The sequence below is a fragment of the Miniopterus natalensis genome, chromosome 9, assembly GCF_054644295.1.
Source record: "Miniopterus natalensis isolate mMinNat1 chromosome 9, mMinNat1.hap1, whole genome shotgun sequence".
In the NCBI taxonomy this organism is placed as follows: domain Eukaryota; kingdom Metazoa; phylum Chordata; class Mammalia; order Chiroptera; family Miniopteridae; genus Miniopterus; species Miniopterus natalensis.
In genome coordinates, this window is record NC_142089.1 from 13,716,335 (window position 1) to 13,853,510 (window position 137,176).

Consider the following 137,176-nt stretch of genomic DNA (forward strand, 5'->3'; position numbering starts at 1 on the left):
TCCACCCTCTGGGAAGCTGCAGACTTGGCTGTGTCTCCGTGGCCCTTGCCTCCTAACCCGTGTCCGGCGGGCGACAGGAGAGGGGACCAGGTCTCGACTTAGCCAGCCCCCCGGACTGCGCCCTTCCCAGGGACTCAGGATTATTATTAAAAATTCAGTGTTAACATGTTGTGCCTAGTGAACATAAGAAAGGTGGAGACGGATGCAAAGACACCCATAGTTGACCTTTAATCAAGGAGACCAGAATTAAGCCTGAGATGTCATTCCAAGGACAATGTGCTTGGTGTTGGAGATTAAACCACCATGACTATTTTAGTTAGAAGGATTTATAAATAGGATACCTTCTGAGAGGTTAAGGGTGGGAGGTGCTCAGGCAGGCTAAATAGCCATCTCAGGCTGGTGAATAAAGAAAAATTAAATTTATTAAAAGGGGATGGAGATATCCAAATGGAAGGGCTACACAGCACTGAGTCAAAGGGTATTGGGTCCATGATGGCAGCAAAAATATACTTGGGACAGTGAAACAAGAAAGAGCATACAAGCAGCAACAGGAGAGCCTAGGCTGGGCTGCTTTGGCTCACTGAGAAGTCAGAGAGAGAGAGAGTTGTCCTTAGAAACAGGGTCAGGGGCTAAGCCCCTGATGAGAGGCTGCTGCCCATTGCTTCCCTGGTTGCAGGTCTCGTGAGGGTCCCTTTGGAGAGATAGAGATGGCTCTGGTGTGCTAATGGGGAGTGGGGGCTGGGTCCCTAAACTGAGCTAGTTATCTCTTTCTTGCAGGCTGGAATCTTAGGGGAGGTCTCAGGGGAGTGTCTCAGTAGAATATTCATCAGCTTTCCAGGCTTCTCTTTCAGGGTCCTGGTCGCCACTGATTGACTAATGACTCCCTGCCCTGGCACCGACCAATTATCTGGTCCAGAGGCAGCCAAGGCCAACTTACCTAGTTTCACAGCTTATCTGGGGCTGGAGCTGAAATACTACTGAGGCCTAGATGTTATCTTTAGGGAGGAATGCTCAGGGGGTCTATACCCAATGACCAGCAATATGCTAGGGGAGGATAGGTTACCCTGGGGACAAGGTTCTTGTTTTCCCAGTTTTGCCCTTTGCTAGGCATCTGGAGCTTCCTGGTGAGTTACCCCACCCTAGTTTCTGTACCTGTCCCATCTAACACATTCCAAACATACTTGTTGTTAATCAAGTATAACTGTCTTGAAATAGCTTTTCATTGAATGAACTAGCCACATCTGTAAGGAGAGTTAGTCGTTACGTGAGCTTTGCCAGAAGAGCAGCATTTTTACAAAAGCCACTTTCTTTGGAGGGAGATACAAACTCACTTTTCCCTTGTTCACCTTCGTCCCACATCCCCAAACTTATCACAGAATCTGCACCCACCCATGTGACCACCCTTGCTTGGCACTCTATCCACATCTCTGAGAAAGCATCCTAAGTACTATCACAAGAAAACTGAGAAGACAGTGCCCATCTACCAGGATTTGTTGTTGTTAATCCTCAACCGAGGATATTTTTTCCAGTTTTTTTGTTTGTTTTAGAGAGAGTGGAAGGGAGCAGGAGAGACAAAGAGAAACATCCATTGGTTGCCTCTTGAATGTGCCCAGACTGGGGCTGGGGATCGAGCCTGCAACCGAGCTATGTGCCCTTGACAGGGAATTGAACCCAGAACCCTTCAGTCTGAGGGCCCATCGGAGACGCCAGGGAGATCTTTTGTTATCATCTTAATTAGCCATAGTCATCTGGGCAGCTTCACCAGGAAGCTACAGCTTAACTCTCCCCAGGGAACCACCAGGCCATTTCCTGCAGATCTTTGGGGGAAGGAATTGAACAAAGGGAGATATAGGTACATGTGCAGTGAAGTCAGGGTGACGGGGTGATGGGTAATGTAGGGAACATGCTTGTCTGACAGTCTAGCCTGGGGAACAATGGGTAGGGAGTGGACCCCATCAGAAGCATGTGAAATCTTGGAAAATTAAAATCCTCAGACAGAGTTCCTTCCCCTTTGTGTTTTTTGTTTGTTTTAATATATCTTTATTGACTTCAGAGAGAGGAAGGGAGAGGGTGAGAGAGAGAGAAACATCAATGATGAGACAGTCACTGATTGGCTGCGTCCTGCACACCCCTTACTGGGGATTGAGCCCAAAACCCAGGCATGTGCCTAGACCTGGAATCAAACCTCAGTCTCCTGGATCCTAGGTCAATGCTCAACCGCTGAGCCACACAGGCCGGGCCCTGCTTGTGTTCTTCTTGCTCCTCTCTTGCACCGTGACCCCTACTCGCCTGCATGCTCTCCTGTTCTCCCCCTAGCTATGTGGCCTTAAGCAGTTACATGGTCATGCAAACCCCACAGGCAATGGACTGCAGCTGGGAACACAAGCTAAGCTAGTCAGATGGTAGGCCGGACTGGACTTTAATGTGGAACAGAAATTCTGGGCAGTGGCCTTAATTCTGGCCTTGCCAAAGACATGGTTGGACTTTTTCCATGGCAAGACAGATGGATATGGGACCTTGGAGGGGGGAACCCCCTTAATTTTACATCAATAAACCTTTCCATGAAACCCCATTCTCCCATGGGGGCCTCAGGAAATTCTTTTCCTCATGGCATCCGAAGAACTCCACTTCCAATGATAACACCTTCACCCCTTCCACCATGTGAGGACACAACAGAATGGCCATCATCTGCAGCCTGAAAGAGGGCCTTCACTTGAACCTGACCATGCTGGCACCTTTATCTTGGACTTTGAGCCTTCAGAACTGTGAGAAATAAATCTCTGTAGTGATAAGCCACCCAGTCCGTGGTATTTTGTCATAGCAGCTGGTACAGACTAAGGTGGAGGCAGAATGATGGCTTGGTGGTAAGCACTTCTGGATGCCTTCTTGTGATTTTTCCCCCCCAGTGAAATAAGCAGCTGAGATTGATGAGGGACAGGAGATTTTGAAGGTCTGAAGAGAAAGGAGAAGGGACAATAGTCATCCAGGATGAAATGGACTAAACTACAGGACAGTTAAGCACTGCTCGGAGCGACTTGTAGTGATCATGAGTTTAAAATGAGACTAGTCAGTATTTTTCCTCCAGCACTTGATCTCTTACCATAGTGGAGACTTTCAGTACCTGAACAGAGTTAATACTGAGTTTATGTTGCATGCACAGAAGAGATTTTTCAATTTGCTACTTACATTTTGTTATCCTCTTCTGAGGCTATTTTTCCCACTGCTTTTCAGAGTGGAAGTGAGAAAGAAACACCGATTGGCTGCCACCCACATGCACCCCAACCAGGGCCCGGAATCGAGCCTACAACCAAGGTACATGCCCCTGGCTGGAATCAAACCTGGGACCCTTCAGTCCGAGGGCCAAAGCTCTAACCACTGAGCCAAACCAGCTAGAGCTGCTACTTACATGTTAATTGGAAATGCTTTATACTAGATTTTGTTAAAATTAAGGATTTTAAACAGCAAAAAATATCACACCCTAGTTCCGTCTTTCTAATCAAGGTAATTAGAATAAACAGGAAAAAATTTTTAGTGCCTTTCTCTTGAGGATGTTGCTGAATAAAGAAGGGTGTAAAACTGACAATTAGCTTTAAGTCTGTCCATTTACATATTGTTTTCAGAAAAGAGGGAAACGAGAAGTAAATGGTAACTTCTTTAAGGATCCTATATTGATTCTCTAGAAATTTCTTTCTGCTGTTTGGAACTATGCTTGATTATCCATTCAACAAGCATTTTCCTCAATACCTCCATTTTTTACCAGTTACAGGAAAATTACAACTAAGTTAAACATGATTTCTACCTTGGAATAGATCACAGGGAGCTGGATGTTACAGCTGGATTAGAAGAGGCAAATACTACTTTTAAAGAACTTGGTCCTATGTAGTATCACATAAAATTAGCACCAGTAGAGAATTTTATGAAATTTGTAACATAAAAAATTCAAACATATTAATGAGTTTAAAACTTTACATATATATGAAATCTTTCTAGTAGGTCCTCTACTTTTTTAACAGGAAACTGTGCTCATAAAATCTGCTTTGTTACAACTACAGTCATGTGCTTCGTAGAATCTTAATTAGAATATACAATTAGTCTTAAGATTTTTATACTTCCCTTTATGAAGACCATTTGGTGCTTTCGAAAAATTAACAGTTTTGTGAAAAGTGCTTGTGATTCATTCTTCCATTGAGACCAACGGCAGAACCATGTAGTCATTCAACTGCAGGACACACAGATGGACAGTGTGTGGCAGTGTTTAAATGCTCTTCTGAAAGTTGATGCCACAGCCCTGTGCACTGATTACAAATGCATACCAGGATTATTTGTCATGGTTTGCCAAACAGAATATGGAAAATGAACATGAGGTTTTCTTGCACAATTCTTAATAGATATATGATCAAAATGTAAGCTCAATTGCTTAAGAAAATCGTAAACACAACTTAGTCACTGAATATGGCTGTATGTAGGTTGTTACTGTGGAGTATCCTAGTTTGGCCAAAGTATTCTTTTCACTGAAAATTCTGACAATCCAAGGTTCTTTTTGTTTCCATAATACTTCAGAGCAAGCAAACAAACAACAACAACAAAATATATGCACTCACACATCAAGAAATAAAGATGGATGAAAGGGAAAAAAATTACAAGCTACCAAATTACCAAAGTTTAACTTATATAAATGTAGTTGCACATATAAAATCTGACTGCAAATTTATTTTTCCAGGACTTTTATTTTTATTTATTTTTAAATATATTTTTAAATATGTTCAGAGAGAGAATGGGAGGAGTTGAAACATCAATGATGAGAGAGTCATTGATTGGCTGCCTCCTGCATGCCCCCTACTGGGGATGGAGCCCACAACCCAGGCATGTGCCCTGACTGGGAATCAAGCCATGACCTCCACTGAGCAACACTGGCCAGGCAGGACTTTTAAATTATAAGCATTATTTGAATGAAGAGAACTAATCTATTGATAATTTGAAAATGAAATACGATTTTATTTCATGGATTTTTCTCCTTTGTAGTATATAATGAAGTTAAAGCCACCCTGAAACAGAGGCGTGTGTGTGTGTGTACCTTCCTCATTGTCTTCACATTATAAGGTGATACCACACAACTCATAAAGACTGAAATCAGACTGGGTGGCTTAAACATCAGAAATCTACTTTCTCACAGCTCTGGAGGCTGGAAGTCCAAGATCAAGGGACTGGCAGGGTTGGTTTCTGGTGAGGCCTTTTTTTCTGGTGAGGCCTTTTTTCCTGGCTTGCAGACAGCTGCCTTCTTGCTGTGTTCTCACATGTACACATGGACACATGTGCTCCTGGTGTCTCTTTCTCTTCTTACAAGGACATCAGTCCTACTGCATTAGGACTCCACACTTATGATCTCATTTAAACTTAATGACTTCCTTAAAGGTTTTATCTCCAAGTCACACTGGAGATTAGGGTTTCAACATATGAGCAGGTGGTGGTGGTAGGGACATGCCCGTAACAGTAGTTATTAAGAGACATTATAAAAAGATAATTGTAATTTTTGATTATTGTCCTTCTGCATAAACTTTCTCAGTGTTTCTCTGCCTTTCAGATATGCTTCCATCATTAAGACTTTGCTTTGAGAAAACGTGATTCCTCATTTTCCCCATTGCCAATTACATTCCATCTACTGAGTGCTCAGTGTATTCCAGGAATTGTCTCAGCTTCTAGGTATATAGATCCATGAGCGAACCATAGCCCCTGTTCATGAATAACTCATAGTCTGACTAAACCTTTAGAAATTCAGAAAATTGCTACCTTCAAAGACATCTAGGAGTTCAGGAGTCCCAGGATGTGAACCACCTTACCTAAAAATCCAACTTACTTGTTAAAGAAAGTATGTTAGTTATTAATTCACTTATTTAACCAGTATTTATTGTTAACTTTGAGCTTAAGATACAAGCAATAAACAAACTGGAAAGTGTCTGACTTCATGAAACTTGTATTCTAAAGGAAGAGACAAACAATAAACAAACAGATATAGACTGTAATGGTAGGTAGTGATAAATATTTTGCATTAAAACAAAGCTAAGAAGAGGACAATTTGCTATGCAAGATACTGTGTGAAGGAAGGTGTCCTTAAGAGGTAACATCTGATCAGAGGCTTGAAAGGCATGAAGAAGTCAGCTGTGTGGGTATGTGGAGGATAAATGTTCAGGTAGCGAGGACTGGCAAGAAAACCAGTGTTACAGCGCGGAGTGAGCCAGGGAGACAGAAATAAGTGATGATACTAATGAAGTGGCTAGGTGCTAGAGCATGAAGGATCTTGTAGGATTTTATTCTACAAGATGAGAAACCCCTGGAGCATTTGGAGAATAGAAGTAATAGAATCTGATTTATATTTAAAATCCTCTCTATGGCCACTGTGTGGAGAAATGACAGGGGAGTGGAGGCCCAAGATGAAGTAGGGAGACACCTGTAGTGAGTAGAGCGAGAAATGATGCTGCTTGCACTAAAGTGATAGCATGGGGGGGTGGGGGTGTATGTGTGCATGTGCACATGTGTGTGTTTTAAGGTAGGCCCAACAGGTATTGTCACAATCGAATAGCAGTTTTTAATCGTGAAACGTTATATGTAAAAAAATAACCAACACCTACAATATTCCTGATTAGTACTCCTCAGCTCTGTCCATGTCATCAAAAATAAGGAAAGTCTGAGAAACTCACAGCCAAGAGGAAACTGAGACATAATAACCAAATGTAAAATGGTACAGTATTCTGGATGGGATCTTGGAACAGAGAAAAAGACATTAGGTAAAAACTAAAGAAATCTCAGTAAACTGTGGACTTTTGTTAATAATAATGTATCAATGGGGGGGTAAATGGTAATGGAAAAAATAAGGAAAAAATAATGTATCAATATTAGTTTATTGTTTGTAAGAAATGTACCACAAAAATGCAAAATGTTAATAGTAGGGAAACGGGGGGGGGGGGGGGGGGGGTGTAATATGGGAATTTTCCATACTATCTGTTCATTTTTTTCTCTAAATCCAATTTAAAAAGGAAAAAAACCCAACAATGTAACTCACATCCTTGTACCCATGGAGATGGGTGGTGGGGTGACAACTGCACAATGCAAATATACTTAATACCACAGAACTATACACTTAAAAATAGTCAAAATGATAAATTTTGCTATTTTACTACAATAGATAGAGGTTTGGCATTTTTACTTCAATTTTTTTCTGTTCACAAGGTTTAGAATTAGGTGATTTGCTCAAGTCACACTACTATTAAGTGGCAGAACTGATATTTGAACCCAGACTTAACTGCCTCCAAAGCCCATTTCTTTTTTTTTCTTTCTTTCTTTTTATATCTTTATTGATTTCAGAGAGAGGAAGGGAGACAGAGATAGAAATATCAATGATGAGAGAGTCATTAATGGGCTGCAGCCCGCAACCTGGGCATATGCCCCGACCGGGAATTGAACCCTGATTGCCTGGATCCTAGGTTGACGCTCAACTGCTGAGCCATGCCATGCCAGGCCGGGCCAAAGCCCATTTCTTAACCACCTGCTTTATTGTTCTTCCATCAGTGTCCCTGGAACCCCTCCTCCTCTTGCACTTCACAAATATTCCAAGATCTTACCTCCTCCAGAAAGCTCTTCCTCATGTGATTCTATCCTGCTTTAGGTCCTAAGATTAATAGCTCGTGTTCATTCCTTTAATAAATATCCATCAAGCATTTTCTAGGTACTAGGAATTATGCTAATACCTTTTCCATACTCCTGTAATTGTCATCACAGCCCACACACCAAAGGGTTGCGGGTCTGATGCCCTGCCCGGGCTGGGGTGTGTCCTGGAGGCAACCAATCCATGTGTCTCTCTCACATAGATCTTTCTTTCTTTCTTTCTCTTTCTCTCTCCCTCCCTTTCCTCCCTCCCTCCCTTCCACTGTCTCTCTAAAAATCAATGGAAAAAACATCCTTGGGCGAGGAGTAACAAAACAAAGATATCAACCAGCTGGCAAGTCTAGGTTGGCTATTCCTAATGATTCAGGTGTGCTGGCTTTTGCTTTTCCTCATAGTTCTTTCATCTATGAAGAACAAGAACAAACACTCATTAATTCTGCAGCATATTCCAAAAAGGGTAAGCATGACAAATGAAGCATGCACTTTGTTATAATAGCAATATGAAGATGCCCACTTATGTTTATAAAATACTTGACAATCATGTTAATTCAAGTAAATGTAAAAGGGATGGAGAAAGAAAACAAAGAGAAAGTTAATACTGCTCCCCCCCCTTTAGTTAATTTATTAGAAGCTGAAGGTAAGATTTGTTAAGTGCTGCCTAGAGCTGGTAAACTAATGTTAAGTCATCCATCGACATTTAAAAAGGTTCCATTAAGAATTCCCTGCACGAGATTTCTCCACCCTGAGTTATTTAACAGTCAGAATTAATCCTGAGGGGTAAGAGTGATTTCATTTAAAAATATGCTATAGGTTACATTGTATAGTTTTGTCTTCCAGTCAGTTCATGCCCCCTCCTCCCAAACCTCAAAGCTACAGAGCTTTCATGCCTCTGAGGAAATCAAAGAAATTAAACAACCCAACGACATCGGTTCCCTAGCTTACTTATATACTGTCTCCCTACAAGGAAAAAAGGAGAACCTGAAGATGCTCTTAACGACAAACGACAGACCCACCTTTTCTGCTCCGCGACCTCTTTCTGGGTGCCCCCTCCAACTGTTGAGTTCTCTCCGTCACCCCAGAGGGTTAAAGCCGCAGCACTGTCGCCCCCGCGGGACCGCGTAGGTCCTTGTGCAATACCTGCGGGGATCGCGACTCGCTCGGCGGTTCTAACCCTGAGGATTTTCCAGGGGGCTGACATTGGGCGGAGCGTAGAGACATTTTTGGTTGTCACAGCCGGTGGGAATGACACTGGCTGACATCGAGTGAGCAGCGGCCTGGGATGCAGACAAATGCCCTACAGTGCACAGACAGCCCCCATAAACAGAATTATTTGGCTCAAAAAGTCAGCAGTGCCTAGGTTGAGAAACCTTGCCTGAAAGCAAAGGGGGAAAAAGGGTCAAATCCCATAAATGGGTCACGGCCCCGGGATTAGGGACGCAGAGTACCCCGCACGCTGAACCTGGACATCCCCACCTCGCGGGAGTGATTTACAAAACATGGTCACAGTATTCAGAGTTAAATTCACAACATTTCATATTCTGAAACAGCTGCTCTCGGAGGCGGAGCTACGGCGAGGGCGGGGCCGGGCGCTGAGGAAATAAACAAGACTGAAAACCCGCGACAGTGCTGTGGAGCCGCCAAGCTGGACCCACCTTTTGCACCAGGCGGAACCGGGCGCTTTTCCCGCCACCTACACCTGAGATCACTGAGGGACTGACCCCGCCCTAGGAAACTTACCACCTCACTCAAGAGGGATACAAAGACCCAACGGACGCCTGCCTTTAGAAACCTTAGAACAAAGAGCTACTTCTCGCACCCACAACGGAAGCCCCCGCCGCGGCCGGCTCCCGGAGCATGCGCAGAAACGTCGGGGCAGTGGGCGTGGCCCCTCTGGCCCTACCTCCGCCTTTCTCCTCCCACCCTGACGCCCCTCCCTCTGCCCTGTTTCCGCATGCGCGACCAAGCCCCTTAGGCCCTGCTCCTCCATCCGGGTATCCGGCGGCCTGTGGTGGTTTTGTTTTTTGGCTGAAACTGAGAGTGAGGCCGCCCAGTGTGGCCTGACACCGGGCTCCGGACCGACTGCACGGGCGGGGCTGGACGTAAGTGCCAGGCGGGAGTGGGGGCAAGGGAGGAAGCTGCGGGGTCGTGCTCGGACGCGGGACTCAGTGCCCGGCTGATGCCGCCTGCGTCGTCGTCTCCACCTCTGGGAAGCTGCTGACTGGGCTGTGCCTCGGTGGACCCTTCCTGGCTACTTGCTCCTGGCCGGTCTGGCCGGCGGCGGGAGGGGGCGACCGCGTCCGGATTCCGCCGGGCTGCCGGACGGCGCCCTGCCCCGGGACTCACGGGATCCCTGAAAATCACCTTGCGTCCCCCGCTTTAAAGCTGGAGGAACAGCCTGGGCTCGTTCGCACGGCGAGCTAGAACCAGCGCCCGACCTCCCGAGCCCCAGGCCACTCCGCACCCGCATTCCCAGCGTGGGGGCGGGGTTTGGGCCGGCCCGCGGCGGCCGGGCAGCCTGGGAAAACGGGATGGGGCGGGGCCCGTGCGCGGAGCCTGAAGTAAACAGACTGGCGTGCTGTCCCTCCCGGGGACCGAAAACCGCTGAATTTGCAAAACGAAACTTGCCCTAAAGGCAGATCAGCACTGGTCATGTCACAGTTTTTAATATTTACTTTTAAATAGGGAGGTTACAATTGGATTTCTTGCTCTTTATTAGGAAGGCATGTTTTTAGAGTCATGATTGCTTGTACAGGGTAGCTTATGGACGGGTTCAGGTTCGCTGAAGGAGTTCAAGTGTTTCGTGGTTATCAGCAAGTTATACGCAATTCCGGCTTGTTCGTGCTCTGAAACAGGTACTGTGACTGTGTCTCAATCCAGGTCCGGACAGCTCAGCTTGGAGGAATGTTTTATGTAACTTGTTAAGACGTTTTAGGTCAACTATGGTAATTTAGCAGTGGATTTTTTGGTCTGAATATTAATTTCAATGTTGTACTTTCTTTTGGCTGGAAAACAGCTATTAGAATCAGAGATAGAGATATTAAAATGAAATGGGTGTTCCTTTTGTAGAAATCACACCAAAAGGCAGGCTTGGAGAAAGAAAAGATAATGAAGTGATGTGGGTAGAAGCTGTGTTAGTGCTCCTGGACTGTAAATATCAAAATCGTCTAATAACTTAGTTTAGAATTAAAATTAATCATAAAATTTTTAAATATTTAGATATCCACCTTTGTTCATATCCACCTTTGTTCATAAATATACCAAAACCATCTCTTATTTTTTATTGAGATATAATTGACATATAACATATTAGTTTATGGTGTACACCATAATGGTTGGATATGCTTACATATCACAAAATGATCACAGAAAATCTCATTAACATCCATCACCATACATAGTTATAATATTTTTTTCTTGTGATGAGAACTTTCAAAATCTACTCTCTAAGTTACTTTTTTTTTTTAATATATCTTTATTGATTTCAGAGAAAGGAAAGGAGAGAGACAGAGACAGAGACAGAAACATCAATGATGAGAGAGTCATTGATCGAGCCCACAACCGGGCATGTGCCCTGACCGGGAATCGAACCCCGATCTCCTGGATCCTAGGTCGCCGCTCAACCGCTGAGCCACGCCCAACCGGACGCAACTTTTCAGATAATACAATACAGTATCATTCACTATAGCCACTGTGGTATACATTACATCCCTCCCCAGGACTTATTTATTTTATAAATGCAAGCCAAAACAACCTTTTAAATTAAGAAAAATACTAAATAGAAAAAAGGGAAAATACCACATGAATCCAGATTTTATTTTCCAAAGTTACAATGTGGAAATTTATCAAAAGCAAAATTGAATATTCTGAAGAAGTGTATGTAGCCAAACTAAAGTACAGTTGACCTTTGAACAACATGGTTTCATCTGTGCAGGTCCACTTATAGGCAGATTTTTTTCAATAAATATACAGCCCTCTGCATCCCAGGGTTTCCCATCCCAGGAATCCACAGATGCGGAGGACAGACTGTATGCATTGTTCTACACTATTTTATAACTATTTTATAAGAGGGGCTTGAGTATCCTCGGATTTTGATATCTTTGGAGATCCTGGATCCAATCCCTCCTTGGATACTGAGGGACTGTAGTTAAGTTTTGAGGGAATCAAAAAGTTACCTTAGGATTTTCCATTGCTTGGGGGTTGGGTTCCCGTAAACCCCCATGTGTTCAAGGATCAGCTGTATTTGTAACTTCACTTTTATTAAGTTATTCCTGAACTGTTAATTATTTTCTAAGAACATAAGTCATATTTGAAGCAAGTAAATAAAAGTGCTTTAATTGTTTTTCTTTCTTTGTTTTTTTTAAGTGACCTGAAAAAATGTCTGGATTTCTAGAAGGCTTGAGATGCTCAGAATGCATTGATTGGGGGGAAAAACGAAATACTATTGCCTCCATTGCCGCTGGTGTTCTAGTAAGTGTCATTAATAATTTGTGCCTTCATTATTTTGGTGTGTTCGTTCTTATGTTTTAAATTCTATATGATGTTTTAAAATATGTACTATTTATCTTTGACCACTGAATTTATGTATTTATTAAGTTTTAAATATTTTTTTAAGTTTGAGAGAGAGAGAAAGAGATGTGAGAGTGAGAGAAACATTGACTGGCTTCCTCCTGCATGACGCCTACTGGGGATGGAGCCCTCAACCCCAGCATATGCTCTGACCTAGACTGGAGCAATTGACCTTTCTGTGCATGGGACCATGCTCAACCAACTGAGCCACACAAGCCAGGGCTGAATTTATTTTAATTTATGTTGATAATTTGATTTGTTTATGAGAGGGTTAAGTTATTCATTTCATTCCAACTCGTTGAAATTATAGTTTGAAATTTGATTAGTAGATTATTTTTCTTCACCCCCATGGTATAATAAGACAGTGTAGTTTATACATTTATTTATTATATGGATTATGCCTCCTCTTATTGAGTAAATTAAGTTAAGAGGATGTGTTTTAGAAACAGGTCTAAGGTAGTTAAGAGACATGATTGCATTTCTCCATAATCCAGAGTTATCTTTCTTCTCAATGTCATTTAAAAAACAAACAAACAGGAAACTCATTAAAAATATGTTACTTAGAAGTGACTTATAGTATAAAATTGTTATTTAGCGTTGCAAATCCTTCAAGGCATCTGATATTTATATTTTATGATCTTATGTTTTCATGTGCTCTAAGAAGTAAATTTTAAGTAAGCAAACAAAAATTTAAGTTTAAATATCTCTTATTTGCCTAGTGTTTGATATTTATAATCTATGAAAAAAAATCCTATCTTTTTCTAAGTAATGGTCAAATATAAAACTACTGTAGAATTCTGCTGTTATAAACATCAGAAAAAAACTTTGAACTTTCATCTATGAAGAAAATAATTATCTTGAATATATTGAGCTGAGGGTAAGAAAGTGCAAGAGTATTTGTGTTAACTAGTAAAAATGTCATTAATAGAGTGTGGATCTGTCTACAACCTGATAAAAATAATTTGATTAGTCTAAAATAGTTATTTTTAAGTAATTTGTCAGAAGACGTCATTTCCAGTGCTGACTGGGTCAGGATTGGAAGTAGGGGTGGGGAAAAGGGGTTACTTTCAAAACCTTCTAAGCTACTTGGCCAGTGTTTGGTTGATATCTTACTAGTTTCTGTTCAGATGATAAAACGTTTGTGATGTTTTAATGTTTTTCATTATAGATTTTCCCTTGATAATATCCAGAACCATATTTAATTAAGATAAATTGTAATTTGGTGCTAAATTGAATTTAGTATCACACCTGAAACCATTTGTAGACTGCACTGTAATTATCAAAAGGAAAAGCAGAACTACAGCCATAACTTAACAGCGTCCAGAGGATAGCTACAATTCCATCAACAATAATTATTCTCCATATTGTTTTGAATTTTTTTATTTTTCAATAAATATATCTTTCTGGAGGCTTATAATATATCAGCAGCAGGTCACTCCTCTCAGTGGGAACCTGAATCACTTTCTCCTGCCATGAGATATTGTAACTTATTTCTATGTCACAAAGTTAGATTGTAGACTTTATTATGAAAATATAAAATAATGACTAAAGTAGACTTAGAAAAGAAGTTCATGTTAATAAATATTCATTGCTGTCAGACTTAAGGGATCTAATATCTTAATCATATATTAAGCTATGTGCCAATTACATGTAAGAAATTGCTGGAACATTTAAGAGAAAATGGAAATTCATTGGAAGGGATCTCTTCACTTTAATACCTTGCTTTCTTTTTAGCCAGTAATATATGAAATTAATATATGAAATTTCTCCTTGGTATCCCCTTTTTTGTTTGTTTGTTTTAGTTTTTTACAGGCTGGTGGATTATCATAGATGCAGCTGTCATTTACCCCACTATGGAACAGTTCAACCATTCATACCATGCCTGTGGTGTCATAGCAACCATCGCCTTCCTAATGTAAGTGTCATTGTCAGTGGCACTAATTACATAGGTTGTCACAAAATAGTAATGTTTTACATATAGTTGAGTAGATTCAAATTTTTGAAATGTTGTGAAGTTAACATATTGGGCATTGTTTAAAAGTCAAATAGTAGAGGACTTATAAAGAATAGCAACAGCCCTCTTTTCTATTCTTATCTCTCCTCTTTCACTTCTATCTCCCAGCTTCTCTCAGCTCTCTTATTTCTATACTACCAGTGTTTATAACGTTACTTTTAGGTCAGAAACATGTACTTTGTCTTAAGTGTTTATTTATTCATCTAACAAATAGTTATTAAGCTTTTATATTCCCAGACTCTGCTGTCAAAACGGGAAATACAGTTGTGAATGTAATAGGAAAAACCTTGCCTTTTTGGAATTTATACTCTAATGAATGAGGCAGATAGTAACAAAAGAGAAATAAATTAAATACATGGCATGTTAGATAATGATAAGCCCTAGCAAGAAAAAGCAGAGAAGAGAGACATGAGATGTCAGCAGGGGTTGTAGAGATTTTAAGTGAAGTCAAGGAATGCCTCACCAAGAAGGTGTTTTTTAAGTAAAGACTTGTAGAAATGAAGGAACTCATCATGGAAATATACATATAAGAGAGAATCATTTCAGACAACAGCAAGTACAAGGGCTCTGTGGCATGGAGACCAGTAAGACTGGAGTAAAGGGTCAGGGTAATAAAAGCCAAAGAAGACTGAAGAACTAACTGTTCCAGACTGAGGAGACTGAAGAGTCATTAGTACAAAATGTACCTCATGATTCTGAACAGGATCCTTTTGCTATTAAGAGCATTATTGGGACAGTTGGGGAACTTGAATGAGGTCTGAAGATTAAATGGTAATGAATCCTTGCTCATTTCCTGATTTTGATGATTGTATTGTGGTTCCGTAGAACTGTCTTGTTTGTGGGAAATACATATAATTGTATGTCTTGTTTGTGGGAAGTACAGTTCCTGGGATTGTGGGGCATCATGTTGGCAACTTTCAAATGTTTCAGGGGAAAAAATTTGTTTGAAATGTACTTGGAACTTTTTTGTAAGTTTGAGATTATATATAAAACTAGTAATATCAGAGAACAACTAGAGATTGAGAATGTTTTTAATAGTTAAGATTGACAAGGCAGAGTCATGGCTATCTTACAGAAAGTTGTGAAGTTTATTCAAGTGGCTCAGCAAGGAAAAATAAGAGCTAAGAACCACTAATGCAGGAACATCTGCATTTTTAAAAATATGAAGCTAGTTTTAAAGTATATTTATTTTATGTACCAAGTAATTGAGTTAATGTAGTCCCTGAAAATAATTACGAGTATTTTTGTTGTTGTTAATCTTCACATGCAGAATCAAACCTGCAACCCAGGTACGTGCCCTTGACCAGGAATCGAACCCACAACCCCTTGGTGCGTGTGGGCTGACACTTTAACCACTGAACAACACCGGCCAGGGCACAACTATTTTGATCATTCTAAAACTAAGATTTGAATAAGTTAAGACTTTATATTTTAAAAATTAGAATTCAGATATTCAACACAGTGGGCACCTACCATGTGTCAAGCCCTGTGTGTGTGTAAAATGTATATAATGTTTAACTTTTTAACTTGATATATTGTGAACATTTTCCCATGACATTTAACATTTTTTTAAAGGATACTTCTAAAGAAGGCAAGGCTATTTCAATCTAGAGTGGTACTCTATGAAAGTCAGTGAAAGACTTTTTGTTTGGAACATCTATCAGGAATTGGAAAAAAAAAATTTTACCACTTGAATTTCTTTGTGTTGAGTATGTCTGATACATACAGATGGAAAACTAGATAGGACCAAGCTAAAGATTGTTCCAGTCTTAGCAAGATATAATTTTGAGAATTTTTTTTTACTGAGGTATAATTGAGAAATTCACTCTCACATTTTAAAATGCATCAGAATCATCTAAAGGACTTGTTAAAACTCAGATTGCAAACCCCTTACCCAGAGTTTCTGCTTCAGTAAGTTTGGGCGGCGCCCAGGAATTTTCTTGCAATGAGTTCCCAGGTGACGGCTGATTCTGCTGGTCTTGAGACTATAACCACTACTTTAATTACTTTTTAATCCACCCCCTAGGATATGTTTCCCTTTGCTTTTCAGAGATAACGGAAGGGAGAGAGAGAGAGAGACATCAATGTGAGAGACACATTGACCAGCTGCCTCCCGCATGCACCCCGACTGGGGCCAGGGCTGAGCCTGCAACTGAGGCATGTGCCCTTGGCTGGTCAAACCCCGGACTCGTCAGTCCATGGGCAGACGCTCTAACCACTGAGCTAAACAGGCCAGGGCTTTAACAACTGCTTAAGAAGGGACTCACTTAAGGTCATGTGAACCCATACTCAAGATTCATGAGGCCTAAGCTTAAATTTGAGGAACTCTAGCTTATTGTATCTGGTAATTTGATGTCATGAATAGTCTCCTCTTGGAGTCAGAGACCCTGATTTCTTCGTTTTATTTATACAGGATTAATGCAGTATCAAATGGACAAGTCCGAGGTGATAGTTACAGTGAAGGTTGCCTGGGTCAAACAGGTAAATAGGTGCAAATCATATCTTACTGTGCATCCTTAAGGAGAATATACGTGGAAGGCCACTTGTGTGACTCCTTCAGATCGGGGTAGAATGCAGGTGTATCTAGAGCAGAAGTTACAGGTTCCAAGGCATAAGGTAAAAGTTGCGTTTGGTTAAAGTCAGCTTTAAAATACAGAATACACAGTTTTGAATATATAACCCTATGCAATAATATGTAGATATAAATGTATACAGTGTACAGTAAAGAACAGTATATACTGAGTATATATGCAAAATAGAACATACGGTATTTTCAGCTATAACACAAATTATTTTCTTCCCTTTTTTGCCAACCTTATTTGATGAATTAGTATTTTGAAATAGTTTAAAATCATAGGTTTCAGTGTCTTTTAAAATACATAATATAAAATTTCCCATCTTAACCATTTCTAAGTGTACAGTTCAGTCCTGTTAAGTACATTCACATTGTTGTGCAACCAACCTCCAGAACTTTTTTTATCTTGCAAGCTGAATACAGTAATAGAATTTCAGTGTTTAGGTCCATCCAGTCCCTTCCTTCTCAGCTGAGGAACTCATGTCCCCTGGACTCCACTCGAGGTAGTCAGGATATAGGACACGTGTGGCACAGCTTCCTGGAATCCAGTTTGCTCAAAGAATTGAGACAAAAATTTATTGAGCAATCTAAATGGTAAACCGAAAATGTTACATCCATACAAAAATAAACTTGGATATAGGCAAATTGCAGGGGTTTTGTTTGTGTTTATAATGAAACAGGAGAAACCACTAGTTAACTCTGGTCGATGTTTCCAGACTCTCCTTGGTTCACTCTCTTCCTAGACAAACTTAAGTAGAAGAGATACAGAAACACTGACCTACTATAACCTTGTAAACTCTAAAGGAATAGGTGAACATTAGCAGTTAGTGTTGATAATAATAGGACGGTAATAGCTAGAGCTAAAAGTAGAATATGGCATCACATCTCTAATGAAAATTTGTTAAGTTAGCTTCAGGGGTTTCAGAGCCAGTTGTATTTGTTTTAATATGATGTCTATGAGTAACAGCTTATTTATTTCATAACTATCATTTTATATTTTGTATGTAATCAGAAACTTATATCGTTCTGTTTGCTGAGCTATATTGAATGGGCCAGTGTTTTTATTAAAATTTATTTGTGCTAATTAAATAAACTCAGCTCAGAGTTCATTTTAGGCAGTCTAATGATACCATTTATTTTACAGCAGGTGTTCATAAGTATTATATAAATGTGATTTAAGTCTTCCTCTATTAATATAATTTTAATGTAGCTTTCCTAAGTGCCAGCCACAATAAATACGTGTTTGTTTTGCTGCCTGATGTCCCTGAAAGTGAAATGTGGTAGTGTATAGATTCACACATCACTGAATATGAATTTTTTGTTGAGTATACCTATGTTTTTGTTGGAAAGTCCTCTTGGAGGAGCTTAAATTTTGCAACACAATTTCTAAAAATATATGGAGAATGAGCCTCTAAATATGGTAAAACATATTTTGTAAGCTTTTTATTGGATGGTGAGGACAGTTTTTCTCAGTGTACATATTTAAGGAAAGTAAATATAGTCACTTAAAATACACAGACTAGCCAACAAGAAAAAGGCCAATGTCTTCACTTGCTGAAAGATACTTAACACATCTGGTCTCCTTATTTTAGACTGTTATGGCAGTTACACATTTTTTCTGTTTGGGTTCTTGTTTCCTTTTTGAAAAGTTAATTGAACTGACAGCTGCCATATGAGAAACAATTCTGATAAAATGTTAATTCTTTTAAGGTGCTCGCATTTGGCTTTTCATTGGTTTCATGTTGGCCTTTGGCTCTCTGATTGCATCTATGTGGATTCTCTTTGGTGGTTACGTTGCTAAAGGTAAGAGAGAGCACAGCTTATATTTTACTTCAATGGAATACTGAAATTGAGCATTAAAGTTGGTTATTTAGAATAAAGTTGGTTTTTTCATGTAGCTAGGGCAGCTACTAGTAATGCATTTATGCCTTGGAACTCCCCTCTTCTTATCAGTATTTTGTTTTGTTTCGTTTCGTATGTTTTTAGTATCACTTTCTTCTATATTTTTTCTTCTAATCTAGAACCTGGAAGGAATGGGACATAGCTACAAACCTTGCTATGGCTTCCAAAAACCTCAAAAGCTACTTGGCGGGTTTTAACTTGCTGAATAATATCCATGCAAAGCTCTAACAACCTAGAATTGAAATTTATTGAGCTAATAAGCCTTCCTGATAATGACATCATCTCCTTTTAAATAGAAAAGTAAATTAACATTTTATGTGCATCTGTTATTTGAGGGCAGTTTAAGGCAAGCTCAGGAAAAGGCCTGCTTTTAGATCCTTGGCTGAAATTTCACCTGAGAGACACCAGAAAAATATGAAAAACCACTTAATGTTCCAAATAAAATTGACTATGCTTATCGTAGTAAAAATACAATATTAATGATTTGTGAAAACTGGACCCAGCAGGATTTGCTGAAGGATCTAATCTAGCTCGTATTTAACCCTCACTTGTTTGAACAAAATGTGATTCTTGAATTAAAATCATGAGTTTCCTCAATTTTTATTAAAATCTTTTTAAGTCTTACAGACAAGGATGGTAGGCCTTTTATTTATTTATTTTTAAAAATATGTCTTTATTGCTTTCAGAGAGAGGAAGGGAGAGGGGGAGAGAGAGATAGAAACATCAATGATGAGAGAGTCATTGATCGGCTGCCTCCTGCGTGTCCTCTACTGATGATCGAGCCCACAACCCCGACATGTGCCCTGACCAGGAATCGACTGGGAATCAAACTGCGACCTCCTGGTTCATAGGTTGACTCTCAACCACTGAGTCATGCCAGCTGGGCAAAAATGATAGGCATTTTACAATATTTATATTTTTATTTTGTTTATATATTTATTATTAAAACCATGTTACCAAAAGTATAGACAAGGAAAAAAACAGAAAAAGGAACTATATTAATTTTACTGCTCTTAAATATTTTGGTCTCTTATGCTTTTTTGTTGTTGTTAATGCTCACCCAAGATATTTTTTCCATTAATTTTTAAAGAGTGAAAGGGAGGGATTGGGGAGCTTGGAAAGGGGCAGACACACATCAGTGTGGGAGAAAGACATCGATTGGTTGCCTCCCGCACGAATTAGTTGCCTCCTGCGTGCGCTCTGACAAGGGCAGGGGAACAAATCTGCAACCCAGGTATGTGGCCTTGACCAGGAATCAAACCCAAGACTCTTTGGTCCACTGGTTGACCCTCTACCACCGAGCCACACCAGCCAGGGCTCTTCTGTTTTTTATGTAGTTATAATTATAGCATAAATAAAAAAATGTTGAACCTTGTTTTTGCATTTAACATAATATGGTAAGTAGTTCTCTTGCTGCTACAAAATCTTTGTCACCATCACATTATAAAAACAAAAAATTTGAATTGCAGATATTCATTGTAGAAAACTGAGACTAAAAAAGAGCTCAAAGAAGAATACGAAATTACTGATAATTATTCTTTCCCAGATAGAACTGTTAATACAGAGTTCCTTTTTGTAGGAATGTGTTTATCTCATAAAATTTTAAGATTTGTTCCAAAAGGCCTTTGGAGCCAGGTTATGCCTTGAGAATCATTAGTAGCAGATCTATAATTTTATAAAGTTGCCTTTCTATAGGATCATTATGAGCTATTCTAGTGATAATAGTTATTTAATGTAGGGTATTTAATGTGGCCTTGTCATGAAGGCCTATACAAATGAGCTGTTACGGTAAAATCAGATTAATGAAAAAACATTCTGAGAAAAAATGAACAATTCATCTATTCATCATGCCTTGGCTTGTCAGTTAGTAATTATTGACAGCTAATAGTGGAAATTTATGAGAATTTCAACTTTAGTCTAGGATAAAATCAGAGCAAAATGTTCCTTTGGCAGTCTTGCCTGTCTTAGCTATTCTATCGCTGCAGAAGCTCAGGCAAAAAACCCTGGGTGGTTACGGCCTCTCAAAGATAATACCTCTCCTTCTCTCACACTGCACATCCAATTCATCAGCAAATCCTCTTGACTCTGCTGTTAAAATATATCTCCAAATTGACCACTTTACCATCTCCATTGCTCCCACTATGGTTCAGTCCATGAGTCTCCTGCCTGATTTCCTGAAATAGCCTACTCACAGGTTTCTGTTTATCCCTTTGGCTCATTTAGTCTGCTCTCAGCACTGAACCAGAGAGATCCTATTAAAATATGTCAGCTCATGTCACTTTTTCACCTCCAATGGTCCTTCACCTCACTCAGAGTAAAAATCAAAGCCCTTCCATGACTGCACAGCTCTGAAGGATCTTCAGCCCCTGGCGTGCCCCTCGTATTTCTCTCACCTGTCTCCTGATTTCTCTCTTTTGCCTACGTGACCATCCCTCTAATGTACCAGTGTGCTCCCCCCTCAGGGCTTTTGCACTTGCTCTTCTGCTGCTTCTATGTGGCCACTGCCGGTACTTCTTTCCTGTTCTTATGTCAATGTCACCTTCTTATGGTATCTTCCTGGCCACCTATATAAAATGCCATCACTTGCTCTACTTCCTATGTCTTTTTTCTCCTTATTTATTCTTTATATTGTCTACCTCTGTGAAGGCAAAAAATTTTGCCTGTTTTATTTCTGCTGTATCCTCAGCACATTAAACAGCGTTGAGCATAGTGTGCACTCAGAACCTGTTAACTGAATGAAGGGATCTGTCAGTTACTGAACCAGTACTCTGTCATATGTATTATGTCATTTAATACTCAAACCCACCATAGTTACCAGCAAAATCAATTATGTTAGGAAAACTGATATTCACCAAATTATCAGAAACTGAAATGTTTTGAGATGATAAACCTCTAAATATTACAATTATTTTTACAGAAAAAGCCATAGTATACCCTGGAATTGCTGTATTTTTCCAAAATGCCTTCATCTTTTTTGGGTAAGTTTGTTTTGCATTTTTCATCCCATCTTTTCTTTTTAATGCTTTTTTAATAGTAGTTTCTTTTATGTCATTTATATATTTAGTTGCTTTATTTACCCTATCCAGTGCCCCTCCCCCATGTTATTGTCATAAAATATGAAGAATGAGGAAGATTTTTTTAAAGACTAGATTATTGACTTTAGAGAGAGGAAGGGGAGGAGAAATATCTGTGCTGCCTCCTGCACACACACCCCCCCACCGGGACCAGGCCCACAACCTGAGAGTGTGCCCTTGACCAAGAATCAAACCAGCAACCTTTCGGTGCATGGGACAACACTGCAACCAACTGAGCCACACCGATCAGGGCTGATAGCCTTTTCTAACACAGTCAGGCAGAATAAATTCTGTGTTTCTGTGCTCCTTTAACATTTGGTATATATACCCCTTCCCCCCCCCCAATACTTACCACATTGTGTCATCAAAGAATGTGAGCAACTTACCCTGGCTGGTGTGGCTCAGTGCTTAGAGCATCATCCCTGACACTGAAGGGTCGCTGCTTCCATTCCTGGTCAAGGGCGTGTACCCGGGTTGCAGGTTGGAGCCCTGGCCCTGGTCGGGGTGAGTGCAGGGGGCAGTTAATCCATGTGTCTCTCACGTCGATGCTTCTCTCAGTTTTTCCCCCGCCCTCCCTCCCACTCTCTCTAAAAGTCACTGGGAGAAGAAACCCTTGGGTGAGGATTAGCAGCAGCAAAAGAATGCGAGCAACTCGAGGACAAGGACTGATCTTATGTATTTTTATAGCCCTAGCACCTAGCACCTAATACCTTGATACTCAAAAAGAGCTTGTTGAATGAATTTGATAAAAATCAGACATATAATGGTTACGTACTAAGCACTGATCAACTTTAAGAGTGACATATGTCCCCAGTACTCATAGTGAAGGATGTGGGGAAGCTGGTGATAAACAGCTCAGCTGAGCACAGTGGAAGAATTTACTACTGTGGATCAGTTTCTGTTCTGACACAGCCCATGGGTTTTTTTCATACAACTCACCAGTTACTCTTTGGTGCTAGTTTCCCACGATTCTAAATCTCACGTGTCTTCTTTTCCCAAACCTCGCTAGTCATGTGATGTTTCTTGTTTATTCACAGAGGACTGGTTTTTAAGTTTGGCCGAACTGAAGACTTGTGGCAGTGAAAACATCTGATTTACTGCCACTGTACAGCAGCCCTGCATGGGTTTGTTCTGTTTTGTTTTGTTTTGTTTTTTTACTGCTCACTCCCAGTCTTTTGTAATGCCATTTTCTAAACATTTCTGAGTGTAGTCCCAGCTTACATTTATGTGATACTAAAATCATGAGAAATCGCTATTTAAACAACAATCTATTGCGGTATGCATTTGATTAACTTATAAAATGTTAAAGAAAAATATTTCACGAGTATGTTTTATTAAGTTTTATCATGGTATAATTTGTAAAAATAAAAATAAATTAGAAAAGAAATTGTGTATACATCTTATATGAGTATTTGTCATAGCCAAGGTCCAAAATGCAATTAAAGTGCTCTTAAGATATGATGTGTTTATTTAAATGTGGGCTCTTCTGTGTCAAATGTTAAGTGAAATATATACATTTTCTGGTTTTTAAAAACTATTCAGTGGTCAGAGTTCTTTCTCACTATACTTTTGTGTTTGATTTATACAGTACTGCCAAAAATTCTGAAAACGTTTCAGTGTAAGTAGCTCTTAAGGGTCTCCCAAGGGCTGAGTGAGCATGTCGGAAGAGAGAGGCTCCTGGTGCAGCCACTAGGCTCCTCAAAAGTGTCCCTTCTGTGCCACTGATCGGTGATCAGTTGTGACACATGGTTCTGGTGGGGTGTGCAGTGACTCCACATGTACCCTGAAGGAAAGAAGAAAAGGATAGGACTTGACACTATACTCAGGTGACAAATTTTGTTGTTGGTTTGATAATAAATTAGATTCCACATTTCATGGTATTTCTGTACTGAACCACTATGCTCAAAATAGACTGGCTGGGTCAATTATAATTACAAACGTCAACTAACTACTGGGAATTCTTAGTTTCTGTCTCTTTGGAACCCTGTTATCCCCCAGGCTCCCCGTCTTGGCCAAGTGGGAATTATTTTTAAGGAGCTAGCTAACTATGGGATACATGTTCTTCAGAACAACAGCTTGAAATGTTTTCTTTCTACAGTAAGCCCTTCATTAAACACAAAATATCTCTCAGATGATTTAAACCTGTGGTGCCTTTCCATGTCGGCCATAGTTCTCTCCCTGTATGTAAGTTTTGAATATGGCCTGGTCATCAAGACACTACTCAAAGAAAGACTGTATTGCTGCCATCCCACAGCAAATCGGTCATGGTGAGTTTTTAGATCCATAGGCTGTGAGAATTGGAGGGGATCTTAGAGGTTGAAGTCTACCTTCTCTTTTTACAGATGAGAGCACCCAGACCATGGAAGTTTAAATGATTTCCTCAAGGTCAAGGAACTAGTTTTTTGTTTTGTTTTGTTTTGTTTTTTAATATAACTTTATTGATTTCAGAGAGGAACGGAGAGAGAAAGAGAGAAACATCAATGATGAGAGAGTCATTGATCGGCTGCCTCCTGCACGCCTCCGACTGGGGATCGAGCCTGCAACCCAGGCATGTGCCCTGACCTGGAATCGGACAGTGATCTCTTGGATCCTAGGCCGACACTCAACTGCTGAGCCACGCCCAGGCGGGCAAGGAACTAGTATTTTAATGTGGAGGCAGTGCACTTCCACAGCTGACCACGACATCTTTCCCACAGTTAAATTTAGAATGTGCTTGGGGAGTAAGAGCTACCTGAAAACTGTTGGAATAAAAGCATAATGTCTGCAAGGACTAAATATAAGTAGTTCTTCATTTTTCCCTGTTTTTTTACCATCTGCTCTGCTGGTGCAGATGAGAGTTAACTGGGCAGCATATTTTATTCAGCATGAAAAATAAATCTAAGAATTGTCAAAGTTTAACCCAAACCTTAATGATGTGCCTGCACCCAAGAAAATATTGGTAGCATCATTTTTAATGAAACCGAACGTTTATTTAAAATTGTTACGAAATTACCACTTAAACAAGTTTCTAGTCTTTTATTTTTAATATCAAATCTATCTTGCTTCATTGTACATAAGGAGACTGTGATAACCAGTGTTTGTCGCACACACAAAAATGTCGGCAACAGTGAAAGGAAGCTCTCTTGTTTTGGAACAAGCCTTGTTTTTCTTGGATGCTTTTGCTTAAAATCCAACAGCCAAATGAGGAAACTGTAAAAGCAAAGCAAACATTTTTATTACAGATGAGCCCTTCTACTCTTAAAATTGGTACACATGATTCTCCCTTGATCTTTTGAAATTTATATTAACCAAAATGTCTCATCACAGCCCTTAGAGAGGTTCATTCCTAAAACCTGAATTGGAAGAGCTCCTAGACAGACCTCATTTCATATAGCTCATCACACGGATCATTGCTAAATAGTCCTCTGGCTTTATTTGAACACCTTCAGTGACAGTGGACTCACTACCATTTAAAGAAGCTCATTTCATTTTGCAGACAGTTCAAATTGAAATAGTTGAAGGAAGCAACCATTCTCTTAGTGAAAGTACGTGAAAAAAATGTGTTATAAACTGTTTTTGTAAATCAGTACATTAGTTAGGATCATTGCAATCTAGAGGAAGATAGAAGATTTGTGCATGCAGCTCCTTGAGACCTAGGACTATATTTCATATAGATTTGTCTGTCCAGCTCGTCACACAGGGCTCTGTCACCTACTCTGTCATACATTTAATGGAATTAGGGAATAAACAAGTGCATCTTACTAGAACCATCCAAGGATGAGATGGGTGCCCCAGCCTAGCAAATGCCAGGCATGGCCAGGACAACCAGGGATGGGTGCAAGGTGAGGCAGGTAACGTACAACAGTGTGGGTGACTCAGATGAAGAGAGTGTACACCATATGGCTGCATTTTATAAATTTTTAGAAAATGCAAACTAGTCTATAGTGACAAAAAGCAGGTCAGTGGATGCCTGGGGATGGGGTGGGGTAGGAAGGGAGTAGTAGTTCCAAAGAGGCAGGAGGAAATGTTTGGTGGTGATGGATATGTTCGGTATTTTGATTGTGGTGGTGGTTTTCACAGGTGTTGAATATATTTAAATGTATCAAATTGTAGACTTCAAATATGTGTGGTTCATTGCCAGTTATAAAAGCTGTTTGAAGAAGAGGAAGGAGACTGAGGAGAGGGACAGAGACAGGGAGAGGGTCTCTGTTTTGCCCCTACAGACAGAAATGCCCCATAGTAAAGCTGGTTCTCTTCCCTTCAGTGATGAGTCCGTCGGCATGCGGTGGAGAAAGGATTGGCATGGGACTCTCAAGGCCTGGTCCTGGGCTTGTCTCTGCCACTCACAAAGTACGATGCTGGGCATTAGCCTGACCTCTATTGGCTCCAACTTCCCATTTATAACAGGCAATATTGATCCCCGCTTGCCCAACCTCAGCTTTGATTGGAAGATTACCTAAGGCGACACACATCAGAGTGCTTCGTGAGCTATGAGTGTAGGTCAAAGGGAGGAGGGCAGTGGGTGACAGGCTCTAGCCTGGTCATGGCAACGAATGCGACAATGTTACAGAGACTCTCAGCAAGTGACTTGTGTGAGCTCCAGGACCCTCGGCTAAATAACCCCCAACTTCGATACTACAAGTTTTCTTGTGTCCACCAGCTGTAATTTACCAAGAGTTGTTTTAGATTCAGCTCTGTCACTCAAGCACTGTGAGAACTCGGGCAGTCCTGGCTCCACTCTGAGCATCTGCCAAGTGAGGGGATTAGACTTGCTGGCCCCCACGGTCCTTCTGGCTCTTGCATTCGGGATTCTATCACCTTCACGGCAAACTTTGCCCACTTTGATGACTCCATGTGGAGAGAAGTGTGGCCAAAGACAGTTCTTTTATCCCTGGCCCTCAGTGACTTTCAGGCATCAGGGAAATGGTAGCCTTTACCACCTCCCCACCCTGCACACACACACACACACACACACACACACACACACGTGCACATCATGGATTTGCTCCTTCCACGTTCTTTACGTCATTTTCATTTGTTTTTATTTTACTCGCATAAACACCAAATGAACATATATGCCTTGATATCTTTTTAAGTTCATTCACTCAAAATCTATGACATTAATAGGTTAAAAAAAAACTTACCTCCCAGAAAGCTTGATCATCAAAATATTTAGCCGCATGAGGTGCTCTCCATATTTTGAGTTGTAAAAGTAAACCTGTTTAAATTCATAGTAAAATGTTAAACATTAGGAGCACAGCATGTGTTATCTCGTAATCAAAATATCATACCATTTTTTCTCCCACAACCAGGAGGCAGACAAGTCGAAGCATTGTTCTTCCTGGACCAACTTAATTAACTCTATAGACATCTTTTAACAAGGAATGGGCAAGAGCAATTATTTCCAAGTAATGAAGTTATGCCGAGAGGTATAGGATAACCATGGATCTGACATGCTTCCCAAGAGTGGCCCTGCCGGACGGTGCCCCTCTTTAAAAGCTTATCCATTTAAAACGCAAGAGCCACCGTGGCAAGCTACTCAAAGTAGGTACCTTTGTAGAGCCAACAAGCTCTCGCCAGCCTCAGCCGGATGCCGCCGTGCAGCTAGGAAAGGAGTTTATAACAGCTGCTTCTGCGCCTGTCTTCACCGGTGCAGCCCCTGCGCGGGGAGCGTGGCCCTGTGCGCTCCCCCAGCTGCGCGAACCTGCCGCGCGCCCAGCGTTCGGGAGCGAGCACTCACCCTCCCACGAAGCAGGGAAATGCCTTTCCGACATTTATCTGCGCGTTTTTAACGATGACCGTCTCGTATTCAGCAGTGCCGAACAAGAGTAAGCATGCGTATGCTCATGTTTCGCTTTTGTTGTGCATGCGTCTAACTGATACTGGCAGGTAAGGTGCAGTTGCACACCTTGTGTAGCTAGAATTGCTCAGAAATGGTCTCTGTCGCCGACATGAATTTTCCAGATGGCTGAGGCTTACTCATCCCTAATGAAAATCCATCTAAATACATAAATCCGTACTGTATTTTTGTGTCTTATGAGTCATCACTGAACACATTTAGACTTTTTAAAAAATCAGAACCATTGCTAAGAGCATCCTCTTAGGAAACTGCTGTGTAACGCAGAGAAGGTAGGTAGCCGTTGAGGGTTGTTGGCCTGCTCTCCAGCAGCCTGAGCTTTTTGTGTTCTTGTGTCTGATTTTAAGAATTCCTTGTCCTCTGTGAGGCTCTCTGCTGTCACTTCCAACATACCAGTGTGCCTGACTTCAGAACCAGCCCCACCACTAACCTATTTCTAGTCTTCCCGAACTGAAAACCCAACAACCATGCTTGATGGGATTGTTCCTTAAACAGTGTACAGACCCAAGTAATGGGGCCTCTCGACAAGTAAAGTGCCTTTCAGAGGGCAGTTGGGACTATTTTGGCTGCTGGGAGGCCACTTTCCACTTCCGTGGTCCAAGTTGCCTTTAATAACCAGTTCCCTCATGTCCATAACAGTATGTAAGGAGGAAAGCTCATTGGTTTTCACTCTTAAAGAAATAATCTAGGTGTCTTCCACTATCTCTTTTTTGACTCTTTTGAAGGAAACAGAACACACACACCCAGGTCCTTTACAAGCCAGTGCAAGTCAGTGTGACTTTGGTAATACAGTGAATGGTGGAAGAGCCCAGGGATAGGGTTGTCAGATAAGATACAGGAGGATGCTCAGCTAATTTTGAATTTTAAAAAATGGGCACCTTATACTTTCATTTGCTAACTCTGACAGCCCTACCCGGGAGACAATGTAAACTTCTGGATGAAGGAATTTTTCTCATCTGTACTTCATCACCTCAAACTGTTGAAAGCTGACGCCACGTGGTACATTAAGGTAATTCTGGACAGTTCCACTCTCTAAACCACCCAGGTAACTCCAAAAAGTACCTTCATACATGTCTTAGAGCTGAAAGGAAGCCAAATGATTAGTTACCATAATCCTTTCCTTATACAGAGAAGCCAGCCGAGCCCAGAGAAAGTGAAGTGACATGCCTAACGCCACCCAACTCCTTAGTGTCTGCTTATGCTATCTGGTCTCTTGTTTGGCATCCAAACAATATTGTTAGAAACAATCCAAATATATTGTTAGACACAATATATGAGTGTCTAACCCATAAAAGCTGTTCACTTATAGAATAAAAGTGAACGTTTCTGAACAGAGTGCATATTTTCACCTGGCCTATAAGTAAGATTGGCAGATTAGTAACTCCCCCAGATTCTTTGCTGTTCTGTCATATTGCAAGAGCAAAAACATACTTCAACCCTCTTTTTAAAGATTTCCAGTGGCCACTCCCCCCTCACTCCATCCATGTCAGCTACACTGACCTCCTTGCTGTTCCCCAAACATACAAAGGCCCCTGCCTCAGGGCCTTTTGCACTTGCTGTTCCTTCTCATAGAATGCTCTTCTCCAAAATAAGCACATTGTATGTCTCCCTCCTGCTTTTCACTCAGGTCTCTGCCTAAAGGTCACCTTTACTAAATAGGCCTTCCCTTACCACCCTTCCAAAAGAACAGCCCACCCTCACACTGAATCTAGTTCCCCTACTCTGATTTATTTATCTTCATAGCACTTATCACCATCTTACATAAGTATGCATTTATTTGCCTATTTATTGTCAACTAGAATGTCAGCTCCATGAGGTCAGGGAATTGTTTTATTCACTGCTTTGTCCCTAGTGCCTAAGAATAGTGTCTGGCTCATATTAGATATTGAATAAATATTTGCTGAGCCAAATAATGTTATGGATGTCCTAGGAAAATAAAAGGTAAACATTTTGGCATAAGGATTTCCTTGGCCTTCTGTACAAAATTGAGGGAAATCACCAGCTCTGGCTTTAAGAGGCTACAACATCACCACTCACCCCTACTCGTGAATCTCAGGAAAGTCTCTTCCTTTCCCTGGACCTCCGAGTCCACACCTGTTGCAGGTGACCTCTGAGTGCCTTTCCAATTCTGAAATTATGTGATTCTGTGTGTGTTTGTTTTTTAATCAAAGTCTGAGCCCTTTGCCTCATTTGGCTGGAACCGAGAAGGTGGGTTCACAGGGAACAGGATGGGCTTGTGCATGTCTGGCCATGGGGCAGATGCACTCTGAACCCGGGCCCTGTGCCTGGGCAGTGGTGGAAAGGTGATGTCACACTGACCTGTCAGGAGACCAGATGCTAGGCCCACCGCCACGGCCAAGCTGAGTGCCCCAGTGGTGAGGAGCGCCACGTGCGTGACCCTAGAAATGACAAAGCAAAAGTGGTCACATTCAGGTATCAGGCCGCAGAGGTCATGGGAACAAAAAGCACTGCTTGTATGAGTAGTGACACTGTCAGGAAAGGCCATTAGGAGAACAAGTGTCCTCTTCCTGGTGGCCCATTCCCCTGTCATTTACCTGCAAAGCCGTGCAGATGTGGAGGAGGGGGAGGGAGGGAGGATTCCAGGATCCTCTTGGGCTACTTTAATCCTCAGGCCCCATGGGTAATGAACTAGACCAGGAGTTAGAAAGACCAAGTTCCAGTTCCAGTTCTGTCACTAGTTGTGTGGCCCTGGAAAAGTCACTTAACCCCTCAGGCAGAACCGGAGCTTCCTCATTAGGCAATTAAAGATGAAGGCTCTATTTCTGTCAAGTCAAGGAGGGGTACAGTTTGGCTATCAGATCCATCTCCCCTGCCTGCCCCCCTTGAACATATTCCCTGTTCGCTGTCCTTCAAGGCAATCCCAGGACTTCACTTTAAACAATTAAGCGGCCCTGGGAGGACATGCACATGGCCTTGCAGTAGACATAAAGGCAACAGTGTTTTAGAGCAGCAGTACTAGAATGTTCCTAATAGCTCCAAATTAGAAACTGCCCAGATGGTCATCAATAATGGATCAATAAATTGTGCTGTATTCACACAATGAAACACTTGTTTTAACTGTGTTTTCCCAGACTCTGTAATTTGTCTACTCGGTACTCATTTATCACAGGGCCAAGCCAATGGGCCAAGTTGTTTTACCTCTCTTCTTGCAAGTCAGCTTTCTTGGGAGCGCAAAACTCATATTACAAACCCCCAACCGCAAACTCTGACGTGTGCTCTCACTTCCTGCCCAGTAGGGAATGTCCCCCCTGTGCTTCCCCGCCGCTGCACTCCCAAAGGCGTAGTCTCAGCTCCCCCGTTTCTCTGCTGCCTGGCCTGCATGTGGCCCTGCGTGGTGCGCTGTGCCTCGTTTCTAGGGGCACTGTGAATAACATTAAATTTTCCTTTCAGTGGCATGGACCTCTCCCTGTTGTCACTCAGTCACCTTTATAAATTAAACCCAAGCACAATTTAACACTATACCCCAATGAAAATGAACAATCTGCAGAGATTCTCAACAACATGGGTGAATCTCAGAAAGACAGTGTTGAGTAGAGGAAGCCAGGCACCCAGGGGCGCAGACTCCCTGTATGATCCCATGTGTGTATGTGTATGAAGGATGAAAGCGGGCGAAACGGATTAATGCTGTTAGAAGTCAGATTGGTGGTTACCCTGGGGTGGGACATTTGCCTGCAAAGACACGAAGGAGCTCTGGGTGCTGGTTATAGGGACGTGTCAGAAAACTGATCAAGTGACACCCTTCTGATATTTGCACTTTTCTGGATGTAGATTGTACTACAAAAATAGTTTGTGTGTTGTTTGTTTGTTTTTTAAGAAATGTTAAGTGGCAGAATAGAAGCTAAATCCAAATCTGCTGACTGCCAACCCACAATTCACTCTTATCCTGATGCATCTGAAAGCAGAGATGGAGGAAGCAGGAATCACCACACAACAGTCCCCACGCAGGGTGGGCTCCCCTGTGCCAGGCTTGGTGCTTTTCCATCTGACTTCGCGTGATCCTCACAGCAGGCCTGTGAGCAAGGTATTTCACAAATGGGGAGGTCCGGGTTAGGAAGGTGCACCAAGGGTTCCACTGTCACAGGCTTGGAATGGGCGGTTCTTGGGACTCAAACCAGGCAGGTCGGTCTACCCGCAAAGGCTGGCCAGATCATTCCCAGGTTTCAGCATTTGAGGGTTACTTTCGCAAATTTGGCCATAGTGACATTCCAGAAATACTATTTTAAAAAATAATTTCCTTTAAATAGACCTCTCCTTTTTTTCTTTTTTCTTTTTTTTTTTTACATTTAAACAAACTTATTTAAAAGAAAACTTTATGTCACTAACTTAAGTAGAAGAGAAATGAGAGGGAACTAGAAAAAGATACAATGAAAACAAAACGTAGCTAGAATCTCCCCAAGATATGGCAGCCTGGGCAAGTCTCAGCCCGAGGCTTCCTCTCCTGTCACTCAAGCCAGAGGTCAGTGTGTGTCCCGGGGGTGCAGACGCTCCGCACCGAGTGGAGACTTTCTCCCTGATACAATCAAAGGACGAGTGAGAACTGGAAAAGAGCCAGTGCACTCTGTGAATCGAAGTTCTTTAAGTGTGTCCCCTCTTAAAATCCCACAATTTGTGAAAAGCCCTCCATCCTGACTCGGAGCAGGGCAGCTGATTCCTCACATCCAGTCGCCTGGACAGGAAACTGGCAAGTGCTGCTTGTGGAATGAACGAAAGTCAGCTGGCGTGCGCAGTGACACCACGGTAATGCAGGAGACGGTCCCCATGCCACACGAAGCGTTCGGGCTGCCAGCTCAGTCCTTTCTCCATCTTTCAGCTCCATACAGACGCGCCTCCCGTGGAAGCCGCGGCATCAATAATCATAAAGAAAGGGGCCATTGTTGGGCGTTTACTCCACACCAAGCCCTGTCCTGAGCCCTTTATTTATTATATGTGGCTGAATCTTCACAGCAGTCCCCAGATGTAGCTCTTATTATCCCATGTTACAGAGAGAAAATTGAATCTTAAAGAGAGTTTGACTGAGTACCATGCCTAAGGTCATGTGACTGGTAAATGTGACCTCGGTCTGTCTGTCCCTAAAGCCTGTGCCCTTTACTTCCAGCAGACCAAAGGCCTCCTAAGAGAGGTCATCGTTGTCACTATGCCCTTCCCTTTGCTGGGTTCCTGCAGAGAAGGAACAGCTTCTTGGTCCCCGACCGTCTCATTCTGATGAGAGTTGGCTTGCAGAGGTGTGCTGGGCTCGTGGGCCCGCGGTTCTCATCTCTTCTCAACCCCAGATGTTCCAGGTTGGCAGCCTGGAATTTGGCCCACGCAATTTTTCTAATGATTTTGACCCTTGCCAATACTTGGGAGAGTGCCTACCATTTTCCTACATTCGCTTATTAAATCCTCTTAACCACACGGTTCCTGGCCTCAGGCAGCCTCCAGCAACCCTGTGAGGGGAGGTATTGTCCTTATGTCCATTTACAATCCGGTGACCAAAGCTCAGAGAAGTTAGGTAACATGCCCAGCTTGTAAGAGTTCAAGACCAGTCTGACTCCACCGCACACTCCTCACCATGACCTACACCATCAGAGGTTGGAAAATGGACTCAACTGGCTTGGGCCTGACAGCCCTGCTGTCTGCTTTTGGGAGGCCTCAGGACTATCTGCCTTTGCCTTGCACCTAAGCTGCCCCCTTTGGAAAGAAGCAGTGGCCTGAAGAGGTGATGACTCCACACAAGTTAGGGGCTGGGCAGAATTTCTGAATAAACTGGCCAAAAAATACTCACTGAGGCCTGCTGGGTGCCTGGCCCTGAATACATGTACCCCCAGCTAAGTGCTCCGGACACATTTTTTCCTGAGTTAGATGGGGATATTAAAGGAGTGAGCCAAATGACTCACATGGGATCCTTGCTCCAGATTGCCTGATATGTCATCAGCCCGATGTAGGCAATCTCTCCGAGCAGACCAGGCAAGCCGAAGGTGTAGTGCACGCCACAAGTGTCATCGATCCCCAGCACGTGGTTAAAACACACCTGGAAACAAAGGTCATTATAAGTAGATCTGCCTGTGAGACTGACATTCCCTACTTACCCTTTACACACATCCTTGGCATCCAGGGCCACCAAAAGGGGATGGGCTTTAGGGCTCACCTGAAACAGCACGTCCAGACTTGAACGTGCACTCACATTACCTGGGAAGCCTGTTAAACTGCAGAGTTGGATTTAGAGGGTCTGGATCCTGAGAGTCTGCATTTCTAGCGAAGTCCCAGGGAATGCCAGTGCTGCTGGTCCACTGGCCGCACTTTGAGAAGCAAGGATCTAACCCAGGCACTACTCACATTTGGGACTATAATTCTGTGTTGTGAGTATGCTGTCCTGTGAACTGTAGGATGTTTAGCAGCATCCTTCACCTGTACCCTTTAGATGCCAATAGCACCCCAACCCAGTGTGTCAACCAAGAACGTCTCCAGATATTATCAAATGTCCCTGGGAGGTGATTGAGACCTATTGGTCTAGCTCAAACTTAACTGCCATCCAAAGACAAATGGCTGATTAGAATAAAAGTCAGAAGAAAAGAATCTGACCACACCTTCAGACTCCCATTCAATGCTCCTCCACCTCACCACTTAGCCTCCCAGATGGCCATGGGCCAACAGATGCAGATACAAATGAGAATTTCTTCAAGGCTAGCTCCCTCCTTAGATTCCCCATTGACTAAAACCCCAGACTCCTCAACTAGCTCAGGAGATACACCTAAGCACCTGCCATCTCTCAAGACTCTGGTCCCTGCACACTCTCAGGTGAACCCAACACTTCAGTCATGAGAACATCTTTCTGTTTCCTGACTGGGCCATATGCCCTTCTCACTGTTGAGCCTTTGAATACACTGCTCCTCTGCCCTGAATACGTTTTCCACTTCTTTGTCTAGCTAAGATTAGTTATCTGTTAGCTCTCCCTCTGCTGAGACACCCGCTGCTCTGGGAAGCACTTCCTGAGGCATCTCAGGCTGGCTTAGATGTGCTCCTGGAGCAGTTGTCACTGAGTTGTGCTTATTTGTCCGTGTTTTTCACTGTACTATGACTAGGGAAGCAGGATAAACGTTAAAACATAAGCGATGAATGAATGAATGCGTGAATGTGTGAATGAATGAATGTGTGAACAGGTGAGTGAATGAATGAGTAAATCAATGAATGAGTGAATCAATGAATGAATGAGTGAATCATCCTTTAATTGTTCCCCCCAGTGACAGAGTCAAGGAAACTGAAGCACAGAGAAAGCGATGGGCCTGACGGTAACTCACACTCTCCTGCTGTGCGCTTCCTCCTTTCATCTTAGGGCCTCAAAGCCAGAGGAGAGAAAAGACAACTGTTGCCATTCCAAAGATGAAAAGCAGACTGCCCCATCTTTGCTCACATCAAACTGCTGGTAAGTTCTTCCTCATCTGGAGCTGCAACTCCCTCCCTGAACACCCACTGTCCATCAGATCCGGCTTCCCGCGCCGTGCCACCCACAAGTACACTCCTTTACCCTCCACTAAGCCCTCAGCCCATGAAGATTTGCTGTTCCTAAACATTTCTTTTAGAAGTGTGTCATAACAAATTGGCTATAATGAAATATTCTGGTATTATCTGTGCCTGTTGAATATTGAAGGAAGAAAAATCCATCCACTTCAAACTAGACAATCAGAAGTGGACGTGACCTGGATTATCAACCCAGCATCTCTCTTCTGGGTGGTGCCCTTCCCACCCCCATTCTCACGGTTCACGGGCAGCAGCCATGTGTGTACGACATGTCCCCTCCCCCACCCAGCCAAAGATGGGCCCAAGATCCAAGTTAGGCCAATGAGCTCCTTCTTCAAAGAACTTGGAATTAGGGCCAAGAGATGTTACCCAGCTGCTTTCTTGAAGAGAGATACCACATTTCACCATGTGGAATAGCAGTAGGAGAACAGAAAGGGAGTCTACAGAGTGAGAATAAAGCAGATATTCAGGAAAAACAAAGAAAGAAAAAGATCATGTTCCTCTTGGGCTCCCCACAACACTCCAGTCCCTGGTGCTAGCCATTCCTGGGCTCCCAGGAGCATTCCTGTCCTTGGGTTCCGTGGCATTCCAGTAGCTTTATAACAAATTCCCCCTATGTCTGAGCAAGCTTGAATGGGTTCTGCTACTTGCTCCCCAGGTCCTAACAAATGCACCATCCAACCTGGGTGGGTCCCTCATCCAAGCTTTGAAGCTAAACTGAGAGGGTGTCAACACCCGTCTAGCGCAGCCTACGGCACCACACGATGGCCCACCATGGTCCCAGGGTCCTTCTGGTCCAAGACAAAGCAGAAGGCGTTAGTTGCCCAGCTCCTTACCTGCAGGCATTTGGCTCCCCCAATGATCAGCCCAGCCAGGAGGCCCAGCACCATGGCAATCCAAGGGGAAGCAATAATGTGACATGAGGCACCCACAGCGACGCCTCCGGCCAGCACTGCATTGTGGACGTGATTCTGCAAAGAAATAGCTTGTGGGGGAATGGAGTGAGGCACAGAGAGGACAACATCTTGCCCAAAGTTCCCCAGCAAGCTGGTAGTAAGGCAATACTGTAAGGTCCTCCCTGCTTGGCTGATCCTGAAACCATCCACTGCCCTCTGTTGAGACCACCTGGCCTTTATCAATGGTCTTATCTCACCCTACTTCTCAGGCTCAGGGAGCAGTCACCCTAATTGGGTGGCATTTAGGGAATCAGCTTGAAAGTCTTGCTACTCAGCATTCAGCCACCCTCACACTCATTAGTGGTGTGTCCTTGGGCGCTTAACAGCTCAGTGCTTCAACTTTTCTACCAGATAATGGGGTTTTGATTATGCCTACTTAATGCAGGTTATTGTAAGAATTAAATGAGTTACCACATGTAAAACCCTTAGCCCAGTGCATGGCATAGAACACGAGTAAATGCCCAATAAATATAAGCCATTATTATTGCTTTTATTATTTTTATTAGTATTTGCTACTTGGTGCCTATGCCACCTGCATGACTGGACCCAATAAGCTGGGCCGTGGATCGCATCTCTGCTGTGTCTTTCATTTCTCTAGAACTGGGCCTCACCTTCTCTTACACTTCTTACCCCTTTCCGCCCATACCCACCCCCAGCCCTTTTCCCCTTATTATCTCATAACAGGACAGTTTGGTTCAGTTCATGAACTTGAATTCTTGCTCCTGTCGGTGATTAAGCTGTGTATGACCATGGAGAATTTGGTCTTAAGTTTTCATAAAGTAGGGTGAGACTTTAGAGTTCAGGATCCCATCCCTTGTTTAAAGGAATGCTTTTCTAAAGCCAATAAATGCTACAAAAAACAACAACAAGAAGAACAAAAACGGTCTAACGAGGTCTAGGAGCCCTGGGCCCACAGATCAGCTTCTGGGTTTTGCTGGCCTGATTGCCAAACCTGCCTCCCTGGATGACCCACCTTGTCTGATCCTAGACTCCCTGTCACCATGGAGCTCACCAGTGGGGACACCTATCTCCCCCTAGTACTGCTAACCTGTCACCCGTGGCCATATTCTCTCCACTCCGGGCCCCACTGCCGATCTAGACCTTTCCCCACCACCTCTTGCTGGCTGACTCCATGCCCTGATCACCACAGGAACTTGTTCTGTCTTTAGCTCTACACTCTCACCATCTCCCCAACCCAAAACTCACATGATCCCCGGGCTCCACCGATAATAGCAGCTGATGTCTGCCTGCACTTATTCCACATGAAGCACTTTACATATGCAATTTAAGTGGCTTAACCAAGGCCACGTGGCTAGGTTAACCTACCTCTTTACTGACATTTCTTGGGGTAAGGGGAAAGGCGGACTCATTCTGTTCTCGTTTCTCTCTGCTGACTCTTGCTCATGGTGGTGGCTTTAATAACTAGCAGAAATGGGGTTCAAACCTGGGTCTGTGTGATGTCAATGCTGATGGACTAAATCACGCCCCCCCCCCCAGTAAGCCTTTGATCAGTGCACAGTCTCCCAGGTTCCAGGGCCCATTTTACAACCTAGCTCTCTTCCTTATGCTCCATGACACGGCAGACAAGGCTCCACCACTGGCCATGCTCCTTCCCAAGTAGTGAGGCTGGCCCTGGGGGCAGGGGGCGTGACTATGTGTGTCAGGCCTGGCAGACCCAAGTGCTGCCCCTGGAGCAGCCCCCTCCTCACCATGTTGATCTTCCCTTGAGGGTGAACCAAGGCCGACACAGAGATGGCCGTTACTGTGCTCACTGCAAGAGCATAGTAGGTGTTGAACACGGCAGTCTTCCTTTCCAGTGGCATGAATATCAGAGCAGAGTTGAAACTTGGCCAGAACATCCACAAGAAGAGGGTGCCTGGGGGTGAGAGAGTCAGTGGCCAGAACCAGCACTCCTGCTCCAGAGCCTGAGCCTCTGCAGACTTCAGACGGGAGAAGCCGGGAGCTGGCTAATCTTAGCTTGATTACTCTCTAGCTATGACTTTGGGAAGTTATGTGTCCTTTCTGAAATTCCAAGTTGGCAGCTAACACATTTCACAGGCAGGGAATCCAAGGCCTTGAGAATTGAAATGAACGAACCCCAGACCTCCTGACCCTGGCTTGTGATGGCCAAATGCTTATTTTTAAAAATTAGTTGCCCGGCTGGGCGTGGCTCAGCGGTTGAGCATTGACCTAGGACTCAGGCTATCAGGGTTTGATTCCCGGTCAGGGCACATGCCCGGGTTGTGGGCTCCATCAATGACTCTCTCATCATTGATGTCTCTCTCTCTCTCTCCCTCTCCTTTCCTCTCTCTAAAATCAATAAAGATATATTAAAAAAAATAAAATCAGCATGCTGCTTTCATTCAGCACGGTGGCCTGATCCTCAGTCGCCGGCTGTGGAGCTGGATGGCTGACTTCCTCTCAGCCTCTCCAGCACTTCAAGTTCATCATTCTCACCGCCGCTTTTTAAAATACACCATATGACTGTTCAGTGCCCACCCTCTTCTTTCCTCCACTTCGGGGGGCCTTACTTTCTTCGCTTCCCTCCAATTCCCTCTTTTAAGTTGAGGCCAAACAAATTGGATGAATTTATTTAAACTCAAATGTAGGGATTCTTTCCTCTCCTTTGGATATGAATGAAGAGAGGTGCCCTAGAGGGGAAGGCTTCATCCAAAGGTCTGAACTCATCAAGCCCCACTGGAGGAAATGAGTCATTGGAGAGGGGCTTCAGACACCCAGGGCTCGTTGGTGAAAGACATTTTCTGCAGAGTGTTTTGGAGCCTCTTGCTCACCCCAGGTCCGAGGCCTCCCACCCACCCTGCCCTTACCCAGCATGGCGAACAGGCTGGGGCTCGTTGTCCTCCGGTTTTTCTCCTCTGCCGCCTTGGGCATACGTCTTGAGAGGCACCTGGCCACCATCAGTCCAAAATATGCAGCGAACACGTGGACGTGCATCATGCTTACATGGTCATCCTCCTGCAACGAAGCGCAGCGGGAGCCGTGAGCGCCCGCACCCTCTGCGCGCAGGCGAACCCCATGCTCCTCGGAGAAAGCTCTGGGCCTCACACGGGGGTGTGACTCACAGTCACCAGACAGGCTGAAGCTTATCCAGCCCCGCAGCTCCCCTTTCAGAGGAGCCCCGTGAGCAGCTGAGTGTCTATTCCAGGGAGGTTCCTGGTTGGTCTTATCAGTAGCTTTTAAGTGCTTTTGGCCAGCCCTGGCTGGTGTGGCTCAGTTGGTTGGAGCGTACATCAAGAGGTCACAGGTTCGATTCCCAGTCAGGGTGCACACATACCCAGTTGTGGGTTCAATTCCTGGTCGGGGTTGGCTGAGGCAACCAAATGTTTCTCTCTCACATCGATGTCTCTCTCTCTCTCCCCCCCTCCCTCTCCCTTCTTCTCTCTCTAAAATAAAAAAAAAACACACAAAAAAAACATATCCTCGGGTGAGGATTTAAAAATAAATACATACATACATACATACATAAATGCTCTTGGCCAAGGTCCACTTAGGCAGGGCAAAATGCCACATGGCCACGTACCTCCACGGCTTCCTACTTTTCTGCAGAATTTCATGGAGTGGTAAGTGATATAAACTTTGCAAGATGAAACAGTCAGGCTTCTCATAACAGAACTGATGTCTTAGTAAATTCTAGGTATATGCTAATTTTGCTTTATAAATATCAAATTTAGGAATCCTTAATAACTCAGTGTGTTCCTCCTAAATCCTGTCAATTGTGCCTTCAAAACATATCCCAAATTGACAGAATTTTTACCACCACACCTCACTGACCCCGCCTTGGTTTAAGCCACCATCACTGCAAACCCAAATTATTGCAATAACCCCCTTAGCAAGTGATCAAAGTTAACATACTCAGTAATGAGACAAATGCCACTACTTTGCTGTGTGATCTTGGGCAATCACTTCCCCTCTCTGGGTGACAGCTTTCTCTTTTGTGATCAGCTCTCATCTTACTTGATTGTATCTGACCACAGGGTCGCCACTACAGCAGAAGACCTGGGAAAACCATTTGGCATGGCCTCACCTTCACAGGCTGGCCTCAGCCTTAGACTTTTGACAGTTTCCCCCAGTGACTTCACATGTACAGTTTAGTGACACACATTGACTGGTCTGAAAGAAGACACTGGCCATGCAGCTTAGTGGGCCCCAGCTGGTGGGGCCATGGGAATTAATTATCTTTTTATACTTCCCATAATTATCTTGTGATTCCTACTGTATCATATTTTAGAAGCTAAAGGCATTCATTTGTTATGTTTAAACATTTAGCACAGACCACACTTTTGTAACCCCATTTGGCCCTGGCTTTATTTTTTAAAGTCCCAGAAGCCTCACCCAAGGGAGGCCACCCTTTCCACCTCCTCAGCCCTCCTCACAGCACCATGACTCACAAAGAGGAATAGATGGCTGATCTCCCTCATGGCAACAAAGGCTGCCACCTCCATCAGCACCATCACCACCAGCTGCACGAGGTTGGTCTTCCCCAGGATGGCACCCGCTGAGATCAGCACGGACATGGCACTCATGGTAGCCCTCTGAATGCTGGGGAGACAGGGCCAGACAGGGATGGCTAAGAAGGAAGGATGACTCTCATTCATTCATTCATTCATTCACTCACTCATTTAACAAACACGTGTTGATCTTCTTACTCTCTGCCTGGCACTGAAGGCAAGATTCCCACCTATGGGGACTGATGCTGCCCAGCCTGGGGTTTCCTTCATTCCTTTCCCCCATCAGGGTGGCATCTACGCTCTGAGAGATTGCTCTCTCATACATACTGAGGATGCTCAGAGGTCCTTATAGGAATGTCACTGTGAGCTACAGAGGCCAAATGTTCCCTCAGGGCTCCGTCTGGGATCCAACAACTGGGACTCTGCCCTCGGCGTTTCTTCTGCCGTCATTGCTCACAAATGCTCAGTAGAGGGCGCTCTTCACCTGTAGCCCGAGGCCCCACACCCTCATCTCCTCTGCGCCTCGGAAGGCAGTGGAGAAATACTGGGTTTGGAAGTAGGACAAGCCTGGCTTCCAGTCTCAGCTTTTCCACTCGAGCAGCTACTTAATTGCACTGAGCCTGTTTCCCTGTCTGCAGGCTAAGAAAGATAATAAAATTATCTCATGGCAGTGCCATGGGGACGGGAAGGAGGATTCACGCATAAGTGTCTAGCACCCTGACGGCCCAAAAGAACTGAGGAGGAGAAGCCAGCATTATTAGCGCTATTACTGATTTCTGCCTCCCCTTGCCAAGTGAGCGAGCTCAGTGTGGGGATTCAGGAGCAGAAAACAATTTTTGTTTTTGAGGAACTTATGATTCAGCTGGGGAGACAGGGCTGGTATCACTACCAGTGATACAAGGAGGCTAGAGAAGGAGACACTGAGGGAGAGGACAGTGTAGACGCGCTAACCACTGAGCCAAACCGGCCAGGGCTGCCTATTTCTTAATTGGTTTTCTTTTGGTGTTTAGTTATATGAATTCTTTATAAATTTTGGATATTAATCCTTTATTAGATGTATCACTGAAGATATACTCTCCCCTTCAGTAGGTTGTCTTTTCGTTTTGTTGATAGTTTCCTTTGCTGTGCAAAACTTTTTAGTTTGATGTAGTTCCATTTGTTTATTTTTTTCTCTTGTTTGCCTTGCCTGAGGAGATATATCAGAAAAAATATTACTAAGAGCAATGTCAAAGATTTTACTGCCCATGTTTTCTAGGAGTTCTACGGTTTCACATCTTACATTTAAGTTTTCAATCCATTTTGAGTTCATTCTTTTATATGGTGGAAGAAGGTGGTCTAGTTTCTTTTTTTGCATATATTTGTTCACTTTTACCAATACCATTTATTGAATAGACTGTCTTTACCCCATTGTATATTCTTGCCTCCGTTGTCATATATTAATTAAACATAGGTGTGGATTTATTTCTGGGCTCCCTATTCTGTTCCATTGATCTGTTTTTATGTCAGTACCATGCTGTGTTGTTGTTGTTTTTTAAATGTGTCTTTATTGGTTTCAGAGAGAGGAAGGGAGAGGAAGAGAGAGGGACAGAAACATCACCGATGAGTAATTGATCGGCTGCCTCCCGCACGCCCCCTACCGGGGATCGAGCCCGCAACCCGGGCATGTGCCCTGACTGGGAATTGAACTGAAATCTCCTGGATCATAGGTTGATGCTCAACCGCTGAGCCATGCTGGCCAGGTAGTACCATGCTGTTTTGGTTACTATAACCTTGCAGTATAGTTTTATATTAGGTAGTGTGATACCTCCAATTTTGTTCTTTTTTTCTCAAGATCGCTGTGGCTATTCAGGGTTTTTTGTGGGGTTTTATTTGTGGTTCCATATAAATTTTAGGATTATTTGTTCTAGTTCTGTGAAAAATATCATTGATATTTTGATAGGGTTGCACTGAATCTATTGATTGCTTTGGGTAGTATGAACATTTAATGATGTTGATTCTTCCTACCCATGAACAACACAGCATATGCTTCCACTTATTTGTATTGTCTTCAATTTCTTTCTTCAATGTCTTATAATTTTCTGAGCACAGGTCTTTTACCTCCTTGGTTAAATTTATTCCTAGGTGTGTGTTTTTTTAATTTTTTGATGCAATCATAAATGAGGTTTTCTTAATTTCTCTTTCTGATAGTTCATTATTGGTATATAAAAATGCTACCAATTTCTGAATATTAATTTTGTGTCCTGCTACTTTACTGAGTTTATTAGTTCTAGCAGTTTTTTAGTAGAATCTTTAGATTTCTCTATATACAGTGTCATGTCATCTGCAAATAATGACAACTTTACTTTTTTCCAATTTGAATGCCTTTTATTTCTTTTTCTTGTCTGATTCCTGTGGCTAGGACTTCCTCATTTAAATTTTAATCCTCTGAGTAACCCTTTGAAAATGGTGCTAGAGTACCATTCAGTACCTCCATTTTACAGAAGAGAATATTGACAGTAGAAGAGGAGACTTTTTTGGGCAATGACCACACAGCCAGTTAATGACAAACGTGAGGTTCAAAGCTGGTTGGCCTGATTCAAAGCCTGTGCTCTGAAGGCTGGGCACAGCCTCCCCAGTGCTTGCTGCCCATGTAGGGTCCTGCTAAGGCTCAAGGACTTCAGGGGGAAGGTCAGAGGGCAAAGGGCAAGGGAAGGAGTTTTACAGGGACCAGGAATTATTTAGAATTTCTTACTATGTGAGGAAAACAAAGGACAAAGCTGAATAAAAAAGGCCTCTGCCCTGATGGAACTGGTCATGGGTGACTCAAGGCAGAATCAATTCAGTGCCAAGTCAGGCTGCACAGAGCAGGTGAGGCTGAGGGAGCGGGAGAGTACACAACTAGGAGGCAGGCCTGGGCACCACCCGCCAGCCCAGTCCAGCTGGAAAGGTCAGGAAGGAACCCATTGTTAACATCTATGATGCCAGTCTCGGCAGGGGTCACAACTGGTCACAGGCAGGGCAGGGAAGTTCACTCAGGCTGCAAATGACCTCTTCTTGTTTTTCTGGATTGAGTCAACAATAAACCGGTCCCTGTGGGCAGGACCTCAGAAGAAGGGAGCAGCTCAGATATGCCTGTAGGCTGAAACACAGAAAGCTGAAGGTTTGTGTGACCTTATGCCCAGGCAGCAGGAACGCCAGACCAGGGCCACCACTGTCAGAGTCTCCCCAGAGTGCCCTTTGTCACTTCCCATGTGATTACTAGGGTTATTGAATCCCCATGGGGATTAGCCCTAAAACTTTTTAGAAGAAAAAATGTGGAGAGTAGTTTTTCAGGACCAGTAGGAAGCTGACCAGACTATGTTTTGTGTCATGACTACTTGGAGTGTGCTGGAAGGGTTATAGAGAGTTAAAGCTAAAACCATGTCACCGCTTAGCTGTGTGTCCCTAGGCAAGTGCCTTACACTCTCTGAACCTGTTTCCTTGCCGGTATACCAGGCTAGACCTCTACTCGAAGGGTCATACAAAATAATGTTTGTCAAGTGCCTGGCTCATGGACAGATGTTCAACAGCAGTGCCCAGAGATTTAGCAGGGTCTTAGAGGTATCACGTTCCCCAAGATGCCTAAAATGGAACTTACCATCATCTGAGCAGGACAGAGATTCAGAGTTCCATAAAACAAACAAAAATAATAATTTTTAAGGAAAAATTTTACCTCATTCCTCCTCTCAAGCGCTGATATCATTTTTTTTAAAGTGTACAGCTCGAAAGATTTATGTACACCCTTGTATAACCATTACCCAAGATAACATAGAGAACATTTACTGTACCCCATAAGGTTCTTTTGTGCCCCTTCCTATCATAACCACCGCCTTCCCTGAGTAACCATTATTCCAACTTCTAGTGACATAGGTTAATTTTGTGGTTCTTAGAATTTCATATGAATGCATCTAAATAGATCAAAATTAATTTAAAGAGAGTAAAGCCATGGCTATTTCTTGTCGATTTCTTAGCATTTGAGGACTAAGAATACTTCTTTCTTTTCAAGAGACTATCTCACTGAGTGTGACGTTTCTATTTCTTTTTGTCTTATCTCCATTATTTTTTTCTTTGAGCCCATATTAATTGGGTCACTTTACAAAATCATACTCAACAATAAAGAAAAGACCTAGGGAGAGCTTAGATCTGGAGTTGTCAGATAAATATAGGATGCCCAGTTATATTTGAATTTTAGGTAAACAATGAGCAATTTGTTAGTAAAAGTATGTCCCAAATATTGCATGGTTTGGGTGTTAGAAAGAGAAGGGGACACCTGGCTTTTCTCGAACCCACCCTCTCGGGCCCCATCAGCTCAAGGACCCAGAGCAATCCGGCAGCCGGCAGTTTACCTGGGCAGCGTGATGACCACTTTCTTGGAGGAGAGCAGCTTCGGAAAGCCATTCAGCAGGACTGCCCACTGCACCCCGAGGGCCAGCATGAGGAGGGCGAAGGCCACGCTGCTCCAGCCGAATCTCCACAGGGCCGAGGGGAGGAAGCCCAGGCCCAGGGCCGCCATCACCGTGAGATCCTGCAGGACGGCTGAGGGAGAGCCGGGGGGCGAGGCGGGAGGGAGAGCGGCGATGCCACCCTTCCTCGGCTCATGGCACGGAAACTAATTACTAAAATTGCGCTACACCACAAGTTCTTATATTTTTTGCCGATCTGACAAAAAAGGGTATAACTTTGATTCGTTCACACCAGCTGCTATTGCTGTGCTGGCTGTTGTCATATTTTTATTTGACAGTCTAAGGGGAAAGAGGTCGGTGCCCCTGACTCAGTAGTCGGGTAGTGCGTGTTTTAAAGATTCTTGGGGCACACCGGTTGAAAATCGCTGGGGTAGAGGGTTGCCCGAAGTTAGTTTTACAGAATGGCAGCTGGAAGGGACATTCAAGATCATTTGAGGGCGCTACGTCAAGTTCACCTCTTTGAGCCTCAGTTTTCTCATCTGAATAATGGGTGTAGTAAATGCATACCATGCGGGACTGAGGGAAGGATTAGATGAGCTAAGCTGGTTAAGCATAAAGTCAGGGCCTGCTTGGCCCATCGTGAGTGCCCAGGAAATGCAGCAACTATTGTTATTATTAAACATAATGGTATGAGCAAGTGCAGAGCCTCAGGACCAGTGCTTGGCAGGGAGCTGACACTCAGTAAAGGTAATTACTGCTGCTATTGAGGGTCAGGTTCAACCTCTTGATCATAAACACAAGAAAATAAAGCCACAGAAGCCAATGGCGTGGCTCAGGTCATGAAGAAAAGAGGAAGGAGAGGGGGGCCCAAAAGTTCTGTTGGCAAGAACCAAATTATCTTTGCAGAAAACAGCCATCTCCCTTTGCCACCTGCTGAGACGGACCTGGTGGGCCAGCAGACAGACCAGGGACATCTGGGTGACCCACACTTTCCCAAACTCAGAGCCGGTGCAGGAGCTGCTGTGGCAGGTGAGTGCAGGAGACTTACCCAATGTTAGAGAGAGGTCCAGCGAAAGAAAAAGGGTGGACACTTTGACTTAATTCCAAGCCTGAAAAATGGTTAGCAGCTTGGCCCCCAGAGCTAGACAAGCTGGGGTTCAAATCAAGGCTCTGGCACTTCCAGCTGTGTGGTCTTAATCTAGTTCTTTAACATCTCTGAGCTTTAATACATTGAGTAAGTGGTTACCCAATACCAACACTGTTTTAATCATTTTATACAGACCATCTCATTTAGTTCTCACAAAACCCCTCAAGGTGGGTGCTGTGATTATGGCAATTTTACAGATATGAAAACTGAGGCACAGAGTGGTTAAGAAACTTGCCCCAGCTGGTAGAGACAGGGTTTAAACCTAGAGGGTCTGCTCTGATGCCTGCGCCTTTAACTAAAACACTATCTGTGCCCTGTTAGTTTTGCCACCTGTTAAATGAGAACAATAATCCTGCCACCTTGGTCAGGCTGCCAGAATCCAGTGGTAGAGAGCGCAGAATCCCTCTGAACAGGAAAGATGATTTTACCAACAAGCGCCAACTGTTTCCACACATGCATAAAGGTCTGGGGAGAGAGCTTGCAGGAATCCCCCCTACACACACACAGATGCTATCTCTGGTTTGGGAGAGCTTTACTTCCAAAATTTTTTCAGTGTTTAAATTTTCTACAACCAGTTGTAGATTGTAAACAACTTTAAAAAGAGACAAAGAGGGAAAGCACGGGCTTTGAGTTTAGACAGTTCGGTTTGAGTCCAGCTCCATCATTCCCTTAGGTTAACCATAGTAAATTGCCAATATTTGACCATTTTAGACCTATAAAAGTGGCAGTTTATATGTTTCGACTTCATAGCCGTGTGGCGTGCAGGGTGCTTACTTTCTTCACCAGCTAAGGAGGGGGAAAGTGCTTGGCACAGTGCCTGGCACATGGAGAACCCTCCTGAGTGGAGGCTGTTCGCCGCCGCCATCTCGGCAGTGATCTCAGTGGTTAGAGCATCGGGCCATGGACTGAAGGGTCTCAGGTTCGAGTCCCCGTCAAGGGCACGTGTCTCGGTTGCAGGGCCCGTCCCGGCAGGGTGAGTGGGGGAGTCAACCAATCGATGTGTCTTTCTTACATCGATGTTTCCCTCTCTCTTTCCGCCCTCTCCTCTCTCCCTTCCACTCTCTCTAAAAAAATAAATGGGGAAAAATATCCTCGGGTGAGGATTTAAAAAAAAATAAATAACTCGCCTGGTCTCCAGCCCTGGCTCTGATAACAATGAGGAAGCTCTCATAACCAGAACTCTCCAAAAGTCTCTAAGCCTCAAAGAGCCTCTTCAATTTTATATTTAAATTCACTTTCATTGAAAAAACACACCTAGGGTCTTGCACGTAGAGCTCGGGTGGGTGTTGATGTTCCCAGGTCAATCTGACAACATCGGGATGCAGGAGACCCCTGAGGACCTCCATGGGATCTGGGGACTTGGGGAGTGGGTGAGAAGGTGGGGTGCAGGCGATGTCTCAGTCTCCTGCTTGCATCCCCTTAGGAATGGGGTGGGCTGGAGGCGGGCGGGGAGCATTCTGTATAGGGGTTCCTCTTGGGATTGCTCAGATTCCTTCAGAAGCCAAGCAGAAAGCCATGTGTGTGAAGGGAGCAATGACTCTTTGGGAGTGGTGAGGCCTGTAGCCAACTGGACACTGCACACCTCACTTTAAATAGTTAAATTCAATCTTTTATTAAACACTGCTGTTAACCCTACCTGCCATTTTTCAATAACACTCTACGCATAGGGTTCAGACTGATTGAAGATCTCATGAACAGGGAGGCCCTTTCACTTTCCTCCTGTTTTATAGAAGGAGACCAGAGAGAGCCTGTAACTTCCCCGAGGCCGCACAGCATGCCAGCAGCAGAGCCAAGCTCTGAATTCCTGGTACAGTGCCCTTCCACCAGGCTAGGCCATCTCTTGCTCTTGTTTGCCCTTACCTCGCTAAGGGACCTTAAGCAAGTCCCTTGTCCTCTTTGGGCCTCAGTTTCCCTATCTGTAATACCTGGGATTTGGACTTGATACTCTCTAAGGATCTCACTGCTCTGGCATTTTCAGAGGAGGGGATTCGTGGGTGGGGAGAGGAGGGGTCACCAGGATTAGAGCAGAGGTGGGGTCCTAAAGAGAGAAAGTCAGAGGATCTTGGGTGGGGGCTTCATCAGGCCTAGCAGTTGCCGCTGCTGGGTACAGGAGCTCAGGGCCTTCCACCCCAAGACCCACACTGTCCCTGAAGGAGGAGCTGTGCTTCAGCCAGAGGGATGAAATAGGGTGGCAATTTGACAGAGCCCATTCACGCCACACTGGCCAGTAAATAACATTTGATTTCAAGCCCTCTTTTCTCTCACCCCCTGCCTCTTCCCCCTTCCTCTCCCAGCCTCCCAAGGTGCTAGGCCCATACCTGCCCCTCCCAGGTCTCACTTCAGGGCTGGGTCCCAGCTCCAGGCATCCCCATCGGCGTCAGCCTCCACCTCTCAGAGCCTGTGCTGCACCCACATCAGCCACCAGTCTGACTAAGGTGTTCAGGGGTGATAAGGAATGGATGTGCTCCAGGGGCCCCAGTGACTGGGCCCCAGAGGGGAACTTTGCAGTCTAAGCGAGGCCTTCAGGAGATGTTTACAAAAGTCCCAGGACTTGGGGAAAAGTCTAACAGCAGGGTGAGATGAGGCAATAGCTGCCATCATTGTAACAGCAGGCACATATACAGTGCCCTCCACATACCAGGCTCTATTCCAAGCGCCTGACAGCCTTAACCTGCAACAACCTCATGCAGTAGGTACTATATATTATCCCCATTTTACAGATGGGGAAAGGTAGGCACAGAGATGCTGTAACTAGCCCAGGTCGCACAGCTAGTAAATGGTGGTGAAAGATCTGAATCCTGACTACCTGGGTGTAACCATTACACCACCTTGCCTCTCCATATGGCATATATAGTGTAATGGTGAGGAGTGTGGGCCTCTCTGAGGTGGTTAGAGTTCACAGCTTGGCTCTACTTCTCTGTCCCAGCTTCCTAATCTGTAAAATGGGTATGAAACACTGGTACCTGATCAAAGGACTGCTGTGAGCATTGAGTTCGCTGGTTCATGAAAATCACCCAACCTAGCATTGGGTGCACGGTAAGTGCTAGTAACTATTATCCTATGCCTGCCATTTGCTAGCTGTGTGACTTTGGGCAAGACTGTACCCCCCTTCCTGGGTGCCCCAGCGATCCTAGCTCTGTCTTCCCTACCACCCTGCCCCTCCTTCTGGCCCATAGACTCTGCAGCACCATCAGCTCTGAAGCCAGGACCACCTTCTGCCCTCAGGCTCTGAGCTTGACCTCCACGCTGCTCACTGGGAAAACCTCTGTAGCCCTAGACTGGGACCATCCATGGAACCCCACACTGCCTTCCCCTCCTCACAGCCTCATCCCTGCAGCAGAGAAAACGAGATTTCCCAATTAGAGGGGCAGCCAAAGCTAAGATGTGGAAGGTACCAGGATTTAGGGGTATTCCCCGGCCACTGGCAAAGCCCCTCTTGTCTTTCAGTAGCTCTTCCTCCTGCTCTTGAGAACAGGGAAGGGGATCTGGGTGGTAGTCACAGTGCAGGGCCCAGGCTGGTCCCCCAATTTGGCCTTAGAGCAGGCTCTGTGTGACAGATTGTTACAGTAATGCCCCCAATGACTTATGCCTTTCAATGTAGACCCTCCCACCTGGGTTGGGCCTTGTGATTGGCTTCGGTGAATGGGACGTTAGTAAACATGATACAAGCTGAGGCCTGATAAGTAGCTGCACATTAGGACTTGCCCTCTGTTACCGCGGTAACTCTTCTGCTGCCCTGTGAAGGAGCCCGGACTAGTCTGCTGGCACCACATGGGCTAGCTGCCAGCCCACAGCTAGCGAGCTGCCAGACATGTGAATGAGGCCAGCTGAGGCTCTCTGCCTCAGCCAAACCTCCAGGCTGGAGATACATGAGTGACCTCAGGTGAAACCAACAGAAGAACTTCATTGCTGAGCCCAACCCCAGGCGCTGAACCACAGGCATGATCATGAGCAAATTCAATGGCTGCTATTTTAAGCCACTAAGTTTGGGAGTGGTTTGTTATGCAGCAAGAGATAACTGATACACTCTGCTTTCCTTAATTATCTCACAGGCACCTCAACCCCAAGCCTAGAACCCCTTGCCTCTCATCTCAGAAACTGTCACCTCCTCCTGCCAAACCACACATGGGAAGCCATCTTTGACAACTCCCTCGTTTTCGCCAAGTGCAGCTGATTTTATCTCCTAAATATCTCTTAAATCTGACTCTTTGCTTTTCCTTCACTCCCCCTGTCCATTTGGCCCTCATACACAGGTTATCCAGACCAGTGGTCATCAGACTAGGGAACGCACACCTTAGAAGATGCTCCAGACAATCCATGGAGGCTGCTGGAGGAAGATATTAGCACTTCTAGTTTTACTTATTTTTATTTATATTTATTTATTTATTATTTTTGTTGTTAATCCTAAACTGAGGGTATTTTTTCCATTGATTTTTGTTTGTTTCTTAGAGAGAGTGGAATGGGGGGAGAGAGGGAGGGAGAGAGAGAGAGAGAAACATTGATGTGAGAGAGCCACATTGATTGGTTGCCTCCCACACATGCCCTGACTGGGGCTGGGAATCAAACCTGCAACACAGGTATGTGCCCTTGACCAGGAATTGAACCCACAACTCTTCAGTGCATGGGCCGACCCCCTAACCACTTAGCCACACTGGCCAGGGGCTGCTTATTTTTACTTAAAAAAATAAAAAATTAAAGTTTATTAATAGTAAAAGCTAACTCTCTTGTCAAGTCTTTATATGTGTTATCTATTTCAGTCTTTCAACAGCTTAATGAAATAAGAACTGTCATCATGTCACAGAGGTTGAAATGGAGGCAGAGAGAGGTTGAATAATTTGCTCAAGGTCTACACAGCTAAGAAGAGGCAGAGGCAAGATGTGAATCAGTCTAGCTCCAGTAGTTCTCAAACTTTCATGCCCTCACTTAGAGGTCTTGGTAAAACACAGATTGCTGGGCCCCACCCCTAGAATTCCTGATCAGTAGGTAAGGATCGTGGCCTGGGAATCTGCATTTCTAACCAGTTCCCAGGGGATGTTAAGGTAGCTGGTCTGAGGACTACACTTTGAGAACCACTTATCTAGGCTATTCTGCCTCTAAAGGCACTTAGTGAAGTTTGCAACTCTGCAAGTAATTCCTGTATATTATATAATATTTATACTATATTGATTTCCCAATTATCTCCAAAATGTCTTTTTTAGAATTGGCTGGTTTAAATAATTTATTGTAGTTCTCATGGATTAGATTAGATTAAGTGGATTAGCATGTTAAATTACCTAGTTTTAACTCAACTGACCTTCAAAAATGGACTAGTGGCATAAACGATTTTCACGATACTTTTCCTTGTGCAAACTCTTAGTCATATTCAGTTAAAAATATAATCAGCCTAATCAGCTGACAAGGAACCAACCAAGATAATTTGAAATTATCAAGAAGACTCAGAAATAGATTTCCATCTACTATCGGTAATCATAACAAAGGAACTTACTTTGAGATTGACTGATACCATTATGATCAGTAATTTGAAAATACTATATATTTCATTTTGATCTTTTTCAAATTTCCTAATTTGAATGTATAATGTGCAAAATATATTCATGCACGATAACATATCAACATGGTGCATGCTAGGAAATGGTGTGCATAATCTGAAAAGCCTGAAGCCCTCTGGTCCATGCTACGCCACAGCCTCCACACTGGTCTCCAGCCTCAAGTCATGGCCCCTCTCCCATCCCCTCCGCCAGCCCTGCAATGGCTTTCTCCCTTACCCAAGCCCACTCTCATCACATCCTCTTAGGTCAGCAGAACGAAGGTTGAGTTCCTGACTCAACCCAGTGGATCCACCGTGCCCTGCCCCCTCTTTATGCTCCAACAACACTTCATTGTCAAACCCTAGCCTGGCCCACTCCAACGAGCACACACAACGGTTCCTGCCGTGCTCTAGACCTTCCATTTCCACATGGTGAACGCCTACTGAGCCTCCAAGGCCTGGCTGGGGAGTCACCTTCCTGCTTGGGCTGTGGGCCCTCATCTGTGCTTCTATATAAGGTGAGTCTGAGGATACTTTATATCTATGTTAGCAGCACAGCCGGGGGGTGAAGAACACAGACCCTGGAGCCAATCAACACAGTTGGAATTCTGGCCCAGATACCTACTAGTTATATGACAAGGGACTCAACCTCACTATAAAATGGGGCAGTGAAGCATACTGGTTAGGTACATGAAAACTAACACCAGGCTGCCTAAATTTAAATGTGCTGTGCTGTTGCTAGCTGAGTGACCTTGGGCAAATTACTTAATGCCCATGCGCCTGATTTCTTCATCAGAAAAACATCATAATAGTGCCTATCTCTTGGGGTTATTGTGAGGGTTCAGTGAAGGCATTTCGAATAGTGCCTGGTGTATAGTAAGAGCTCAATAAATACCAGCTCCAATTAGCACGTGTCTGGATCCCGCACTGGTTGTAATACAGGATTGAATGAGTGAATGAATGCGTTGAATTGCACTGTACTGGATTGAAAAGAATTGAAGTAATTGGAAATGAATTAGAACCGTGCCCAGGCCTTGCTTGCCTGCAAGGGCCCTCTGGCCAGCCCATTAGGTGGTGTAGGGGCTTCCCTCTCTAAGTCATCTCTGTGTCCTACTTTCCACTGCTGAGGGCCCAGGGGTACTTTCCCTTCGATTCCAGTTAACTAGTCTGTTAACATCACTAAGGAGCAAGCAAGTACTCAGCCAGACTCAAGGGTCAGCCTTGTCTCAAGACCTGTCCATTACCATGAACAACATGCCACCCACTGAGATGCCTGAAAACTCATCTCGATTTTTATAAAAACAAAAGCCACACCGCTGTGGACATCTGTCTTGTTTACAGTTGCTCTCATCACCAACTGTGACTATTTTTAACTGCATATAAAATAACACTCATCCTACACTCCCCTTCAGTTAAACCTTATGGCTTTGGATTTGCTGACGGAATGCAGACTTTTCAGCCTCCAAGTGAGAAGAGGGCTGGGGACAGGGGAGGGGCAATAGGCTAAAGCTTCTAAAAGGCAGTTGGTACAGAAAGAGTGCGAGAGACCCAAAAGAGAAAACAAAACCCCCAAACCCAACAATGTGAAATTCCTTGCTGCTAAGGAGAGAGAAGTTGGGGGAAGCAGAGAATTATGATGACTATTTGGCAAAGGGAATCCTGGGAACACAGAAGAGGAGCCTCCTCGCTCTGCTCTGACAAATCAAGGAAGGCTTCATAGAAGAGGTGATGCCCATGCTGGCCCTAAAAAAGAGCCTGCATTGTTAGCTGCATCTTCGTGCAATCTATGGAAGAAGATGAGAGAACCCCTTTCCTCCGAGACCATGGAAAGGAACACTTAGGCTCTCGGAGGACCACAGACCTCCTTTGCCCCTGCCCCTATCGGCCTCTGTGACCACCTCCCCTCTGGGCACTCACCTCCAAGAATCACCATGGTCTTGTGATTATTTGGGGAAATGTCATACTCGGTGAAAAAGAAGAAGGCGACAATGAGGGCCCCCTCCAGCGTTAGGGTCCAGAGGGGCAGGCAGCCCCGCACCGACCGTGGGTACTTCGAGCTCATCCTGGGAGCGCCTCTGCGTGTGGCTCCACCAGCCAGGCATCAGCCCTCTGTCCCCACACCCGCTTCGGGGGAGTGATGGGGCGACTCCCGCCAAAGGCCTTATCTCAGGCTGCAGAGCTGGCTCCACCAGCCTGTCTGTGAAGTTAACACAGGAGCAGAGGGACTATGACAGGGAGGGGGAAGGAATGCATTTGTTCCAACATTTATCCATTCAATCATTCATTTACTCACTCGCCAAGTACTTACTGCCTTCCTACCACAGGGCAGGCGTCGCGCTCAGTTTCAAAGGGGGCACTCGTTCACTCGGCACCCGAACATAAGAACCCCCCATTATTCCTTTTGGGGCACTTACAATGTCCAAAGCTTGAGCGCCGGAAATATAATCATATTACTTATAAATTGTAGAACACATATACTCATGTGAGCAGGGATTTAAGTTTCTTTTTCCTTAAGTTTCTTTTTCCTAGGCCTTTGCGCCCATACGCTCCCCTGGATCCCGGACGAAGCAGTTAAGGAGAGGACATAGCTGTGGACAATGTATGATTGAACAGGCATGGTCAGGGCGGCCCAACCAGGAGTCAAGATATCGTCTTATCGGGACAGCATCAGGTGACCAAGAACAATAGCTGATGCCTGCGGACCTCGGGGGCTGCACAATAGCTGCATTCGGCTCCCAGCCTCAGTTTACCCCATTTCCCTATATAACCTTATCCCTCAGGCCACTCCTTAGGACAGGTTTTGGATGCTCGTATGCTCCCTGTCTTCTTGGTTGGCCGGCCTTCTCAATAAACACCTTATATGATTCAACCCTGCCTCTGTTGAGTGGGCACAGCAACAGGCAGCCAGAACCCCACCGGGTTTCCCAGTAACAGTTTCTTCAGTTTACTCTGCAAGAAAGGCAGAGAATGAATCAACACTCCTAATTTACAGATGGGGGAAACTGAGGCTCAGAGGGGGCTTTGGATTAGCAAAATTTTTCTTTAAAACTTGACCACATGTCAGAGAGGCATCTAGTGAGCTCTTATTAAGAATGTATTAAACGAGAATGAACGAATGAATGAAAGCAAAGAATACTACTAAGCCCTGGGGAGGGTATAAACAGGCCCCATGGAGAACTAATGCCTCAAAGTTACACAGCTGAAAGTCTTTATACTTGAATCTGTATTTAAATCTACTTGTTTCTAAATTTTTTAAGGGTAGGTGGGGGGGAAAGGAAGGAGGCTTGGGTTCAACTCCAGCAAAAACCTGATGGGAGTCCTGATCCAGTCCTAGGCCAAAGTTGCCTCCACCTCTGGTCATTTCCTCACAGAGCAGCCTAGGACTCTGTTTTGGGGCATGAGCACCACAGTGCATTTGAGGAAGGACACCAGCCTCAGCATCCCCATCCTACAGTGGTGGATAGTCACCTGAAATGGGATTTAGGCCACCTGCTTTCTAACTCTGACCCTGTAGCTAATTTCTCCTATGGCCCACATGCATGTGCCTAGCAGAAGGTCTGACATATAGTAAGCATCAAGAAGGCAGGGAGAGAGGGAGAGGGAGAGAGGGGGAGAGGAAGGAAGGAAGGAGGGAAGGAAGGAAGGAAGGAAGGAAGGAAGGAAGGAAGGAAGGAAGGAAGGAAGGAAGGAAGGAAGGAAGGAAAGAAGGGAGGGAGGAAGGAAGGAAGGAAAGAAGGGAGGGAGGGAGGGAGGGAGGAAGGAAGGAAGGAAGGAAGGAAGGAAGGAAGGAAGGAAGGAAGGAAAGAAGGGAGGGAGGAAGGAAGGAAGGAAGGAAAGAAGGGAGGGAGGGAGGAAGGAAGGAAGGAAGGAAGGAAGGAAGGAAGGAAGGAAGGAAGGGAGGGAGGGAGGGAGGGAGGGAGGGAGGGAGGGAGGGAGGAAGGAAGGAAGGAAGGAAGGAAGGAAGGAAGGAAGGAAGGAAGGAAGGAAGGAAAGGAGGGAGGGAGGAAGGAAGGAAGGAAGGGAGGGAGGGAGGGAGGGAGGGAGGGAGGGAGGGAGGAAGGAAGGAAGGAAGGAAGGAAGGAAGGAAGGAAGGAAGGAAGGAAGGGGGAAGGGGAAAGGGGGGAAGGGAAGTTTCCTTACCTCCTACACTGGCCCCAGCCACTGGCCAGTATAGACTGAATTTGTGGGGCCACAGAGAATAAAGGGGTTGTGGGGTTAGGGGTTAGGGGTTGCGGGGAGGCAGATGATGACTCTTGCAAAAGGCCCCTGTTTTCAGACAGCAGTTCCAGATTGTTTGTAGATCTTCAAGGCAGGTCACCTGGAACAAAAAAGCACAGGGGATCTAGGGCAGCTATGTCATCAAACAAATATAGTTAAATGTTATTTGTTGAATCTGGGTGGGAGGTGAATGACTTCACTGAACAAGTCTTTCAACTTTTTTGTATATGTTTGAAATTTTTCATAATAAAATGTTGGGGAAAGAGCACTGTGTGCGCCTGCTGCTCACTGTGTCTGAAACCCTTCTCCCAGCAGATATCAGATCCAAGCACCAGGAAAACAGGGACTTGACTGTTCTGTCTTCAGCACCTGGTGCTCGGTCCATAGTAGGTATTCAATAAATACTTGTTGAATGAATGAGAGCTGCCGTTTCTGGAATGCCAAGCACTGGCCCAAGACTTTTGCACGCCTTATTTCATTTACTCTTCCCCTCACGCCTGTGAGTATAGGCGTCATCACTTCCGTTTTACAGATGACAAAAGTGCTGCTCAGAGAGATGATGTGAGTACCCGAAGTCACACAGTTGATAAATGGCAGAGCTGGGACCCAACCCACATCCATCTGACGCCACAGCTTGTGTTGTTAACTCCTTTACAATTCTGCCTTCCATTTACTAAACCATTCAGAGTCTCAATTTCCTTATGAGTCAAATGAGATGAGCTTCTCCGCTTTCCTCACAGGGTTATTATAAATGTAAGGATATGTAAGCATGCTTGGCACCTGTGTAATGGAAACGACGGTGGGCACGTGGTGCTATGAGAGCATCACCCTGGTGTGAGAGGCTGGGTGTGATGAATCAAATCAGAGAGGCTGCAGCTTTCACAGATAATCATTCATTTTCTGTAAAAACAGGACTCTATGAGAATACCTACCTTGTCCTGCTCAGTGACCAAGGAGGAACGTAATCCCTCCATTCTCTCTCACCAAAGCTCGTCCACACCAAGGGTGTGATCCTTCCCTGGGCACACCTGGTTAAAGTGTGGCTAAGTCAATTATTCGTTTATTTAACAAACATGAGCTTTGGAGTCAGGCAGCCTGGGTTCAAATCCTACCTCTGCTGTGTGGTTGTGGATAAGATAATCGATATCTCTGAGTCTGTCTCTTCATCTGCCAAGTGACTTTCCCTTGAGATGCTTTTACAGTGATGGGCAGCCTTGGTGAAAGTTTGAGCTCAGAGTTTATCCTTGGCTACCCAGTGCCGCTTTATCGACATGCTGGAGTAGAGGCGAGCAACAAAAACAAAGTATCAGGTGAATAGTAGTTACTTGCTGTCACCTACTGCATGTCTGGCCCTGGAAGTTCATTATCTTGGAAGCCTTAAACCATATCTAAGTGGAAACAGAGGCTCTGAGAGATTCTGAAATTTGCCCAAGCTAGTAAGTGACCAAGCTGGAATTTTAACTCTAGCCTGAAAAACAGGTACTCTTGCCATTTTTCTAACTGCGTCTCTAAGAGGATGGATCCAACCCCCAAAAAGCTTTTCATCTAGGCAGATGGACAAGCCCAAAGCAAGAAACCACAGGTTAAGAGCAGTACTGATGGAGATGCTCGGTGTGAAAGCAAAGGCAGGAAGGTGGGAAGATAAGGTTGTACTGGGTTTGAGGACAGTGAGCACATAAGGCTTGCTTGCCTGGGTAGGCCTGGGAAAGGAGAGAGGGCCCCATTGTGACCAGCTCTAGATTCCATAATAAAGAAAATGGGTTTTCTGTTTCAGGCACTGAGGAATCTTTGAAGATTTACAAGCAGGATAAAGTGGTTGAGGACAATGCATTTGGTATAAATTACTAGTTCCTCCGTGGGGTGGGTGTTGATTAAAAGAGTGATCACAGGGCAGGGAGAGAGAGATCTACCTATTCCAGGGCAAAACAAGATGCCATCTACTTCCTGGAATTTTTTAAAATGTTGTGGAAAACCACCTACCAGCCCCACTGTTTGTGAGTGGTTAAGTTGGTACAGCCACTGATAGGAGATTCTGCAAACATCAGAAATATTTAGGAAGGGGGCATAATAACACTTAAAAATGCTTATATTAAATAAAAAGCAAAATACAAAATTGAATAGTATGATCACTATTCTGTTTAATAATAACAGTAATAGAAATATCATGCATGGAGAAAACAGGACAGAAAATAAAAATATAGAATACTGACGGGACAGTGGTTGTGTTAAGGTAATGGGATATATGGGTGTTTTCTTCCCTCCAGCATCATTTTTACATCCTTCATTTTCTTTAATGACATACATTCTTCTTTCTCTCTTAAAAAACAACAACTTTGCTGTCTTTTCTAGTAGTGATTTTGCCATACCTGCATTGCAGGGGAGTCATTGTCATTGGAAAGGGGACCTGACCCCGAGTGGGTCAGCCTAGGGACATCCAGTAGTGTGTGGGTTCTTGACTTTGTGCAGGAAAGATTTCACAACATGAGTCCAGGTGATTTTAAGAGTACACTTATCAAAGCTGGGGACATGAAACAAGGAAGGCCTTAGCATAGAAGAAGCAACAGGAGAGACCTAGTTGGGGCTGCTTTGGTTCTCTAGAAATGTTACTGAAAAGAAATGGGTCAAGGTGGGGCTGCTGTAGCTCACTGGGAAGTCAGAGAAAAGGGAGTCTTGGGGACAGATTAGCTCAGGGAAGAGCTGCCACTGCCCATTGCTCCTCTGGTTGCAAGTCTGGTGAGGTCTCTTAGAGTTTAGGAGACGCACACCTGTGGGGGAAGAAAGGAAGGTGGGAAAGGGGCAGGCAAAGCTCCCAGGAGGGAGAACACGCACTGGGACCTTCGTTTTGAGGGTTTTTAAAGGCTGGGAGTTTAGGTAAGGTCTTAGGGAAGATCTCAATAGAATTATTATTATTTTTTAATCTTCACCGAAGGATATTTTTTCCATTGCTTTTCAGAGAGAGTGGAAGGGAGAGACATCGATGTGAAAGAGACACATTGACTGGTTGCCTCCCTGCACGCAGCTCCGAGGGGATCGAGCGAGCAACTGATGCACGTGCCCTGGGCCGGAACTGAACCTGGGACCCTTCAGTCCTCAGGCCGACACTCTAACCACAGAGCCAAAACGGCTACGGCTTGTTTTAGTTTACAAAAATTTTATTAAATCTATTGGGTGGCTTTGGTTAGTAAGATTATGTAAGTTTCAAGTGTATAATTCTATAACACAGCATCTGTATGTTGCATTGCGTGTTCACAATATCCATCGGTTTTAGGCTGATGTGCCAACGTGAGATTTATTCCCTCTACTTTCTGTTCTTGGGTGTGGTTGGCACAAATGTCACTAATTGGATTTCTGCTATCTCTCTCTCTCTGAGTGGGGTGATTTAAGCTATTTACCCTCTGGTTGGGGATGAGAAATGTAAGCCACTTACAGTACTCTAAGTGCCTGCCCTTGGCTAGGGAAGACAGGATTTACTAGATGGCTTTACACCGCTCAGCAAGCCGTTGAACCGTCTCAGTTTCCCTCTTCCATTGGCCCAGGACTTCTCCTAGCTTCATACTATCCTGCCTCATAATGAGGAGCAAGTGAACAGTAGATGCGAAGCACCCGGCACCCTGCCTGGCACCAAACCTCGCACTAGGGGTGTTAGATGAGAAGAGTCGCGGGCCCCCATCTGCACCTCCCAGGCTGGTCAGGCCCGCGACCTCCTCCCGCCTAGTCAGTGCTCAGTCCCGGGGCAGACACGCCTCCTACGCCGACGCTGGCCCAGTCCCGCAGGCCGGCTGCCAGCGGAGCCCGCGCCCAGCCCGCCGCCCAGCCCGCCCTGCGGACGTGGAACCCAGGCTGCACCGCCCCACACGACACACCGACAGCCTCGCGCGACGTCGCGCGCACCCACGGTCCCGCCCCGTGACGTCACGCCAGGGGGCAGGACCGCAGCGGCCCCGCCCCGGGCTTCCTCTGATTGGCCGCCGCGCTGTCATCACCTCGCGGGAAGCCGGCAGGGAGTGTGCGTGTGCGTGTCTGTGTGTGGGGTTTGCTTTGTCATTCATACCCCCATCGCGCGCTGACGCGGCCGGTCTGGCCGAGAGGTCCAGGAGCTGCAGGAAAGTTCCCTGGCGCTGCCCCTGGAGGCTCCCGGACGGAAAGGATGCTGCGAGCCCCTTACATAGTGAGGCGACTGACGGGAGCACATGTCAGCGCAGAACCAGCACATGCCGCAAACCCAGGCCTCATTGGTGCTAGTGATAACCTACAATGAAAATAGCACGGTATGCTCTAGTATGGATTGTAGTACAGTGAAACGCACTCCAATAATAATGAAGTGTACCTTCGCAACAAGGCATAATATAGGATGTTATATTTATAGGGCCTATTTATAAGCCTCTATTTAAATCTTTTCTGATAGGCCCAGGCACTGGCCCAGACACCGTAATGATTGGCGTATTTTTCTGTCCTTCAAAGAGGCGGGTTCTGGAGTCCGTTTTGCCTCAGTGGGCCCTAGGATTGGCCAGCAGCGGCGTAGTGGCTTCTTCGATTGGCCCCAAGGGCCGTCCGTCGGAGCCGAGGAGGCGGGGCAGGTGGCTGGCTGGTGCTGGCGCGGGCGGGCCCCGGAATTGTCATTTCTTTGTTTCCGAAGGCGGAGGAGGCTCTGAACACCCCCTCCCTGTCCTACCCCCTCCCCCCCCGGGTGCTGGCTCCATGTCTGCGTGACCAGCCCCAGGGGTAGAGTCCAGGCCCGACGAGGGGCGGGCCTGCGGCGGCGGCGGCGGCGGCGGCGGCGGCGGCTGAGGTGAGAGACGGCGGCGGCGGCGGCGGCGGCAGCACCCGGCCCCCCAGCGGGAGGATGAAGCGGCGGAACGCCGACTGCAGTAAGCTCCGCCGCCCCCTAAAGCGGAACCGGATCACCGAGGGCATATACGGCAGGTGAGCGGCAGCGTCCCCGCCTCCGCCGGCCTGGACCCCGAGGCCCCGGGTCGCTCCGGAGGGGCCCGGCCCCGTTATGTAACCCCGACTAGGCCGCACGCCCGCGCCAGGGGCTCTCCCGTGGAGCGCTGCCCTGGGGGCCCTAGCCCGCCCGCAGGGGGTCCGCCCCGGGGGCGCGGGGCGTGGCCGAGGGCTGCCGGCTGGGCTGCGAGGGCGCCGCGGGCGCGGGCTGAGGGAGCCGCCGCGCCGCCGTTGGAAGCGCTGGGGCCCCGCCGGGGGGGAGGGGCGGCGAGCCCCCTCCACGCCCGCGCCCCCCAGCCAGCGTCGCGCACTCGGAGGGCTGCTCCCGCGGCCGGCGGGCCCCCTCTGGCCCAGCCCCGCTCTAGCTTGGGAGTTGCCGGCCTGAGCCGGGAGGCTCGAGGACAGTATGCCATATGCAGTGGGGGGAAAGGCTGACAAAGTTGGGAGCAGGCAGTGTCCCCGCTGTTCCCCGGCAGACCGGGCAGGTGACCACGTTGCCCCATCTTTCGCTCTCTACTTCTCTCATGGGATCTCAAACTTGGCACCGAGGGCTGAAGCCGATACCCCCAAATCGTGCCCTATGGCCCAACTCCAGGCTCAAAAGGAGCTTGATGGTCTTGTCAACAGACATTATTTTGACATTTATAAGCGATGGTTTTCTTCGAACCTTTCCAAAGGGATTTTCTCCAAATTCGCAGTTTTTTCCTCTAAAAGAAAAGGGGTGTCCCTTTAAGTAGAAATTGAATTCAGTACTCTGAGGGGGGAGAAGGAGAACAGGTTCATGGGGCAACTTAGTGACAATCACTGTTTCTCTGAGCAGAATTTGCTTACGACTTACTTTCTGGTCCTTCTCAGAATGTTAATTCTAAATGGTACTTGCCTTGATAAAGAAATGATTCCAGTGGAGAAGTAATTAGTTTACAAAGGAGAGTGCTTAGCATGTAGATATGGGTTTAATTGAGTCCTCATGGTGTTTTACAATTGAGCTCTTTTTGGCTGTGGGACTTAGAGAAATACTCGAGGTAGCCGATGACACCCTAGTTGTCTTAGTATAACTGTACACCTTCCACATGCTGTTATTTACACGAATGGAATGATTGCTTTTCACAAGCAATTGACTGTTGTAAACATTGGGGGTTTTCTTTATTTCACGTTTAAAAGCATTAAGAAGTCAAAGTAAAAAGTTCTTGAATATATTCTTATGTAATGAGCCATAGATCATAGGGATAATTCATTCATTCAACAAATTTCTACACTATATGCTAGCCCTCTTGTAGCCAGTAAGAGTACAGTAGTGAGTAAAACCAAAATCCATGCTGAATCAATCAGATGTGACCGTTTAACTAAAACTGTAAAAAAAAAAAAAAAAATCATTTTTTCTATAGATTTAGTGAATGGAGGAACAGTCTCTTCAAGTTACACACCCTATAATTCTTGAATAACAAAATGGCTTTTTTCCCCTGGCTATTGAAAAAGATTTGAACAACTAAATATTAATAGTGACACAAGAATAGAAAAAGTATATAAAGCAGAGTTGGTAGACAAAGGACAACTGTAGCATTTGAATGGCTGTTATTTACAGTAACATTGGGAATCCCATATTGTTTACATGCCTTCTGTTGTATTTCAACTCCTTTTTGTATTTGAACAAATACGCCCAGTTTAGTACCTTCCCCATTGTAACCACTCAATCAATGTGAATCAATGTGAAGAAGTGAATTCATTGTCTAATGAACATTATTTTACTGATGACCTTTTGGAATTTCAATTCTTATATTGAAGAGTAATAGTAAATACCTAATGCAAGTGATTTAGAATTTTATGTGTATAATTTTAAGAAACCAACAATGCTTCAGCTTTCAAACTGTTTGCTTTCTCTGTTTGGCATTATTTAAATCAATTGTTAATAAAAGACCTAAATATATTCCTACATCGTATATCAAAGGAGTGTTTCATTACCTGTTTCTTAGTTTATATTATGGAGTATTGGGCTGAAGAACAAGATCATAGGTGATTTTCTTTTCCCAATTCTGTTTTTAAGAAGAGAGTTAGAAAATTTCTAATCATTTCTAAAGCAAACAGAATAAGTGAGTTAGTTATAAATTGTGATGTTTGAGGATTTGTGAATATCAAATTTCTATTGATCATCAAATTTAAGTCTACACTAAATTATTTTTCACACCGTCTATTGCCCATTTCGTTTCTCAACGTCTGGCCAATTTTGGTCTCAGAGCTTGCTTTCTTTTTATTTTTTTCTCTGAGGCTCTGTTGACAATTTTGACAACTGCCCACTGTTTCATAGCATAACCTTTCATGGACTTTTTATTTTTATGTTCTCAGTCTGTACAACTTTCTGAGCTTTGGCACAGCAAAGTGGCAGCTGTGGTGAAGAGAGCACTGAACTGCTGGCATCAGGAGACCTAGGTTCATTCTCAAAATCCCACTTTGGACAGGCAGGGCATCCACAACTTTGATCTCCAGTTCTCTCATCTGTCAAATTAGTTTTGAGGACTAAAGGAGATATGTACAGTTTGTGAAACTATAAATTCTAGCATGCTATAGAAATATTAGTTGCCGTGTTATCACGTGTTTGGCTTGTTCTTTGAGGAGGCAGGAAAGACTATAAGATTTGGTACAACTATAAACAAAAGTCGAGTGGTCAAAACAAGGTTCAGTTGCTACTTGGTTTTGTTGAAAAAAATCCTGTTGCTGATCTGCTTTTAATCATGGGCTTCAGTCCAACAACTTTGACTGAGGTGATTGTCAAATGATATCATTATTGTCAGTATAATGGCTGTGACAATTTTATTTCAGGGGCAAGGTAGAAGGAAAATGGATTTTAGACATTATATTAATGTTAGCTACATTTAGATATATGCCCATCATTTGAAAATTGAAATGTGTAGAAGTGTGTTATTCCAGTCAAGTTAGTAATCAAGAATGAGAGAAAGGAAACAGGAATGGTGATCATTTTCTTTTATATGATTAAGGGCTAAAATTCACTGTTATTAAAAAAAAAAAAATCTGAGACAGCACAGAGCCTCACACAGAGTAAGAATTCGGTGCTCAATAAATGTTGAGTGAGTGAATTGATTAATGAAGATAAGCTAATCCATTCCACTGGTTTAAAAACCTGCATAGTTCAAGAAATTATGGAGGGTTACAGGATAAGACAGATGGTTTAGATAGTTCCTTGTCTTCAAGGAGTTTAGTCTAGTAGGCCATAGTAATTTCTCTTAAGTTTGTGCAGTGATTTTGAGGTTCTAAAGAACTTTGAGCTCTGTTCAAATAAAAATATTTGTGCTGAATTAAATTTTAGTTTGCTATTTTAGTGGTTCACCTGATACATTAACAGCTTTATTTTTCCCTGTGCTATTTTATGATGAAGTAGACACTAAATGAGGGAATACTTTTCTAACTCAAATGAGATAGATGTGAAAGTACTTTGGGAATTATGAACAGAAGTTATTAATAAAGGAAAGTAAAATTATTAATTCTACTTAACTATTACAGTTCAGAGGTCCTCAAGTTTTATGGCAGTGATTCTCTCCCTGGGTCTGCCTTCACACATGCACCAGACACTCCCAACAGTCATATGTAATTGAAGTCATTATCCAGGTGAAGTGGGATTGGAGTGCTGTGTAGATTTTAAAAGCTTTAAGGGGATTCTGTGTGATTCACCCACCTTCCACCTTGCCATACTCCTCACTCCCTTCACCTGAAATTACTGACTTTATAACAGGAAGATGAGATAAGGTTTGGTAAGTAGAAGATGGAGACAGAAACATTCATGTTTAAAGCCCCTGTAGTTAAAATTGTTACTTAGTAAGCATAATAAGAATTTTAAGTAAGGCATGTGTTTTAAGCTTCAGAAACTATTTTATAGTTTTGTTACTGATGGTTGAAGAAAGCGCCTCTTCACTTGTGAATTTATGAGTACTTCCTGTCATCTCACTGGGTTGAGCGTGTAGCTTGTTTTCCGAAGCTTAGGCAGTGCAATACTGTACCTAACTTTTACATTTTTGTAGTGTAATGCTTTACAGCTAGGACTGAGGACTTCACTGGCATATATATCTTTTCCCATTTTTGTTTCAGAGAAGTTTTCTGGCCTTTAACTTTTTAAATGGTCAAAGTTTGCATCCTTCTCAGCTTCCTAATGTCCTTTTTCAGACCCTTGTCTGAATTATCTGGTCTCCAGAGACTTCCCTTTACTGCTTTTCCTGCCTCCTTCATGATGTTTCCTAAGCCTAGTTTTAGACTTCTTTGGGCTATGTTTATTAAAGCCACTGGAGGCTGGCATGACCCTTGGCTACCTTGATTTTACATGTGTTCTGCAACTGAAACCCCAGATACCAATGTTGCAACCTCACAGCCTAAAAGCATTTTGGTAACGTGGTAGGCTTTAACGTCAACAATGCTGGACCTGACGTAAAAGTGATAAATTGGGTTTTGTTTTAGAGGCATGTTGGTACAGTGGGGTAGGTACAGTGGAGAAATTGAAGTGTTTTCGCTAACCTTTCCAGCGAGGTGTTTAGCTAAACCCTTTTACTGTATTTGTAGTTTCTATGAAATACATTTAAACAGATCTGCTACACTGGAATTTTTTATTTAATGTTTGTTAGGAGTGTGTTATGTTAAAAGAAAAAGTACTTAAAAAAGAAAAAGTACTTTCCTCCAACTTTCATTTATGATTCTTCCTTTCTGAGCACTTTTGGCAGTTTAGTTTCATTAGATGTTTTGAAAATTCCTTTAAATTGCTGCTACCAGTTGAAGCTGGGAAAAGAGGGAACATGATCTATTTCAGATTATTTGCTTAAAGGCTTCCCTGTTTTATTGGTGATAGTCTTCTTTTTCTTCATATTGATTCCTTATGGCCTTTCTTGAACCTCACTAGATTTGTAGATTGATTTTAATGGTAGACAATAACTTAGTAATTCTTTTTATTTTCTTATTATATGTCTGTATATGGTAGACCCAATTCATATTCTATAAATACTTATATTTCCAGAGTTTTTTCTTTGGCCATTTCTCCCAGATCTCCCTACTGATACTAAAACCCTTTGGGGTTCTATAAGTGTGCTTGTTTGTTTTGTTTTGTTATGTCATTTTCTAGGCTGCCATCCAGGTGATACTTAAGGGCATGTAACAAGATATAACTTGTATAGTATATATCTTAGGGAATCTGGAGGGCCAGATAGAGATTATATCAACATAAAGGTAAGACCTCAAAGTGAAATACTGTAATTGGGTTACTTTTTTTTTTTTAATATATTTTTATTGATTTCAGAGAGAGGAAAGGAGGAGAGAGAGAGAGAGATAGAAACATCAGCAATGAGAGAGTCATTAATCGGCTGCCTCCTGCACACCCCCGACTGGGGATTGAGCCCCCAACCTGGGCATGTGCCCTGACTGGGAATCGAACCCTGATTGCCTGGAACCACTAAGCCACGCCCGGCTGGGCTAGGTTACTTTTCTTGATGAAATTTAGTGTGCTCTTCAAATATATTAAATACTTTATTTCCTAGGCTTACTAGATTTGGGTGTTCTTATTTTACTTGGATCATTTTCAAGGAACAGGCCTAGAAGAAAAAAAGTTGTCCGTTCAACAAGCTGCGTAAGTGCAATGGTACGTACCAACAGTAGAAATATGTATTTTTTGCTAGATTTTTTTTTCCCATCGTGGATTTCTTCAAATACCTAAGGAGTGATGATTTTCTCAAGGTCTCTCATCTTTAGGCATATGCATCCTGGTAATGGAAGCTTTCAAAACTATAATAAACTGAGTATATTCACTGAGGCTATATATCTTTACTTTGGCATTTAACCTAACTGACATCAAGTTGACCTCAACTCCTCAGCCTTCTGACATGCCTGTCATCCTGACTTTGAAGCCCTTTCATAGCCCTGGCCTTCGTTCCTTTTTATTTTTTTCTCCACTGCTCTTAAGTACGCTGCGCTCACGTTGAGTCATGAGGCTGTGACGTCAGAAGCAATTTCTCCTCACCCTGTCTCCTTTGTCGCCTTTTCTTTTTTCAGAGGTTTTGCATTTATGTGCAACTAGCCCACTTTAGGTGTATCCATAGATACCACCTATTCATTTGAGCAGTTTGGGATCTGTTTCCTACTCAGCACAGGGGAGGTGGCTAGAAATAATCTCACTCTCTTTTTGTTTGCATTTCAATAGCTTCGTGAAATGTACAGCCCTTAGTACCTAGCTCTGTTTTTAAGTTGTATTATTACTTTGTTCATTTTCAAAATATTTTTCAAAAACCAAATAAGCTGTTCAGTACTGACATCAGTACTTAGCCTGTCTTGTAGCAAGGACACTTGAACTCTAGCCAGAATGAGTACCATGTTCATGGTCACACAATAATTCCCGCCTCAGATGAGAGATATACAAAGCTGGAGTCTTCATTCTCTTACTTAGTTCCAGTAAGGGTATTTAAGGGTTTTAGCTTTGGTTTCACAGTGAGAAAACTGAAGTTACTGGAGGTTTGTTTAACTTTGATAGAGATCCATATCTGTCTAACCCCAAAGTCTGTCCTCTTTTTGTTTTACTGTCTTGCGCAGCTTCATCCTTTCTGAATGGTGTTTATGTGTAATAACTTATATGTTCCTCTCAAATTCACCACTACATACATGTAGTGAAAGATTGTTATCTTCATTTTCCAGGTGAAGCAGCAGGTACCAAGAATGTCTTGTGCAAGGCCGCTAACCTTTTCTCCTTCTCAAAATGAGAATCTCTCCTCTTTATTTTTTATTTTTCTCATTATTATCTCTTTAAAGAGGGTTGCCCTGGTGAAATGGTAAAACAAGCATAACACAAAGCATACTCCTTGGGGTAACAGGAGGCTCCTCAATGTCTGAGGCCTGGGAATGGGTTCCTCTATGATCCCCTCAAGGACTGGCTGGAGGTGTCCCTCAGGGGTGTTTCAAAGTGGCAGTCAGTCCCTTGTTACCCCTCCAGACCTCTCCTCTTTAAAAAATAAAATCAATATAGCCCTTAGTGATGTGGCTCAGTTGGTTGGAGCCTTGTCCTCTACACCAAAAGGTGGTGGGCTTGATTCCCAGTCATGGCACATACCAGGTTGTGGGTTCGATTCCTGGTTGGGGCACATGCAGGAGGCAGCTGATCAATGTTTCTCTCTCTCCCTCCTTCCTTCTGTTTAAAAATTAATAAAAATAAGTAAATAAAATAAAAATCAATATAGTCATGGCAACAATGCAAAATGTGTTCCCGGACCAGGATCTATCTATCCATCTGTCTGTGTATCTACCTACCTACCTACTAGTCTATCACTATAAAGGACATTAGTGAGATAATTACTGACATTTGAATAAAGTCTATAGATCACACAGTAGTACTATAGCAATGTTAATTTCCTGATATACTGATAATTGTGCTGTGGTTATATGAGACTATCCTTCTTTTCAAGAAATCTAGGAGTAAAGGGGCATTATGTCTGCAATTATTTTCAAATGGTTTAGGAAAAAAATATGTGCACATATATAAAGAGAGAATAATAACAAATTTGATAAAATGTTTTTATCATTTGTGAAATCTGAGTGAAAGATACTGGGAATTCTTTATATTATTTATGCAACTTTTCTCAGTCTAAAATTATTTCAAAATGAAGAGTTAAAAAAATAGAAGTAACATGTTTGTTACAAAAAAATTAAAACAGAGTAGTTCAGTTTGTTAGAGCATCATCCGATACACCAAGGTTGTCTGTTTGATGTCCAGCCCAGGCACATACAAGAAGCAACCAATGAGTGCATAAATAAGTGGAACAACAAATCCCTTTTTCCCCCTCCCCCCATCCCCTTTCCTCTCTCTCTAAAATCAACAAATAAAAAAAATTAAAGTGAATAATAAAAAGTATATGACAATGTATAAGTATAATGTAAAAACTTTAGTACTCCTATGTGAGATGTTCTTTATTTTATAATTTATAAGTATAGTTCCTCTTTTTCCATGGAAGCAAACATATATTTCTTAACAAAAATAGGATTCTGTTTTACATAAAAATTTCTTGGCATTTCTCCTTAAATTTATTTTTTTAATTTTTTTTAGCAGCAACATAGCATTTTATGTAGAATTCACTCTGTTCTTTGTGGTCTCCTACCTCCCATTTCTGTGCTCTTGCAGTAGTGCCCTCCAGCCTATTAGTTCCCCTGTTTCTCAGGTTTCTTTCCTATAAAATGGTAATAACTACCCTGCCTATTTCACAGTTGTAAGGATAAAATGAGATAATTAATATGAAAGCATTTGGAAAAGTTACAAGTGTGATGTAAGTGAAGGTGTGGTTAGGTATTGAAGATGTGAAGTGTAATACTTAATTCGTGTATGAAATGAATTTCTAATGTTGATACAACATTAACACAGGGTTTTTTTAGAGCCTGTGGGTTGTTTTCTTTCCTGATGTGCTGCTTAACCTCTCTCCATCCCAAACCCCATAGAGTTCACACTGGTGAAAGTGTTTTGAAGCAGAAATTCTAAAATTCTAAACTGTCCAGTTGCATTAGGTTATAGTACCTGTCCTTGGTATCTCTGTAGTATACATAATCTTAAAGCCTTTTTTAGTGATTTCCATTCTAGGTTTATTTTTCCTTTTATTTTTATAATTTTTAGGTTTATCTTTCCTTGTAAATTGAGCATATTTCACACTGATAGATTTGCCATTGCAGTGGCTGTGTGTGTGTGTGTGTGTATAACGTATGAGTTTATGTGTATGTACGTGCATGTGTGTAATTGACTCTAGAAAGGTTCTCTTTGCAGTCTGCCGGAGGCTTAGAATAGAAAGAGAGCCCAGCCCAGCTCAGAGGTTGAGCATCGACCTAGGATCCAGGAGATCACGGTTCGATTCCAGTCAGGGCACATACCCAAGTTGGGGGCTCGATCCCCAGCCGGGTGTGCAGGAGGCAGCCAATCTATGACCCTCTGATGTTTCTATCTCTCTCTCCCCCTCCCCCTTCCTCTCTCTGAAATCAATAAAGACATATTTTAAAAAAGAAAAGAGAAATATGGAATAGCTTAGGTCTTCTCAGTATGCTTCCTTGTTCTGGGTTTTACATGAGGATGTGGTTGCAGAATGCAGCACTAGTTTTAGTCCATTTTATCTTGAGGCTCATGCACAACTTTCTATAGTCCACAATTTTACTATAGTAGAAATTAAGACAGAAAAATGTAAAACAATTACTAGTTTATATAAAAATAACAATAATAAATCCATGAGGAGAATGATGTAGTTGTATATTTTTGCAGATTTCTTTAATGCCAGGCTTAATAGAAGATACTTCGAGGATCCCCACTGTAGTCAGGTAGGCCAACTGGAGTGATAGTTTGGCACCCAGAGCAAGGCTGATTAGATTCATTTCTTCCTAAAGAACAGTCAGAACAGATTGGGAGCAGGTGCTTGATAATCCTTCAGGCAGAAGCTGTATTTGTTATCTTTGTTGGTGTTGCGTTGTTAGGCACCCTTCCCAGTCACTCTTGCATCATCTCTCCCTCTACCTTCATTGTAAACGTCCTTTGATAAAAACCCTACCGTTGGTCCTAAACAGTCTTGTTCGTTGCAGATCATTTGTTCAACAAATACTTGTTAAGCTCCTACAGTGTGCAAGGTGCTGTGCTGGGCACTGAGGATAAAGCAGGGAACAAAATGGGCAGCTCCTCTGTTCTTGTGGACTTTACATTTAAACAGTTAATTACACAGAATATTATTATAATTTTGACTACATATTCTTATGGCACAGCATGCTGTGTGAGCATATGATGGGGTAACTATCTTTACTTTGATGTCAGGGAGGGCTTTGTTGAGGAAGTGATGTTTATGCCAGGTGCTGAAGGAGGAATAGTAATGGAAGTGTATCTCATGTAGGTTTAAGTTGTACTTGGGTAGGGATTTTGTCTGTGACTTAGAAAGAAATGTAGAAAAATGGAAGAATTAACCCTGAACAATTTGAATGTTCCCAGTTGAGGGAAGTACAGCTAACAGTGTGGAGATAAGTACTGATTATCCGAGTAGATCATTGTCTGCTTTCTGAGACATTGTGGAATTCAGTGGAAATTTCATGACAATGAGAAGTTTATACTACAAACCACTACCTCTCAAGTTTTAATTAATTAATTTAAATTTTATTTATTGCTTTGAGACAGAAAGAGAGACAGAGAAGGGGAGAGAGACATCGGTTTGTTGTTCTACTTATGTATTCACTGGCTGCTTTTTGTATGTGCCCTGACTGGAGATCCAACCCGCCACCTTGGCTTATCAGGACGACGCTCTAACCAACTGAACTACCCAGCCAGGGCCTCAAGTTTTAATGTATGTACAGATGGCCTAGGGAATCTGGTTAAAATACAGGCTTAGATGAAGTAGACCCAGGGTGCGCCCTGAAGTACTGCTTTTCTTAAAAGCTCACATATGGTGCTGATGCTGCTGTTTCATGGACCACACTTTGAGTAGCAAGACTGTAGTTACACATAACAAGACTTAAGTAGGAATACCGGCTGGATAAGAGGCTGGATGAATATTCTAGAGGTGATGTCTAATAGGGAGAGATATTGGATAACAGAAGACAAAGAAAGCAGTTTGGTGCAAGAAATATCGTGCTACCTATAGAAAGCTAAGAGCAATTCACAGTTACTATTACAGAGGACAGGAAAGCTAGGGATTGAGACAGATGGCCACTAGCACAGCCAGTGAAATATTCCACAGAGTCATTTCTGTGGTGAGGACCAAGTGAACTAAATGATCATTAGTCTGTCTAGGGAAAAGGTCAGGTATCTGAGGATTGATGGCCACCCTGTGGTAATTATGCGGACTCCAGAAAATAATCTAAGTGACAAGCAGCTAAAGTCTTTAATTCTAGAGAGGAAGATGCACTTTACTTGGAAAAAGAAGAACATTGAATACTACTTTTCATTATTCATAGATGATTCATCCATAGATGGAGGTTACTGTTAAATAAATTCAGGTTAAAAAAAAATTGTTGCAAATGGCAAAGGTAGAAATAGAATAGAGAAAAAGGAAATCTTATAGTTAATATCTACTTTGAAGGAATTACCACCATTAAACCTATTAATTTTGCACATCTCTTTATTTCACTGGCACCCAAAATAGAAGCTTATAAGACCATCAAAAGATATTACTGGTCTGCCCTTGTTTCATATATTATGGAAAATATTTTTGTTAAAGTTATGCTTTTAAGTTTTTTTCAAGATGTTTTATAGTTCTTAATAAATTTATTTGGATCAGAGAATTAAAGTAACATCAAGTGAGCATATCATATTATGAACTATATAAAATATTTTATATTTAATCACATTTTCTTCATTGTTTAAAAGAAATACTTTGGAATGCTATAATAGTTTAAAACCCGGTCTCCTCCTTTAGAAGGTCATTTCTTTGGATCTGGCAAAATCAAATGACCTTCAGTACATTTAAAGAAAGAAATTAGCCCTGGCTGGTATGGCTCACTTGGTTGAGTGTCCTCCCGCCCACCAAAAGGTCGCTGGTTCAATTCTTGGTCAGGACACATACCGAGGTTGCAGGGTCCATCCCTGGGAGGCAACCGATCCAATGTTTCTCTTTCTCCCCCCCCCTTCGTCTCTCTCTAAAATCAATAAAAACCTATATTTTTTTAAAAAGGAATTAGGGTTTCTATAGTGATGAGTAGTCATTTTAGGTTACTTGTCTTTTAACTTTCGTATATTAACCAATAGAAGGACAATAGGCATAATTTACTGATAAAGAGGGCTAAGAGAATACTGAGTCAGACAACTGTCATTAATTTTTTAAAACCCTATAAGACTGAATTAATAGAATTCAAGACTCATCCTAGAATAAAATCAACTTTGTTAATTAGATTGCCTCTTGATTTTTAGATGCAGGCCCACCTAAAAGGGGAGACTGAGGAAAGATGAGGATATGGCATATGTTTGTAAAAAATCAAATTTCCTTCTAAACTGTGACTTAGTAAGAACTTGGTGTCAAGGAACATGAAAAGTGTGTGAGTTGTTTGAAAAGAAATGAAATATGTAAAAGGGAATAATTGAAAGTTACAGAATTGAAAAAGAGCAGTCATTATAACAAAGATGATCATTTTTGTATTGCCTTAGGTTTTAATGATTGAGTAATTTAAAAAGTGTTCAACAGGCTGCCATCCTGTGGATAATGCTGTCTAAATAGTGACGTTCAGTGTTGCCGGTTAGACTGGGATCTGCCATGCCTTTGGAGCATTTGGAGCAGAGAACAGTTGGTAGTAGTACTCTACCTTTTCTACCTGGGGAATGGTATGACTAGAGACATGATGAGGTACAGATACATTCCAGAGGCAGCCCCATGGGAAAAAGGATTCATCAGAGAAGTAAATATATTTTCATGCTATTTCTTAAATCCCTTAAAAACATGGATGAAGGGCTATTATTTCTTCTTTAAAACCTAGAAGTAATTCTAGAAACAAGGAAAACAGTCCTTTTAGTTTTAAAGCTAAGTGGCTTGGCAATCTAGTTGCAAACAGTATTTGTACTCCTGAATGCCTGCATGACTCAGTTGTTCCTTCTAGCAAAATATGTCTTGCTTTCCATTGGACCAGTGTTGGGATTTAATGAATGAGAACGAGGGCCCTCTCCTTGTCTGGCTAAAATGACTCTAGTGAAATGAAACTAAAGGGTAGGATTTAGGATTCAAGCCTTTGTTCTTCTGGTTTGCCTTGGGTTCCTCTGTTCTCCAGTAAACCTCTTTATATATATATGTGTGTGTGTGTGTGTGTATGTGTGTATATATATATATGTATGTATGTATATGTGTGTGTGTGTATATATATACACACATACATATATATATGTATATCTTTATTGATTTCAGAGAGAGGAAGGGAGAGGGAGAGAGAGAGATGGAAACATCAATGATGAGAGAGTCATTGATTGGCTGCCTCGTGCAGGCCCCCGAATAGGGATTGAGCCTGCAACCCGGGCATGTGCCCTGACCAGGGATCGAACCTCGATCTCCTGGATCCTAGGTCAATGCTCAACCTCTGAGCTACTACCAGCTGGGGTCCAGTAAACCTCTTAATTGAAACTTACTATCAAGCCCAAAGAGTTCTGCCAAGAATTAGTATTAGAACTTGACCTTAGTTGCAAATTATGTATATCATTATGACACTGTATCATTGAGGGTCATATGGTCTGTTCTTGACATCTTTTCCTATGTAGTTTCAGAGGGCACAGAAAGAGTCCTCAGTGCTGGATCCTGTTTTTGTTGTTTCCTCCCCCAGGTATATCAGTCTTTTTGTATCTTATGTTATTTCAAAATTATTTATTAAAAGGCTTGATTTTGTTGTTGCTGTTATATATTCAGACAGCTAATTTAACCACATCATTATTGGAATATTTGTACTTCAAAACACTATGCAAGGCTCTAGCCCACGTCAAAGTGAATTATATTTCCAATCTGTATATTTTTGAAAACTTTTTTTTAAAATCCTCACCCGAGAATATGTTTTTACTGATTTTTAGAGAGAAAGGAAGGGAGACAGAGCTTGAGAGAGAGAAACATTGATGTGAGAGAAACATTGATAAGTTGCCTCTCGTATACGCCCTGACTGGGGATTGAACCCGTAACCTAGGTATGTGCCCTGACTGGGAATTGAACCTGCAACCTTTTGGTGTACGGGATGACACTCCAACCCACTGAGCCCCTTGGCGAGGGCTAGAAAACCTTTTTTAAAAAAAAAACAAACCCTAGCCCAGCCAGGCATGGCTCAGTGGTTGAGCATCGACCTAGGATCCAGGAGATCATGGTTGGTCAGGGCACATGCACGGGTTGTGGGCTTGATCCCCAGTTGGGGGGGTGCAGGAGGCAGCTGATCAATTACGACTCTCTCATCATTGATGTTTATCTCTCTCTCTCTCTCTCCTCTCCCTTCCTCTCTCTGGAATCAATAAAGATATATTTAAAAACACACACACCTAAATGTAACATGCTCTAGAATTGGGTTAAGGACATAGAATTTTAAGGGCTTATTAGTGGGTAGAATCTGAAAGCTTCTCTATTAACTATTATACAGTTAATGAACTGGAAGAATGGATTTTTAGATTATATGAAAAATATATTTTTTAATCCATGCCCTTACCTTGTTTTGAGCTCTGCAATGGTTAGATATGTATTCTGACTGGCTTATCAAAGTGTGTTTCTACTTAACATAAGTCCAGAGGGAACTGGGAGCACACATTTACAGAGCAAGGCTGGGACACTTTAGGGTTTTTTCTTCAATGTATATTTTTTGTGCCCTCACAGCCCTTAGTGTTGGCATCTGCCCCCTAAGTTGGTTTCTGGCTATTTTGGAAAGTCATTTGTTTTTAATTTAGTTAATGCAGATAAAAACTACATAGAGAGGCAAGAGGAGGAAGGCGGGGAAAAGACAGAATTCTTCAAGCATGTAGGGGTGTGCCTCAGAAATACCAGACTTCCAGCAGGTGCAGAGGGGTAGGGAGGGAAACAGCAAATTTGAAGCCTTTTAGCCATGACATCTTCTGATGAAGAATAGCTTGAAAGCTGTAATTTTGAGAGTGCTGCAGTATTAAGTCAGACATAGCACATTTTAAAATAGTGGTGAGATTTACTTTTTCCTCGTCTCAAATGAAATTAAGCATAATGTGGTCATCTTATTTTGGTAGGTGTGTGTCCCAGAATGAACATCATAGCTTTGAAAATTTAGGTGGGCTATGGCAGCATCTCTTTTTGTCCTTTATCTCCATTGCTTTCATGGTATATGATGGTATTTTTTGTCTCTTTTAAGCAAAACAGTGCATTTTTCTCTTTCTAGTTCTTCACAAATGACCTTGAATTAATTTTTAATTTTTGTATTTTGCAGTACATTTTTATACCTGAAATTTCTGGTAGTGTGGGCACTTGTCCTCCTGGCAGATTTTGTCCTGGAGTTCAGATTTGAATACCTGTGGCCCTTTTGGCTTTTCATCAGAAGCGTCTATGATTCCTTCAGATACCAGGGACTGGTATGTTATTAATACATGTTCTTCAAGTATAATGAATTTAATAACCCTTCTAAGAAAATCTTTAGTAACTGTAATGAAACGGTTTAAAGTAGATTTTATTAGTAATACTTAGGGGGGACTGTATTGAGCTAAATAGGGTCTATGAACTGAAACTGGCCTCTAAGGCTATTTTTGTCTCCACCCATTGATCAAATCATAATCCCTCCTCCTCTATCATTGCAGTGAAAAGAGTTGGGGTGGGGCGACTTCTGGGGGGAGACAAAGTAGTGGAGGAAGAATAGTTGCCCACTTCTGCTCTGAAATATTTCTGCAGCCCCTATCACTGCATTCATGATGGGCTTAGAGTTAGAGCAGTGCTTCCCAAACTTTTTGGTTTCAAAACCTGTTTACATTCTTAAAAATTATTGAGGACTCCAGAGATTTTATTTATGTGGGTTACATCTATCCATATTTACTCTATTAGAAATTAAGACAAAAACTTAAATATATATTAATTCACTTACAAAAACAATAACAAACTCATTAACTATTAATACAAATTATATTTTAAAAATGAAAAATAAATACATCTTTCAAAACAAAACAAAATGGAAGATTGACTACAATTTTGCAAATTTATATAATGTCTAGCTTAATAGAAGACAGCTGGATTTTTACATTTGCTTCTGAACTCAATTGACTACAATATCATATACCATGTAGCTTCTGGAAAACATCACCATACTCCTGAGTGAATGAGTGTGGATAAGGCAGATAATATCGTAGTATTGTTACTAAAATAGTTTTGACCTGGAAGACTTGCTGAAAGGATCTCAAAGTCCCCTAGAGATATCCAGACCATGTGTTGAGAACTATTGGTTTAGAGCAAGGGCACAGGCCTTGTAGTTCTGTTGTGTTCCATAGCCACATCTGAAACTTGTAACTCTTCTACCTGGGCCTGGTGCTTTGGTCAGAACAAACCCTTGCCTTGAAGAGATGGTTTTGAACTCATGTTCCATTGGTAATAGGTAGAGATGAGTCCTGAGGAAAGCTGCATTATTAAAATAATTAACGTCAGCATAATTCTTATTACTAGTATGGTTTATGTGTGCTCCAGCAGCCTACCTTTTAAGAATGAGGCTCTTTAGGAATGTATTATGTAAAATTCTAGTTCTTTTAGGTAACCCACCTGTGGAGTCCAAGTGAACTCACTGTGAACCAACCTCAATTTGTTCTGGCCCAGTTCTTCATGATTTGAGGCCATAAACAGGATTACTCTTTAATATTAAATTAACTGCTATTTTTTATATGGTTGGTTTTAAATGTTTAAAATTTTCTGGTACAACTTGTTCTATAGTTATTGCATGGCAGTTTCAGAGATTTTGTCTAACATGTTTTTAATAATCTCTGTTTGAAAATAAGTTCTAAGATGTGTTTCTTATTTTGTTTTGTTTTTCCCTTTAGGCCTTCTCAGTGTTTTTTGTTTGTGTAGCATTCACGTCAAATATCATATGTCTGCTGTTCATCCCCATACAATGGCTTTTTTTTGCTGCTAGCACATATGTATGGGTTCAGTACGTATGGCACACAGGTAAGTCTTAATGGTTTCTTAGATGGACAGAAATCTTAGATTCAAACTTGTTAAATGTGGTGATTAACCTTTGAATAAATTTTTTGGAATTCAGTATAATGTGGACATTTTAAAGTTGTCTTTTCCTTAAAGATTTTAATATACCTTTAAAATATATTTTATCTTTTTTTTCATTATTGAATCAAAAGTTTAAGTCTATATGATTTGATAGCTCAATTGTTACTGCTCTCATCATCATTTTTTTAAAAGTTGAAGGGATTTCTATTTAGGTAGACTTGAAGACAGCCATGTGCCAAATAGGAAAAATGTTCTGGGAGTTTCAGCATTGAAAGGAAGTCAGAGGTCATTTAGTCGAAGCCTTATTTGGTACAGCATCCCTTGCACATGGTATTTAATCTCTGATTGAAAACCTACAGTGACAAGGAACTTACTACTGTTGTTTTTGGGCAGCTGCAATAGAAAGTTCTTTCTCATACTGAGCCAGAATTTTCTTCCTTACACTTTTGACCCAGTAGGTCTTGACTGTTTTTGGACTCGCTGAGCTCTTAGAGGATATAAAAAGGCTTTCCGCAGAAAAAATATATGGGAATATACAAAACTGTTCCTTAAAATTTCAGGGGGCCTACAGGTCATCCCTCAAGGCCAAATATTGGACCGCCCTGCATTAGAGCCATACTGAATGAGTGTAACCATCCACATTAATATTTCCAATTAATAATTAAAGAGTTAAAGACACTGTCATATCTTCTCAAGTCTTTTCTGTAGGCAGAACATCTCTGGTTTCATCAGCTTTTCCTTGTGTGTTATTTTAAGCACTTTGCCATCCCAATCTCCCTAGTTCTTAGTGGTTCTTTTAACCAAAATTTACTATTTCAGATATGTTCTGACTTCAGTGGAGTTACACAGTTACCTCCCTTCTTCTTAGAGCTATACTGCTATTTCAAATTAAGATGAGATGTTTTGACAGCTCTACTCCACTTCGGATGCACAGGCATGTGAGGATTGGCTCTCAGATCATTTAACTTGTCTGCAAAGCTGCATGAAACTTGATTCTTAGTCCCAACTGCAACCTGTAGGATTTTGACCCCTTAGGGAGCACTAATAAAAGCTCTCTGGACCAGCATTTATCTTCTTAAATGTGCCGAGAGCTTGGTGTTGGCCCATGTAGAATTCAGCTGTTATTTAAAGTATCCACTGTGAGCATGGTTTTCTCCATCTCCATCTTTACCACTTTCATATATGACTTGATTTGTAAGCTAGCATGATTGTTTCTTAGTGTGCTTTCCTTTAAAGAGATTTTTCTGCACACCAGTTTTTACTTGTATTTCCTTGTCTTAGGCCTCAGTTTCAAGTGAGTTACCATTTACAGTAGTCATTCTCTCTAGGTGTCAGCTTCTCCTTTGTCATATGAAAATGCAGTAATCTAGATAATGTTTAAGGGAGCCTTCCATCTCAGATAATCTGTGAGCTACAATGATTTCCTAAATTACTTTAATGTCTCAGTAGTTGAGAAAAAACTACTCATATAGCTATTAATAGAATCTACTGGGAACAAGTTCAGTGGGTGACCCACAGGGCAGCAATGAAGCTAATGTCATAAATGATACTGACCTCTCTTTAACCCTAGGCTTAGAAATGTATGTTGGAATAGCTAAGCTGTGAAGTATGTTTTAATTAGGGATGATTAGTACTCAAACAAACAAAACAAACTTTGTGTTCTTATTGGGCCTGACAGATATGAGTGTAATTTGTATAACTTGGGATTCATTTTTCTTCCAGCTGTTAAAATTTAAAATTCTTTCTTAAGAATATTAGGAATGGTTGATGAAATTATATATTGCCACAAAAGAATGATAATATTATATTAAACTTTTTTCCCCTTGCTGTTAAGAGGGAAAATATAGTATACAAAGCTATATGTGTGACATGACTATTGTACTTGTTCAAAAACATTTTCAACATTGTTTCATTTTATTATTTGATAGGTTTAGAAATACAGGTATTCCGTCCAAATTTTTCTATTTTTTTCTGTAATGTGCTTATGTTTATGATAACTTTAGAAATTAATATAGGGAGTAGGGAATATACATTTTTAAAAATGCATTTTGAAATGAATTTGAAGATGCATTATCCTAAAGGTTGCTGTTTGTCTTCCTACATTGTAAAATACCTTTTCTTGTATATTAAATCTATAAGAATGCTTGAATCCATTAGCTACCTTCACAAAGCTTGGAGTGTCTTCCTCTTTACGGACTAGGTCTAAGGGGACTTTAGGTTTATTCTCCTGGAAGTAGACTCAGTATTATCTCTGGAAACTTGGGCTCAATTTGTATAAGCTCTGGGCCTCACTTTACTCTTCAGTAAAATAAGGAAGTTGGACTAAATGATCTTTCTAGTTCCAAAATTCTATGATTTTTTTCTTTGTTTCATCCTGAAGATCCTTAGCAAAAAGCCCGTTAGTCCTTCGGGTCACTAATTTTCCCCTCTTAGCCTATCTTTTGTAACTTGCTTGCCTTATACAGTCTCAAAGGAACTCTTTCCACAGTTATTGGACCTCATGCCTATGTGGTCCATCTTTATAAAAAGGTGGCCCTAGCCTGCAGTGTGATTCTAAACCAATGAAAATAGTCCCTTATTCGCATCTTATTTATTCTGTTGCAAGCTGCTTTTTCCTCCCTTGGAAATTTGTTTTAATTACAAAGGGAATATGAGCTTGTAGTTAAGAAAAATTTTTGAATAGTACTTAAATGTCAAAAATATTTCTTTGTGTTGTAACTCATTCGTACTTAATAATTATTTCTTTATGTATCACTTCATATTAGTACAGTTCTTCATTCTTTTGAAAACTGCATCATGTTTTATTATATAGATTAACCAAAATTAAACAGTTCCCTATTGATAGACATTTAAGTTCTATATTTTTACTAATGCAAATAATAATACAGTGCATATTGTTATACATTTCTCTCAGGGCTCTTTTATATTTCTATAGGGTAGATTTCTGGAATTGGAATTTCTAGGTCAGAGGTATAAGTATCTTAAATTTAATTAAGCTGCCAAATTGCCTTCTAAAATATTTGCCTCAATTTATATTATTGCCAGTATGAGAACGAATCCTTTCCCGTACCCACCCTCCCTATACTATTACATGTCTTTTTAAGTTGTGCTTATCTGATAGGTTAAAAAAATGGAATCTCAGTTTTAAAGTTTGTATCTCCCTAATCAGTAGTGAAGTTGAGCATCTTTTTATATGCTTTTAGCTATCTCTATATTTTCTTTTATGACTTGTATTCATTGCCTTTCTGTTGATTTATAGGAGCTCTTTGTATGCTAGGGCTATAACTCCTTTGTTTTACATGTATTATAAATATTTTCTGCCAGAATGTTTGCCTTTTATTTCTGCCTGTGATTCCATAGCATCTTTTGTCATATAAAAGCCTTCAGTTTGGGTTAAATTGCTTTTTAATTGGCTTGAAAGTCTTAATGAAAGTAACTGTAGTTGAACCAGTCTTTCAAACAACCCATCTGTTCTGTTAGTTAATGTATCGCTGATGCTTGTCTCTCTGCTGCTTTCCCACAGAAAGAGGAGTGTGTTTGCCCACAGTGTCCCTCTGGATACTCTTTGTTTATATTGAAGCAGCAATTAGATTTAAAGATCTCAAAAATTTTCATGTAGACCTTTGTCGTCCATTTGCTGCTCACTGGTAAGTAGTATGTATGTTCTTAATTTATAATTCAATTCAGTGTTTTAATGTAAATGGTAAGTTCAATTGTAAATTTTTTCTTAGAGATTTTATCTGAACCCAGAAAACCATATATCATGGCAAAGAGCATGAGCAGACGAGTGTTTGAATTCCAGCTCTGTCCTCTAACAGCTTTGTTGCCTTGAACATGTCCCTGTCTCTGAGCCTTAGTTCTCTTACCTGTATATTGGGGACTTGTCTCATGGGGTCATGGGAAAGATGAAATCAAGTGATATATGTAAAGTGTTTAATTTAATGCCAAGTACATAGTTAGCTGTCTGATAAATGTTATCTCTTTTTATTATAATCAGATATTGATTCTAAAAAGTCTTGATGAAATATATGGCTATTTCATAAAGCTTAAATGAACTTAACATTTTCGTAGCTGATTTACAAAAGCAAGATATTAATAATATTTAAAGGAATGTTATTTTTCGTTATGAAATATAAATGAATATTAATATATTTTATTCATGTAACTTTAACCATGATACTTTTTTTAAAACAAGCTTGATTCTTGTTTATATCTATTTTGGAAATCACCACTTAATGTGCGTTTCTTTTAAACACCAATTTTTATAGTATTTATGGCAGAAACTAAAATAAAAAGGAATCAGCTGAAAAAAATAGTTTCCAATATTTTAAAGTCTTTTCACAAGTAAGTGAATTAAATAAACCTGGCCAATAAAACTTGTCACTTAAATTTGTAGTGAGAATACTTACCTGACAGGGGAGAAACTATGATCATGAAAGTGGTTTTCCCAGGGTGAGGTTTATCCATTGCATTCCAGATGTGCTGACCCCAGAGAAACTTGACTGCTTAATTTGTGGTAGTGGGGCACTGCATTTGTGCTCTCCCCTGGGGGAAAAAAAAAATTGTAGTGAGGTCACTTTTAGACTAATTATGACTGATAAGTTTGTTTTTTTTAAAAAATATATCTTTATTGATTTCAGAGAGAGGAAGGGAGAGGGAGAGAGAGATAGAAACATCAATTGATGGCTACTTCCTGCAAGCCCCCGACTGGGGATCTAGCCCACAACCCGGGCATGTGCCCTGACCGGGAATCGGTCGATGCTCAACTCCTGAGCCATGCTCGGCCGGGCATGACTGATGTTTTTAAATTAATGAAGTATAATGTGAGTTTTGACAGTGTTTGCAGAGGCTTTGAAACAGACTGATGAGTTGAATAAAAATATTTCAACTTTTTAATCCCAGAGATTAGAGTTGTAAGTACAGCTGGTTTAATTTGATGTCACAAACCAAATGTTGGCACTGATAATTTCAGATACTTATTTAAATGATAGACTGTTTATGAACTAATTTTCCAGGAATAGCTGGAGATAGTACCCCTCAGGCAGCAAGAAGATTAAATTAGTCACTTGAATTTGACCCTGTCTTCTGGTATTAAAAACCACATTATATAATGTTTACTTAATTTTACATACAGCTTCTTCAGCAAGCCCTCCCCCAGTCATTTTGATTTTTTAACACTTATAATGTTTACTTATGACCACTTATAAAATCTCTACCCTGTTAGATCTTAAAAGCATACCGATGCCCAAATTCTAATAATGCACAAGGCAGTTAGTTCAATGTTAATTAACAACATTAACCACTATACCCAGTAATCACTGTGGTAACTTCTTGAGTTAGTTTGAAGAACACCAGAGTCTGGTGGGCAGCCTCTTATAGTCTAACGGTCCCACTGTTCCCTCGGGGTTTGTTCCATGTGCCAGCTGCTGCTGATTTCCATAGCAGACATCACATTTATTTATGTGTTTACTGAATGCTCAACTATGATCATCTAGAGTTTATTTCTTAATTTCAGCCATTGGTGTCCTCTTGTGCTTGATGCACATGTTTTTTTGTTTTTAACTTGCAATCATTGCTGAATTGTCTTCTTTCTAGTATTGGATACCCTGTGGTGACTTTGGGCTTTGGCTTCAAGAGTTATGTAAGCTACAAAATGCGGTTAAGGAAGCAAAAGGAAGTACAAAAAGAGAACGAATTTTACATGCAGCTTCTTCAACAAGCCCTTCCTCCAGAGCAACAGATGCTACAGAAGCAAGACAAAGAGTCTGAGGAAGGTAGGTCTTTACCCTAACGCTATTGGCTCAATAGGTTAGTCATTATTATATTTGTCAGTACAAATTCTTTTTTTTTTTTTTTAAAGTTGCTAGAACTTTGGAAGATTACCAAGGATTTCCTATTATCTGGTATTCCTCTTTAGGGCCATATCTTTGTTTGGTCATGAAATAGTGTGGGTGATGTTTTCTACCTAGCATCTGAAGACCATGTACCTTTAAATATGTTTATTTTTTTATTTTTAAATATTTTATTTTTGTAGCTTAATATTTTAGTATTTTATTTGTTGTAAGTATTTTAAAATATTTATTCTCAGTAGCAAAATAGTATGTATAATTGTGTGAGTTTGTAACTGATGCGAGACAAGAATCAAAGTATAAGATAGAGAAGTAGACAAAATTGTTTTGTAAGTCAGAATTTTTTTTTTTTTTTTTTAAATATGTCTTTATTGATTTCAGAGAGAGGAAAGGAGAGGGGGAGAGAGAGAGAAACATCAATGATAAGAAAGTCATTGATCGGCTGCCTCCTGCATGCCCCCGACTGGGGATCAAGCCCGCAACCTTGGCATGTGCCCTGACTGGGAATCGAACCCCGATCACCTGGATCCTAGGTCGACGCTCAACTGCTGAGCCACGCCTGGCCAGGCAGAATTTTTCTGAATAGAGTAAGGATGGATCGGTCCTGTTTTAAATGGTTCATAAAATGCAATGTGGGACTTAAACTGAACCTTTTCTATAAGGACCTCTCTAATGAGCATATTATCAATTCAGTAGATGTATTTACAGTAGTGCCAGCTTTCTTTGGTTTGAGAATTGGAAGTCTGGGATCATATTTTCAGGTGATATATGCCAAATCTTATTCTCTGGGGTGCTGCAAAAATGTCTCTTCAAGTTGGCTTTGCCAAATTGGGATGTATAGACCTGATAAAGGGAATTTTTTACAAGAGATCTAGTAAATGATACAGACTTCTATTACTTCAAAGCTAGAGTCAAGAAAAAATGTAGATGCCCTGGATTCTAAAGTCACACTTCTTTTGTTTCATTTAATCTCTTTCTTTTTTTTTTTTAAATATATCTTTATTGATTTCAGAGAGAGGAAGGGAGAGAGAGAGAGAGAGATAGAAATACCAATGTTGAGTCATTGGCGGCAGCCCGCAACCCAGGCATGTGCCCTGACTGGGAATCAAACCCCGATCTCCTGGATCCTAGGTCAATGCTCAACTGCTGAGCCACGCCCGGCTGGGCTAATCTCTTTCTTTTCAATAAAATTATTGTTTGTTTAATCCAAGCATCTTTTAAAATATGGCCTTTTAAGAGTATGATCTGCCTGTGTCCTCTCACTCCAGTGGTAGCCAAGTTTGATTTGACTACAGTATGACTCAATATAAAATCCTCGTCTTATTTTTGAGGCAAAACTTGTGGTTTGGTGTTTATAAATGATGGCAGTTTTCTAAATGTTTAGCTTCTCAAATTTATTTTGATTTAATTCTAGAAATTAGCATGATGTAGTGTAGTTGCTGCTTCTGCATGAGTTTGCAGATTAATGTAGTAGGTTTCTGAGTGTAGATATTGCAGCTGGTTGAATCAGTCTATTCTGTGTTTTTATACAGCTAAATATTCCACTGTGGGTTTTTTGTTTGTTGGTTTGTTTTTGGCATTGTAGCAGCCAAAGGATTACCTGACATGGATTCCTCGATCCTTATACACCACAACGGAGGTATCCCAGCCAACAAAAAGCTCTCTACAGCTTTGCCAGAGATAGAGTACCGGGAAAAAGGGAAAGAAAAGGACAGGGACGCCAGAAAACACAACCTCGGGATCAACAACAACAACATTCTACAGCCTGTAGACTCTAAAATACAAGAAATTGAGTATATGGAAAACCATATCAATAGTAAAAGATTAAATAATGATCTTGTGGGAAGTACAGAAAACCTCTTGAAAGAGGACTCATGCACTGCTTCCTCAAAAAATTACAAAAATGCCAGTGGAGTTGTCAACTCCTCACCACGAAGTCACAGCGCCACAAATGGGAGCATTCCTTCTTCATCGAGTAAAAATGAAAAGAAGCAGAAATGCAGTAGCAAGAGCCCAAGTACGCACAAAGACTTGATGGAAAACTGTATTCCTAATAACCAGCTAAGCAAACCAGATGCACTGGTAAGGTAAGTGCGCCTGCTGTGTCCCTACCAACACTTTCCAGTAAACTTCACTTAGGTCTTGAGAAGCAGATGCCTCCATATGGGCCTGTGGGAATTGTTCGGGATCAGATACTGTGACTATAAACTCTGTGGCATTTGACATTTTAGTGTTTATTTCACAAGGGTTTGTGGGCTTCCCAGTACCACTGTCCTGAAGCATTGATTCCAGCTCTTTCCAGTGTCCTGAGTAAGAAGTGACAGTGATTACTTCCCACATTTGACAGATTTACATGTAACTTGATTTTCTGGTGCTAGGGGGAAGCTGTCGCTAGTCTTTGTCTTTTTTGCATATTCAAAGCTCTTGTGGCACAGACACAAGAAGAAGAGTGTGTGTCCTGTTGATGCAAATCTCTTTGTCAGATACCAAAAGGGGTAGTGAAAAATGTCCTTACCACCTTGTGCTTGATTTTGTTTTTCTACTTAAAATGCAAATTATCCCCCAAATAACTCTGGGAAAGTTAGGTTTGAAAAGTAATCCCTTTCTAAAAGTTCCATAGGTAAATACAATGTTAGACGTGGGCTTTAATCAGAAATGTTTCTTTTTTCATCTTTAATTAAAATAATGTTGTATTACCTTGATTGGCTCAGACTTAATTTTGCTATATTTTATATTTTTGTGTATTCTGTAAAATACCCATTTTCCTTTTACCTCATATCTTTCCATTTGGAAACCAAGATCTGAACTGAAGCTTTTTAAAATATGTAACTCAAGAGGGCAATTGTAACTCCCTCCACAAAGTTATCTTATATTCCTCTTCCTTTGGCTTAAGAGCAGACAGTGTGTTCTAGGAGGGAAGGTTTCCAGTGTTATAACTTATATAAACTAGATTAATAATTTGTTTTAATTTTCTGATTGGTAGCTAGATTAAGAGAAATATATTTGGGTTCTACTCCTAAAGGCTCTTGAAATTTTATAGCCCTGGCCACTTTTGGAAGCATCCCCTCTAGTTGCTGATGCCAGGCTGGTACCCACATCTGTTTGTTAGGACATTCTGCCCATCATGTCCGCAGAGAAAGCACTCAACAGAGAACCCTCCTCTAGATGCCCATGAGAGTTGATCTTTTATTTCAACTATCCCACAAACTTACTATATGCTATAAATAAAAACTTTTTATATCTTTTTGATGCCTGTCACAAGCTTTTTTATATCCCTTCTCCTATACAATTTAAATAATAGCAGTGAACTCAAAACAATTTTCCTCTGTTGGGTATTGCAGAGAGAGCAGTCAAGGCTCAGTCTTATGACACCATCTCACTTGGGCCCCAGTTGTGGTTGTTGATTGACTCTACTGCCTGATCTGCCTTCAGTAAAGAAGTTCAAGGACTCACTCAGATGGCCAGTCTTCCAGTATGTGGTGGGTCCAGTGCCCCCGTGCCTCTTCCTATGGTCACTAATGTGATGTGCCTGATTTGAAGGGTCCCAGAGTATTACTCTGTTTTAGGGAATACCTTCTCTTAAATACACAGATAGAAAATATTATATTTAAATATAAAACTAATATTTATAATATTAATTTTATAAACTTCCATGGGATTATTTTCAACTTTTAATGTAATATAAAAAATGAGATGATCTAAATATCCAACAGCAGGGGAGAAATTTAAATAAATTATGGTTCATCCATTTGATAGACTTTTAACACAGACATTACAAAATTATATTTTTGAGTTATATTAAAAAATATAGGGAAGTGTTGATGACAATAGTTTATAAAGAAAGGTAGAAAGCAATATTAAAAACATTAAAAAATATATACATAGAAAAAGGATTTGAAGGGAAACAAACCAAAATGATAACAGTAGTTATTGCCCCATGGTAATATTGATGCTTTATTTTTTCTTTTTATTTTCATGCATTTTAAAATTTTTCTGTGATGAACAAAGAGTTATAAAAGACTATCTATCTGAGCAAATTATCCTTCTTGGCTGTAGGAGGCCTTATCACACTTCCTCTCACCCTTCTTGGCTATCTCCTGCTTCCTCTTGTTTGACTTCATTTATCATATTAATAGGACATTAACTTACCCAAACCTGACATGTTCGAATTGTTAGCTAGGGAGTGGGTTTGTTACTTTCAGATGGAGAGAGCTAAACTCAGTGGGCTCTAAGGCTCCTTCTGATGCGAAAATAAACAGGCTTGACACTGTGTCGTGTATATGAGCCCTTTGCTATTGCAGACACACCCAGGGCTGTGTACAGGTCCAGGCTGGCTGTAGGGAGAAAATTCAACTACCTTTTAAAATATATATATATTTAAAAAGTCTTTTGAAAGCCATTACTGTATTATTAGTAGTAAATTAATCGCAACACATTCTATAGCTATGTCTTTCTCAGTATCATGGTTGAAAACTGCTATGTTTGAGGAACCAATTCAGTGACTTTGGTGGGGGTGGGGATTCATTAGTACACCACTTTCAAAGAGAATTCTTGTAGATTGGTATAGCTGTCAAAATAAGTTTTGATGGCCATTCCCTAAGAAAGGGCAAGTAGCCCCTCGGGTCTTTTTTCCATTTCTCCAAGCTCCGTGGATGGTCTCTAGTGTGCTATGCGCTACAGGTTGGCAAACGACTGCACACAGGCCAAATCTGGCCCACTGACTGATTTTGTAAAATGTTTTGTTCACTTACATAGTGTCTATGGCTGCCTTTATGCTACAGTGGCAGAGTTGAGTAGCTGTGTATGGCCTACCAAGTCAGAGGTGTTTACTATTTAGCCCTTTACAGAAAACATATGCTGATAGATCACTAAGGTTAAGGAATGTGCATGAAGGTAAGGAACTTGGGAATAAGTGTTGCCTGTAGGATCCTTCCCAGGAAAAGTTTGGGAACTTGCTAAAATCATCCCAAAGCCCTCTTCTGGTTTGAGAAATACATGTCTTACAAAATGACCTGATTTCTGCCAGCTTGATTTCTGAATTTTTTTACCCAACATATTTAGAAACAGACTTATAATGTTGGTAGCCAAAAGAATTTTTAATTCTGACATGGTAAAAATTCTAGACAAAAACAGAAAAGACAGTGAGGAAGATCTGTTTTTTTAACCAAGCACTGGGTTAGAAAGGAACTATGTAAATTAGAATGAGATTTGCTTAAGTTTTTTCTTCAGTGGTCATTTAAAAAATATTTTAAGTGTGAAAAATTATAGAAAATTTAGGTAGAGTAAAGGTGAAAACAGTCCCACCACTATGACAAATCACTGTTAAATTTTGTTGTATTTTCACCTACATTTACATAATTGTGGTCACAGTGTTTGTGTAGTTTTTGTGCTTTTTTAATTTAAGTCATATAGAAAGCCTTTTCTCAGCTTAGCCTAACCCTCATTTTCACTTGATGTGGAATATTCCATGGCAGGCCTGTGCAATCATTCAGCAGTCACTCTAAGATTGGGCAGATCACTGCGGGACACCTGAGCCGCCTTCCCGCAGTTTCAGGGCCTGCAAGCAGGAGAGCCAACAGTTTTGTTTGCACTTGGCACTGAGTTCCCTCTCAAATACAGCACAGGACTGTGGGGTTTCTTGTTGGTAATTGTTACTTGTTTCAGTTTTCCTGGTTAACGGACAGAATTTAAAACTTTGAGTGCAAAATGTAAAGTGATCCATATTCTGTAGAAGTATTGAAGCAGAAGTCTCTTCTTGGTTTATTTCCACTCCACTTTTTTGTACCCCAGACAGAATATTCATCTTTTTTACTTTTAGTGTTAATTCTTAATAAGATGTCAACTTTTTAACACAGTTGAATAATGTCTGGTGTGAAGAGTCATAAAGGAAAAGTATTCACAGTTTGCCTAGTAGAAATGCGTTCAACAAAAGTGAGTAGAATTTAGAATGATGACTGTTTTTTTGGAGCTGCAAGAGATCTAAAAGACATCTAAACCAACCTCAGCTCTTTTTAGCACTAAAGTAAACGAGCTTTAGAAGGTTAAATGGCTAGTCCAAGTGACCCAGCTTGAGTGTCGGTGCCAGGACCAAAACGGAACTTTCTTGACTTCTGCCTTTTCTGTTATACCATGCTGCTTAAAAGAAGTTTATCGACCTGCTTTATTTTTCTGCTTTATATTTTTGTTTTGGTTTTAAATGCACATGTAGCTAAGTTTGGTTCAAGGATTGGCACCAGAGCTAGGCTTTATGCTCCAGTGGCTAAAATTTATAGAAGAAATGCTTAGGATTTCAGAATTCATTTACTTTTCTTTCTTCTAGAGAGATGCTGTTCTAAGTATTTTAAAAAGTTTTGCCCTTGCCAAAGACACAAGGGCATACTCATCTCAGAAGACAAGGGGACCATCTACTTGAACCCTTGAGAGCTTACAGGGTCTCTGAGAATTTAACTCTGGTTAGGTCTAACTTGGGAGTTAGTCTGGTTCAGACAGCCTAGAGCCACTGAGCATGGAATTTGCCTTTTAGGAATAATTATGGGGTAGGCTTAACTTGATATCAGCAGACCTAAGGGCCCTGAACTGGAAGAACTTAAGACCAGGGATATAACCATCAACTTACCCGGAGGGGAGGTCTCCATTGACTGCTTGGAAGACCTGGGGTCCTGGGGTGTGGGTATTGCCGAGATGGTAAGTTCTGAGAAAGTTTGAAGCCATGGAATGGGGGGAGATCCTGTTCTTCATGGGAAAATGGAAATCTGGGATAAGTTGTAGTATATTGAATACTTGCTCATTTATTTCTCTCTAAATTCATTTGGTTATTTCAAATACTAAAATTTTATTACTTATAACTTAGTTTATACAATTCTGCATATTTGGAAACTTGAGATCCTGGGGGGGGGGGTTGGAGGGAGAGGAAAAAACGTTTATCAGGATTTTTCCAATAATCACTAAGCACATGGGACCCAGCCTCAGAGGAACTAGGGGGAGAGGAGAGATAGAGAAGAGAGGAGGGATAGAGAAGCACTTTAAGAAATTTTAACTCCTTCACTTAACTGAAGAGTGTTTAAACTTATATTCATACCTGGGAACTGACTAATATTATCAGATCTGGGTCTTGGAGAAATATTTTGGAGCGTATAGATTTATGGCAACATACTTTATAAATGGGCTCTACAATGTTCTGATCCAGCAGTGAGTATATTGGTGAGCATTGTGTTTTAGGAGGCTGTGATATGAATGTTTGTGGCTTTCTCATTTAAGCTGGTGGGTAAACAGAATGTCATTGCTCTTCATTCCACTTTCTAGTCCATATAAACCATATATATATATATATATATATATATATATATATATATATATATATATATACACACACACACACACACACACATATATATATGTGTTACGATTTTAGGTTTCTCTTGAAAAGGGGAATGAATATAGCAAAAGCTACAAAATAACCAACTTTCCCCTCTTACCGGACTTGCTAGGGGCAGAGGTTGGCCCAGTGTGGTTTGGCTATCGGTTCAGTCTTCTGTGCTTCTGAGTAATCTTATCGTCCAGATACTGGCACTGGAGATTGTTGTGTAACCTCTGACTTATATAAGGGTCCTTAGTGTGGTCTTGCTGTTTGGAGAAAAACACCAGGAGACAGTTTACAGTACTTTATATTTTTTGTTTTCCCACATTTTAAGCTGTTTATACACAATAAAAAATTATATATCCATTGAAAAGGGTCATTTTTTTTTTTTAGCTACTGATTTTTAATAATCAGCAGATTCAGTATAATTTGAATGTGTAAAAGAGTGAAGTGAAGAGAATCCAAGAAGCCCCTATATTGTCAATTTAGAGAAGCATTTCAAAGCAACAAGGAAAATTAAGGGCTCATGCTATTTACCAGAAGAACAGAGACATCAGTTCTTCCTGCGGCTATGCATCTTTCCTTTCCAGGGTAGGGAGCTGTTTGGGTACTGGCGTGGATCCTGGTTAGGAGTGGGTGGGGCTGGCACTTAGCTCCTAGGGCAAGAAAGGGAGGGCATGGAACTTGTTAGTTCCTAGTTACAACAGAAAATGGGGAAGAAGTTTCAGATCATGGAGCCAGCCCAAGCTTGTAGGCACAAAGCAAGAATAGAATCCAAGCTGAGACCTGCCTGTGGGGAAGAAACAAGACATAGCAGTCAGTTCAGAAGTAAAGCCTATGAGCATTCCTGGGACAGGTACCTTGGGGGGGGGGGGGGCTTTTTATGAACCCGTTCCAGCCCTCCCCCAAGGCCCTGAAGAGTACTAAGTGGGGAATCACAGTAGTTTAAGTGGGAAGGTTACAAAGGATTCTCTTTAAAGGTGGAAACCCATCTTAAAAGAAGGTAATTGGAAAGACCCCAAGATTGATTGTTAAAGGGGAGGAAGTAGTAAAACATCATTTAGTATGAACCCATTACAAAATATGGGGGGATACAGTTCTCATGTACACAGAAACTTATTTGAAATAGTATATACCAAATGGTCAATTGTAGTTGAGTATAGGGGATGTTTACTTTCTACATTGTTTCTATACAGTGTGAATTTTTACACAGGCTTATACCCATAATATAATGTAGCCTGATGAGGGCAGGGGCCTTCTTTTCTCCTGTCTGCCACAGTATACAGTGCTTTGCACAGAGTAGATGCTCAATAAATACTTCTTGAATGAATATTGCCTTTGTGCAGGGAAAATACTAGAAGGGGGATAGGAGATGGGCCTCAGTAATTTTATTGCAGTGCAGTATAGTTCTCAAAGTTGAGTTGTAGTGTAGCTCAAAGGCTTTCGAAGTTAGAAAACCTGCATCTTACTGGGCCAAGGACCAGACATCCAGTATCAAACTATTTGTTGTTTTTGCATAGGTTGTTACTGATTTTGTTTCTAAAATATAAAAGACCTTTCACTGTATGCTCCTTTCCTTGGTATTTCCCAGAAAGTTTTGAAATTCAGTACTCTGTAAGTACTTTTTTCCAAGGCTGTGCAGGAAGTTCAAGAATTTCTGGGAGTTACAAGGGACAAGGGGAGAAAACACCAAGGGACTGCTGGCAAAAACGTCATTTGCCCCAGCAGTGGTTGGTTGTACTCCAGGGCCAAGGAATCTAGTCACAGGCCACACATGTCTCAGCCAGGACAACCAGGGAGGAAATCCCAGTTTGCCTTGTCTTATACCGCTTTCCTGATGGGGTTCCCCCCCCCCCCCCCCCGCCGGCCTGGCCATTCTCTTTGTCTTTGTGGTATTGTGGTAGCAACTGGGAGAGCTCAGATCCCATGTTTCTGTTCCAAGCTTTCCTCCAAGGAAATCCCCCAGGTTAGAAAATGTATTGACTTATATAGATAGATCATCTCTGGAGCCACAGTGTATTTGTTTGTTCTCTTTTGCATTTGAATACATTTTGCTGTGCGTCAGAAATAGTTTGCAGAAGAAAATCTGACCTGGAAGACAATGATTTGGGTGTTGGGCTTTAACCCTGGCTGCTTTCCCTATATGTGCTGTGCACATGCAGCCCTGCCAAACTGCTGCTGCAAAATGACTTGCTTGCCACCTTCCACAGTGAGTGCTGGCCACCAAGGCAGGCCTTTCCGCTTCTACAGGTGCATGTAGTTATTTATTTGTAGCAGTATCATTTCCAGCTGAGAGGTAAAATTTAGAATGATGATTATGAAAACTGGACACTTAGAGGTTCTAACTAGATTAGATTAAATATATTGGATATAGCTGCTACTAAATTACTTGGAAATTAAGTGGAAAAAGTAAGTAGTAGAGCCGAGTTTAGTGTGTTCGTTTTCTCTCTGTAGAAACGTGTTTGATTTGTTTGTCTAGCATTGTCTCTAAGCAGATTATGTTCTCAGACCTGATTTATTTTCATTTCCTGCCATGCTTATAATATTTAAGGTACCTATAAGTTTTACTTGGTTAGCTCTGTTTATATTAATTCACAATATAGTTTGAGTTTTATTTTAACCATTGCAGTGATTTAAAACTATAATATTCTTGGTATAAATGTGGCAATAGAAGCATGATCATTTTATACTTAAACAGGCTGTTTTGTGACTTGAAACCCATGTAACACTTTAGAAACCAGGTATTAATGAATTTAAGCCAGCAGTTCACTTAATGATTCCATACCCAGATGGTCAAAGAAGATAATTATCTATGTTGTAGGGGTAAATAAAATATGAAATAACACATTATCTGGGGGGCAGAGTCCACATTAGAAACATTTTTATGTTGAGTACTGAAAGCTTATTCTAACGAAACAGATTGCAGAGGTTCCTCCCTAGAATTCAGAAGGAACTACTGTAAAACTTTGTGTTAAATTCTGAGTCAGTACCCCTGCTGGCACATAATGAATTGAGATTTCCACAGCTGAGGGGATTAGAGGTGGATTCCCTGAAGGAACTATGTTCTAGCAAAAAGAACTATGTTCTTTAAATGTTACTCACGCTATCATTTAGAAACTGGCTGTTTGAATACTTTGACAGCCAACATGGGTATACTTTAGTCTGTGCACATCTTTCAGGGATTTCTTAGACCTTTTTTCTAGCCTGCTGAGATGCTTAGGATTAAAACAAATTTGGGGGTTTTAGGGTTTTTTTGGTCTGTGTGTGTGTTTTTTAATGGGAAAATGCAATTCTCCTCTCTCATAAAGTACATTGCACCTTTCTTGATAGAGTGCTGTAACAGATTTGAAAACAGAAACACAGAATAATGAACTGGAAAGGACCACTGTCCTGACCCTTCCCCTGGCTCTAGAGCAGGTGCTGCACACTCATACCTACAGAAGTGAGACAGGACACAGGCATGAGGGGGGGAGGCCAGGGTTGGCATCATTCGTATTTAGTACTGCACCGGGCACCTGGGATTTTGGGAGCTCAGACCCTTCCAAACAGGATAGTCAATTGTGTGTGTGGGGGGGGGGGGGGCGAGTTGCAGGCCCAATGTTGCTAAATCTGGTATTTTGAAGAGATGCCAAAAGTAGACATCTTTATGTGAAATCTACCAGTTAAAAAACTTTTTTTTAAACGTCATGCAGGGAAGGGTCAAACAAAACGTGTTTATGGATCACACTGGCTCAGCAGTTTGCAACCTCTGCGCCTGATCCTTCCTGTTATTCTTATATTTAGCTCCCTCCTACCTCTTCACCCCACCAATCAAAACTTGACTGTTACAGTAAGGACTTCTGTTAGGGATTATCTGGTAAATCCTGTGAACTAATCTGCCATGTATTAATGGGACCTTTTTGCCGCCTCCTCTCCTCCAGTTCCTTGTGCTCCTAGAAAACATGCACTTTTGACAGCACTCCACCCCCAGTCAAAGACCACCCCCCTTTATTGTTTAATTCTCACACCTGACTAGGATGCTTTCAGACCACTAAGAAGGAGAGGGGACAGCCTTGTGATAAGCAGGTGGCTTGGGTCTCTGGTGTTCCTCAAACAAGATGGAACTGCTTAGGCCTCCTGTACCTAGGACTGGTGACTTCTTCCATGCCCAGATGTTTTTCTGCCGTGATTTTCAAGTATAAAGTACACCAAAACTTGGGACATGGACACTAGTTATTCATAGACTTCACAGGTCAGCTGGTTTAGAATCTGAACCTCCTAGCACCGTAACGTCAAGCTTAATGTCAGAGCAGTGGCCGTTCTTCTCTTTCCTTAGGGAGCCAGAGCAGGGCAATAAACTGTAGCTCTAGAATCTAGATTTAGAAGAACTGTCCTTTTGATAGGAACTGATGAATGGGATGTTGATTTAGGAACTAAACCGTTGTCTACTTCAGAAAGTTAAGTACCCCTTTTTTGGAATGACCTAAAAAGTTTGTAAAGTAAAAGAGTTGGTTTTTCCCTAAGGCTTTCAGGTTGTTCTGAAACTGGCCTGTAACAGGAAAAATCTAGGAGCAACAGTGAACATTGAAAACTGTGGAAAGTCGATTAACAGCCTCCTCTTTTAAAATAACTTTTCTTCCAATTATAAAATAAGAATTAAGATTTTGAAAATAAGTTAGATATGTTGATTATGTCCAACTTCTAAGATAAAGAAGTTGGCCACTATCTTAATATACAGCCTCCAAGTCATTTTTCTCTTTTTTTTCACTGACTGCATCATGAGCATCCTCCCTTGCCACTGAATATTCCTTCTCAATGGGTTTTTAATGGGTACATGTCAGTCAGACAGACACATGAATATACAATTTATTTAGCCAACCTTCTGTTGAATATTTAAGTGTTTCTGATATTTTTATTATAAATAATGCTGTAGCACACACACCTTTACATAAGCCTATCACCAGCCTTCTGAATAAGTATCTGGGAGTAGTCTGCTGCATCAACAGATAGGAACATTTTAAGGACTTCTGATTCAAACTATCAAATCTGACCTTATTAAAAATACTAGTTATGGCACTTACAGGTTCATTCTTAAAGGGCTTCAAGAAGGCAGTTTTCATTTCCCAAAATGACCAGTTGTTTGAAAGTCTCTAGGATTTCTTTTCTGCATTTCTTTGCATTCCTTAATGAAAATGAATGTGTTTGCCTTTTGTGTTTGACAGATTAGGGAGCAGAGACATATGATACTTTGTAATATGCTTTCATCTAGTAATCAGATCATCAGGCTGTTGCTTATTTTTGGATGCTTGTGCCTGGTAAGCAATTGTAGTAACCGCAGTGAGACCTGAGGTGCCTTCATTTCGCTGTTTCCAAAGCTGTGGTTTATGGGATATACTGGAGCGGCTTCAAGTCAGTGATGAGACACCTTCATGTTTTTATAAGAATGACCCATGCTGCCTGTCCTGTCAGTGTAAGTCACCTGGAAAGGGGAAAGAGTTGTGGAGAGGGTAAACAGTATTTTGGGGGAACAGATATTCGATTTATGAGCTCAGCTTTCTGCATAGACAGCTTGTGGTCCTTAAACAAGTCTTGTCTTATATGATTAATTTATAGCAGGGGATCTCCTGATGTAATTAGATACTTACCAAGGTAGAGCAGTTGCTCTTCATTCATTCTTCTCCTGTGCACCTGCCTTCTTGATAAGCAAGAACCCACTTACCCCCGTCTCCTTCAACCATTATTTAAACTAAATACCTGGTGGCCTGCAGTAGATAGTATCCAGAGCCTCATTTGTCATAATACTGACCCTGTTCTGTCTAAGCACTGAGGAGATGGTCACAGAGTGAGGGTCAGAGACATGGTCTGGAAGGATTGGAAGAAATTTTAGAAATACAGTTCTAGCTTCTAATTTTATAGTACCATTGGTTCCTAGCTTCAAAGAACTTATAGTTTTTTTAGAAATAATATATATATACACAGGAAAAGATAAAAAACAAGAACAAATGAAAAAACAGCACAAGGCAAGGAATGGTTTAGTGCCAAACAAGAAGCATCAATAGTAACAGCTCTCAGATTTCAGAAAGAGAGGAAACTTTGGGCCCTGGAGATCAGTGCCTCATGCTAGATAGTTTCTTTAGTTTGTTGTTTCCTTTTTTTTTTTTAACTGAGCCTTAAAGAAAGTAAAATTTGAAAATTGGAGGCTGTTCCTCCCAGATGGGTGGAATAATTAAAAGGCAGAAGATGTCTGCGCCCAGCTGGTGTGCCTCAGCAGTTGAGCATTGACCCATGAACCTGGAGATCACAGTTCAATTACCAGTGAGGGCAAATACCCGGGTTGCAGGCTCCATCCCTGGTGAGGGGGCATGCAGGAGGAAGCTGGTCAACGATTCTCTCTCATCACTGATGCTTCTCTCTCTCCCTCTCCCTTCCTTTCTCTGAAATCAGTAAAAATCTATTTTAAAAAAGATGTCTGGAAACAAGGAATGGGTTATTTTGACTTTTGTGACAGGTTTGTTAGCAAAACCCGTCTTTCAATCATTTGGCTGTATAATTTGGAGAGGACCTGGAGCCCCTTTTCTTACAGAGCAAGCAGAATTGTAAGGTCCATGTTTTCTTGCAGAACCTACAGTATCTCTATCACTGGCACTTTAGAGTTCAGAGATAACCAGCAGAGCCAAGTCTCCTTATCTTCCTGCTGAGCTCATGGGGTTGAGCCAGCAGCTTGTAGCACTATACACTTAGGTAGTTTTCTGGTGTGGGTATGGAGTGTGACTCATAGAGTATTTGGGGAACCTAGTCATCCTAGGTGAAGTCCTGGCTGAGAAAAGGTCTCCCACTTTTTGTAAGACTTGCTTCCCGGGGAAATTTACTGCCCAAAGCCTTAAAGTTCCTCTGTGCTTCTCAGTCAGGCCTCAAAGCTTCAGGCTTTATAAACCTTGAAGTTATTGGCAGTACCCATTGGAGACTTTCAAACTTTCAGTGAAGTCATAGGACTGTGCGCTGTAATTCAAGTAATTCACAAAAGATAAGGATTACAGACAGTTAGACATAAATATCTTCTGACCTTTTCAGATACTTAAAAACAATACCCCTTTCAACTAAAAACTGATGCTTGAATACTATACTTTGTTTTACTACCAGGTGTACTTCAAGATACTCAAAGATATTTTTCCTACCTAACCTGCCTGAAAGGCTAATGTTTGAGCTTAGTTCTTTTGGAGATTATGAAAATGTAAATCTTTCTTATTAAAATCAAATAATTATCAACCATTTACATTGTAACTTACCTCTGTTGGGAAGGATGAGGGAGATGAGATAGAGTTCAGGTTTGAAGTGGGTAAGAGGGATCCTCAACTTGTCAGTTTTGCTTTGATGTCAGCCCAGCCCATCAGAGTGCAGAGCTGAGAAAGTTCTGCTCTTGATGGTCCCACCTCTTGCTTGTGAGCTGAAGTTCAGATGCAGCTTCACAAGGATAGAAGTTGAGTGCTGTCTTCTAAAATGATCAGTCAAGTGGCCAGGAAAGGTGCCTGGACCTAAGAGGTAACATTTTGAGTTGGTTAGAGCCCTGGCTTGTCTAATTGGCATAAATGGACATATTTATTGCCCAAGTAGACTCTGGCTTTGCTGTGGGCCCTGTTTGTGTCCCAAGTGGTGACACCATTAGGCAGCCTTTGTAGGGGTGAAAACTAGTGCCACAGGAGTTGGGCAAGCAGAAAGTACATTTACAAGTACACTTAGCCTTACCAAAGTTTGGCTAAGGTCTGTCTGGCCCAGTTTTTTCTTTTTTCTTTTTTCTTTGTTTTGGATGAGATTGTGGTTCTTCTGGAGGAAATGTCCCTTTTACCCCTTAATCTCCTATTGTGTAGGGAAGAGAGTAGGGTTGAACTCTCATAAATGGGGATGAGCTCACGGATGAATTTCTGTCCTTCTTTCCATCCCTATTTACTGAAATGCATTTCAGGGCTATAAACTGTTACTTCTGCCTCATGTTCTTCCTGACCACTTGCTTCTAATTTAGGTTGCAGCTGTTGACATTTTAATAAAATCCCATGAGTACATTTGAAGATTTTGCATTAACCTCTTAACACCATTTAATCAGTCCTTGTTGGTGTGTCACACCAATAAATTATACATCTGCATTTTTACCTAGGAAGTGTGGACCTTTGGCACCAAAGAGTTCAATATATCATTAAGACAAGTGGCAGTTACTGTCTAATAAATGCCCCGGCACTTGACTGGCTTGATTCAGTTCTATTTACTGATTCACATAATTCTTTCAAAACGCATGCACACACCTGTTAATGAGCATATGCAAAAACTGAACTGTATCTTAGAAAATAGGATTGTATAGTACACTCACACAATGGAATATTATGCAGCAATTAAATTGTTTATGAAAAATTTCTAATGGTGTGGGAAGGTGCTTAACATATGTAAGCTGTGTGTGTGGTCCTCTAGCACCAGTATGAAAGTATTTGCATGTGTGAGGAAGGAGAAAGGGAAAGGACCCACAGGAAAGAAGTGCAACACATGGAGGAGGGAGTGGCTCTGTCTGGGTGAGAAGATTGTGAGTTATTTACATTTCTATTCTTTATACTTTTGTGTTGTATACAGGTGTGTTTTTTTATATTGACTGGGTATCAATTTTTTAATAAAAAATAAATCTAATAAGGGATTATAAATCATTTTAACCACCTACCTCAGTAAAGGTTTAAAATTAACCTTGCTAGGCCGGGCGTGGCTCAGCTGCTGAGCATCAACTTAGGATCCAGGAGATCCCGGTTCGATTCCTGGTCAGGGCATATGCCCGGGTTGCGGGCTCCATCCCCAGTGGGGGGGCGTGCAGGAGGCAGCTGATCAATGAGTACTCTCTCATCATTAATGTTTCTCCTCTCCCTTTTTCTCTCTGAAATCGGTAAAGAAATATTTTTTTTCAAAATTGTGAACCTTTAAGGTTAAGTTAATGCTTTCTGTGGAGAGACAATGAGAAACTTCCCCTCATAAATTTTAAAAATTACTTAGAATTTACCATTTGGCACTTTAAGCTATCTTACATGTCATTATGCAGTGTTCCTATAGATCAGTGTAATGCTGGTGCTAACTCACAGGTTTGCTGCAAATTGTTTGGAAAACAATGATTCAGACTTTTACAAAATTGATGGTAGCAGTTATGAAAATCCTGAAGCATTTTAGTTCTATGTCTTGTGATATTTATTTTTGAAAATAAACTTTATTGCATTGTAACAAACATCCACAAAAGTACACAAATCTTAAGTATACACAACTTACAGATTTTCAACATATCCTTGTAACCACATCATTTTATTTTTGTTATTTTGTATTGCTATATGTCTTTGACAAAATTTTCATAGTTCTACATAAAAAATATATTGTTTAGTGTTCTGTGGTCTCCATAAGTTACACTCTAAATATTTTGCACTTTTTGCTCTCATAATTGCATGAACTCTGGGATTTTACATTTTTCGAGGAGCTCTAAAATTTTATTCAGAATGTTGTTCTTCTTAGTTCATGACATGAAAAATGGCTTTTATCGATTAATAAATGTGAAAAGGTAATAACTGCAAATTATTGACATCTAGCCTTTGCAGATTTAATTTTTCTTTCATTCCCAATGTGGCACGTTTTCCCCTAGTTGGCTGGTTGTGTGGAACTTGATTCCTGTGCCTCTGCATATGATACAGCTTAGGTTGCTAATCTGAAGAAGCAGATCAGCAGCCAGCAGTAAGTGTGTCAGGCCTAGAAATCCTAGAACAGGCTGGGAGGAACTTTAGAGATCGTTAGCCTCAGACAGGGAAACTGAGTCCTCGAAGGGTACACGCCTCGTCCAGGGTCACCGAGTTGGCACCAGAGCTGAGTCTAGAATTGTGATCCTAAACCCCATTACTAAACTATGCTAAGTCCCTATTTTCATCTTAAAATTCACCCTTTCTACAGAAAATGCAATCCTCAGACTGAAATCTCAAGAAAGATAAATTACCTAACATTTTTCAGCCAAACTTCTTAATGGCGATAACCTGACAGCATCGACCTGTTTGGAAAATATCCCTTGGGTTACTTCAGGCGAATGAGGGATGGTATAAATGCCGGCCTGTAATTGTTTAGAGCAGTTCCGGGAGGATATTCAACTGGAATGACCCTGGCAATAGGGAAAGTGTGGCGTGATGTTGACTTGTGACCCTTCCCTGGGGAGAGAGCTGTGTCAGGAGACCCGCCAGAGCTTCTGGAACACAAAGTCTTCAGTCTGCTCCCCGTCACTAGACAAGGAGACAGACTACTGTGCCTGGAAGATGACCATCAATGTTATATGATTTTTTGTTTTTGAGATTTTGTTTCAATTGGCTAAAGGTAGATAAGTAAATAAGGCTGCTCTTTGGTTTGCTCAAGAGAGGCCAGAGAACATATTTAACAAGTACTGATGACTGTGGTGGGCCCTGGGGATTTAGTGCTTAATAAAACAAGTCTGTTGGGACTTAGTCTATGGAACTGGCAATCCCAAGGAGAGATCACCATTGCCCTCCAGAAATCTTGGTTCTGTTGGTATGTTGTATTAGTGAAATGCAAGAGTCTCATCAGAATAACCTGATTTTTGCCTACCTATAAGTTTGTAGGGAAAGGTGTCTTGTGAGTCTCACATGGCATAGCCATCCTTGGCCTGACCTTCAGTGCCACTCTCAAAGTCCCATCCACCAGACCCATTCTATCCTTCCTCACTGTGTTCCCAGAGTACAAGCCTTCCTCAGAGACCAGACTGATTGCTCTGTCCCTCAAGTCTCCATGGCTGTTCCTGTCTTTGAGCTTTTGGACATGTTTTCTCCCTTATTTAGAACACCCCCTCCCCCCCTTCTGTTTCTACAAATTCTGCCTAACTGGTGAGGCCCAACTCAGTTCTCATCTTCTCTCCTCAGAACTCATGTGGCACTTCTCCCCATACCATGCTATGGATGATATAACTACAGTTTAGCCTCCTGGTGACCTGTGGGCTCTGGGCTAGCCTGCCTGTGTGACCATGGCTGGAAGCTTTCCTGAATCTAGATTTCTTCATCTATAAACATGGGAATAATAATTGCACTTAGCCATAAATCATGCCGACTGATTAAGTTCCTACTATTAAAACCCATAGAACGAGGCCTGGGACATAAGCTCTCATTAAATATTTGTTATTATTCCTTCTAGCATATATTTAATCATGGCTTCCTTGTGTTATTGTTTAATCATTTTAAGTATCTATTTTTTTGGCCGCTAGTGAAATTATAAAGTTCTTTCATGAAGAAAGGGATTTGATTTTATACTTTTTGTTGACCTTTTCCAGCCATACATATACATATAATAGTTCTCCAATACATGAAACTATTACTATACTAAATAAAGAAAATAGATGGAACAAGAGTAAGAAATCGAAGAGAAAATATAGGCATCAGTTCACAGATGGAGCTTTCTTATGATTCTTAGAGCATGCAATTTGTTCTTTTTTTCATTGTTGTGAGTCTAATGAGTTCTTCTGTCACGCTCGCCAGAAACGTGAACATCATTTAACAAGGATGCTAGCAAATTCAGGAGGTTGTTTCAGACACTGTTCTCTTCTAGGCCTGGGCTGGGATGGAATCTCAGACAGTAGATTCTGACCTATCAGAATGTCTCAAAGCAGGTGGGTCCTGAGCTGGGTGTTACTAACATACCTCCCTTGCTGAGGGGCACGGGAAATTCACCGGTAGGGAGGAGGGGACCTTACCCTTCAGCCACCATCTCTCTGCTTTTCCCTCCTCTATTAGCAGCTTAGATGCTCACAAGCACCATCTTTACCGTCAGTGTTCACAAACATTTGGGGGAAATCAGAAGTTACCACTCTCTAGTGGGAAGAGGTGGGGAACCAGGCAGAAGCTTTCAATAAACAGCCAATTGCAGACAGGAGTTGTGATGGCAGGAGCTGCTGTAGGGGATCCTCGGCCATCCACCCAGCAGCCCGGGACTTTAGCCAGGGTCTGCACAGAGCCCCATGGGTGCCCTTTCTGTGATGAAAATGCTGTGTTTCTCCTTCTCCTAGGCTGGAACAAGACATTAAAAAGTTAAAGGCTGACCTGCAGGCCAGCAGGCAAGTGGAACAAGAGCTCCGCAGTCAGATCAGCTCCCTCTCCAGCACTGAGCGAGGGATCCGCTCAGAAATGGGCCAGCTCCGTCAGGAGAATGAGCTGCTGCAGAACAAGTATGTGCACCTATTGGGCCTTTGGTGAGCCAAGTGGCCTCACTGCTGCTTTTGATTCCAGGGATTGGAGCACAAGATTCATGATGACAAAAGGACCTAGCAGAGGGGTTTTTAAATGTTTAAAATATTTTATTTAATACCAGATATTCAACATATAAAAGCTGTAAGAACTTATTTCATTTCAACAAAAGTTTATTAATATTGCTATTTTGTTTTCTCTCGTTTAATAACTTCCCTTAGTTTAAAATAGTTATCAAGCTTTTGTGATAATATATGTAAAGTTGACAAGAAGTATTTCTGCCACAATTTGAAGCTCTTGGTCCTTTGAGTAAAAGTTTCCAGAGCATTATACTCTATTTACTTTGATTTCCAAAACTAAAAATGATATTGAACTTAGATTTTATTTGAAGAGACAAGCAAAAAGCCAGCTCCTCTGTGTGAATTCTTATGCTTTCTATTCATTCCGGAATTACTTCTTGACTCAATGTGGGTCTCTTCTTTTTTTAAAAATCGCTAAGAACTGTGTGTCTATAGTAGTGATTAATATTACAGGCTTTGGGTTTTCTGGGCTTTTCCCATTGAAAGAGTAGTCCTTCAACATTTTTAAGGACTGTAACCCAAAAGCTAAAGCATTATAGGCAAATAACCTTTCCTTTGCTCCTGACCCACAGATGTGATGGCTGTAGCGCTGATACATAGGAACATCTCATCCTTATTGATATGTTTAGATAAACTCACCTTATCTTACTACGTAAAACTAGGGGTGGCCATGGGCAGGGAAGGGAATAGGGCTGAAATTGCTATCTGAAATGAAGCTTCCTGTGACCCTGCAGGATCTATTTTGGGATACTCTGGGGAGAAACGTCTCACAGCTGGAAAGGAAAGGCTGTAGCATAATTCCATTCAGACAGAGAAAGACCTTCCCCCACCCGCCTTTTATCTGTTTCAGTGGGGCTGGTTCCATCCGTTGCACCTTGGTCAGACTGAAGTCCTTTCAGGGTGCTTTGGGGCACTTGAATTAGTTCTCCAGTTACACTTCCCTTTGATAGAAACTTGTTTTACCCTATTTTCTAAATTCCCTTCTGTAGCTAGAGCAGAGGTTAGGTGTGATTCTGTATCCTGCATGACAGCTTGCTTGTTGGTGTTTAGGAATTGTTAAATAATAGTGACATTGTGTATCCCTGGGCACCCTGGGAGTTGACATTTATGTTTGCTGTTCAGACCTCTTTTTTACTTTGGCCTTAAAATGATAGAGGAGTGATGGTTCTCCAGGATTTATAGTGGGTATTATAATTGTAAAACTCTGTGACAATCATTTCCATACAGGTTACATAATGCTGTGCAAGTGAAGCAAAAAGACAAGCAGAATATCAGCCAGTTGGAGAAAAAGCTAAAAGCTGAGCAGGAAGCCCGGAGTTTTGTAGAAAAGCAGTTAATGGAAGAGAAAAAAAGGAAGAAATTAGAAGAAGCTACTGCTGCCCGGGCTGTTGCATTTGCTGCTGCGTCTAGGTATGTCCGTGTCACCTGAGTGCTTCATCTATGGTGGCTTTCCTTGTACCGAGACAGCCATGGAAATTTGATGCCTTGGACAGGATTGGAAATACAACAGTCGTGCACAGATGGATTGCTTTTAAGTATGGTTTTATTAGCTGGTTTAAACTCCACCTGTGCAGGCTTGCACTCTTACGGCAACTTTATCCTCAGCTCATCCATAAAGGGGGGTGAGGGAATCACCATGCTTCCCACACCTGAGAGGCAGAGTGCTGCCCATACAAGGGTTTCCAGTCGTTTTGTTCAAGACTGATAATTACTAAATGCTAAATGCTTGGAAAGAACCAATCTAGAACTTTGTTCTCTTTATAGAACTTACTTTTTATCTTAAAATGGAAGAAAGATAAACTCTTGGTTCCCCAAGTACTGTGTACTCACTGCTCATGTCTTTGTTGGATATCAGCAAACTGTCAAATGAGCTGGAAAAGATGGGGAGAAAATGAAACATAAGTCACTTATGATTGAACTTGTGGAGTGATAAAAATTAGGGACTACTTCCCATACCATTGAAAAGAATGCAAATATTCCAAAACCTGGTATGTAACTGCTGGCTGAATATTTGCAAGGACAGAAGATAGTCAAGAGCCTCTTTGTTTTCGGCTTCTACTTCACTTTACTACTTTTTCTTTTCTCTTTGTTTTCTTGACTAGTGGAGTCATCTGCATAGTGGGGGTGAATTATGGGTTTGCAGATGCAGAGTGAGGATAAATTATTTCAAGTTTCTATTGTAATTTGTATCTATGTGATACAATTCTACTGGCATTCTTCCTTGAGTTTTGCTTTTTTGTATTTGGTGTGTTAATAGCCTTCTTTTGGGTTCTGGCAATTGCAAAATAATTGTTCAATCGTCAGTTTACCTTTTAGGAAATAACAGCAGGAGAGGACTCTTTCTCCTGCGTGATCCTGTCTCCCCACAGCAGACTCTGTACTGCAGATGGCTGAGCTAACTTGGCCTATCAGCATCGATACAGACCACAAGATACTTTACTAGTCTGCCTAACCCTAAGCTAATGTGGGCTTGTTTGTTTGTTCATTGTTTAAAGATTTGTAAGCATTTCTGAAGCACTTACATTGCAGGAGATTTTCCTGAATAATAATCTAGTGTGTGTGGCCTGTTCTGTCAATTCATCCAGCACCTGCCCTTTTTTCAAAAATCCACCAAGGAGGATACGGCAGTTCCTTAACCACATTGTGCAGTGCCTCTTAATGCCCGAGAATCAGTAAATTGGTTTTAGTCTCTACACTAAATCCCTTTTGTTTCCAATTAAGCTTGTTTTGTTTTGGTGTTATCCTTAGATGGCCCTAGTTTGCCATCACTTGGTGAGGTTGTTTTTATTCTTAAGTAAATCTCAAGGCATTAAGTCTCTTACTGGATCTAGTAGGCAGAGGACACCTACTTTCTCTATCAGGCTGTTTGTGAAATCTGAACAGTTAATCAGCTTTGAACTGCCCTTTGCCATCATCTTTTGTTGTATATTCTTATTGTAGCCTTAAGAGGCCACCTAATGTTGCTCCCTTCTTCTTGTGTTTACTCCAGGCCTCTGACAACTTCATTACTAAAGAAAGGTGACAGTCCCAATGCAGAGCCCCTCAAAAGTGAATTTTTTTTTTTTGGCTCACTGCCCCCTGCTGGGCATGTCCCACTCTGTCTTGTTCAGTTTGTGTGCATTGTCTCAAGTCATATGGTCTGGTGGGGAACTTGCTGGGAAACCTCTGTTCTTATCCTAGTTCTTTGACCTACAAAGTAGGTGACCTTGGGCTACTATATCTGTGTAGCTTCAGTTTTCTTATTTATAAAATGGGATAATATACCCTATCCCCATAAAGAAGGTATCGTGAGAAGGTATCGTGGGTAAAGTACCTAGCTTGGTGGCTGGCTTATATTAGATACCCAGTTAATGACAATTATTTTAGAGAGTTTGTTGAGATTATCAAAGAATAGAGAGAATGAGCAGAATGAGCCAAAAGCTAACACCTGACTGACTCTGGAGTATGAGAGAATATCAATCCTGCAATATAAGTAAACATGTAGTCTTTTAAGTCCCCTTATTTCCTTCTCTTTTTCAAAAGGGGAGAGTGCACCGAAACCTTACGGAATCGGATCAGAGAATTAGAGGCAGAGGGCAAGAAGCTTACAATGGACATGAAGGTGAAAGAAGACCAGATCAGAGAACTAGAACTGAAAGTTCAGGTAATGGGAGAACCAAAGACTTCTCGTACTTGAATTCCTCTTCTACATTTTGATTTGTGGTCTGTGATATAATGTGGAGATGGTGCCTTTTGATACAGGCAAATCCCATTGCACCTGAAAATCTCTATGACAAAAGGAAGCTCTAATCTTGTCCAGTTCATTTGTGTCATATTTAATTTAACCAGATTCTAATACAAACCAGAAATGTTGATGGTCCCTTGACATGTTTTATACCAGGATTTTTCTTTACTGTAGATTCATTTCATTTTTTTAGGTTATAGACCAGATCAGTGTCCTTTTGAATTTATACATCTTTTATTTGCCCTAATCCTCTGTCCATCACCAGGGAATTGACCATTCTGGGTGTCTCTGAGCCTTCCAGATTGCAATTCTGAGCAGCACATTGTGAGGAAAGCTGCCAGTGCTGTGAACATAGCCAGTTTGGGGAGCAATGTGTACCGTAGCCAAGTATTTGGCATTGGCTCTTCAAGGGAACATTTAAAACTAATGTCATATATTGCAGAGTTACAGTAATTTGACTCATGTTGAACTGGTAAGAAATTGCTGGCAGGTCAGTGGAGTAGAAGAGATGACCTAGAGACAACGCTTAAAGTGTGTAGTAAAGGGGGCATCAGTAATGAATGGGAACAGTGAGGGAAAAAGAATACAATTAGAAGGTCATCTCATACTACACAAAAATAAATTTCATATGAAGAATTGAACGAAGAGGGGTGCGGGTGCAGGGTAGAAGGGGTTAGTGGGGGGAAAAGGTAACATGTGTAATACTTTCAACAGTAAAGATAAATTTTAAAATAAATAAATAAATAAATAAAATACCTTAATAGTAAAAAAAGAGCTGAATGCAGAAAAAAAGAAACATTTGTTTTAAACTAGGTGGAAATATAGTTGAATTTCTTTAATCTTAAAACAGGGGAAGACTTTCCAAACAAAAACAATGGAAGAGGTGATGGGAGGAGACTAAACTTTGGGTGATGAGCACACAGTGCAATATATAGATGATGTATTATAATATTAAAACTTATATAATCTTATTAACCAATGTCACCCCAATAAATTTAATATAAAAAATTAACTAAATTAAAAATTACACTGCAGTCAAAAAAATAATGGAAGAAGTCACAAAGTAAAATATATAAATGAAAAAATCAATTGGGGAGAGTATAGATATTGCAACAAATACAAATAAGAAATTAATACTCTCCATATGTACATAACTTATAAAAATTGCTAAGCTCAAATAGAAAAATAGGCAAAGGATACGAACAGTTAATTCACAGAAGAACTAGAAATGGCTGATAAGAACATAGAAATATGTCCTTATTAATCACCAGACATAGGTTAGAATTGGGTATAATTTATCTCCTGTGAAATTAGCAAAGAATTTTTAAATGATGATATCAACCTGCGTGAGCCTGCAGTGAAATAGGCCTCATACGTTGCTGGTGGAAGTGTAACATTCTAGAAAGGCTCATGTAGTTTTTAAGTATTTCCCATTTTAGGTCTTCAGCCTAAGGTAAATATTTTAAAATCTCACCAGTGATAGATATACAAAGATGTTCATCATGGTGGTATATAAATGCAAAAAAAAAAAAAAAGGAAACAGTCTTAACACTATGTGATTACTTTAGTAAATTATGGTACTTATGTATGTGGGATATTATACAGTCATTAGGAATCACTTTTTCAAAGGACATTTGAGGTTATGTAAGTTTTTTAAAACTATACAAAACTGTACATATACTGTGATTTTAGTTATGTTAAAAAATACACATATGCGTACAAAATTAAAAGAATATATATCAATTTTCAGTGTTAGGATTTGGGGTGATTTTCATTTTCTTCTTTGAACTTTAATATATTTTTAAATTCTCTGTAATAAGTTTGGATTCTCTTTTAAAATGAAGAAATCAAAATATTTATATACATATGTTTATTGGCAACATTACCAGATGTTTTAAGTGGGCTTGTTCTGCAGTATGCCCTGTTAAAATAATTAACATTTTTACAATTGTTAGTGCAGGTTGAGAGCAGAGTTTTGGCAAATTTGACTACAGCATTTGCAACTGGCAGTAAGGAAAAAGTTCTTTTTGGTTCTGAATTAGGCTTGCAAGAAAATGTCTTATTTGGAGCCAAACATAGTCAGATTTATCTACTAAAATGTTTTCATGTGCGCACATCACTCTATAAATACATCTTACCCTCTAAGCGGTGAGGTCTAAACCCATAGAATACTAGCATTCTCTGTTCTAGGGACCAGGTCAATAATAGCAGGATTTTATTTGTGATTTCAGGCTAATTTGTAGACACCGATGCCAAAACTCTCTTGTAACATTGCTGCTTTGGTGATATTGATAGGAGCTCCGGAAGTATAAGGAGAATGAGAAGGACACTGAGGTGTTAATGTCCGCGCTCTCAGCCATGCAAGATAAGACGCAGCACCTGGAGAACAGCCTGAGTGCAGAAACGAGAATCAAGCTGGACCTGTTCTCCGCTCTGGGGGATGCAAAGCGACAGCTCGAGATTGCCCAAGGTAGGACAGCAGCAGCCCTCAGAGGTGGTGTGGCTGAGAATGCACAGGGGCGCAGAGAGTGTTTTTGCTTTCTCCTTAAGTGGTTTAAGTGCCCAACATACAGTGTGTTGAAGAATTCGAGAGCTGCAGAGTTACCCAGAGGTGCTGGTGCAGCAGTGCATACAGGGTCTGTGGGAGAGAGGCAGGGACGAAGCCAGTCTGGGGAACCCGAGGGATCAGGGAAGCTGATGTCTGAGCTGGGTCTTGAATGATGAGAAAGGGTTAGTCTAGTGAAGAAGCAGTTTAGCGGGAGTGAGGGCTAGTGAGGCGTCTAAACAGAAGCAGCAGCTTGAGCAAGGCCAGGGAAGCTAGGAGGGCCTGATGTGTTCAGACTACAGCCGGCTCTGCTTGGCTGGAGGGATGGTTGCAGATGGAGTGGTGAGATGAGAGTCTAGAGATCTGGCTGTTCACTCAGCAGATATTTACTGAGACCTACTGTGTGCCAGGCACATTGAAAATCCCTGAGGGGACAGACAGTAACCAGCAAGTATATGTCAGATGGTGATGGTGCAGTGAAGAAAATAAAGCAGTGGCAAGACGGGTGTGTGTGAGCATCTGTCTGCGAATTTGACATGGTGAACATGGAAAATCCTTTGGGTAGGTAGCCTTGAGCAAAGACTGAAAGGAAGAGAAAGAATGAGTCAAGTGATTTTGTGGGGGAAGCCTGGCCGGCATGGCTCTGTGGTTGATCCGCTGAACATCAGCCTAGGATCCAGGAGATTGCTGTTCAATTCCCAGGCAGGGCACATGCCTAGGTTGGGTCTCGATCCCCAGTGTGGGGCATGCGGGAAGCAGCCGATCAATGACTCTCTCTCATCATTGATGTTTCTATCTCTCTCTCTCCTTCTCCCTTCCTCTCTCTCAAATCAATAAAAACATTAAAAAATCTCGGCGAGGGGAAGCACTTCAAGCAGAGGGAGCATGTGTGGTGGCCATTGGGACTGCAGCCTGAGTGATGGGGAGAGTTGTCAGCCTCAGAAGTAGCAGACTTTGTGGCCCATGGAAAGGGCTTTGAACTTTACTCTGAGTGACATGAACACTTTTTTTTTTTAAATATATCTTTATTGATTTCAGAGAGAGGAAAGGAGAAGGAGAGAGAGAGACAGAAACATCAATGATGAGAGAGTCATTGAGCGAGCCCACAGCCGGGGCATGTGCCCTGACCAGGAATCGAACCCCGATCGCCTGGATCCTAGGTTGATGCTCAACCACTGAGCCACACCTGGCTGGGCGACACTTTATTTTAATTTTTTTATTTATTGATTTGAAAGAAGAGAGGAAGGGAGAGAGAGAGAAAGACATCAGTTTGTTGCTCCACTTATTTATGCATTCATTGGTAGGTTCTTGTATGGGCCCTGACTGGAATTGAATCCATCTTTGGTGTATCAGGATGACGTTCTAACCAACTGAGCTATCCAGCCAGGGCTTGACATGGGGCACTTTTGGAAGGCTTCTGAACAGAGTCATGACGTGAACTCATGAAAATAAATTGGGATATTGTCCAAGAAATTGATTAGCGACCAATAGATTATTGGGGGGGAATTTAAACAGTTGATTTAGTAGAAAGAAAAGAGTCAAGGGTACGTGGGTTTCAGGCTTTCTCCCCATCCCATCAGGGCGCATACAGAGGCAACCAGTTGATGCGTCTCACATCGATGTTTCTTTCTCTCCCTCCCCTCCTACTTCCCTTCCACTCTCTCTGAAAAGCAACGGGGAAAAAATATCCTCAGGTGAGGATTAACTAACTAAATAATAAAAGAAACACTTTAAAAAGAAAATTTCAACAAGTCGTGTACTTAAAGAGTATTCACACTTACTCTGTGTAAAGCTTTGTGCTAGAAGCTAAAGGGGAGACAGATGAACAAGACATAGCCTGGTAGGGGGTCCACTAGGACAGTGGAGCTCAAACTATTTGGTCTTAGGGACCCCTTTACGCTCTTAAAATTATTGAGAACACCAAGGAGGTTTTTTAAAAAAACTAGATTATATCACCCTGGCTGGTTTGGCTTAGTGGTTAGAGTGTCAGCTCTTGGACTGAAGGGTCCCCGGTTCAATTCCACCCAAGGGCATGTACCTCGGTTGCAGGCTCAATCCCCAGCTCCGGTTGGGGCATGTGCACGAAGCAACTAATCTATGTGTCTCTCTCACATCAATGTTTCTCTCTTTGTCTCCCCCTTCCACTCTCTTTGAAAAGCAATAGAAAAAATATCCTCAGGTGAGGATTTAAATAAATAAGTAAATAAAACAAAAGCTGGATTATATCTATCAACATTTACCTATTAGAAATTAAAACTTCAAATATTTACTTCTTAATTTATTTTAAAATAACACAGTTCTTGTTAACATAAATAACATATTTTTATGAAAAATAACTATTTTCCAAAAAGAAAGGGGGCATTGTTTTTACATTTAGCAAATCTCTTTAGTTTCTGGCTTAATAAAAGCTGGTTCCATTTTCGTCTGTTTCTATGTTCAATGTGTTGTAATTTCACCTGCCATGTCGTTTCTGGAAGACTCTTTATGCCCCTGAGGGATGAGTGTGAAGAAGACAAATACTGTCTGAGCATCATTATGAAGATAGTGTGGACTCTGCGAGAGGGCAGGCCCAGCAACAAGGCCTGCTGCCTTCAGGTAGAGGCAGAGGGCTTGAAAGGCAAGAGGAGAGAGCAGGGTGGCTTCATGGGGGAGGGGTCTGAAGGATGAATTCTGAGCACAGAGAATGGCAGGGAAGAACGTTGTTGCCTGAGGGAACAGTGTAAGTGAAGGAAAGAAAGTGCTGGGAATGTCCAGGTGGGCAGGCCAGTGACCTCGAGCTGGGGGGCCTGGAAGAAGAGAGTGGGCTATCAGGAGGATCATGATGAAGCCATACTAGAGAACGTATTTCCTTGATTTTCAGGAGGAAGGGGTGACATGTTCTGGCTGTTATTTGGATATCTCTTCCCAGTAGCAGTGTGAAAGATGGAATTGAAAGACTGCGTGGAGGCAGAGAGGTCAGTTAGGAAGCTACTGCTGTCTTCTAGCTAAGAGTGGTGAGTGTGGGGAGGAGGTCAGATGGGCACGGGAAGGGTAAAGGCGCGGGAACCCAGGAAGAAGGGCAGGAAGGTGTGAGGGGTGAGAGAGAGGGTGAGTTTGGTTTGGGATGTTTTCATTCGGAGCTGCTTCCTAGACGCCCAGGTAAAAAATGTTCATCAGTCATTGGGAGTTTGGGGCCTAAGCCCCAGAGAGAGGACCAAAACCCCTGTGAGTGGGGAGTGGGACATAGAAGTTGCGAGAAGCTAATGAGGCCATAGGAGTGGCTTGGGGTGTCCCGGGTGGTAGGGCAAGAAGAGAAGGGAGTTGAGAATCAGGCTTATTAATCTGTGGACTCAGGGAAAGGCATCTAAAAAGAAGGTTCCTGGGAATCTTGCTTTAAAGCCAGACTTCTGATCATACACTGGCTTCTTGCCTGCTTGGCTCAGCTCCCTGAGAAGTGGCCACCTCTCCCTGCTGCATCATGGTTACTTGGATTTGCAAACTTGGAAGAGATTCCCGCCTGCAGTGAAGCAGCACCTGGTCTCAGAGTAGTGAAGGGGTATTTGGCTTGTCAGCCCAGGGATTCTTGTAAAGCAACAAAGAAGCAGAGAGAAATGTCTTTTTCAAAGCTCTGTGAATGTTTTGCATGTTAGTGATTAAAGAAATCAAACTTAAGTCTGTATTAAAAAAACAGATCCAGTGGCTCATATATGAGATGCTGTAAGGGATTTTATTTGTTTGAGGCTTACTGTGTTAGAAGGGAAGGGGGATTTTGATGCCTACTTAAAGCTGAGGGAACATGAAGGAAGTCACAGGGAGCAAGTCCTTTCTATGGCTCTTTGCTGCTGCCCTTCCCACTACTGTCAAGCTCAGAATATTCTCATAAGAACGCAACTTTGTCATTCAAATCAGAACCCTGTTGCTTTTCTCCTTCCTACTTTCTATATCATTTAATTCATCCTGGTTCCAAAATCACTTTCATCTCTACTGCATCCTTTTTAAAAATACACCACCATGCTCCGTTACAGTTTAAATATATTGTCATCTTCCATAGGACTCAAAATGAGTGCAACTCAAATGCAGCCTCTTTCTTTTCTGAGCATTTAAGTTTCTGAAGGGCTACTCCTGTGTTCTTCCCCTAGTGGACCAGGGAGCTTCAGAGAATGATGGAAATTGCATGGGCTTCAGAACAAAGTGGTCCTGGGTTGACATGCTGCTCTACCTCTTAATAACTGAATGACTTTGGGCATCTTATGCACAACTTGCAACGTCGCAGCTTTCCACTGGGCTGGGCACTAGGGATATAGTCATAAAAAAAAAAAAAAAAGGATAGTCTCTGGCCTCATGGAGCTCATGGCCCAGTGGAGAGATGAGGAGCACAGGTTGTCTCCTAAATGAACAGTTACAAGGGACAGAAGAATGTGGTAGGTCAGAGGGTAGGAGGGCAGACTCAGGAGCCAGACTGCATAGCTTTGAATCCTGGCTCTGACCATGATAATTTCCACCTGATGGGGTTGTTGTACTAAGGAAATAAGTTTGTAGATGGAAGCATTTAGGACAGGGTCTGGCACATATGTGTTAGCTAATGTCATTATTCTCATTATCACAAAGACTAAAGTGACAGAAAGGAAAGTTTAGGGTGTGCTGAGAATCTAGGAGTTGGGGGTGGGGGGTAGGTCTGATTTAAATAGGAGGCTTAGGGAATGCTTTGTGAGGAAGTAGAAACAGAAACCTCAAGAATTAACTACACGAGAGCAGCACAGAAAGGGAAATAGCCCTGAGGCAGGCAGGAGCTGCTTGGATAAGAAACTAGAGTAGAGAGGGAGGGAGGGTGTTGATAAACCCTCTGCCAGTGGCAAACTGGTGGGTCTGCGCCACTTGAGAACCCCCAGGGCAGGAGTACAGAGCTCCATTTATTTTCTGTGGGAGAACCTGGGTGACTGATTCTGAGGCCTCAGATATTCTGTATTCCGTGGTCTAATACTCAGAGATAGTCTACCCTCCCAGAAAAATAGTGCAGCTCAAAAGGGAGAGCCATAGTTCAAAATCAGCACCTCTCTTAGGCTGCAGTTTGTGAGTACCATGCTCAAAAAGGGGCTCCTGGAAATGAACCTCTTTGCTTAGCCACACCTACATAAACAGAATCCCTTTTACCTGTGAACCATGGCCCTGAGGCCAAACCTGGCCTGCCGCCTGTTCTTGTACCACCCATGGGCTCAGAATGGTTTCTACATTCTGCCCTGGTTTAAAAAAAAAATGACAACGACAGTATGTGGCTCACAACACCTAAAGTATCTGTTCGGTCCTTTCCAGGAAAGTTGGTTTAAAAAACCATCAAAGCTTGGGGTTGGCCTAGGAGGGCATTGTGTTGGGTTAGCCCTCCCTTCTCACTAATGGTGGGTCTTTGATCTTCCAGGACAAATTCTTCAGAAAGACCAGGAAATCAAGGACCTAAAACAGAAGATAGCTGAAGTCATGGCCGTCATGCCCAGCATAACATACAGTGCCGCCACCAGCCCCTTGAGCCCCGTTTCCCCCCACTACTCTTCCAAATTTGTGGAGACCAGCCCCTCTGGACTTGATCCCAATGCCTCTGTTTACCAGCCTCTGAAGAAGTGAAGACCAGCTCTGTGTTTTGCCCAGCGATTTGGTTACCAGAAGGCATTGCTAAGGAGCTTCTCTGGCAGTCAAGATAACAAAAAGTTTATTGTATTTTGTGGGACTGTGTATGTTGTCGTTTTTAAAAAGGGGGAAAGATAACATCCAAGTCTGATTAGAACTGCCCATCAGTTTTTCTTGTAAATTTTTAGAAGACCTCACAGAACTTTGCAGTTTATTTTTCTTGGCCAATACATTAAAACCATTCTTGGATTTCAAGTAGCCAATTTTGCCTTTTATGTATTATTATAGTTTCCTCTTAAAGAAAAAAAAAAAAAAAAGCAGGGTTTTTGCTTCTGAATCCTCTATTTCTGTTTTGTTTTGTTCTTAAATAAGCAAAACCTGCACATTGGATCCACATGGGGTGATAATGGAAACTTTTCGTTTTTAGCGTGAGAGAGTTAAATAACCTAACACAGCTTTGATTGTATAGCTGCATTCAAGAAGGTCATTCTTGATATTTATTACAGAAAGCAAAACTCGATTGCCCCTCTAAGGACCAAACAAATTCAAGGAGTGTCATTTCAGCTGAGGAGAGAGACTCAGGTGATGAGACTCGCTGTGAGACAGTAACAGGAGTTGTGTTCGAAATGTTTATATTCCCATCAGTGTGTTTAGCCCTAGAAAATTGCTAGCAGCAGTGTCGTTCACAGTGCCTTGGGAAAAGACATTTCAAGAGGAAACTCGATGGTTTCAGACTTTTTCCCCCCATTGTCAGTATCTGTCTTCTATCTGTATCAAGCTCACTGCGGATCCTGCTGTAAAACTGGTGGGTAGCGGGGCTGTTTGTTACCACCACGGCCCCCACCTGTTTCCTTTCACAGAAAGTACCACAGTGTTCTGGACTCGGCTCAAGGCCGGCCCTTGGGGAGGGGAGCTGGGTGGTGTGTGGACTAGAGACTGCAATGACAGCTAATAAAAGCTGCAGTTCCAGGCCTTTTGTTTTTGTTTTGTTTTGTTTGCATTTCATTTCACCTAACTGTGCTTTCCACTCTTCATCACATTGTGTTTGACAATTTAAAAGAAACTTGACTATTCCTCAGCTCTTGTGCCAAGGAGGTTTTTTTGTTTCGTTTTGTTTTTTTAAAGAATTTTAAATTCAAAACTGCACAAAGATTTCAGTTTCAAGTGTATATTATACATTGGTAGAAGTGTTTGCACTGGCAACCTTTGGAAGTGTTTAAGAATCAGGGTGGGGGTGGGGGGAGGGGCTGGGGGAGGGAGGGGCAAAGCAAAATTGTATTTGGAAACTAGGAAAATTAAGAAACCAAATAGACTGGTTTTGCTTCCTTGCCATGGATTCTGGAAGGACATAGTTCTTCTAAAATTTCCTGTTAATTGGCATGTACGTCTCATTTAAAGCAAATTAAGTAGGACAAGCAAGTCAGCAAAATAGAAGTATTAAAAAGAATCATCCTTTTAATCACAGATCTTATTTTGGGATAAAAAAAACTTCTAGCTTTAGCCAGGTGTGCATGTTGCTGCCATTTTGCATTTTTGAATCATCTTGTGTAATTGTCACCATGAAAGTGTTACTCAGAATTGTCATAGATTTTTTTCATCTTTGTGCAAAAACATGGAAAATTGTCACTGACTGTGTTGAGGTTTCCCCCATTTTGCTGCCTTTTGAGACACTATTTTCGTTAAATATTTGGTCTTGGCTGCATTCTTTTTTTTTTCCTGTGGGGTTCAAAAGAATAAACATTTTCTTACAGATAAACTAGTTTTCTGCCTTTTTACCTTTTCAGGAGGGCACAAGAAGTTAGATTGTTCTGAGTGGACCTTAGATTGCTGCTCTTGCTCTCTCCTATCTCAGCACCCATCAGGTGGCCGCGGCGGGGACCGGACAGGATTTGGGATGAATCCATCCAGCGTCTCACGCTGGCTTCAGCTCTAGTCTTACTTAGGACACATCCATTCTCACTCTCTCTCCCTCTCTCTTCCACCCCTCCTGCCTCTGTCCCTCCCTCTCTCCCCTCTGCTTCCCTCCCTTTGTCTGCTTCCCTCTTTCTCTCTCTCTATCTCTCCTATCTGATAAGAACCAAGGCTGGTTTGTCTTCTGTTACAACCCTCCTGTCCTAAGAAAATCAAGTTAGCGGTGGAGTTGGAAGGTAGTAAGAAAATCTTGAGAGCAAATTTCCTTCCCATTTTCCAGAACCTTGTTGGCCCACTTTGTGACCAATACCCTACTGGGTTTCCTACCTGCTGCCCATCCTGAACTGACCTCCAAGGTAACCACTTCGAAGTCCTCCCTTGTCCCTGGAAGCTTCACTTTCATCTGAGAAGCCAGGTGCCTCTCTAGGCCCTGTTTTCCTCTCTTGGCCATTGTTACAATTGATCTTGGCTCCAGTTTTTGAAAATTCAGCTCTTGGCACCTCACCTCTGTCCCTGTTGCTGGATAGCCTTCCTGAGTCTCAGCCACTTAGGCTCTTGTGGACACGCCACACGGTACAGCAAGCAGAGCTCCCAAGAGAAACGCTTAGGCTTGGCTTTTGCCTTTGCTCTCTGAAGAATGCGTCTGCCTGTAGCATTCTCATTGGCATGTGGTTCTTTTCCACCAAGGTAACCTCTAGTTGTCTGTATTACTTTAGGCCCATCATGATATGGCTCCATGTCTTAGTCCTTTATAATTTATTACATGCCATAAAGCTGTGTTTGCCATTCTGGGTGGTTAAATATTGACCTGAAGAGCTGGTGGAGTGTATTTCGACTGGCCAAATAACCTCTTTATTGACATCTCCCAACTTGACAGAAGGAAGTAGCTGTCACATGTGTCCATTCTTTCTGTGACAATCTCCAAGAGGTCCTATAAAATGAGAATGAACAGTTCCTCTTAACCCCTGGCCTGGAGGAAAGGAATTGTCTTTTCTCGGACCCTCCCAGTTTCCTATGGTCACCCAGCTATATGAATTGGCCATGGCAAGCCACCTGGGAAGGCTGAACATTTCTAACAGCTACAGTCAGATTGCTTCTTGCAAAATTCACACCACTCGAGAGGGAGCTGAAATGGTGGAAACCTACTCCAAAGCCAATTCAGTGAAGTTCACTAGTAAACTGTTTTCAAGTAGGCAGCCACAGGTTAAAGGGCCTAGGTTAAAGGGGCCTCTGAGACCTACAAATGCCTGGTTTCCTGTGACTCTCAATGACGGTTCCTGCTGAGCACGTGCCCAAGGGCAACCCTCCTCTCTAATGGTGATAGTGTGCTCCAGGCCAGCAAGCCCTCCAGACGGGTGAGAGCCTGCTCCCAGCTTTGCTACCACCCGTGCTGTGACCTCTCTTAACCTCTCTAGGCAGGGGCTGTTTCCTTACCTTTAACAAGTAGTATTCCTGCTGGAAGGAGTTACTACGGGAACTGGGTGAGATGCAAAAGCGCTCTGCAAATTATCCAGGGCCCCCAGATGGAAGGCCGGAACTGGAGCCAAGAGTCATGGTGAGGCAGGGATCTGCCGGAGAATTCCCGTTCCTGAGCTAGCTCCACCCCCACAGCCTGACTCCAGAGTGGAGCTCCTCAAAACCGTGTGGTCTGCACTTCACTTTGGCCCAGCCCCCTCAGCATCACTGGGGCCTCTGCCCCAGATCCTGCCCCGTCCCCATCTGAATCCCCGTTTCCCGGAGATGTCCAGGTGACTCGGTTGCATATTAATTACTCGGAAGCCCTGGTCTGAGCTGCTGTTCTAACCTGAAGACCACATTGTCCCTCTCTCCCAGTTCAGAAAAAGCCAATGCTTAGGCTTTGAAAATTCGGAGTTCAGAGTTCCATAGATGGGGGGCAAGCTGGAGATGGACTTGGTTTATACATTTTGCTTATTTTGTTTATCTCTTCCCCATTAAAATGTAAGCTCTAGGAGGGCAGAGCCTTTTGTCTGCTGTTTTTACTGCTTTAACCCTAGAAACTAGAACAATGACAGCCACATAGTAGGTTCTCAATAAATATTGAACCAATAAGGTTAATTCATAGATTAGACATGTAATCTGAAAGGATGTGTCCTAACTGAATCAGAGCATCGCTTACTAGTTCTAATAGAGTGACAGTAAAATAGAACTGTTTCTAGAAGGAGAGGGGAACATATTTATCATGATATCTTCCATCTGCCTGTCTCTGGTTTCTGCTTAAGCCTTGTTTTCCTTGTCAGATTTTCTCTACCAACTCCTGCTTGACAGAGCCAGGTGCAGTTTCCTGAACAGCTGGATGCATTGAGAATAATCCCCTCCCAGGCCGGGAGCCTGCCGGGGGCTTATCCACGTTGGAGCCTGAGACTCGATTTGCCCAAGTGCTGGCACCGCTGCATCTTGAGTCAATGTGGGGGGTTTTCATTTTACAGTAATTGAATTAGAAAGCATTTCCTCCAGGAAGGTATCTGGTTGAATGAATGTCTCAAGGATCTTGTTCCATCTGCCCAAGAAGCCACGCTTCTTTTCTTGCCTCTCTCCTTCCTTGGGCTTATTTTGTTCCTATCTCAGTGTTGGGTTTTCATTCCTCCACCTTTGCCTGAGGGTCAAGTCTTACGTCCCCCACAGGACGGGCTTGCTAGGGTCCTGGGTTCACCCTGTCATTACACCTCTGATCTCCTAGGAATCCCAGGTTTAGCGTCACACATGGTGTGGCCTATTAAGCCCCGGCCAAGAAGCCTGGACTGGTTTACTCCGGGAGATGGTCCATTCTGCCCGTTCCCTAGTCTGCAGCCTCCAGACATCTTAGGGTTCAGAGGGAGGTGGGACTGAGTGTGGCAGGGACCTCCAGGAGGTGTGTTTGGCCTTCAGCAGCGTCAGTCCTTCACCATTTCCTTTTCTTTAGGCCTCAGGCCTTTGCGTTTTGACATACTATCAGGTACCAGGCCCATACTTATCTGGAACAACAGTTCTCAAACTTCAGGGTTCATCAGAACGCCCTAAGTGGCTTGTGAAAACACAAAAACCTGGGCTGCACCCCCAGTTTCTGATTTAGGAGTTCTGGGGTGAGGCTTGAAAAACTGTGTTTCTAACAAGTTCCCAAGTGAAACTTAGGTCCTGGGACCCCACTTTGAGAACCACTGACTTAAAGAGGAAGGGCTGGTCCTGGGGCCCAGCCCCGTCTGAAGCTATCCCCTCCAGCTGCCACCAGAGGGCACATACAACCTTACGGAAGGTCTTTTTTCACCTCCAACAGCCAGCTCTGCGGGACAGCTAAGGTTCTTCCTTAAAGATTTCTTTTTACCTGTAATTTTTGTTATGTATTAGGAAGATGAACCATTGATCTAAAAGATAACGTGGATTCTCCTACTCTGTCTCTGACAAGTATCAAAGGTCTGATGGACTAGTCTTTATTTTTTAATGTTTTTATTGATTTCAGAGAGAGGAAGAGAGAGGGAGAGAGAAAGAGAAACATCAATGGTGAGAGAGTCATTGATCAGCTGCCTCCTGCACACCCCCCACTGGGGATCGAGTTGGCACCCCGGGCATGTGCCCTGACCCTGAATCGAACTGTGATCTCCTGGTTCATAGTTGATGTTCAACCATTGAGCCACGCCAGCTGGACATGGACCAGTCTTTTGAGGACACTGAATATCGCCGTCATTTCTTGAAGCTTTCAAGAAATGGAATTCTGTTCTTATGGGAGACTTCCGGGGCCCCCTCCCTCAGCACACTGGAATCATTCTGTATTGAGAACTCAAGAGGCAGTTGAGGTTATATAGGTAAATTTCATCTTTATGCTTTACCATATATTCCAAATTTCCTACAATAAATTTAACAGTACTTTTATAATAGAAAAAAATTATTTTTTAAACACATTTTAAATGTAATTAAAAGCCAAAGCAACTAAAAAAATAAAAAGCCAACAACCACCCAAGGGGGAACTTGAGGTGAGCAGCTTAGGGTAAAGAGAACCCCCCAGCTGGAACTTGCCCCCACTCTAATGCTTGCAGGTTCTGCCCAGGTATCTACTGGGGGGGGGGGGGGGGACACAGATCACAGTAGGTTACATGCTCAGGAAGACCTGGCTGGAACCAAGGAATAGATGGTTACCTATGAGGGCTCTGTCACCTCTGTAGTCCACCTACTGTTGAAGCTTGAGGCCCGATGCCCCACCCTGAACACAGCACTCAGTCACATCCACACCAGGGCTTCCTGGGGGCCAAGCGGGTGAAAGGAGGCCAAAGACATTCAAACTTAGAGACTTTGTGGTTTAGAGGTTCCTATTTAGTGGCCTGTAGACATATTTCATTTGTCCTGCATAGAATTTAAGAAGTTTGAGCTAACATTTAAAAATTGGGAGATTTCACATTATCCACATTTTTTTGTTTTGTTTTCTGCTGAAAAATCTGCAGGTCTGGCATCCCGGGTCTGGCATCCTTCATGCTCTGCAGAGCTTGGGAGAAGTAGGCCTCAGGTCTCCACCCTGGTTGCTCACTAGAACCACATGGGGAGGTTTTATTTTATTTTATTTTATTTTATTTTTTATTATTATTTTTTTAAATATATCTTTATTGATTTCAGAGAGAGGAAGGGAGAGGGAGAAAGAGAGATAGAAACATCAATGATGGGAGAGTCATAGGTCGAGCCCACAACCCGGGCATGTGCCCTGACCGGGAATCGAACCCCAATCGCTTGGATCCTAGGTCGACGCTCAACCGCTGAGCCACGCCCTGCCGGACGCTTGGGGAGGTTTTAAAATGCCCATCCCCAGGGTCTGTACCCAGAGAACTTGATTTAACTGGGTTGGGGAAGAATCTGGGCTTTTTTTTTTTTTAACTCCCCAGGGTTTAAAAAAAAAGTACAGCCAGGGTTGAAAAACTGGGAACTAGAAGGTAATAAGAGGAAGCCTCAGTCCTGGCTGGGGCCTCAGAGGATGTGTCACAGGCATCTGGGTCTAAGGCTGGGGCCTGGACGTGGGTGCTCTTCGCTGGCCAAATTGAGATGTGAAGGTAGCTGGTTTGTCTGCCCACCTTCTCAGTGGAGGCCCTTGTTGGCTTCTTGCTTTCTCTTCTTGCCCCTGGGCTTCCCTCCAGGCCCTTGTCCTGGATTCTCCTTTCCAACGACATTTATCGCACTGACCTTTACCAATTTAAATTGTTAGCCCTCCAATTTCCAAAAGAAATTCTGTTAGCATCATCTCAGATATGTTGTTACCACGTGTTCTTTTTGTCTGAAGTTTTTTATGTGGTAAGCCATAGAAACAGACTGTGGCCAGTATAAACCCAAAAGGGAACTGAGTGGAAAGGGAGGGGTGGGCACATATAGGATGGTCTAGAAACTGAGAAGCCCTCTGGGAAAGACAGGACTTAGTCACTCGGGCTTTCCCAGGGGCCTGGGCCTGGCCCTGGCGTGAGTGGGTCCAGGAACCTCTCTCTCTCAAGCAAGAGTTTTGGGAGACTGTGACAGACCTGGATTACTGTTCCCAATTATTTACTCCATCTCCACTGAGAGGATTAAACAGCCACCCTCCTGGGTGTTGGGATTGGCTCATGGAATTTGAGTGGACCTCCTACGCGCCAGATCTGAGCAGAAGTTTTCAATGCACCGAAGGGATGCAGGTTCGCCTCTTGCTCTCTCTGCCAGGACAACAGTATTTCCCTGATGGAGGCCACACTGGCTGAGAGCTGAGCAGAGTCAAAGCCAACCCTCAGACCTGTGGGCAAAAAACAGTTATTGGTATAAGCCACTGAGATTTGGGGGCTGTTACCACAGCAAAAGCTGACTAATGTAGAGTCCAAGCTGGATTCCTATGCTTTCCAATTGGCTGAACCCTGGGGTGGAGAGCAGGAGCCTCAGGAAGGAGATGCTGGGCCCCTCGGCTTCAGGGTGGGAGACTTAGCTTGTGGGCACCCCCACCCATTTTAGGCTGCAGGCGTAAACAGAGAGGTTACAAAAAAGAAACCGAGGAGCCGCCAGGCTGGGGGTTAAGAAGCCCGCACAGGGCCACCACACCAGTAGTTCTAGTGGCCAAAGTCCGAGGCAGTGAGTCCTAGCCCTCCTGCCCCCAAGGCCCCTTTCATTTCCTTCCTCTCCCACGAGCTCCCTGTTTTAAGGATTTTACCAACAAACAGAAGTAACTACATGCATTAATTTGTGACTACTAATAGTCCAGGGTGTAACCTTAGGCACAGTGGCAGGCGGTCTGGGGCCTTCTGTCCGGGTGGCCCTGGGGGAGGCTGCTTTGGAGACCCATCAGCCCTGGCACTGAATTCCTTGTAAGAGCAAAGGGGTTTGATGTGACCCCACCCCCCAGGGTGCTTTCTGTTGTACAGAAGTTGAGCCAAGTCACCTAAGCTCTCTCTGCCTCACTTTTTTCATCTGTCAAATGGGGATGTGCCTGTTAGAAGCTCTCCTGGTGGCTAAGTGGGCTCAAATTTATAAACAGAGCCTAGCTGCCATTACTACACAGGGGCCTCCCACACACCCTCCGTGCTTCAAAGAGAAGCTGCATCCAACTGCCTGCCTCCTGCACTGTGTTCCCGAGGCTGAGCCGACCTTTATAAAGCAGCTCCTCGGATTATAAACCCACCAATAGGCTGAACACCTGCCCTGGCCAATTGGGGCCGCACAGCTTTAGCCTCATTTGCATTACTATTGACCAATCAGAGTGTCTCCATTTTGACCAATCAGGACAGTGCTTTTGGACCAATCAAACTGCTGAGATTTGGAGTCCTCAAAAGCATGTAAATAATCTAACCAGGTGCTAGGGATGGGCACTCGTCTCCATGTAAGCCGGTTGCAGGGCCGCCTCAGGGAAGCCCGCTTTCCGTTTCGGTGAGAGACTGCAGTGCCCCGGCTGGAGCTGCAACCCCAGAGCCGAGGGGCTCACCCTCTCCCTTTCTGCTCCACAGCCGTGCATTTTCATAACTGGGCTTCCGCCCCCCAGTCCCCACCCCAACCGCGTCCCAGGCTGGGGATTCCTGTTAACGCTGAGGCGGCGTCGCGACCTCCTGTTGATACGGGGTCTTGCGTGGCCCCTCACCACAGCTCTGCGGCAGGTGAGCAGACCGAGGCCCTGTCCGAGCCCCCACCTCCAAGAGGAGGAGCTGGGCCAGGAGGCAGGTTGCCTGCACTTGGAGCAACCAGCAGCTCCGTGAGTGAGAAGGGATGTGTCTGAGTTCAAAAGCAGCGGGTGGGCAAATGTGGCCGCCTTCAGGGCCCACTGGCCTCCTTGAACCCAGAGCCCACCTTTCCGTTCCGGGAGCCTCGCCCCTCGACCTGCTTTGCGGTGGGATTAACGCCTCCCCACTTCCGGGGGCAGAGTGAATCCGCCTGTGGCATCCTTCAGGCCACCCTGATTGGTCCCGACGGAGCACGCAAGCCCAATAAGGGCCAATGAGGTGCGAGGCCTGCCGTGAAAGCGCTTTTCCTCTCCCGCCAAAACTACCGTCAAGCTCGCCTGCTGGGCCTCATGGGGTGAGGGTGTGTAGTTCGCCGCGGCCGGGGCCGTTTTCCTCAGGCCGTCACGGGCTGTGCAGGAGGCGCTGCGTGGAAAGCCTCACTCAGGGACGGCCGAGGCGAAGCGGGGAGATAGGGTGGCGCTCGCCCCTTGGTGCTCACCGGCCCACAGCGCCTCACCTGGACTGGAGATCCCATAGGTATCAGACATGTCGCCGCAGTAAACTGGATGGGTGGGTGGGTGGGTGGGTGGATGGGTGGATGATGTCTGCCCTCAGATCCCCATCCCAAATGAGCTGCTGAACTGGACCCGTTCTCTCTCCCTCAGTTGCTCCCGCATCCCAAATGTCTCTAGGCCTCATTTCCCCAACCTGTATAATGAGTGTAATAATAGTATCTACCTCCTAGAATTATTGTGGAACTGAGCTACTATATACCCGGCCCACAGTAGGTTGTCGGTCATCGTCATCATCATTTCCTCTGGGATCCTCAGTTTCCTCAGCTGTGAAATGGGAATTCATTTATTCATGTTGCAAAATGCTGACCATCATCCATGTGCCAGGCCTTGTGGTTAAGATCTGGGGCGGTTACAGAGATGAATGGGCCATGGGCTGTACCTAGAAGAACTTACCTTCTGGTGCGGCAGGCAGTCAAGTGTTAAAACCCAGTAGAGGAGAGCCATAGTATATGGAAAATCTGTACAGATGTGAGATGACATGGGGTGGTGAGCAGCTACCTCCAGAATTGGGCTAATTGAGGTGAGGAATGGGAGCTGCCTCCATGCTCCCTGCTGTTTCTAGTATGTCGAGTTGGCATGGAAACATTTGGAATGGGCTCCTGGTGGTGCTGACCTGAGCCAGACAGAAGAGGAAGGAAAAGCCACCAGAGAGAAGGTTTAGGGTAAGTAGACAGATAAAAGTTAAGGGTCAGGGAAAAATAAACCAACTTATATCTCAGGCATTTCCCCCTAAAATATTACCTTAATTTTTAAAAATGAGGTGAAATACCGTAAAAATATTTAGAATTTTTTTTAAATAAAAATTTTATTTTAGTGGAGGTTAATATCTGATAGGAGCAGTCAAACTACACCACCACCTGATGGCAGCATACTAAAGTCACAGGTCTTTTATTTTGCTTGAGATGAACAAAACACTGCAAAATCAATTTTTAGACATGACCAGAGATACCAAAGCTATTTCCCCCTTTCCCCTTCTCCCCATCCCTTTGCTAAAACTCAGCTTCCATAGTTAAAGCTTCCAAGTTCCCAGCTTTTTGCCGGAGCCCCATCCATTACAGTTTCCCAGCAGAAAAGTCAACCCGCTCCTCCTTACCTCCTGCGCTTTACCAGCCCTGGAGAGCTTTAGGTCCATTCTGCCCTCCAGCTCTACATTGGGGCTAACACTTCTCCAGGCTCTCAGCCCAGCCCCCAGGGGGAATGTGAGAATTGTTGAGTACAGATGCAACACTTGGATGGATGTGTGTTCAAACCCTGATTGACCATTTACTGGTTGTGGGCCTCTGGACCTCTCTAAGGCCTATCAGAGCTTTAGTTTCCCCATCTAAAAAATGGGATGGAGCCTGGATTCAACAAAAGATTTCTTGTCCTTTTTACTACGTGAGCTGGAATGGGGAGGAGTGGGGTGGGAAGGAACATGGAGGCAGAATGCCCCTCTATTGCACTTCCCTCTTTGGGGCCCCTCTCCAGAAATGACTAAGGCCCACCCCTGCCTGGAGCTCCCTCACAGTCTCTGGTTACCATTTTAGTCTATCCAGTTCCCTCTTCCAGACTTCCTCAGAATCTGGCCCCCAACATCTTGCATCAGCTTATAACCCACTTAGCACTGAACGGATAGTGACTGAACAAATGTCCTTTGCCCCTTCCTTGGGGCCCAGAGAGGTCAATGTTTTTGCTCTCAAATGTCTCTCGAAAGGTAGCATTCCAGGCACTTGGGAAGGGGAGAAGTTTCAGAGCAGGGCTTCCCCAATCTTGGCGACCACCGGAGCCTGTCCTTAAGCTTAGGAGGCCAGCCTCCTGGGCTGATGCTGCCGCTGCCTGGATCTTGTTGTGTGGCCTTGGACAAGTCATTTATTCCCCCTTGAGCCTCGAATTTCCCATTTATAAAAGGGAGCTCTCCAATCTAGTCCAGCTCCAAAGACATGACTGCTGGGGCTGCTGAAGAGGTGGGCAGGGTGGGGGTGTCCTCCCCTCGCCTGCCTCTTTGGGGAACTCTAGGACCCTGTATGGAGGAGGAGGCACCACTGGGGGCTCTGTGATGCTCCCCGACACTCGCTGTGGGCAGCCAGAGCTAAGTGCTGTATTAATTATTACCAACTCCCTCTGGGAAGCAAATTCAAAGTGAGGTCACCATGGTAACCCAGACGTTGCAATGTGACCATATTTTTTAAGTGCTCAACATGTTCCAAGGAAATTGCATCTCAGTGGAAGAGTGAAGAATGGAACTTCAATCCCACACCTCAGGGGCCTATGGAAGAAAAGCCCAGGAGCTCCCGAGGAGCCAGAACCTTTCTACAAGAGAGGGCGAGGCGGGGGCAGGGCAGGGAAATGAGAGCTTCTGCGGGGAGAGGCCAGAGCCGAGCTGGAAATGACATCCAGGGCTCAGCCTTTCTGGAGACCGCCAGGAGGTGGTAGAAAGGGCCTCAGATTTGTTCTAATCAAGAGGGGGTTAGGCTGAGCTATTTGTCCACCAGCTCCCAGCCACCTTTGGTTGAGGACTGCTCCCAAAGACATAAGAGCCCTGGGAGGGGGCTGAGCATGCCCTCTGGCAGAGAAAGCCCTCGGAGTGGTAGGTAGTTACATAGGAGGCACTTACATGCGCACAGGAATGGTGATGCTGAAGAGATGCATGACCACATACATGACCTCATTCATTGTTATCCTCACATCAACCTTATGATGGAGGTACTAGTTCCATTTTGCAAAGGAGGAATCTGAGACTCAAAAGAGGTGATGTTCGCTTGCCTGGGGGCACACAAGGGGTAGGGCAAACATTAGCTTTGGCTGCAGAGTTTTTGGTCTTTTCACTGCCTTCCAGATCAGCAGGACCCATTTGCACGTGGGTTGCCACCAGCAGCTTATAAATGTTTAACAATGGGAGGGGGGAACAACAAACTCTGGTTTATAGTGTTTGCTGGTTGCCATGGTAGAAACACTCCCACCAGGGCGAATTTCACTCCCAAAGTGAAGTCTGTCCCTGAACACAGAGTTGGAAAAAGATGCTGATGATGGGCTCTCATGAGCTGGTATGAGCTGACTCCAGCACACCACTGGTTGGAACAGTTTTGGTCTCATCTCTTACCCAGCATAGCCCTCAGCACTAATCAGACTGAATTTCTCTTTAGGGTACAAACGTATCACACCTGTTCTAGCTCCCACCCTTTTCTCCTAATTGTCCTCCCACTGGAATGCCCTTTTCCCCCTCTCCATGTGCCCAAATATTACTCACCTTTTAAGAGCCTGCTCTGGCCCCACTTCCTCCAGGCTGTATTAGTCAGGATAAATACCACTAGCTGCTGTAACAAACAACCCCATAATCTCAAGAATTTAACAGTGAAGGGGTTCTTTTTTTGTTTTGTTTTTTGTTGTTTTACACTCACCCAAGGATATTTTTTTCCATTGCTTTTTTAGAGAGAGTGGAACGGAGGGAGAGAGAAAGAGAGAGAAACATCGACGTGAGAGAGACACATCAACTGGTTGCCTCCCGCATGTGCCCCGAGGGGATGGAGCCTGCAGCTGAGGTACATGCCCTTAGCCAGAAAAGAATCTGGGACTCTTCAGTCCGCAGGCTGACACTCTAACCACTGAGCCAAACCAGCTAGAGCAGGGAAAGGGTTCTTGTCTCTGCAGCCACTGGACCCCATATTCTTTTAACACTTCAAGTTCACCTCAAAAGGGGGAGAGAGCATGGAGGTTCCCACAGGTTTTATGGCCAGGCCTGGAACTGATGGTCATCTATTCCACTGACTGTGGGCCAGAATCACCCCTCCTAACTGCAAGGCAGCCACAAAGGGTGGTTTACCTGGAAATGTGATTTTCTTCCACAGAGAAAATGAAACCATGAAAACAGATCAAAGCCAGCTTCTGCTTCTACTCCCCCAATTTTCATAGTCCAACCAACTTCTTTCTTTTCTAGATTCTTTCAGAACATACTGTCCAGAAATTGTTTTCTTTTGGTTTTGACTCAGAATGCCCAGCATGGTTATTGGGTTGATCTTTTCTGCCTTCATAAACTCACAGAGGCTGAGCTATGAAAGGTCCCTAGCAGCTGGGTTCCCAATGTTTGTTTCAGGTGGGAATCACCTGTGGTTTCAGGGTTCCCACGCCTGATAGTGCAGGTCTAGGAAGGGCCTGGCAATCAATATTTTTAATTAGCTTATTACGTAGTTCAGATGTACAGCTCACATTAGAACTGTTGGCGGTGGTGGGAATGGCACCAGGTGTCAGATTGGTGGGGTTGGACTGTACCTGGGTTCAGAAACCTTGGTACTTGAGTTCTGGCCAGAAAAGAATTCAGAGTCAAGACTCAAACTATAAGAGAACATTTATTTAGAAAATCACAGAGGTCAAAGAAGTAATTCATAGAAGAAATGGGATTAGGAAACAAGTTATAGAGACAAAGGAAGGGCTCTTGGAATTTAGAAGTGAGGGAGGTAAAGGTGACTTGCCAGGGGGGATGGGGAGGGGTGGGGGAGGGAAAGGCCAGGTGTGCAGGACGGAGTCCTAAGGGTTTTAGGAGTGGAGATTTTAGGGGAGGTTCCAGGGGGAGATCGCAATAGAATATTCATCAGATTTCCAAGTATGTCCTTTCAGGGTCTAAGTCTCCACTGACAGACTGGTCGGCACCAGGGCAGGGGTCATTATTCAAAACAGCTAGTCCTGAAGTCAGCCATGGGGTCATTTGTCTGGTTTTGTTGCTTTTCTGGGTCTGTATTTCAGTTGAAATACAACTGAGGCCTAGATATTATCTGTAGTGAGGAAAGGTCAGGGAGTCCAAACAGCATGACCAGAGATATGCTAGGGGAGGAAAGGTCACCCTGGGGATGAGGTTCCACCCTACAATTGTCCATTGCTAGGCATCTGGGGCTTTTCACCCTGGTGACCTTCTGTACCTGGCCCATCATCCTTGCTCTGCTTATGTCTGCCTAACTGCCTACCATAGAACCAGTAATATGGCCCAAATGTTCCATTTTGTGGATGTGGACACTGAGGCCTGGAGAGGGGGAGGAATTTGCCCTAAGACATGGCATGAGTTAAAGCTGGATCTGAAACTTGAACCCAGGACTCCTGAATTTTAACCCTGGGCTCTGTCTATACACTGGTATAGCTCCTCTTAAAAGACCAGACTGTAAACTCCCCCACAGGACATTGGTAGATGCTGAGTCCATCATGGATTATCAAGATGACCTTAATGTCAAAAGATAGTGGTTGATTATAACATCTAGAGGGAGGTAGACCTGGGTTCAAACTCTACCTCTCCCAACTACTTGTTTTGGGATCTTAGGCAAGTCTCTTTACCTCTCTGAGCCTCAGTTTCCTCATCTGGAAAATGGGGATGATGATAATAGTGCCTATCCCATAGGATGGTTAGGAGGATAAGTAAGAAAAGTGTTCAGAGCAGTATCTGGGAAATTCTTTGTGTGTATGCGAGCACGCGCACGCTCTGCTTTACACATGCTCTATTTCACACGCACACACATAAAGGCTACAAATGTGGAAGGGTAACTTACAACCACTGAGAGGGGTAGGCAGGGAAGGGAAAAATTATACAGAGAGCACGGGACCTTTAATGCTATTTAAAGAGGAAGGAAGAATTGCACATTGGTGGTCCAATGTGGTTGAAGTGCAGAGAATGAAGTGAGGAGCCCCTGTGGGAAATTCTTGATAAATACTTACTGTTGGCTCTGATTATCTGCCAAGGTGAGTGATTGCTCTTAAGGAGCATGAGAAGCATCTGGAAACAACCTCAAGGATGAGGCTAATCCAGGAGAGAGCCTCGTCTGGGTCAAGTTTCAGCCACTGCTCAGCCAGATTCTTCATGACAATCAGCTCTCAAAATGTATATGCCATGCTATTAGAACCTCAGGTCACACAGCTTGATCTCATTTTTTATCCAGTTCGGCGCTTAACTAATTGTTTCAAAAATATCCCCAAGCTGTGTGTGTGCACATGCAAGCCTAGGCTTTGCTTCTGGGCACAGAGGCTGCATGGGTCCCAGCCCATGGAAGGGTGCGTCAGTCAGGGGAGGCTAGGCTCTGCTGCAGTAACAAATCATCCCTGTGTCTCAGTGGCTTAGAACCACAAGGTTTCCTTCTCAGTCACTCTCCACGTCCACTGTGGCTCCTCTGGAGCTCTGCTTGTGGGCACCTAGGTACACAGGTGAAGGAGCAGCCACCAACTCACTTGTTGCTGTGCTCTGTGGCCAAGGGAAAGGGAGCTCTGGAGGGTCAAGCAAAGCTCTGCCGGGAAGGGATTCACATCCTTGCTTGAGTCCGAATGCAGACACTGCCTCACTGAGGCAAATCCTTGCACCCTCCTCCTTCCTCGTCTGCATAAAGGGAATTAGAACAGTTTCTACCTCACAGGACTGGTGCTAGGGGCTACCTGATGTGATGCTGTGGAACTTAGACCAGCACCTGGGATGGAGAAGAACTTGATAAATGATGGGTTATAATAGCCAAAAAGTAGAAACAGCCCACATGTCCATCAACAGATGAATGGATAAACAAATTATGGTACATCCATACAATGGAATACTATTTATAGCCACAAAAGGAATGGAGCACTGACTGATACATGTTACAACGTGGGCGAGCCTGGAGGGAGGAAGGAGTAGGAGTGACTGCTTACTGGGTGCAAGGTTTCATTTGGGGGCAGGAGATGGAAACGTTCTGGAATTCGATAGTGGGGATAGTTGTACAACTTTGTGACTAAAATTCATTGAATTGTACACTTTAAAATAGTGAAGTTTGTTATATAAATTATATCTCAATAATATAAAATTAAATAATAACAATAAATAAATGAGAGGTAAGAAATACTCTCTTCCTTTAGAGCTGTCTGCCCTACCCCACAAACTGCGAGTCCCCTTTATAGTCCTTTATATTGTCATTTCTGTGGACTGGTCTGTCTCCTGTGGCCAGGAGCCCTTCGAGGCCATGGTGGAGCCCAGTTACTTGTGTTCCTCTCTAAGACCTCTGCTCCTGGCTGCAGTGTCAGGTGCACGACCTGTGCTCTCTCACTCTCAGTCACAAAGCTGCGCCTGCCCATGTGTGAGCAGGGAGGGTAGCTTGGGTATGGAGCAGAAACTGGATGTTTCCAGAGCAGGGGCTGCTTCCCCTTTCCAGTGAGATGCCTGGGAAGGAAGAGCCCTCTGCTACCAGCCATTCAGCCCCTCCCATTCAGCAATGAGGAAGGCGGAGTCCAGGGAAGGGGCACTTGTTCAATATCACACAGTGAGGTGGTGGCAGAGCTGGACCAAGACCCCAGGAGCCCCACAGCAGGCCCAGTGCCCCTCTGTGGTGGTGGCATGTGGAAGGAGGCAGCCATGCTGGGTAAGCACCTGGAGGCTCTTGGGTCTTCTCTGAGCCCCTCCCACCAGACAGGTGACAAGCCTGGTGTGTGAGGATGTGGAGGAGACAGAGGGCTGGTGGGGTTGGGGAAGACTGAAGTCAGGCAGGAAGGTCCCAGCCGCTAGATACGTCCTCTGTTTATCATTGCTTTCGTCTTGGGAGGCAGTTGTCACCACAAAACTGCAGCACCAAACCCACTTACTTCCCTTCACATGTGCCTGCCTCAGTGGCCCCCTCATCCTCCCTCCACGCCCACAGAATGGGGTTCCCCCATGTCAGGAATGAGGCTGGACTCTGAGATGAACCAACCCCTCTGGGAGCTATCACCATAGCCAAGCCCACAGGCTCACTGAGGATCTTACCCATCCCCTCTTCCAAGGGCTCTGCATTCATGCACTTGTTGAGCACCCACTGTGTGCCAGCTGAAGTTAAAGGGCATCTAAACCAGCCTGTTCAGGACTGCATGAGACTGGAGTAACCAGGCTGAGACTGGCGGTGCAGCTCAGGGCCCAGCCCATCCCTAGAGCCAGAGGCCCCAGCCCCTTCCACCCTAACTAGAAAGGTAGCTCTTGCAGGGATCTGTCCAGGACTCCCCGAGGGCAGTTTTTCACAGGGAGGAAGCACATTCAGGAGGTGGGGGCGGTGGGCCACAGATGCCACATTAAAGGACAGAGGGAAAACATGATCCATTTCTGATGTGAAAGTGGATCTCAGGTGGGCACTACCCATCCTTAACACCTTTCTGACCTCTGCTAACCTCGCTTTGAAAAGAGAAACTGGCCCTCAGATTCAGATCCCTGGGGGCATCAGAATGCAGCTAAATGGAAGAGCACCGCTTGATTAAGATCTTACTCATGCTATTGCTTATTGCTCAGCTCTATTTATGGCAACCCTGCAGTTTCCATTCACATAGTTCCCTTGGAAAATAAATTATTTAAGTAATGATGAGTTGGTTTTTCAAAAGAACACCAAATATACCAAATAGCTATCAGTACAGGAAAAAGTGAAAGTGGTTTTTAATGTCTGTGCAGTTTGAGAAACACAGTCTGAGGTTTCTGGGCTGGGAGGTGGGGGTGATTTAGCCCAGGTTTTCTCCTGGAGCGAGGAGCCTGGCCTGGACTAGGCAAAACTGACTCATGGTGGCCCTGAGCCCTTATCTCTCAAAACATCTGGTATCAAGCTCCCTGTCTCCAGAGCAAGTCTGGGGAGGGTGGTGGTGACCCTGCGGGCTGGCTCCTGGGTGGAGGAGGCCTCCTCAGATGCGGTGGCCTCTTCAGTGTGTCAGCTCAGCGGCCTGGCCTGGGGCCAAGGAGTTGCCTATGGCTCAGGACGTGGGAACCATTGTCCTCCTCTTCTCCCCACCCCTTCCCCATAGCTCTTCCTATAAACCCCTCCTGTGGGTTACAGTTCTAGGTAAGGCTGAGGTTCCCCTGCACAGAGGGCCTCCTGCCTGTGGCTCCCCTTCCAGGTTCAGCCCCCTTCCATGGCCCCCAAGTGCCCGGCTCCCCGCTGCTGATAGAAGCTGCCTTCAGTGAGTCTGAGGTGGTTTTCTGGCACCTTCCTTTAAAATACCACCTCAACCAGCAACTGTATCTGTGGGAACCCTGGAGGACAGGGCCAGGGCTAAGATGAGTCTGGTGGGTTGCCGAGGGCGCAGAGTTTACGGAGGCACCGTTCTCAGGGACCACCCTGAAAGTGAGGGCCTCCTTAACATGTGTGCCTTGGCACCTCATTGCCTACTCTAGTCCCATCCCTGGTGCAGAACATAAGAGAAAGAAAACCTGCTGTTAGAAAAATGTTCTGGGGGGTCCTTGGGGTTCTGGGTCATTCTCATAGCAGTGAACCCCTAGAGACCATACAACATCCCAGGCTGATGGGCAAGGCTGATGCCTGAACACATTGTATGTGGTGTGCACAGGGGTGCGGAGCCACGAGGGAAGAGTGGCTGGGACACAGCCGGTCCCCACTTGGTGTCTAAGCTCGGAGTCTGTACCCATTGGGAGGAAGGGACACCTTTCTGTATTTTGTCCACCAGTAAATATTTCCAGGACTTCCTGCAGGGATATCCAATGTGCTAGCAGCGCCCTTGAGGTCCCAAAAAGAAAATGTGATTAGAGGAGCAGGGATGCCCCCAGGACACTAGCAGTAGAGCCAGGACCCATGTTTCTTGATTCTTTCCTCAATCGAGCTCCCATTGCTTTTTATCACCCTAGTAAAGGTGCTGCGAACTGAGTATTTCCCACAGGCAGAGGTAAATCCAGTGTGTGGTGTCCCTCTCACGGCCTTTCTTGTCTGCCCGCCTCTGGCCCTGCCCAGGCAGAGTTAATCCCCTCCCCAATGCCGGTGGGCAGCCGGGACTGTCTGACCCGCGTCTGTCTCCACCACTGGACTGAATTCCTGGAGGGCAGGGACCACATCGTGCAGCTGCCGTCTCTGCACAGGGTTTGTGAAGCGCGAACGTGCCGTGTCTGTTTAACCCACATATCCTGGGGCCCCAGGGAGCTGGGTCTCAGCACCATGAGGGCGGAGCACGTAATAGGACACAGACCATTAACCAAGAGTAACTTAAAAATAATTCCAACCGTGACTTGTGTCTCTCTAATGCTCTTAAAATCCTCTCCCCTCCACGTCCCTGTTCCTTTTTCTCTCACTTCGTCACTTCAGGTCCTCAATGACACAGAACCTAGAGACCAGTTTGTCCAAAACCTAGAGTCGCTTTTAGAGTGACAGCAGTTGTTGCAAATCGGCTGGTTGTCCTCCAAGACCCCATCTGCTTCCTCCCTGGCACATGGGGTCTCTGCTAGATGGCATTTTCCAGCCTCCTTTGTGGGCATGGCCACAGGACTAAGTCCTGGCCACTGGAACGTCAATGGAAGGGATGGAAGCCACTTCCAGGCATAGGCCTTAAGTCACTGTGCTGTCTCTTCCTCTCGGCTGGCTGAAACCAAACATCCATTCCTTCTGGGATGGAAGGAACCTGGGTTTCTGAATGACCATGTGGAAGAGAAATGCCGTCCGGACCTGGAACATTCTCCCCAGGACTGTTTTGTGAGAAAGAAATACACTTCTGTATCCTTTAAGCTGCTGTTTTGGGGTTTCTTTGCCTCAGCAGTTTAGTCTTAGCCGTTTAATCATAGAGCAGGGGAGATGCTGGCTGTGTGGGCACAACCAGGATTCTCTTTAGGAGAAAGGGGGAGAGTCTGGGACCCATGTGACGAACTCTGTGCCGTTGCACATTGCGGAATGACTGAATGGTGGGGGTGGTTGCCACCGCAATGACACATGACTGTTTCTTGTGCAACAAAATGGTGGGGGGAGAACGGGGTCACAGGGCATCAGGGGAGCAGTGTTGAAGCAACCTTCATCTTCTCCAGCGCTGTCCTTCAGGACCTGGGCCCCTGCCAACCTTCCCTTGGGGAAGAATGAAGCAGCCCCCTCATTTCACAAGGGCCTCCCTAGGGCACCCTGGCCGTTAGAGGCGGAAGGGGCCAGAGAAACCCCAAGAGAGCATTAGGTGCCAAAAAGGATTCGAAACTGGAAGCAGATGGGGGAACCAGCAAGGGAAACTTCCGGGGTGGAAAGGTTGACTCAAGAAGCTGCAGCAGTAGACAATGGATGGAAATGAGCGAAGGGATTTCAGGAAGGAGAGAAGCCTGTGGTCCAGGCACCTGGTGGTCTCCCTGCAGCTGGCAGTACAGCTGGCAGAGCAGCTGCATTCACACCGGCAGTGCTGGGGGGCCGGCAGGGGACAGAAAGGCTAAAGCACTGAGGTCTGAAAAGGACCAGGAGTGATGGAGACAAGGCCCACTAATGTAATTTGCAGAACCTGGTGCAAAATGAAACATGGGGCCCTTGTTCAAAAAGCGAGAAAATATGTCATTAAAGGTACACAGGAAACTTCCTGCTTTCCTCTGTGAACTCTTTCTCTTTCTCTCTCTCCTCTTTGTCACTGTGGTTTTATTTGCTATTTAATGTCATTCTGAGTAAAGAAAAATGTAAAATTTAAATGATTAGCATGAGTTTTATCACTCATCTTTATATTGTGCAATATCAGTTTTAAAGGCAAATATGAGGGCATTTAACTCATATGTGGAATCATGGAAATTACATAATTTGCATTTTATGGCTCTTCCCCAATAGTGCCCAAGCTGCCAGAAGAGGCAAATGGGAAGATGATCTACCCAGCCACAGAGTGAGGGAGCTAGCACAGGGATACCCTCAGGATAAAGACCCTCATAGACACCAGGATCCCACCCCACCACTGGGACACACCCACTCTCTGTAGCCTTCGCAGATGGGCGACGCCCAAATGTTTTTAAACTACCATTTCAGGATTTGCTCAGTACCTGGATTGGGGTCTTGCCCCACTGAGCTGTGGCCTCTGGCCAGTCACCTACCATGTGCCATGATGCTGCGCGCCCAGGGTGGGGATGGCTGCTGTCATGCTCTACCTCAAGACGCTGTGGGGCATGTGCACCTGACCTCCCTTCCCCTGTCCTGTGCCTGTGACCAGGGTCCTGCCAGGCACCAAAGACAGCCACAGTGGGGCCCAGGGTACTAATGGGTAGGGCAGCAGGTGGTAGGGGACGGGATACATATGAGCTGAGGCGAGGTCCCCGGCTCATGCTCTCTTGTGCCATCTGACTTCACTTACAAAACATAAAGTCAAAGATAAAATTACTAAGAATTTCAAGACAGTGATGACAGAGCATAAAATGCCGCATGTGTGTCCTGAGCACAGGGCCCAGTTGCAAGTATACCAGCAATGCTCCCAGGAGCTGGGCCTGGAAGGAGGAAAGGTTATTGTAAATGAGTGTTCAGAAAAGACTTTGTTCAGAAGGTGACGTTTGAACAAAGACTTGAAGAGCGAGAGGGAATGAGCCACTCAGGTTTCAGCAGGAGGCATGTTCCAGGCAGAGGCAACAGCAAGTGAAAAGGCCCCAAGTTGCGCACATGCCTGATGTGTCCAAGGGACAGCAAGGAGGCTCACGTGGCTGAATTGGAGGAACGAGGGGCCACTTGTGCAAGGCCTTGGGGGGATGGTTTAAGGATTTGGGCTTTTATTCTGAGAGAAAGGGAGAGCCAAGGAAGGGTTTTCAGCAGAGGACTGACGTGATCAGACAGGTTTTCGAAGGATTCCTACTAGGTAGAAAATACACTGTAGAAGGCAGGAATACAGCCAGGGGCCACTGCAATAATCCAGGAGAGGGACAACGACGACGGTGGCTCGAACCAGCCTGGAGGATGGGCGGTCAGATTCTGGATATTTAGTAATAACAATCGAACGGATATTTCTTTGGTGCCCATTTCTTATGGTTCAAGGTGCAAAATGTTAAGCTGGGAAGACAGGGTTCCTGCT

The 137,176-nt window shown here is 43.2% G+C and overlaps 3 protein-coding genes and 1 pseudogene across 7 annotated transcripts; 3 read left to right on the top strand and 1 right to left on the bottom strand.

The window, feature by feature from the left end:
- Positions 1-9,621: 9,621 nt before the first annotated feature.
- Positions 9,622-23,327, top strand: TMEM50A (transmembrane protein 50A). 2 transcript variants are annotated; one of them, XM_016216323.2, is made up of 7 exons: positions 9,622-9,758; positions 12,022-12,126; positions 14,028-14,140; positions 16,653-16,720; positions 18,525-18,617; positions 21,634-21,694; positions 22,828-23,327. In XM_016216323.2, exons 2-7 carry the CDS (start codon positions 12,034-12,036, stop codon positions 22,871-22,873), a joined length of 474 nt encoding a protein of 157 aa, XP_016071809.1. In that variant the 5' UTR covers positions 9,622-9,758; positions 12,022-12,033; the 3' UTR covers positions 22,874-23,327. The 2 variants fall into 2 exon arrangements, with proteins under 2 accessions (XP_016071809.1, XP_016071802.1); XM_016216316.2 differs by lacking the exon at positions 9,622-9,758 and adding an exon at positions 10,233-10,511.
- A 1,625-nt stretch (positions 23,328-24,952) lies between these two features.
- RHCE (Rh blood group CcEe antigens) lies at positions 24,953-53,726 on the bottom strand. Of its 3 annotated transcripts, XM_087820223.1 has the most exons (11): positions 53,595-53,726; positions 50,711-50,723; positions 44,934-45,123; positions 40,510-40,660; positions 38,929-39,076; positions 37,810-37,976; positions 35,981-36,115; positions 33,524-33,657; positions 29,946-30,025; positions 26,914-26,987; positions 24,953-24,979 (listed from the first exon to the last, which is right to left on the bottom strand). In XM_087820223.1, the coding sequence occupies exons 1-11, from the start codon at positions 53,724-53,726 to the stop codon at positions 24,953-24,955; spliced, it is 1,251 nt and encodes a 416-aa protein (XP_087676349.1). The 3 variants fall into 3 exon arrangements, with proteins under 3 accessions (XP_087676349.1, XP_016071836.2, XP_087676348.1); XM_016216350.2 differs by lacking the exon at positions 50,711-50,723 and having other exon boundaries at positions 38,929-39,073; positions 53,582-53,726; XM_087820222.1 differs by lacking the exon at positions 50,711-50,723 and having other exon boundaries at positions 53,582-53,726.
- Positions 53,727-60,691: 6,965 nt separating this feature from the next.
- On the top strand, positions 60,692-115,102 carry MACO1 (macoilin 1). Of its 2 annotated transcripts, none has more exons than XM_087820225.1 (11): positions 60,692-60,805; positions 75,704-75,845; positions 77,289-77,415; positions 80,996-81,119; positions 83,068-83,246; positions 84,907-85,408; positions 102,719-102,877; positions 104,204-104,386; positions 106,499-106,619; positions 108,996-109,170; positions 114,638-115,102. In XM_087820225.1, exons 1-11 carry the CDS (start codon positions 60,726-60,728, stop codon positions 114,838-114,840), a joined length of 1,995 nt encoding a protein of 664 aa, XP_087676351.1. In that variant the 5' UTR covers positions 60,692-60,725; the 3' UTR covers positions 114,841-115,102. The 2 variants fall into 2 exon arrangements, with proteins under 2 accessions (XP_087676351.1, XP_016074544.2); XM_016219058.2 differs by lacking the exon at positions 60,692-60,805 and adding an exon at positions 74,064-74,104.
- On the top strand, positions 81,874-82,020 carry LOC148092353 (U1 spliceosomal RNA; annotated as a pseudogene).
- Positions 115,103-137,176: the final 22,074 nt, after the last annotated feature.

Excerpts from the sequence above, each read along its gene's own strand:
- TMEM50A (XM_016216323.2), top strand. The coding sequence starts at position 12,034 with ATGTCTGGATTTCTAGAAGGCTTGAGATGCTCAGAATGCATTGATTGG. Across the intron at positions 14,141-16,652 it reads GCAACCATCGCCTTCCTAAT|GATTAATGCAGTATCAAATG; the intron begins GTAAGTGTCATT and ends TTATTTATACAG. Across the intron at positions 21,695-22,827 it reads AATGCCTTCATCTTTTTTGG|AGGACTGGTTTTTAAGTTTG; the intron begins GTAAGTTTGTTT and ends GTTTATTCACAG.
- RHCE (XM_087820223.1), bottom strand. The coding sequence starts at position 53,726 with ATGAGCTCGAAGTACCCACGGTCGGTGCGGGGCTGCCTGCCCCTCTGG. Across the intron at positions 36,116-37,809 it reads CTCAAGGGAAGATCAACATG|AATCACGTCCACAATGCAGT; the intron begins GTGAGGAGGGGG and ends ATTTCTTTGCAG. Across the intron at positions 30,026-33,523 it reads ATCTGGAGCAAGGATCCCAT|GGTCACGCACGTGGCGCTCC; the intron begins GTGAGTCATTTG and ends TGTCATTTCTAG.
- MACO1 (XM_087820225.1), top strand. The coding sequence starts at position 60,726 with ATGAAGCGGCGGAACGCCGACTGCAGTAAGCTCCGCCGCCCCCTAAAG. Across the intron at positions 85,409-102,718 it reads AAACCAGATGCACTGGTAAG|GCTGGAACAAGACATTAAAA; the intron begins GTAAGTGCGCCT and ends TCCTTCTCCTAG. Across the intron at positions 102,878-104,203 it reads AATGAGCTGCTGCAGAACAA|GTTACATAATGCTGTGCAAG; the intron begins GTATGTGCACCT and ends ATTTCCATACAG.